This window comes from Gallinula chloropus (genome assembly GCF_964237585.1).
Source record: "Gallinula chloropus genome assembly, chromosome: 5".
Classification (NCBI taxonomy): domain Eukaryota; kingdom Metazoa; phylum Chordata; class Aves; order Gruiformes; family Rallidae; genus Gallinula; species Gallinula chloropus.
The window spans coordinates 28679288-28823466 of record NC_140090.1 but is presented as its reverse complement, the minus strand read 5'-3'; the positions used below and the strand labels follow the sequence as shown (position 1 = coordinate 28823466).

The following is a 144179-nucleotide window of genomic DNA, read 5'->3' as shown; positions in this document are numbered from 1 at the left end:
ACCTGCCTAGTTGTTGATTATAGTTGTGCATGTTTACAGAGGAAATGCATCATTCTGTCTTTGAAAGACAGGGAGAATATCGTCTATAAACAAAAATAAAACAAGAATCTATGCAGGCTTCACATCTAGGTAACAACTTTTACAAGATGTAGTACTTAATACTGCCAAATCCGGTGGGCAGCTTGCTGTAAACCTCAGACAGACACCAGCTCTGTGTAGCCTTGAGCAGTGCACCTGAGGGGTCAAAATCTCCTGTGATTTCAGTGTCACCGGCTCAAACCCTGTACGTACAAACCAACAGAATTATTTTTAGGCTCCTCTTACAAGCATGCATATGCATGCAAAAGGGTAATGAATCCCAGATAAATTGTTAGTGTGTGCACTTGGGCTGCTATTAACTGCAAACCTCATCCTGTCTCCTGGTATTTTGTCTGTTGTCTTGATTGCTCAGAGTAATGCGGTGTGACTAGAACTTAAAAAGGACTGTTTCTCTCCCTCCCTTTCCCAAATGTTTCTCTGTGTTTGACAGTTCTCCGCTGACCATCAGGATCATTTTTATTATGGTCACAGAGAAACAGCATTAAACAGATGTTTAAATAATTTTAAACAGATGCTAGCCATCATAAAAAATCATCTGGGCAAAAGCTGGACTTGTGTCTGAATACACTTAAACTCAACATGAATACAACAGTAACAAATAATCTCCTAACAAAGCCAATTAAATCTCCAAATGTGTCTTTAACTTTTTTTCCAGAATCATTCCATTGACAAGGCTGTCTTTTTGTGTGTCCTTTCTCTCTGGCAAGGAAAAACACCTGAGAAGAGGGCCCCGAGTCTGCTGTATAAAATAGGAGCGATGAACCTGTGCCCTGTGGACACAGCACGAGGCCCCACGATTCCTCCCCTCTTCCTGTTAGTGCTAGGTAACACGAAGGTGTATGTTAATTTGCAAGCTGCCAAGTGATTCTGAAAGGGTTCACAGCAAGGCAGAAATAATCCAAGTTTGTCCAAAATACTTGGGTAGCCACAAACCAAAGGTAACGGTGGGGAAGGAAGAAGGGGGAATTTAACCACAAGAGCGTTTCTCTCTTATTTCTTGTGAAATGAAAATATAACTCCATGGTGGCAGCCAATGGCTTTCTAGAGCCATGATGTTCCTAGGTCATACATACATACATGCATGCTGTACATACCGGGACACACGGCTCTGTGCATTTGAAAATAAAAACTCCAGAAAAAATGGGAGGTACCAGCATTCCTGCCCTTGTTCAGACCTGTAGGAAAGATGGTCACTGCCATTTGGTAATGGGTGACACCAGAGCTCTGACACATAGTATCATTCAGCTTGGAAAAGATCTTTAAGATGATCGCGTCCAACCATAGACCAAACCACTGCCAAGTCCACCACTAAACCATGTCCCTACATGTCTTTTCAAATGTTTCCAGGAATGGTCCTGTTTGGGGAGGGAGGGGCAAGTGCTGAGTAGCCAGAGAGAGCAAGATACAGGCTTGAAAAGGAAGTTGCTTGCTTTTTGTTTTTTTTGGTTGTGGCTTTTGCAGTACCACTTTCTGATGGTTTTGTAGCTTGTTTCAAGGTAAACAAGAAGTACTTTAACCATGAGAATTTCTGGAGAGGTGTGGCATGCTCAAGTCTGTCATAGGTATTTCGTTAGCAGAGAAATCCACCAGAAGTTTGCTGTTTGGTTTCGCAGTGGCTGCACCTAAATGCCTGGGCTGTTTTGAGGGTGTGTGTGCCTGTCATGCGAGGACAGTAGTATTCTGGAATTGCAGATGGCATCCAGCAAAACATCTCCTGTGTGTGCTTGAGGTGTGGTATTTTATCCCTGCATGACAAGTGCCTCATGACCTCTTCCTTAAATGAAGATGTGGTTGTCATGACTACATTCGGTGGAGAAATACACGTTCCTCCCAGCTTGGGCGCTTGTGTAACGGCTTGGTTTGGGCAAGGTGTTTTTTTATCCAGATCCTTGCTTGAGGGTGGGCAGATGATTTCTGTGATCTGGGAATAAAAGTGCCGGAGCTGGTCCCTGAATGCGGTGGCTGCTGGTGCTGCAGCTCTTCTCGGCAGTGTTTCGAGCCGGTGCTGCTCCATCAACAGCACCACGGTAGCGCTGTCAATCACGTGCTGGTCTCCGGGGCAAATCCCTGAAAGCCAGCAAAGAAAACTTTTTAAGGTTTATTACTAGAGGTCTGGGTGTAGCTTGTTCCTTGCTGGATAGGCAGAGACCCTGAGATGTGGTGCTGACAGGAAGGGTTTCCTGGTGCTGGCCTGGTGCTCTGCCGTGTGTGCTCACCTGGAGAGGCCAGGCTGTGCTTGCACCTTCCCCCCCTCCTAAAGCTGTTCCCTGGATCAGCACATGTCGTGACTGCTTGAGAAACAAGCAGCTTACTCTTTAGGAGATATCATTGCAGGCTGTCTGCAGGCTTGGGCAATTTTGTACAGAATAATTAACGTGTCAGCATATTACGTTTTTAGGCTTCTTGTTAATCTCTGTCGTCCGTAATTTTTTTTCTTTCAGTGGCACTAATACAGGTTCTAGTGTCATCAGATGACTATGAGAGCAAGATATTGTAGGTATAAACCTGTTAGGCAAATGTTTCAAAGTATGTTGTGATAATGTTGACCATTTTTTCTGGTTTTTATTCTTGTTTTTCTGCTTGAATGCCCTACTTCATATATTGCTGCCTCTGTGTGTTGCAGAAGATACAGGTGAGCTAAACTCACTGGCAGACTATTTCTGTATTTTAACCATTTAGTTTGAATGCTTCTGATCTGAAAAACACTGCATTTTCAGCTGTTTCCATTTTTAAAGTGGCAGGTTTTTTCCAGCAGTACATATCTGACATTTGTCACTTTTTCTGTTAGCTGGAAAGCTTGGGCTGGAAAGTTTCCACAGCTGCTGTCTGTGGCTTCAGCTTTCTTTTAATTGCTGCATGAGGAACATGTAGCAGCATGCTCTTGGAGCCCTTCAGCCTGGTGATGGGTGGGAATCAAAGCATTACAAAATTACGTTTAGAGGGGAGGAAATTATTTTGCAGTTTTAGCCAAGGGTTTGAGGTCATTATTGAAGTTTGCAAGGAGTTGGTCAACAAATTACAGCATTTAGCTGTGGCGAGGTAATTGTGACATTCTGACAAAGTACATGCTTTTTGATGGCAGACATTTGCACGTGCTTTGCTTTTGGGGGAAGAAAGAGCCTTTCCTGGCTGCAGATGTACAACTGAAAGCTGAGGCTGTTTAATACGTTTCTGCCGTGCAGTGCAGCCTCCTCGCCTAACGCAGGGTTGCCTGCTCGGTGTCTGTACTTGGTGTTACGAGCAGGTTTTATGTGTGGACATGCATTTTGTGCTGGAATTATTTGTAGTGGCTTGCTTTCTCATTTTAAAAGAGTACTCGGGGGGGAATGCCATCACAAAGCTGCTGCTTCCTCCTCGCAGCTGCATGCTACTGCATCTTGATGAGGAAGTAAGCAAAACCATAATGGTTGACTTCTGTGCACGGTTTTAACAGATGTACATGATGGCATCTCTTTACTGAGCCAAGGCTTCAGCTTTCTTGAGTAAAGGAGTTCGTTTCTCATGAAAAACCTTTGTACTGTTGAATTATGCCTGTGTAGGGATTGCTCCAAGGGCCACATGTTGATATCCTTAATGGCATAGAAAGTCTGCAGATAATTGCTAGCGATGAATAAGTTGCTGTTTAAGCATTGCCATTTCTAATCTGGCTTATTTTGCCATCTTGTTAGATGGCCTGTTTTTCCCCTACCTTGTGGCTTTCTAATTTTACAGACTTGTTGCTTGGTCAGATGTTTTTTGTCCACGCAAAAGCTTTAAACAAAATAGGTGTTTGGTACCTACTGAGTTGCATACCTCTAATTGATGTCCTGTAAACTGAATGTTACCAGCAGTAGAGAGCATGTAACTTGAAGAAATTCAATAGCAAAAAAGTAAAAATCAAGTATTGCTTGATAAACTGAAGACAGCACGCCACTGCACCTTTCGATGCACAAGCTTTCAGGTTCTAAATATGATCAAGTGATTTCTGGGAAAGGAAGCTGGTGTGGCGGTTAACAAGCTTTTGTAGGCATTTTGTCATTAATAACGTAGGTGGCACCATTCCAACGGACAACACAACCTGTTTTATCAGAGCATCACCTGAACATGAAGGCCCCTTGCCTTTCCAAGGCGAAAGAACTGCAGGCTGCCTTCTGAAATCTCATCCTCGGACAAAGTTTTGCTTTCGGCTGCACTGGGTCTAGACCAGTTTTGCTGGAATATGGGGAAGCTGCTTTGTATTTATAGTAGTAACGTGCTGGTAGCAGCACCTGCCTTTCTTGCTTCTGTGTGTAAAGTTCTTTTTTTCCATCCTTCTCGTAGACAAAGTTGAACGACCTGTCCTTTTCACTAGTGCTTTCATCGCTGCCTTCCTAGGTGTGTGATGTTGGGTTTTTGTTTTTTTTTTAAATAAAGGTTATTTCTTTTGTCTTTGCTGGGTTATAAGGCAGCACCGTGAAGCAGTGCCTGTGATGTTGGGCTTTGCGGGCAGCAGGAGGCTGGGTCCCCAGCGCACCGAGTCGGGCTGGTGTCTCTGCCGGAGCCAGCCCTGCCCCTGGGAGCCGGTGCCAGCAGGGAGCCTGGGATTTCCAAGCTAGAAGCCTGCGGTATTATCTGGTAAAACACTGATTTGCTCAGTGTGTTCTTTAGTTGTTTAACATGCCAAGGGTAAAAAATGAGAGAACAAAGGCCTGAAATACCCCATTTGTCTTTGTGCGTCCAGCTGCTTTAATGTGCTTGCCAATGCGACACGCAGCATTTATCTCCAATTTAAAATCGGGAGAGGGACTTATTTAGTCATTGACTCCAGGAACATTTCCAAAGTGCTCTACCAACCAAGTAAACACGGGGTGGCAGATCCTGCAGCTATTGCCTCCGTTCTGGACAAGTGTGCTTAGGTGAGTGGTCCTGCTGCATCCCTCTTGGCATGAATCAAACCTTACATGAGGACATTTTTTTCAATGCAGACAAGCTCTGATCCTTTTGATACATGTGTAATTCTGCTTCTCTGTTAGAAGATGTGGCCTTGCTTCTGGTGGCTCAGATATCCTTGACTGGAGGCAAAGCTTTTTTTTTTTTTTTTAAGAAGCTGTCAAGATGGCTTCAGAGGTGGAAGAGAAGGAGAAGGAGGAGGGGAAAGAGCTGCCCTTTGGAGCTTAGGAATGTTAGGTTAGGAGGATGCAGAGGAGGAGGAGGCAGGCCACATGTAGCTGGAGGCGAAGGGCTGCTGCTTGATAGCTCTGTCAAGAGGAGGTGGTCCTTAGCCCGGTTTGCAGTGGGAGAACTGGGGTGTAGAGAAACTCCATGACTGAGGTCAAGCTGAGAAAGGAGTGGGTGATGGAACAAGAGCTGAATCCTGATTTCCCTCTTTTAGTGGCTGATTCACAGCGATGCCCTTCCTCCCTGCAAGTTGTTTTAACACTGTTTACCGTGTGGGCTGATGCCAAGCTTAGGATGTTACAAGATGAGGAATGAACAGTAGCTTGCAGTTTCACAGCAGTGTGTGAAATTCAATGAACATATATATAGTTTGTTTAGATATTTGTTGTATAAAGTATAAAATTGCATTTGTACTGCTGAAGAGAAAGTGCTCTGTAAGGAAATGGTTTCTAGGTCACCTGGTAGGTAAAGGTTTATTCTGGTGGACTGCAGTGGGTGGCTGTCTTTGGTCACTAATCCTGTGTCATTGGCTTAGCACTGCATTCTGGCAGTGCGAGCAGTAAAAGTGAGATCAGCCTGTTGTGTATCAACACCGCTTGTTTAGACTAAATGTCCTAATAATCCAGGACTCTGCCGCTCCTGGCCGCAGAGCTCACACGCGCAGCTGGGGGGGTTCAGAGGAATGGAGGTAACCTCTCAAATATGATCAGGTGGTGCCCTTTGGGTATGGTCACACAAGGTCCATTTCATGCCAGCCTGAAACTGAGTAGTCTTCGTGCTAAGTTTTATTTGTTGCATGCAAATACTTACAGACATGTCATCTAGTTTCTAATCAGAAGAGGGTGCTCCCTTCAGAAGCATTTTCATGAAGGCTGGTGAATTTGTGCATTATCCTTCTCTGCAAATGAGAATGAACAGAGCTGAACAGATCTGTCCTCTTCCACAGAGAAGGTAAGACTAGCTCACACAGGCATGTAGCCTGTATCTCCAGTTTGGAGAGTGAACTGCTGTGGCTGGACCTGAGTCTCTGAGCATCTACCTACTGTTGGTGGGGAGATTGTACAGCCCTGGAGTGCCCACACAGGGTACAGGAATCACACCGAGGATCTCCTTGTCTCTGGATAGAGTTTGCATTTGTTCAATAGGATATGTGATCCACCAGAGAGCTGTGGGGAAAAGGAGACAGAAAGATGGCAATCCATAGAGCAGGCACATGATCTTGTGCACTTCTTGTTCCCGCAGGGCTGGCTGAAGAGAACTCCAGACAACTGTCTGAAACCCTTTGTATGACTCCTTATAGGCGACTGTGCAGACACGTGGTTTCCAGAGCTTTAAAAGAGGTCTTTAAAGACCTGCACAGTTTCAGACAGTTGTCTGGAGAATTCTTCAGTTGACTGTGTTGTAGGGACAGAAATGCAAAGGAGGTGGACAAGCAGGCGTAATTTGGTGCCATAAGCTTTGGTGCTGTTTACAGCTGCCTGTCTGGTACCCAGCAAAGGGAGGGCTTTGGCCCACAGAAGTAACAAAATCCCTTCATGTAATATCTGGCCCTGTGAGATTATCCAACTGTTCACAGAGTCTGCTGCATTGAACTGCACTGCTGCTTGCTGGGATAGGAGCACTGTGTAAGCAAGCGTGTTACAGATACGTGGATGCAATCCCAGGAGTAACATTGAATTTGGGAGTGAGTGTTTAATTCCTCACACTGCTGCTGTTGGTGTATCTTCTTTGCTTTCAGGCAGTAGGCTTGGAGAGAAAACAGTTCAGATTTTTTGCCTATTTTTAACAAAGTGTTCAGCTAATATGCTAATTGAACCTTGAACACATGCAGTAATAATTTAAGCCCCGGTAGATGTTTCACCAAGAAGGTAATCCTCTCTCCAGTGGGATAAACAGATTTCTCAGCCAGAGGAGAGAGCTCAGTTACTTGTGCCTTACCACATAAGTTCATGCACATTTCATTTCCAATAGAGTTGTGCTGATCCCTGGTGTTTGTAGCATCATGAGTGGAACCAATGTAAAAGCCACCTCTCTGCCGGGGTCGGCTTGAAATGAGTTTAAAAAGCAGTCAGACCTAGTTTATGCTGCCCATGCCCCTTCTTTTGGAAACAGGTGCAGCTGAAGAAGAGTTTTTGTGTTACATTACCAGCAAGCTCTTAGAGGGTGATTAAAACTGCCTGCAGAAATACAAATAGAAGGGGCTTTACTTGGTTGGGGACACAGGTGAGGCTGCAGGAGCAAGGGTCTGTTCCCCGCAGAGTCCTGGGGCTTGATGGTCTCCCTGCCTGTGCAGCAGAGCCAGGCTTGGGTTGCTGTCTCTGGTTTGTCACTGTGTGACCAGACAGGCCTGTGTGCTGATTTGCCTCGAGCTGAGGGGACCACCACTTGGCCAAAGACATCATAGCTTTATTGGCAGTGAATGCCCACGGACTGCCAAGGACCTTGCTGCCCCTTTTGTGCAAAGCATTTGCTTCCCCATCTTTAGGGTTGGGGATCCCGCTTATGAGCTTCTTTCTTTCACAGGGATGGGAGGGGACAGGGAGTCGGCATGGGATCTGCTTTGTTATGCTGCAAGCCCTTTCTCTCAGCAGAGGCTAACCCTGGATTTAAAGATCTCCAAAGGGACAACGGAGTTTAAAGTGGTTTTTTGATCTTTGTTGCTACCCTGAGGCAAAATTGGATCATTTGTTGTGAGCTGATCTCAGATGCGCTTGGAAATTTACTGAAACAGCTACTCCAGCATAATTATTCTGAATAGATGTTTTGGTGTGGGCTCTCATGTTCTTGCATAAGAACATCTTTTTCTAGTCTCTATTAATGCATCATGGAAGTAGAATAACTGCTGACTAATTTCTCAAGAATAGCTTTTTTTGATAAATGCTTGAGCCAGAGAAGCCTCACTACAAAGGACAAAGCCCCCCTCCATCTCACCCCAATTCAAAAGAGGAGGTTCTTCCCAAGGTATTAAAACAGTTCTGTTTGTTCAGGGGTGCTAAGGAAAGAGCACACCAGTGGTAAGTTTTATGGTGCATGACTTAAAATATTTCATATTAATTAATAAACAAGTACCAATTAATTTTACTTTATGGTGCCTAAGGAGTAGACCGCAAGAAATGGTATTTAGCTGTGGCTGTTTGGCAATTATGACCTTGTATATAATAACAGACTGAATAAATCCTTGATGTGAGAGAGCACCATTAATAAACACAGAGTTAATTAACTGTGCTGCTTACACAGGAAGCACTGCACAGAACTGTCTGGATCCCTGTAGTGCTAAAGGCTGAAAATGTTTGGTTTGTCTGATACCTGGCTCATTCCTGCAGAATTCTCCCTCAAAACTGGTGCTGAAGAGAGAGCAACATCTCCTCTGGGTGAGTGGGCTCCGGATGCTGGTCCCACAGGTCACAGAATCACAAGGTTGGAAGAGACCTTTGAAGATCATCAAGTCCAACCATTCCCATCCTAAGCTAAACCATATCCCTAAGTACCTCATCAACCCTTTTTCTGAACACATCCAGGGAAGGTGACTCAACCACCTCCCTGTGCCAGGCCCTGACAACTCTTTCAGTAAAAAAATTTTTTCTAATATCCAGCTTCATGCCATTCCCCTTGTTCTGTCTCCTGTCACCTGGCTGAAGAGACCATCGCCCACCTCTCTACAACCTCCCTTCAGGTAGTTGTAGGTGGTGATAAGGTCTCCCCTCAGCCTCCTCTTCTCCAGGCTGAACACCCCCAGCTCCCTCAGCCGCTCCTCATATGATTTGCCCTCCAGCCCCTTCACCAGCCTGGTTGCCCTTCTCTGGACTTGCTCCAGAACCTCAATGTCCTTTTTATGGCGGGGAGCCCAGAACTGGACACAGCACTCGAGGTGTGGCCTCACCAATGCTGAGTATAGGGGCACAATTACCTCCCTAGACCTACTGGCCACACTGTTTTTGATACAGGCCAAGATGCCAAGTAGGTCGTCTCCTACTGCAGCACTGATGCTCTGGCAGACCATAGCTGTGTCTTAAGCTTTTTGGCATCTTATGGAGAAGGTGGAAGTAAGCCCTTGGAGAGTGCTGGAGTACTGGAGATGCTAAGGGCTCTCACAACAATGGTTTTGGTTAGGTTAATCCCAGAGAACTGCCCAGAAATCAGTGTGATATTAGAAGTTCTACTCATCAGCTCTTATTTAGACTTCATATAGAATTTTTTTCCTGTAGTTTTTTAATAGTTTGAAAGGTAGCCCACAAAGGTGAAACTGGACAAGATTCAGCACAAGTTCAGAAAGAAGAGCATGCCATGTCTGTATCAATTACTTCTCCACATGCTAAACAGGTCTTGTCATTTTCCTGAATACATGATGCTTACAGTATGAAATTGGCTCAGCCTTTTGGAATGACCCAGCGATCCTTTTGCTGGTTTGTTTTATTGTTGACTCAGTGTGAGTATTAATGTAAAGGATGAATTTCTAACCTGGGATTGGACATTTTTAATCATGTGGTTTACCTGTTTTTTGAAGTCCCTTTGAACCACTTTCATATCTGTGGTCACTGTAGACTGTGTCACAGAAGAATACAAAGGTCTGAGGCGCTTCAAGCTTCACAACAGCAAAGCCCAGTAGCAGCCAGTTTGGAGAGTCTAGGCAGCTCTGATGTGAGAGACACGAGAGAAAGCGACTGCGCCTCATTCTCTTAGTGCTGGTATGTACAGCCTCCCAGGTTAAAAGACTTCATATGCCTTGTTTTTATTCTTGAGGTTAATTTAACTTAGAGGTGTAGTACAAACACGCTTTCCTTCTTAAAAAAAATATTTATTTTAAAAGTAAGTGAGTTAAGTGTAATCCTTCCCCTTCTTCCCTCTTTCTGCTGCCTGGGCTATTAGTCTTAATTACAGAGTCCCGTTCAGTAAATCACTAATGCAAGACTATCTTCATACACTGCCACAAGATATGGTGACCACATAGGGCCAGAAATAGATGAGCAAAAACTACATACTCCTCCTTCTGCCTTGCTGTGGCTGAAAATGTACTGCCTGTTAATGCCTACTTTATTGGTGTAACATTTTTAGGGCTAGGAGACTTCAAAGATTTTAACTGCTCTTTACATTTTTATGTAATGATCCCTTGCTTGGAGTAGTGAAGGAGGTGTTTCACTTGCCTCCTCCATCTACCCAGACAAATGGTTTCCCCATATTCACCCTCATTTATAAAGTGTGATGGAATGGTCTTAACAGTTTATAATGACGAATGAACTGTGGGGGCCTGGGACTGGGGAAGGGAGGGAGGGAGGGAGGGAGGAAGAAGCTTTCATTTTAGATCTCAAGGCAGAGGGAAGTGATGATTCAGCTAATCTCTCTTCTGCAAATGAGATTTTTCTGCCACAGCCGTTCAGCTTCTGTATTTGATACAAAGGGAGGCAATAATTCGTAAATGATGGAAAAATAAAGGTTCTTCTCTCTCTCTCTCTCTTTTTTTTTTTTTTCCTCTCCAATCTGGGAAGCAGCAGTCAACTCACACCTCTTCTTATTAACCCCAAACTGTAGCTAGTGGTTATGGCCTGGTGTTTCTATGTTTCTGCTCTCCTACCCAACTACCTCTTTAGCTGTGTGTCGTGACTCTTGCCAGTGCTGGTGGATCACCCTGTACTCCAGCTGCCACCCAGCCAGCATGTTCAGAAACACTGCTTCCATTAGCTACACAACAGTTTCTCAAATTCAGGCTCGTGCCTAGCTTGTCTTGAGCCATGGGTGATTAAATCCATTGAATGGGCAATACTCTGATAAAATAATATTAATGACAACTTTTATGTTTTAGTGTTCTGTGGCCAGTGGTCCAATGTATGTATGTTTAAACATACGAACTACATAGTACATGTATAGACCCTTAACATGCATGGGTTTTTGTTTCTGAGTTGCTTCAATCATGGTTTTCCTTAGAGCCATGTTTACTATTCCTTGTTTTGAGGAACCCTTTCTCTTGCCCATGTGACAGCGCAATTTGTCCTTCCTCATGTCTTGTGTTTTCACAGCCTGACAGAAGATGATCTGTGCTTTGTCTTGTCCCAGATTTGTGTCACAGAGGACTTTTAAATGTTGGCCTTCACTCCTTCATTTCCCCCCTTTCACATTTTCAGCAGTCTCTTTCTTGACTCTGGCACAGTAACTGCAGCTCTGTGGAGGCAGATGAAAGGTAGTGGTTAAAGCTTCCTTTGCAGCAGTCATTCCCCTTGTGTGTGCTGGTAGAAACCCCTTGGATCTCCATTGAAGTTTCTTCATCCCCTTAATTTGTAGCTTCAGAAGAAAAGGGATCGTTTTCTCCCAACACCACCAAAACACTGGAGTTGGTGGCAGTGCAAGAAAGCATCATTAGCTCTCAAACAGTTTTAGGTATCGTATGTCATTTGTGGCTCATCATTTTGCATGTTTCTGAAGAGATTTTCTTCCATTCTTTTTGGCCTTGTAGATAGCCCATGTCTTTTCTCATTAAATAAAATGGGAATGATTTTATAAATATGTTAGGTGTAAGTTGAAGACAAGATCTGTTACATGATGTGGAAGGTAGAGCAAATAATGGCTGCTGTTAGAAAAGTCTGAAAAATTAAAATGTTAAATAGCCACAGCAATGTGAATTTTATACAGATTACTTTTGAGTACAGGAAGGATGGGAAAAATGCAAGACTGGAGATAGGCAAACAAAGGGAGAATTGGGAAGCCAGGGAATTAGTCAGTGTAATGCCAACATTGTGAAGTATACAAAGCAAATTGTTGCAGAGAAGATTTATAAGCATCCAGAGGATGTTAAGGTAATTAAAAAAAGAAAACCAAAAAGTGCATGGAAACAAATGTTCATGCTAATGAAGGGCCCATATCTTTACTTCTTTCTTGCAAAGATTCAGAGAGACAGCAAGACTGGTATTATTTCAGATTCTGACACTACAATACTATTTGTTGTAGCTGGTTCAGGTTTTAAGAGCTGTAAGTCTGATGGGCTGCATCCTAGTCCTCCAAATTCCAGCAGCATTTGAACTTTCCTGCATTTCCAGCCTTTTTGATAGTGTCAGAGAAGGAGGGGGATTGTGATGTTGAACCGTCATGTTCCCAGAAGCCTCTGGGATGGCAGAGGGCAAAGTTTCTGAGAAGTGAAGTCTCTGCTGTTGATTTTTCTCTGCTGTTCAGGGAAACGGGACTTTGTGCCCTCCTTCTGAAATATGAGTTCACAACACCAGCAGAAACAACCCCGAAAAGGCCCTGGACATTGGCTAACTGCTCTAGCCACAAGAGGAACCATAAGTAACAGTAAGTGCTAGACTTGTTCCTCATACAACTGTGATGAGATAGGCTGGCACCTGGGAAATTTTTGCCTGTTTCTAAACTGGGAAGCTGATAAAAGAACCCCCTGTCTCTTCACCACTCACTTCCTATGGCTTTTCTTTGCAGGTGCTCAGAAGGGTGCTCTTCGCTTTCCGCCAGCGATGGGACGTTCTGATCAAGCCTTTTTCATAGCTGAGGCAAACTTGGTCAGGGATACAGGAAGAAAGGCACTTTTGGCATGAATAGAAATGGCAGGATTTTCTTGCCAAGGCAAGCGATTCCAGTTTCAGCATGCAAAAGGGGGAAACTATGCCATTGTCTGATTTAATGAAAGCTGTAAAACTCAGGGAAAATAAAAGTACTCTAAAGTGTCCTTTTAAATATGTAAGGAATTTAACAGTGTCTGAATCTACCCAGCATTATAAGATACCAATGGCTTGTACATACTGACTCTTCTATTCTGAAGCATTTTTAATCCTTAAATGGTGCATTATAGTTGCTTTCTTGCATGCCAGTGCAAATATTTCTAGCATGTTACAAGACAGAAGAACAAATGTAAGGGAGAAAGATAAAGTGATGTTTTCTAATCAGAAGTTTTCTTTTTAATAGATCTGGAAGAACTGTCAGTTGAGGGCATTTTGGTTGTGTCAGTATAGCTGAAGGATGACTGAACAGAAATGTTAATGTTAAGGGGGTGACATGGGTCTTGCTTGAAAAAGGCTTTTTTGCCTAATGGCTTGCCAGATGCACAAGTCAAAATCTTACTGTTTGTTAAATATTCAGAATTTTGAGTATTCTGTTCTTCTGGCTGCAACTGGACAAACCAGAATTTCTGCTGCTTGTATGGATTTCAAAGGCTTTATATATTTGGCTGCTTTTTACATTTATAATAAATTCCAGCTGAAAGGAATAGTGATTGAAGGGAGTTAAGAGCAGATATCTATACACAGCAGATCTGAGAGTATGTTTAACCGTTTCTCACAATTGCAGAACATACACTGTAATTGCTTGAGAGGCCTTCAAGGTGAAACGAATTAAATCAAGTCTTAAACAGACAGGTTAGATGAGAAGGGTAACTGTAGGGAACATGATTTCCGCATGCCTTAAATACCTGGGACAGGTTGTTTTGTGATTTGTGAAGCCTTTGTGATAAGACAGAAGCTCTCTGTGGCAGATGCCAGTTCCTTCTTAGAAGTCTGTGCTCTCAAACCACATTGTAAATATTACTTTTATCGTAGCAGGTTGGCTGGGTCTCACAGCTATATTTAATGCATTCTTGAAAGCATTTGAGCTTGTTGATCTCTTTCCCATTCTGGCCAGTTCATAATGAAACCAGTGCAGGTGCTTGTTCCAAACAGAGAGCGCCCTGGGGCACCAGAGTGCAGAACAGGAATGGTGCACTGCTGTGTTTTTACTGGGAAGGAGCAATACAGACATCATGCTTATTGTGTTTCCTTTTGCAGATGTTAAGAGTTGTCTTTTAAGTGTCTGTTCTGCCCCAGCATGGGGACTTCAGCATTCCCCTTCCTTCTCCCTGTGAATGTAGAAGGAACGTCCCGTCTGGTTTTGTGAAGGTGTAGGTCTGATTCCCTAATATTCAGAGAGGCGCTGGCCCCACTTCAAGCTTACACTGCAGCTGACAACCCCTGCAGTTGTGGTTCTGGGACCGGATAGCTTGAGCAAACCCGCTGTTCAGAAAGGAATGATGCTGTTTCTTCCTTTTTTACTGTGCTCCTCCAGAGCTCATGAAAGTCAGTATACACAACTTGGAGCTGTTGTCTTTCTATTGCCAAAGCTTGCATCTTTCATAAAAACTTAACATCTTCTTTCCCACCTCATCCTGGCTCCAAACCGTTATTAAATCCAGTGTGTTGATCCCCTGTGACATTTCTCTCCTTGTTATCAGAATAGCTGAGACCCTTTGGCTGTCTCCGCTTTTCCCTTCCTGAACATTGTCTTGCTTCCTCTGAAGCCACCCAAAGTCTGTCTCTGAAATGGCCTTATAATTATTTTCATCTGTTCACTCTCTTTGAATTTTTCTCCTGCTTTATTCTTGTCTTCTGAAATTATTTAGTGCTGTGTTCTGCCAGCTGTGATTTTGCTTGACTTACACTTTGGGTGACATTGCTGCCTTGCAGGGTTTCTGTACAGAGAGGAGGCCTCTGCTGATGGGCTGTGGGCGAGCAGCTGTGACCATGGGGATTAGCTTTACATGTGTCCTTAAAACTAGCACCCAGGTGGGAGGCCTGGTGAGGCAAACCCAGGTATTTCTTGTTGACTGGAGAGTGTTTTGCGCGACTGCGCACGCGTGCGCCAGTGATGGTTTCACACCAAAGTATCTTGTGAACATTGAGCCTCCCAGATAGTTCAAACCTAGACAGAATACAAAATATGAGGCACAGTGTTTTATGGCCCCGTGATAGAGAATGACTTTCGAAGAGGAATTTTTGACTGAAATGGTTTCAACTAGGGAAGGCAGAAAACTGTCTGGTGCTAAAATCTGCGTGTGAGGCACTTTGTCATGGCATTAGAAGGCTCCTACTCTTGCAGCTGTGGTTGGGTTTCTAAAAATGTTGGCTTCTTTATTAAAAATAACTTCTTCTAGTATGTGACTCCATGGAGCTTCATGCTTAAAACAGCAATAAACCCATATCCTGTCTCTGAAAGGTAAGAAGTGTTGTTGAATGTTCAGAAATGTGTTCAATATACAGATATAAATTAAAAATTCAATCCCTGAATACTGTAATAAAGAATTAGGACTAAAATAGCAATAGGTTTTATTATGTTGTGGCAGGATTTCCTGTGAGCAATGCATAACAGACCTGGATCCTCTTAAGCCAGGCAGGGCTGCTGGTCCCTAGGAGGCAGGACAGTGGCCATCAGTTCCTTCTCCAGGCTTGAACGCTGGCTGTTGAAGGAGCTCCTGAAACTGCGTGGTCCTCCAACATAGCCAAGGGAGTGAAGTTTATTGTACCAAAGTAAGAACAGTGTGCTGTAACCTAGCCTTACAGAGTCTTCCTTTAAAAACAAAAAAAAAAGAAAGAAAAAAACATCTCTAGCCACTTCTTTTTGAAGGCTAAGTAGAGCACAGATATGGCAGCACTTTATAGCATTACACCCAGTAAGCTACTGTTTTCTCTCTGTCTGCTTTAGCAAGATACCTTAGAGCAGTGTAATTTCACCTTTATTGGTCCGATCTGATTTATATCTAATGCATGTCCTCCCTCTCCTTCAAATCACAATTATTTCTCCTCCATGAAGACTTCTGTGAAAAGGGTGATGGTATTTTACTTTGCACAGTATCTCCTGCAACCTTTGGGCACTTGTACATAGAACATAAGCTTGTTTGTGAACCTAACGCCCAGCAAAGTGAACATGCCAAGATGCAACTCGCAGAGCAGCGTGGGTGGCTTGCTGCTGGTCCCTCTCCCCACTCCTTGCCCACCGGAGCAGAAGCACTGCATCTTGTGCTGCTTATAAGCACCTTGGTCTAAATTACTCTACTGAATACATTTGTGCCTTAACATGTGGCGTTCTGGCACTGGACTGGGATTTTTTGAGCCCAGCCGGCCTGGCACAATATCAGAGGACGCAGAGGCTCCTTTATTTGGAGGAGCTAAGTATGGGGAATATTGGCCCTCTGCAAGGCATTCATTCCTGCTTCGCCTTTCAAGGTGAAGATGGTATAGCAGGACAAAGGAGTCGTTTGGAGGGCTGTCTGTGGCTTGTGGGGCCATCTGTTTTGCAGGCCTGGTATAAACTCCCTGCATTTGCATTGTTACTCTACAATATGTTTATACAGTATGTGCAGGTTCAGGCTAGCAGATGAAATGCATTTATCTTCAGCTGGCAGGGACAGCAGCCCCAGAGCTCCAACCTAAAATATAGTTGTTTGCTTGTGGGATAAATAGAAATCTCTCTTCTCCGATTAACTACTTTCTGCGAACATCTCTTACTTTTTATAGTTAACCTCTCATAAAATATCCTGATGAACCCTTTCTGGCCTTTCCCCCCTTCCCATCCTCCACACCTTTCTGGGTTTTCATTAGCAGTCTGTAATGATAAAGGTAATTAGTATTGCTATTCAGGAACTACCTTTTAGATGTACAGACATGAAAGCTTGGCTCCAATGAAATTTGTGTATGTGCTGCCCTTACCTTGAGCAGGACCAGCAATTCCCCTGTGAAAGCTGGCTCCCAGTGCTGGGAGTGCTTGAGAAAAAGCGGACTTGTTTGCATTTCTCCCCTGTCCATTGGCGTGAGCTCCTCGGGCTGCCGTGCTTGTGGAGCGCCTGCTCGACTTTTTGTACTGAAGTATTAATCCAGGGGAGAAATTTGGTATATAGGAAGATAACAGGAATTCCCAGATTATGTTTAGAATTTTGGAAGATCATCCCTAATTTTTCTAGCTTTTGTCCTTAATTTAGGCATTTATGTTGGAATTATTGAAACTGGTTATTGAAACTGACTCTGCAGCCCTTGAGCCTGCGTGGTGGCAGTGCAGACAGATCTTACTTTTAACTTACCCTTCATGACTAGCTTGTGTTAATACAGCGTGCTGGAAGAAGCATCCTGACGCTGGCAGCTAGCCCTGTGAGCTGTCAATGGAGGTTTGACAATGGGTGGGCTCTTGGATTTCACCCCCTGAAAAGACCAGGGTGCCTTTTGGGGTAGGCATCGGTGAAACTTTTGCTTAGTTGTTAGTTTTATGCTGAAAACATACAGAAATGAGCTGGGTAGAAGATAGTACTGTAGTGGCACATAAAAATGTTGGTCTGCTTTTCAACTGTCTCCTCGTGGTGTGTTCTGATCAGGTACTTCAGTTGCAGTGGTTGTGTTTGCCCCCCACCTGTAAGTGGGCACATGGTGCTAGATGTGGGGTGGCCCCGAGCCTCTGTCCTGGCTGCAGCACTGGCTCAGTCCAGGCACCAGACACAGTCGCAGCCCCACTGTGATGGTCATCGCAGTGTGGGACCTCTGGAGATCCCCCTCTTCTTGGGGGTGTCTGGCACCTGCTGCACAGCTCTTGTCCAGAGGCTGGTTTTGGCATGACACTCAGGTACTGTCTTTACGTGTTTCACCATACTGATCGGCTATCTCTCCGTCTCAAGCCACAGGCATGTTTGTGCCTGTACACCAGGTATTTCCACTGCGGTGCCACGGCTACAGTCAAGGTGTCCTCCATCCCAGTGCCAAACGTCTCCTGCTGGGCCATTACACCAGCTTTTTCTCTTGCCAGAAGGAGAAAAAGTCTGAACATGATCTTTCACTTGTGGTTGAGTCTGTCTTTCTTGTGGCTGCTGAAACAGCCTGCAACCGGAGTGGTTTTCAGGCTGTTGCTGGGAGGAGCAGAATGGAAAATCAAGAGGGTGTATCGGATGGCATGGGCTCAGGAATTCTGTCTGACACTGTGCTTTAAAGCAATGAGCTTTGCTGCTCTCACTGTTCTCCTGGAGACGCAATGCGTTGGGCGCTTGTGAGGACAGGAGGAAAGGGTGTTATTTTGGTAAATGGTGTGTGTGTGAAATATGGTTCTTTCCAGTCCCATCTTTCGTGCGCATGGTGGTGCTGAACAATTTGGATTTTCTTGATTAGAGCCTTGTTTTTTGACCTAACCTTTTTAACGGTGTTTTTCAATTGTTACACAGTTGTCTTTCTGTACCCAACTGTGCATATAATTATCTATATTCCTTTAAAAATCTCTGTGAATAACTCTATTCTGGTACTGATGTGTTTGACAGTCATGAAATGCCAGTCATTCCTGAGATTAAAGAAGACAGGACTAGAACTGACATACACTGTCCTTTCCCTCTGTACACTTGGTTGAGAGCTGAGAATTGTCCCTTTTCATATATAATAATAAGCTTGAATTTGATTTGTTGTTAATATGACTAAGTCGAGAGATCTTTTTTCTTCCCAACCAGGCCTGTAACTTCAAGAATCTGCTCCAGTTATTTGTGGATGAAATTATTTATGCCTTAACATTATAAGAAAGGGGAGAACATGGTGTAGCTGCCAAGCAGTTATTTGTCAAACATATTATTTTAGATGCTAGAGAGTCTTTTACTAATTAAAAGTCTAGTAAAAATAAAATTTCTGGATGTCTTGTTGTTCACGATACTAACTGCAAGTTTAAATGGATCTCTGCTGTCTTCAATTACATGTAAAATATATATCAATTTGCTGCACTTAATGGCAGCAGCATTCTATAATCACAGCATTCTGCAGTGTGACAGACAATTTTACATGCATAGGTTTTCCCACCATCATTTTGGATGCCCAAGGATCAGCGGTGTGTGAAATCAGATCTGTGTGACTATTCCTGGTATATTAGTATTGCCTAATTTTCTGTGACAAACTTTGGTAAAGCAGTATGCCCGGGGATTTTGGTTGCCTTTGTTCAGCTGGAAATGACCTTAGTTACATGTTAACTTGACGTGCTGTGTGACATTCTGTCCTAGTTGCCTAGATAGACAAATAAACTCCCTTGATGAAGCGACAGCTGCCTGTTTTTCTAGATGGACAGCTACCAACTAATTCAGCCTGGGTAGATCAAGAGAAGGGGAGGTAAGATTACAGTGGGAGGAAGCAGACTAAATGACAAAATCTATCTCTTGGCCTGAGGACTTCGTTTCTGTTTGGGCTTTACAGTATTATAATAGGGATGTGTGTGTTTGGGCTGGTGTGTTTTTGGTCTGGGTGAGTAGCTGCTTGGGGCTCCTAGGTTCTTGGACACACAAACTGAGATGAAGACAATGCCAGATGAAGACAGGAGAGTGGAAATGCAAGAAAAGAAGGGTCTAATTCTTGAAACCTTCTCAGATGTCATCCCACTTGGCAAGTCACAGTTTCATTTTTTGTGACTGCAGCAGAAGTAAAGCTGCTGAATAGGAGTATGGCTGAGAACGGAGGTTCAGCCTGGGAATTGCCACACGTTGAACAATAAAAAGGAGCCCTGGAGTTGGTAGATACAAGGGAAAACTCAATGGATCAACCTTCACAGCCCAGCATGGCAGAGATGGGATTAAAGGAGGCTTTGAAACATCCCAAAGCCCTAAGTGTTTGTGTTGGTGGTGGTTTAGGCCCATCCTCTACAGCTCATCACTTGCTTTGAACTGCAATTCTGTTGAAAATTCTGCCAAATTCTTGACACCTTTATAAAAATGCAACTATTTTGGTTTGCTTCTTTAAGCTGGAGGACCCACCTTTTGTGCATACTTAATAAATAGAGAATTGTCTTTTTAAAATAAAAGCAGGTTGCTTTTAAAAAGAAAACCGATAATTAGGCCTTTAAAATACAGATAATTGCATGTTTATCTCTCATGATATTCAGGAGATATAAATGTGTGTGCCTTTGGGGAGCATTTGCTGTGATGCTGATAGCATGTATTGAAGAAAGAGAAGCCCAGGGTTTAGCAGGAACAGTGAAGATTCGTGTTTGCTTACTTCCACATGACATAAATGAAAAGGTATGTGTTTAGACTGTGTCAGCAAAGTAGTTTTAAAGGAACAAGTGGGTTTGTGTATATACTGACCAATAGTAGTTTTAGTAATACTCTGTGCAAAATGAAAATACAGCACACAAGCATAAGGACCTGATGTAATAGCTCGTGTAACCTTTAAAAACAAGGAGTATTGCAAGCAGCATGTGCACCTCCATGAATTATTACTAAGCTGGGAGTAAACTCTTTCCGAACAGGTGCAGTGTGTGAGGTGCAGATGTGTGATGTTGTGTTGTGCTGCTGATGGGAATGGGAAGCTTTTGAAGCTGTTTTCAAAATGCGATGTTTAATGTGACACTAAACTGTATGTCAGAATACAGCTGGAACAATGCCAGGACTAGTACAACAAAAGACAGAACAGAGAGAGAGGCTGGAAATTTTCTACAGAGAACAATAGTACGAGCAAGTTGTCACATATCAAATTATGTGTAGAAGCGTAAGCTCGCTTTCTTTTGAAGGTTGTATTGTATTTACGAGTTGAAAGGCAATATTACGTCTTCCATCAACTCTTTGCTGATCTGTCTCACTAGTTCTTCTTGTTTCTGTGCCTGTTGGTGTAACCTCTCTATTTCTTCCCTAAATCATTGCAGTGGAAAGGCTCCTTTCCTTACATCCCAGCAAAACTCAACAGGAAGTCTCACACTATCTTGGTGGAGTGAGTTCATCACTGAACTGCTGGTTGGGAGCAGGTCATGGCCCTGCTTCCTATGCGTGGCTGCCAGTTCTCCCTGCCCTCTCTCTCATGAAGAAACATCATGATACTTCTAGGCAGTAGGGTGTTCCTGCCAGCAGCCTGAAAAACTCCAGGGTGGAACAGACCTCACTGAATAGCTACACATGTTGAAAAGAGCTCCCAGAAGCTTATTCCCGAAGACATCGTTAGTTCAAAGTAAACTTGCAGAATTTGGAAGGCAGAAAGGATCAGTGTTCATGGTGCAGGGCTGACTTCTGGGCTTTCTCACAAGGTGGTTTGCATGGGTACATGGGTGGGTTTTGGAAATTTTCCATACAAAGGCAAACAAACCACGTTGGCAGCAGTCAGGGCCCCAAAGATAAGGCAGTGTAGCAGAGTTTGTGTTAAAATGCTGGTCACTGCTCCAGCAAGCTCACACTGAGAGGTGCTTTCTGTATCTTGTATTTTAAAATACGTGTTAGATGTAGACTGAGTGCTGCCATGATTTCTTTTGCTGTGTCTCATTAATAATGAAAGAACTGAATAATATATTGTGAGCTAATGTCTGGCAGTAGGTACAGTGGCCTGGATTTGACACAGTTGGTAAAAGTGAATGAGGCTGGGTTTTTCTTTTTTTTTTTTTCCCCAGCTCATTCCAGTTGAATTGAAAATCACTTTCACTGTCTCCTGCTGCCTCCTCTTCGGTCAGGCAGGTGGGAGTCTCAAACTGAGCCGTGCGAGTTGAGACTTTTATCTGGCAAATACTTCCAGAGTCAGAGAAATGGATGAATGCCCCAGGTTCAGGAATTGAGCTTTTTTGTTGTGTCTTTCTCCCTTCCCTCTTCTTAAGTGTTGTGAGATCCCACCATTGATCTGAGTGATTTCTGACAGTGATATCTGTCTTGCCAGGTAGAAGCTGACCTGCATCTTCTGGGTGGAGGCTGGAAATCAGTCTGAGTTTCAGTTAGTTACTGAATTGCGATCCATAGCACAGCTTTCAAATACTCCAGTTGTTCTCTGCTGAGGTAAATCCCTAAAGCTACTTTAGCCCATAAAAATTTCAGATGTGTTCAGACTGTGTGTTTTCTGTCCTGAAACTTCTCAGCTCGGTGATGACTTTGTGTGAATACAGTTCAGCCATAGTGCCCTGCTCATGGAGTCTGTATTTTCTGTATATGCCTTCAATTCAGTTGGATTATTCCAGGTGTGCAAAGTGAAGAGTCCTAAAGCTCAGGTAGAACAAATCGGATGCTATAAACATCCTACTTCCCTCCTTCCGTGCCATAGTGATGATCTCATTCCCTTATGCAGTGAAATTTAGGATTGTTATAAACAGGAAACACTATCAAAACAAATTGGCTGCACCCACCCTTAGAGCTTCAATTATATTTCAAGAACTTGCTTGAACAAAATAGACTATTTGTGCAAAAGCATAGAGCTCTGATTGTATCACTGTATTAAAAAAGGAATTGTAATAACATGGGAGAAAATCACAAGTTTCACAAGAAAATCTGGAAGAGATCCAGTTCTAAACTTGGCAGGGTTAGTTATATAATTGAAGGTCTGGGAGGTCAATCTGTTCCATGCTTCGGTCTAACTTAATTTATGTAATTAAAGCTGCTTCCGTCTCCTTTCCCCCAAATAAATTTGGCAAAACACTGTTCTCTCCTTAGTATGGGGAATAATGGAAGTTACTGACTGTGACTATGAATTACCTGGTCAATGCTGCAGAAATAAGGGAGATACCATCTTGTAAGTCTCTTATCCAGACTTATTAGGGCTCATTAAATAATGCTGATACTGCCCAATTATTGTTTATACTGATGTGTGCTTGCAGGGTTCACTTCCAGGAGGAACAGAGATAAAAAAAACCCAAACAAAATCCAAAACAAAACACAAAACCCAACAAAACATTCCCAACTAACTTCTGGAAGCTTTTTTAAAGGTAAATTTAGGCTATGTTGTAGATGCAAATTTATTTTAATTTTGTATGGCAGTTTGCATGTCTGTTATCTGGGGACAGGGGCTCCCACTGGCCCTTCTGTACCTGGGCAGCCTGCATGCTGCCTGTCTCCACTGCAGTCTTGGTGTTGGTGACTGTGGACCTTGCTCCTAACTGGTCCCTTTTTATTTTGTGCCCACCTAGTGGGTTGTGAGGAAAACCTGTTGTTGTTCTTGCCACCTACTTTATATGATGCTTCACCCATACTTCAGAACTAGTACATGCAGGTAGTTTTCAGCTTGGGAGCTGGGTGCTGCCCTGAGCAGAATCCAGCATGAGTAGTTAGTTTGGATGATGCAGAAGGGACACATTGAGTCATGACAGGGAAAGGTGGAGGCTACTGACCAAAAGCATAGCCAGGGTCTGCTGCAGGCATCAAAGCTGTTTATTTGGTTTTGCATTGCTTGTTTGGTGTTTGCTGTTGTTAAGCTGTTGTGGCTAGAAGCTCTCCTAGTTTCTGTTTTGAAGGATGAGCAAGAAGCCTGTAGGTAAACCAGAACTCTCAGAGAGTCAGTCTTGTTCTGCTCCACTTCCTAATATTTTTTTTTTCTTTTGCTTGACCTTGAACAAAAGAATCTTTCTGAGTTACTCAGGGGGAAAGGTAGTGGAGCAGGATGGATCAGGTGCAGCTAGTGGATGTGCAGAGGGTTTCTGGTGCTGAACAAAGTGCTGGCATGCCCTGTGCTGCAGTACGAGCAGGCTCCCCCTGCCCCTGCTGCTCTCCTCAATCATCATTACAGCCGGAGATGTCTCAGTGGAGGAAGTTGTTTGTAACCCCACTGCCACATGTCAGTGCTGTCTGGTTGTTACTCATCCAGGCTGTTGCTGGAGATCCAGTATAACAGGGAGCTCAGGAAGTCCCGGGGTCAAGTGCCCTGCAAAGCAGGCATCCAGCCAAACCAGGTGGTTTATGTTTCTGTTGCTTCTTTGCAGAGTGAGCTGTCCTGAGATGGTGATTAAAGTCATCACAGACAAAATAGCACCATTCCTCTTTCTTTCCTGTATTGTGATGTTAGTCATCCCGACCTCTTAAATCTTGATTCACGCATAAGCGAGACTTGACTTGTTGAAGTTCAGCAGGTGCATGGATGTTAAAAGCGCTGCGTTTTCTGTAATTTATCTGATCTAGTGATTTGGCCTTTACCAATAGCCCTTGGTTTAAATGGCACAGGATATAAAAAAATGGGTTGGTTGTGCTGCTATGCTTGTTTTAAAAATAATTGTAAGAAGTTCTTTTGGGCTTCTGGGGACATACACTGGCAGAACTTGCATTTCAGTGGCCTTGCGTGGTGCGTGACTTCTGCAGTGGCTCAGCTGCTGTTCTCAGAAACAAAAACCTTTGTGGGCGATTTATGGAAATGCAGTGGATTTTGCTAGTGTGTGGACTTCCCCACATCAGCCTGAGGAAAGTCTGCTGTCTGCAGAAGGAACAGTGGCCAGGGAGCTTTCACATCTTTAAAAGGGCATATAAAACCTGAGTCTGCTTTAAGGGGAGAGCCACCCGGTCTGTGGCTCTTGCCCTGCAGCCAGCGAGGGCAAGGAGTGTCTGGTGCAGAACTGGCCACTGGTGCCCGAGGAGGGAGCCTGAGTGAGTGCCTATGGTGTCCTCAGAGCTGCTCCTCCCTGCCTGTTAAACAGCAGTGCTGGTTCGCTCCGAAGCAGCCCGAGCTAGTTTTTCTGGCATGGGCATGGTGTGTTGTGCCATTGAGGGAGTAAAACTTCAATAAATACTTTCCCCTTGAATGCTATCTGCTATATGTACTGTACTGTCCTTTGTTGTGAAGCATTAACCATGCGGAATGATAAGATCCCTAAATCTTTTAAGAGATGTTATGGCAGAGCAGAATCTAACTTATTTTGGGTACTTGTAAAAGAGAAAACTACAATGTTTACATATAAAAAGGGTGCATATGATTTTATTTTACAATAAGATATTTATTAGGAAGAGTTGACTGTCTTTTCCAGTGCTGTTTAAATCTCAGAAGGGTATGATAACTGAAATGTATCTCACCTGTTGACCAATCAAATTTGGATACTGGACAGCTTGTTTTAACAGAGCTTCTAATAATGGCATATGTATGGTAAATGTAGCCATTCCCTTGTTTTCTGGTTCAGTTGCTTTCATCTACAACTTAGGGCATGATAGCACTTACACCTTGTGTTACACCCCAAACAGCCTGTACCCAGCAAACTGCCCTTGCCTCTCCCCACAAAAAACCTCATGAGTGAGAGAGTACCAGAATTATCTGATGGAGCTGGATCCTCTTCTAATCCATTGCCCCATTCCTAGTTGTGGTCAGCAAGGATGCTGAAAGAACACAGATGAAGGATGATGTCCCCATCCACAAAGGTTTTTTCATAGGCCCCAATTGTTTGAGTGGGAAGTGGAAATGCAACTTTGTAGGTCTTTTTCAAAGGGTGTTTGTGGTATATGTAGTATATAAGTGTGTATATATGTGTGTATGTAGTATATACGTGTGTATATAAAACATTGCATATGTTTCTTCTAAAGTTTTGACTTCTAGATACAACAAATTCCTTGACCTATGGAAGCACAGTGAAAGGATCCCAGTAATTACTGGCAATTTTCAAAACTGTCTGTCCATGTTGAAAGAGAAAATGGATCATCTATCCCAGCAGAATGTTGCAGGGTAAATTCTGCTTGGCACAATTTCTTAGTGACTAAGAAACTCATAATTGGCTCCGTGTGGGCAGAGGATCTGTTTGTGGTGAGCGAGAGCTGCACAGCAGACACAGAAAGTGTGTCGGAGGGACTAGGTGGGATATGGCATTTATAGGGATGCTTCATGCTCTGGTGTGTTAATCATTGCTCTTCAGGAGCCCTGAACAGTTTGGGAAGAGTTTCTCTCCCTCCATTGTCTTAAGAGGAGGAGGGTCATGCTGTGGCTGTTAAACATACTTGCTGAGACACAGATACTTCATTGTTTCTTTCCTGTATGAATTCAGTTGACAAGGAACCCAGAGCAACATTAAGTGGCTTTAGGTAGTTTCAAGGGCTTTTGTAGTAGTCAGCCAAAGCTGAGGTAACAGCAACCACCACCATAATAAATAAACCAACTCCAAATTTTGCAGGTATAGCTTCATAGTGATGATTACTGATACTGCCATTCTTGAGGCTACTTTGTTGTTAATTACTGCTTTGATACTGTTTTACTTATGTATCTTAAGTTTAGATGCTGCTCTCCTGCACCAGCCTTGCAGCTATTTGGCTTAAAAGCAAGAAAATGACAAGCAAGTTCTGCCCATTCTTGTTTAAATGCCAACCAGCTCCATTAATGTCATCATTGTTGTTGTGAGCCTAGTATTTCAGGCCTTATCTGAGCTTTTAGTCATATTTTAAAAATATTGATCTTTTTTAAGCTTCTTAAAAGGGAAAAGGCATTCCAGAATAAAAGTTGACTTCTTTATGAACATTTGCTTTCCTTTAACTCTGGAAAACTCAGGCCTTTCATTTGAGACTTTGAGGGTGTTTTCCGGCCTAGTGAATTGTTGAGAGTCCTCTGCTGTATGGAGATGGATGCACACAGAAGTTCAAATAACCCCTCTGATCTTTTCTTTCACGACAACCAAGTTTTTTTCTGCAAACTGAAGCTGAGGTCTCGCTTCTCCATTCCTTTCTTTCTTCTCTCCATGTCAGGCTTGATTCTTACTTTTCTTTAAAAGTACTAGTGTGTAAAAGCACAGGGAAGTAAACGGTCATTACAGTTGCAATGGCATTATCCAATTGTCAGGTAAAACCCTCCTCATCCTCACTGACGAGGTGAGCGTGCTCCCCAGACTGTATTGCTGATGCTCCATCTCTCCTGTGCCGCAAAGGTCGCTGGTGGCCGGAGCTGGTGGCCGGAGCTGGTGGCTGGAGCTGGTCTCCACCGGTGTCCAGGGCTGTTGGCATCCTTCCCCTGCCCTCCGCACGGAGCTGGCTGCAGCCAGCGAAACGCTGGGCTGTTATCAAGCCTCTCTTCCAGATGTTAATGAGAACCAGCTCAACCGGCAAGGTGTTAGATACACAATTCATTCTGTACGTAATTCCATCTTCGGCTTAGCAGGCAAGTGCTTATTAGTTAGAAACTTTGCCAGTGCCTGGGGGAGCAATCTGAGTGAGCAAATTTTAAGGTGCTGAATGAAGCCCAGTTCCCAGTGATCAGCTAAATGAAGCTGCCTAAGGACCAGCAGTGAAGGAAGGGGGGGTGAAGGGAGGTGTTTGTTCCAAGAGGCACGGAAAAAACCCCGAAGCCCCAGAACCTGTGCCAACCGTCTGTCACTGCATCCTGCCTGCTTCCTGGTCTTGGCTTTGCGTTCCTGCATTTTGGACATCATTTGAGAGAGCTGAAATCCAGAACCTTTGGATCACCATATTCCCTCGGTTATTGGATCGGGACTTGGTGGGACCTCAGTAGACCTGCTGGCTGATCACCCCTCGTGACCTAGGAGTGCTTCTCATGCTGGAGTTGTTCTGGGATGGAGGCAATGCTGAATATAAATCTTCACATGTTGTCTCTTCAGCTGGTGGGGAAGGCAGCAGAAAAAAACAACCCAGCAGTATACTTGCAAACCCTGATTCAAAATATCTGTGCCTTTAGATAACACTGCTTGCAGGAGAATTGGGTGCTGTCTCTTCTCACGGTGACATCTGTGTGAAAGGCAGAATTATTTTTGGCCCTGCCATATAATGGATAACAATCTTGCAGTTCAGCTCTTCACACTCCTCTTGGTGACAGGCAGTTGTCCCCCAGGTCCTTGGTTTCTCTGTGGTAGGGATAGGAGTGCGTGTGTGTTAGATGTCATCCAGTCAGTCTGGGGACGGTGTTTGGAACAGGAACTGAGGGAAACTTGGCGTAGCATGGGGCTTTGCGATGGAAAAGCTTAAATTTTATGGAGAATTTTAATGAACATAGTTATATCTTTTGTTACTAGATTGAAAGTTTTCCATTTTTGCAGGAACGTGTTGCAACACAACAAAAAGCTGTTTGAAAGGTTTATTTTGAAACTGCTGCTGAGATGTAAAGCTCATTTTGTGTGTTGGGAGAGGGGGAAGACCAAAGTGCAAACCCAAGCACATTTATCTGCAAAAACTACAAAGCTGCATTTGCTTAAAACATATTTTTCTAGGTTTAACTTAAAACAGTGATTAATGCTTATTATTTAACACAGGAATTCAAGCACTTCCCAACTTCAGAGTAGTGATTTTATTTTTTGCCTAGATTTTATTTTGAAAAATGTGAAACAGAGGATTGTTGTATGAAGAGTTCATAGACAAATTTGAGATTTGCTTTGAAGAAATCAGTCAGTCTTCCTCCTGAGAGCTTCATACTGTTAAACAGCATCTCCATGTAGGCTGCAACAGTATCAAAGAGTGCTTTATATCTGTGTCCTTCGTGACCTCCAAAGGGAAGAAACAGAAGAACATTAACCTTTTCATATGTACACATTTGAAATTATAAACTTTAAAAACCCATGAATGTGTTTCTGTTAAAATCTCTTCCCAGCTGGGTTCCCCCAGTCCGGCTCATGTCTCTGTTGCCTTTTGGTAGTGGAAACCACTTGCTATTTACCATGCATTTTTTGGCTAGTTGCCATTGCTTGCTGTTTATCAACATGTCTAATGTTTTTGGTGGAGGAAGTGCTTTTTGCTACTATGTTGCTTAATTTACTACTTTTTTACTTTATTTGGGGTTGGTTTCAGTGATGGAGACCTGGTGACATTGGTTTGGTAGGCCAGTTCTGCTGTGGGAATTAGTGAACATGTCTTTTGTATTCCCTGATTGCCATCTACTGAGCTGGAATCTACCCTGGCATTTACTCAATAACATTTTAAAGTTTAACAGCAGCTTTTTTTTTTTTTAATGGGTAGAAACTGAAAGAGAGATTGAAATTCTGCTATGATTTCAGTTTCTGAAGGAAAACAGAGCAGAGATATGTGAGAAAGTGGTGTAGAAGTAGGGTTCAATTTATTAAAAAAATGAGTTTAGCAAGCTTTCAGGAATAGGTTACTTTTCCCGTAACATAACCTATATCCTCAGAATAATATTTCCAAAATAGTGATAGTTAACTTCTTTTAAAAAAACTACTTCATCTGGCAAAATGAAGGATAGTTTTTCACCTGTCTGAAGTGGTTTAGAGACTCAGACAGTGAATGGTGGCCTCTATGAAGTAAATTGCCTGGCTTTCTTTTCTTAGTTCAGTCTCTTGATGAATGGGACAGTGTCTCCCATCTGTAAGTTTTTTTATGGTGAGCTAAAGCCTGAGTCAAATCATCTATTTTTTCTAGGCCTGCTTAGAGCTGTGAGGTTTTTAACAGGGCACCTACCAGTGTAAAAAATTATTTGGGAAACTACTTGGAACCTGTTCCTGGTCTGTTTCTGTAGTTGGTACTGAAAGTAAGTGCTTATGAAGGGTGAAAATATTTGCTAGAGACTCTTCCAGTGTCTGAAGAAAACTCTCATCCAAACTTCTCTTCAAGCTGGGCTGAAATACAGGAGTCTCTTGTAAGGATTTTAGGAGCTGGCCTTCTTCAGAGTTGATAGGTTTTGGATGTGAGCTGCCCTAAAAGAATGTGAATTTGTAATCTGACACACACAAACCACAATCTTTCTTTTCTCACATCCTTGTATAGCATCATTACTTTTTAGGGGTGGAAGTCCCTAACGTAGTTTGTAATGGAAATTCTCATTCTCCTCTTGCCATCTCTTAGATGATTTGTCACCTCCTTCCCCCGCCCAAGATGTTTTGAAGAAGCTAATATTTTGTGGCAAGCAGATAATTGCAAGTAAATGCCACTATATTGCAGCATATCCTTCCTTTTATGCCAGCCAAGCTGCGCTGGCAGGAAGCGACGTTAAGACCTTCCGAAGAAACTATAAATCCTTGCTGCAGCACGTCGGATTCTGTTTCAGGTCTGAAATGGCTGTCTGTGAAAAGCCATTCTGTGCTGTCAAGAAAGAAGTGGTGGCAAAACATTTAGAAATGACTGTGTCTTTCCTATTGCTCTTTTCCAGCATGATGAAGTGATTGGGGCCGCTCGTGAACCTGACTTTGAGCATTGGCATGTTTTGTTTATCTTGAATGCTTTCTTCATGCTGCCGAAGCTTTCTGAATGACTGAACTTCTGGAGACCCATGTTCCTCTAGAGACCTGTTGCTTGAATTCTTACCTGACACTAACATATGGCTCTTCCCTGTGTTTTTCTGCCTTTTCACAAAAGATTTCTGCTGTCCGCAAAGTCCTCTCTCTTATCACCTCAAAATCAACAAGAAGTTATCTTGTATTTCAGCAAGAACATTTGTTGGATTTTTGTTTATTTAGAAGGAAGTGAAACAGCTGTCTGAAAAGGGTCTGTATCAATGATTTTGGCTTTCTTTTGGAATAATATCCTAGATAGTTGTTCCCGCACAAAAGTCTGTGTGAACATAGAGTTGTCGCTCACATTTTCATGCTATTTTGTGGAGAAAGTAGTTTTTTTTTTCCTTTTCAAATAAAACAGAAATAAGTATGGACAGTTTGTTTTATCACCCAGGGAGCCCTTATCATGACTTAGACTGTTCCTGTGCCAGCTGATGTTCAAACACAAAGCAGCACAAGACCTTCTCCCAGCAGGACGTACTCTTTTGTCCCAGGGAGGAGCCCGCTGTGTTGAAGAGCAGTCCAGGGTAGGTGCAGTGGTGGTGACCCTCGCTCTGTTTTCTGCCATTACAAGTGCCTCTCTCCTCATGCAGGTCCTTTGGTTGCCTCAGGGGAGAGTGGTGTAAACATTTGTGACAGCACAGCTCCTCCAGGGCCCTAGCTGAGGAAGCAATTAACTTGGATCTGGGCTGGGCTGTATCCAACTGCACAGCACCTCTTTTTGTCTCTCATAGCCGCCATCACATGAGAGTGCTGTGGCTGAAATTGCTTGCCTATGGAATGGGAAACATTTTTCCCGTTCCCCTTTTTATGTGAAGAAAACCATGACTCATTCATGTGCTGATCTCCACCTCTTGGAAGTGTCACTTGGAATAACTCTGGGTTGCACAGGCAGTGCTGCCTGTGGATCCCACTTCTAACAGTGGGCTCGGCCTTTGCCCCCTCTGGGATGGTGCCCTGTCCTTGCCTGTCTGCTTCCCTGCCTGAAAAATGGGGGCAAAGCACTTGGACCGTTGGTGTTTGTAAAGGCTGTACCGAATGACAGTGCTGTGGTCTCCACTTCCCTTCTCCTCATCCATTGTTTATGCTGAACCTTAGATAAGATGAGTATCTTTTGTTTTTCCTGTAGATAATAATAACAGCCTGTCTCTACCGATACAAGATTAGGTTCTTCTTTCAGGAAGACGTGGGAAGAGAAAAATGAATGTGGGTTTTGTAAAGTATGTGTGACGGAAAAGGTTTGAGGGCAGGGAAACAGCAGGCTGCTCTACTGAGCAGAGGTGTCCTTGGAGACCCTCTCTGCCTCAGCTGTGTCAGCCATGGCTTCTCATGGGTCATCTAGCAAGATCTCCGCAGTGTCAGCATTTTCCCTTTGTGAAAATACTGTCTTGCTGCTCAGTGGCAGAAAGCAGTTGTCACGTTGCTGGTAACTGTGATGAATAATGGAAATAGAAGAGCTGGCATGTGGGGTGCTGGATTTCCATTGCTGATCTGGTCAATCTTCTGGTGTTGGGCAAAGGAGGCAGAAGCTTTCTTTTTGTCAATGTTCATGGGAACATTCACACCTCAGTCTCTGGCTCCGAATCTTCTTGGGTATTTGTATGGATGCAAGTGGGTGGATTCACAGATCGATACCAGTAAGGAGTTTGAAGTCTTAACATTTCTTGTGTGTTAGTGGGACTATAGGCTGGGCAGAGCCCTGTTGTCTTTTCCTTGCTCTGTGCTGAAATGAGGGTGCTGGAAAGCAATAGGGAAACATGGGTGGAGTTGAAACACCCCAGAGGGTGTTCACATTTTTCTGTGTTAATCCTGCTGTTGCAGGGGGACTCATGGTTTGTCCTTTCTTTGTGTTCTTTCCTGTCCCCCTCACTCATTCTTTCACTAGCTTGGGATAAATCCGTCTTGTAGATCTGATTTTGCCAGCAGAGACTATATAATTGTACTCTTTGCTGTTCACATGATTCCTGTCTGCCATGCGTCTTCATTATCTTAGGGCTCTGCTTTCATGTGGACTTCCAAGGCTGTGAGGATGTATCATTTCTGTCCCAACCTAACCATGGAAGCCAGATCAAAATTTCCTGGGGCCTCCTTTATCTCTGGCTGTTCTGTCTCATGGAGAATTTACCTTATTTTTTTTCTTTTAAAAATATATTTGTATATATTTTGGCTGTCTTATCCCATGAAATGTGCTGGCATTTAACTGTAACCCGCAGTTACTCATATGATTTATTCCCTCTTTGCCTTCAGAGTTTAGTCTTGCTTTAAATGGGACTTATTTGGATGGCAGCCTCTCGCACTGCAACTCCCTTCCAAAACACAGATTGCTGGATCTCGTACTTACCCGTCAAAATACGACTGCAGCAAAGTGGATGGGCTGTCACCCAGTACCACTTTCTGTCTTTTGGTTTGGTTTTGTTCATGTATCTCGTGTTTTTCACTGCTTTCTGGATTCTTGCTGTATCAAAACTTTCCAAGATGTCATCCTCTGCAGCTCGCCTTGCTGCGCTGGAGGGAGCGTTCGTCTGAGCGGATGCATTGTTGTGAACTTGTCAACAACATGCTAGGGAGAAACTTTGGGCTGGCACAGTGTGACACAGCACACATGGTGGCAGCAAGTTTAATTCATAGCAGGAATTTTCTACTAATTAACTGTCAAAACCAAGGTGTTTATGTTGCCGTCTTCTGAGAGGGGCACCTGTGTGAGTGGGAGAATCCAGGTGCTGTTTGCACCAAAAATGATATTGCTGATGATTTTGAGGTGTAGTTTAAGATTTGGAATATCTTTCCTTATAACAGACTAATGAACCACAGGCTGTGAGGTAAACTTGTAGGCTGAGGTTTACCTTGCTATTCCTTCAGATGCTGGATTTTTGTAATTTCTTGCTATTTGGAAAAGATTGTCTCTTATTCTCTAACAACTCCGTGACAACTAAGTGTCTTGTGTGCCTTTCTAGTACATTTATTAATTTTTTTGCTGCCTGAGAGTCTTTTCAGGTGTGTTTCAATGCCAAAATATCGAGGCTCCAAGGATGTAAAGATGGTAGAGAGTCTGTGCAACTTGGAGATGTGTTTATCCTTCTCATCTGTACAGTCAAGGCCCATCGTGTCACTGGGTGCACTTGGGAGCCCACTCTCTTCACACGGGGCGTGAAGTTTTTCCAAACTCTCTGGGTTTGTGTTTGTGTCCTGACCCTGCACTTGCTGTAGTTGTGCTGTTTGTCTTGACTCAAAGGTTATCAGGTACAAAGGATGCTCCAGCCAGCTGGGCTGTAACAGACACCTGCCTTCAGTAACCCACCATCGCTATTCTCCTTTCATTCGTGTCATCCGAGACATCGCGATCCTGTGTTTGAAACAGAGGAGGGGGGAAAAAAACCCCAAACCCTCTTGGGACCTTTCTTTTAGATAGACATAAGGAAAAGCTGTGGAAGACCTCGTTGTTGTAAGATCCGGCTGCTGTTGCCTAGAAGTTGACTGTGTCTTTAAGAAAAAAACTAAGTATTTATATCTGGTGTCTATCTGAAATCATGTTTACCCTACAGTGTTTATTAAACCTGAGTTAATTTTCTTCCTCTCTTTCTATGGCTGCAGGAGCTTTGCCAGTAATGCATTATAATAACTGGTAGTCTCAGGCAGCGCAGGCCACGTGCCAGCTTCCCATTCCTGCTTTGTGGGCTGGAGACTTGCTGCCTGGCAGAGCCCCACTGCTCCTGCCCGCTCCTCTCCTGCCTGCACTGCTACTGCCAGCTCTGCCCTGGAGCTGTGGCTGTCTGAGCCTGGAGATCCCTGCTGCAGGAGCCTGAGCTGCCGTGGAGAGGCTCAGCCTTGCAACTGAGTGCTCTTTTGTTTAACAATAATAATTATACAGCCTTAATTACTCTCTGTCTCTCTCCACTCTCCCTCCTGTCCATTACTCTGAAGGGTTCTTGAAATAGAGTAATTAGCATCACGCTGTCACATGGCAGTCTTGCGCTGTTTTAAATAAATATCTCTGTGTCTGCTACCTTTTATTTTGCATGATGATCAAGGTTTACTTGCTCTTTTTAGTCCCATGGTATTTTTGTCAGGACTGTTTTGGCCGAGGTGATTGCTATGAGTCACGCAGCTCTGTTGGTGATGATTTTTCATCTGGTCTTCCTCAACAAACACTTCCAGCCTGAAGCCCCGGGAGCTGATGGGCGTATTGTCAGGATGCTTTCAGAGGCAGAATTTGCTGTTGGTTCAGGCCTGAAATCTTGCTTGCCTTGGGTATTCACAAATGTAACTCTCAGAAACTTCTGTACCATGTATGTCCTTGGCAAGTTTGGGAAAAACTGTTGCAGTGTGAGCTGGCCACAGAGGTGTGTTACCTGAGGGAGACTCAGGGGGATGCACGTCTGACATAACCAGCATGTGCAGGTAGTAGAAGAGTACTTAGAAAGTGTGTGTTTGTCTGAACAACACAGGGAGATCTCTATTGATGTACTTTGTTTCCCTTGCGTGTCTTCTGCTCTCTTGCATTTTGTTGGCATTGTTGGGCACAGTTGGTTTTCCCCCTTGGTTATCCCTGGGGTTCTCTTCTGAAAAGCACCAAAAGCACCGGAGACCTGAGGATCTGAGGAGTATGAGAGTTCTTAGTCCAACAGTAAAACATGGAACTGGGTTGTGAGACCATAAGTTTTTGGGGAGGAATGAGATTTTTGTGGAAGAGTAAGAGTGAAGATTTTTCTAGTAGGTTAATCCTACTGTATCAGTGTAGTCAGGGCAGGTGTCTGGGTAAGGGCTACTTCTGTGCAGTGGGGTGAATGTACGCAGTACATGCGTAAATCCACACCTGGATTATAATATTTACATGATATCCTGCCTACACTGGAAATTTCTGCCAACCCAGGTCATGTGGGGTTTTTCTGATTGTTGTTGTGTGTGTATCCTACTGTAGAAGTTGTAGTCATTATACCAAATCCCACCAGGTGTAGTGCTGCTGCATTTTAGTTTGTTCAATGAATTACGTAGACTAAAATTAAAAGTAAACCCCAAATGTTGAAAATTCTTCTAATCCTTCCAGTCTTGACTAGGGGGTTTTTGTTATGCAGTTGCATCAGTAAAACTAAATGTGGAATATTGCTTTCCTTTTCCCTGTCCTGGATTGTTCATAAATAAGAGATTATTGTCTTGAGTGTCTTACATCATTTTATTGCTCAGCAGAAAATATTCTCAAGTGTTTGTAAGGGATGAGTAAATAAGAACCATCTTTCCTGTAGATAAAAAAATTACTGTTCTACTGCTGTCTTCTCTGTCGATTTATTTATTTAGTTGATTCACGTTGGAAAAATCTGGTTAAATTCAGAATTTAACCTAAGAGAATTACATTAGTGTGTAGCAGTAACTGTGATTTCTTGAAAATGAGATTAGTGTGTGGGACCAATTCCAGCCATGCGGTCTTTGGGCTAGAAAGTCACCTAAGCATACAGTGCTCGCTTCTAAACATGATTTGCATTGGTTGTAGGCATGCAGAAACAGCACCACAGTTGGTTTTTATTTTCCACGTTTTGATTTTCTACTGAAAATCTCTGTTTTGGGTTGAATTTACTCCTTTTAGGAACAGGGATGCTGATCCACACAACTGGGTATCCCTCGTGTAACAGATTTGTCCATCATTGATAATGGGCTGGATGCAAGCTGGTGTTCTGAAAGGGGTGAGCTTAGTGTCCTGCTGCATCTCTCTTTTGCCTTCCCAGCAGCTTGGTGAAAGTGAATTTCCACCACCTATAAAAATGCATTTCATGGGGGGTTTTTTGAAGAGCACAGACTGCCACTCTGTGATTTGTTTGCCTTTCACACAGTATATGCTGGGCATGTTCCCTTTGGGGTTAAACTGTGAAGCTTGATGGAAGCTGTAGTTTAGTGGACAGGGGTGAGAAGTACAGTATCATGTCATTCGAAGGTACTGCTGCTGTTTGGTCTTTCAGGGTGCTTTCTCTCTCTCTTGTTTGCATATCTCATCCCTGGCTACTTTCCCTTGGACCTTTTCAGAAATCTAAAGAAAAGCTGAGGTAGCTGCTGACAGTGAAGAAAACAGGATAATCACAAGAAAAGGGTTATTGTCCTAAAGTGCAGACAGCCCTGAGTTAGGCTAGCAGTCAGTCATCCTTAGGGCTTTGAGTCCTCTAGGTACTTGAGGAAATCTTGACAAGAAATCTGTGTAGCATTTGCATCCATATATGGCAGTTTGTTGTTGGGTTCTTTCCCCTATGCAATCAAAGGAACCAAATGGTGTTGTCAAAGTGTTTGTTATGAAAGCAGAAGTCTTAAACCTGCTCTGTTGGACCCCAGTGCTTTAAAATATTTTAGCTTCCTGGCCAAAGTCTGTTTCTCCTTTTGCAGAGCTGAGCTCCTAACACAAAGTTGAATCACTAGTGTTGATTTTTCAAAGCATTAATGGCAATCAAGCATGGGGCACTGGAAGCACTCTGTGTTCCTCAGTTTTTCTCAACACTAATTTGAACTCTGTTGAACCTTGCAAGAGAGGAATATTGAGTCCTGTACAAGGGCTCTGATGGACATGTTCTGGCAGATTTGATTGCAGCATAGGGAATTCCTCCCTCTGCCACAGGTTCATGGATGTTTTTTTGTCCCAAGATCTGTGTATGCAGAATGAATGGCTCACTGGTGCTGTTGTCACACTAGCAAAAGAGCTCATCCCTGCTGGCACAGGTACCATTGAGATTTTATGTTAGCAGTGAACTGATGCACTGTCTAGTTGGAAGCGATGGTCCTGGACCCTGGTTTGCTCCTACCTCATCCTGGACGCTAGTGTGAGTTCACCAGGCTGCTCATGGAGCTTCTGAGACTCTCAAACCAGCAGAGAAGAATATTTGCTGCCTCTTGGAGAGTGGGAATCAGCTCCTCAGAATTGTTTGCTGCTTTTTCAGTTGTGTGCTGTCTTCTCAAGCCCATGAAAATTTAAGGTGCCTGAACTTTCAGTACAGCCTCAGTAGTCAGTGTGACTTGTCAACTGACATCTCCCAGTAGAAGGCTGGTATGTTCCCAGCTTTAACGTCTGGGGGCACAGAAGGTTGGTGGAAAGAACTGAAGCCCTACATTCTTCAGGCTACCAAATGGAGGATGTTGATGGATAAGAAAAACCTTGTGGAGCTTCCTAAAGAAGGCATGTCTAAAAATCCAGTTAATGTTTACATTTTCAGAAGATATATGTGGCTGCATCAAGTTTAAATGTCAAAAAAATATTTGACAGTAAATGAATAAAACCTACTGAAAAATCTGAATAATAGTTCACGGTTTATGAACCAAAGCAGCTACCTCCTGCCTAGTTTAGAAAGAAACTTCTTCCACAGATAGGGTTTGGTGAACAACATGTCTTTACATGATTTAGAAAAAAAGAAGACTTAGAAGTTGGTCTGCTCACCGTAAGCGAAGACCGTAATAAATACTGGTGGTGGCCATTAAAAATGAGTAATATCTGCAGAAAGAAATGGCCTCACATGACTGTAACAAAGAAGAGGTATAGAAAACAAGACTGCAAGCTAGACAGAACTCAGGGGAAGAATATCTATATAATGCAGTCATAGCCAGGAAGAACTACCTGGAAGCATGTAAGAAACACATACATTTTTTTGTGCAGTGGGTGTTGGAGTTAAATTTGCCTGTTTTCTGGTCACTGAAATGTTTGGTCCATAGCAAGTTTTATTGTGAATAATTAGGGAGAACAAAGGGATTCATTGTGGGCAAAGGCAAAGATGGGCAACAGTGCTGACAGTAGTATCAATGCTTATTACTCACAAAGCACATAGACATTGTCAAAAATACATGTTAGCCCTTCTTCACGTTCTCGTGAGACAGGGGGGCTTTGGGGTCACCAGAAATTTGTGTCAGGACATGTAGACTTTTTACTGGAATAACAAAGACTAGATTTCTATTCTCTGACCTGGTACAAAAGTGATATAGACCAGCCAATAGTTCTGATAACGTGTATTTAGATTGCTGATTCTGCCTCCAGACTTGGCATGCTTTTTAGATAGATAAGTCCCTGCTGCGTTGTTGGCAATGGAGTTGTTGCCACTGGTACAGTATGGGTGAGATTGGGATGCATTGATCTTAAATTTATATATTGCTTTTATTGCATATTATTGCGGCATGAATGACTCCCTGATAATCTCTAAGAGGTAGAATGGTTTCATTTTCTGGTTGTTAATTTTTACCACCACTTAGTTCGTTTTCTCCTTGAAGGCTTATTAGTGGGTTCTTCATTCAGTGACATCGTTGCCCTTTTTTAATCAGCCTTCTAGAATGTAACATATGACGTTATGTGTAAGGATGAGAACATTATTACTTCATTCTTTTCACTCAAGTAATTTTTACATTACAGTGAACGCCCTGATTAAACATTTATCTGGAAAAGGCCACGATGAAAAAAACCCCCATAATTAAATATAGGAACTAAATATTGAACTCCTGACTTAAGGCTGAACTGATAAATGAAATTAAATTTACACAGGGGGAAAAATGTATTGTAAAACTCATCCAGTATTGCATTTTAATGTTTTATTGAACTAGATCTCCAAAGCAAGCTGTATATATCAACTACAGGAACTGATAATTTCTTATGGTCTTATTTAGAACCCACTTAATGTAACAGCCTTATGCTAGAGTTGCTTGGTCTTTGGAAAAAAAGAAAAAAAAATCATCTTCATCTGAAATTCAGGCAGTAATGCTGGAGGAGAGTTGGGTATGGTAACACAGGTTGGATTTCCTTGTCAGATTTAAATAACAAAGCAAACAAAGACCAGGGAAGTATTGCCCTTTATAAACAGGCTGCTACAGAGAAATGGGCCAGTGTCCCTCTTATAAATTCAGGTGTCAGAGCAGGTAGGCAAACCTGGCACCTGGTTGCACTGGAGGTAGCAGGGCTGGGCCAGGCATTCATTTTGACAGCTGGGTGCATCAGCCATCCCCCCATGTGTGTTCAGACTTCTCGGCACTCATGAATCAGGAAGGCAGGATTGCCTTTCCTGCTGCACTGATTATACCTCTGTAAAGGGATTCATTAACCCTTCTTTTCCTACAAAGGGACTTTATCAGTGAATCCCACGTCAGAGGGAGGCTGCAGAGGGTTACGTGCCGCTTGGGATCACACTCAGGGGTCAGCAGCGGCAGCGCAATGATGCTGCAGCCAGCATCTTGTGTTGGGCAGATGTCATGGTGACCAAACTGTGTGACCACACTAGGAGCCTGGAAATGCTGGTAGTGGATTTAGACAGCTCTGTGAGATACAGGTGCAAAAAACAACCTGTCCTTAAGCATTTTGGGAAATTGAAATCAGTGTATATTTCTTTCTTTTGCATTCTGCTTTGTACTTTCCACAGGGTGCTTTTCATCTTCTGTATCCATAGCACAGCAAAGTTACCTTCCCCTCTGCCCTCTCTCCTTTCCTTTCTTCCTGTGGGCCGAAGAAATGGTTGGTTATTTCTCTGACGTGATGCTATCTGGTTAGATATGGGATGTTTTTCCTCTCAGCAGCTGACAGCCATGGTAATTTGTACCTGATAGACCTGGTGAAATCAGGGTGTTGGGGATGCAGACCTTCACAGTGCTCCACTCTGATTTCTGAACCAGTCCCATGGGATGGGGAGGATAATTTTCCCACTAGCAGTACATAATTGTTGTTGCTGTCTCTGTAACTGAGGGTTTTGGCAGGATTTTTGGTGTAATACAAGATGTCAGTGTGCTAGGCAGTGAACAGTCGCCTCTCCAGTTCCTTTCCATGGGACTAATTCGTGACCAGTGGCTGGTGAGTCCCCAGGCTGCTCATCTCTCCCATCTCTCCCTCTGGCTGGCTTTCCAAAGCACAGGCCACTGTGGGAACAAGCAGTGGTGTCTAAGGAGTCACTTGGGAGTAACAGAAATAAATTGTTACCTTGGCTGTGGGAACCAAGAGAGTCCTTAAGAGAAATCATTCAAGGATTCTTTTCTCAGTGACCAAGTCTCTCTCCTGGCTTTTGGTGAGCTGTGGTTAACTAAGCTGGACACTCAGCTCCCAAATTCTTCTCACGTAACCGGGACACTGTGTGTCTGTGGAGGATGAGTGCCCCGAGCAGCTTGATGCTCTCTGTGTCCATCATCCACCTACTCTACTGTGGCTGCAGTGCCTGAGCTGTGAAACTCCCCCCCTATGTTGGGTTCCACCACAGTGATATGAGTGTGGTTTTCCTCTGGAAATCTGTGTGTCCAGTTGATGTTCTGATGGATGGCCTTTAAGGAGATGCACTTACCTGTGCATCTTTGTTTCTGCAACCAGATTGAGAGCTGGGTGGTATTTTTCATACAACTCTGATTTGATTTTGTGGTACCTACCTTGGGCTGGGACTGACCCTTTGCTTCCACAGGAGAAAGCAGACAGCTGGGGATGGAAATGAACAGTTGTGGCAGATAGCAAGCACCAAACAAGGATTCTGAAATCTGGCTTTTCGAATAAATGGTGGGTATGTAGATATGACCCCAGGGCTGTGATGTCACACAGACTTACCAATATCTGCTTCTCTGCTCACAGAAATGCCTTTCTTGGGTGGAACAGGATGAAGAGGAGAACATAAACCTTTTTTCTTGCCTTCTTGTAATTCCTTTTTGTTCTGGTGCTTGGGAGTTCATTTACAGATCCTATCACCAATTCTTCTATAAATGCCAGTTTACTTAGGAAATTTAATAATGCTGTCACTCAATAGAAAGTATTGGAGAAATATTTTCAGTGCTTTGCTAATGTTGAAAGCATAAAACCTGAAAAATACTTGAAAAGAGAATCAGCCCTCTTAACAATTTCACATGTGCCACTCTGTGCTTGTTTTTCAATCTGTGAAATTGGGATCCACCCTTATCAAATGCTTTGAGGGATGAAAAAGTGTTGCTGTCTCCAACTGCGAAGTGTGGTGGCTCTGAGCCATGGCATGGAAAAGGGAAGTGGCAGTTCAGTTGGTTTCTGCTGAGATGCTCAACTAGTGAAAGGCAGATCTTCGGTACACAGCAGCTACTCAAACCTACACACTAGTGCTGGCCACTACGTCTGTGGCTGGAAGCCCAAGGACAAGCCAGTCATGGGTCACTTTTGATGCTAGAAGGTGTGTTTAGAGCACCTGCAAATGTGTCATACTCAGGAGATGCAGATCTGACAGGCTCCTGCTGCCTGTCTAGCTCTGCTCACAGTGCTTTGTTTAGCTTGGAGGTGAGGGCGTACACGTTTCCTGGCGCTGAGGTGACTTGGGCACCTGTCGCAGGGGAAAGGAGAGCAGTGCCTGTCTGTGCCTCGGTGAGCCAAGCCCTGGGGATGGGCAGCTCGGAGGGAAATACCTCCCAACTGCGCTGCTCAGCTGCTGTAGGACACCCTGCCTATAAAACATGCTCTGTGAGCCACTGCCAGCAGCTCTGGCACGGCAGAATGGCAGCAGTGTTAGTTTCAGGATTTCATTGTGGTTGTCAGTCTTGCCTTCCTGGAGGATTGTAAATGCTGCGTTTCATTTACCTGTCAATCAGTTTTAAGTAACGTGATTCTGTTTTGCCATAAACCAGCAAAGTTAGCCCCTTATGGGCTTTGGGAGCTTCCAGCTTGTTCAGTGTGGATTGTTTCCCCTCCCATCACGCAAACAGACTTGTCATTTGCTCATTTATCTAGAACATCTTAATTACACTTTGCGCACATGATGGTGTCTCAGCAGCAGCGTTTGTGAGAAACAGTTAGGAGAAATAAATGTGAGAAGTGGTTTTCTGACCACGAGAATACATTTTTTTTTATCACCTTCTTTTAAAAATAGCACAAATTAGAGACTAAAAAAGACTCTGGGCAGAGGTGTGCAGAGACGTCACCGTCATAGGGCAAGCTTCAGGCAGTACTTGAAGACTGCAATTCAGGGTGTAATTCATGACTTTTTAGAAACACAGACTTTTAAAATAGTGCAATAGGTTGGTTTGAACTGATCATTCTGAGCCCTGGAAAACATCGATGGTTTTCATAAATCCATCCTGGATAGCTGTAAAAGCTTGTTCTTGTTTTAAAGCTGTGTGATCTTTAATATGTACGTTTTTTAATCTCCTTTTCATGACATTGTTTCCAAATTTCCAGTTGGGGCTTGTGGGGACAGTGCTGTGAACGGTACTCATGCTAGAAAAACTGCTTTGCCTTCATGACAAATCATATATTTTTTTTTAAGCCGAGGAATGTGACAGTTCTTCACGAAGGTGTGAAAACGGAGTCAGGTTTTGTGATAGTAGCAAGAGAGCATCTCACTGTCTGCCCTGGGTCACAGCACTCTGGTGCTGGTGGCACATGTAATGCTGTAAATTAACAGGGACGCGTTCAGTAAGCAAGACAGGTCTGACTTCTGTCTGTACACATGGTGAACTTCCCTTTGCAGCCTGTATTTCAGGACTTGGTATTCAGTGGTAGTCCTAAATCTGGGAATTCTACTTCCTTTTGTGCTTTTAAAAACCAAACATAATCCTTGCTATGTAATTTAAAACCCCGAACTTGTAGCAGTGGGCAGGTAGTCCTACTTTTATTTCTTCAGTTACTTCAGCTGTATTGTACACAAAGGCCAAATTTTTTTCCAGTGACGTGGCTCTGGAAAGGTGGAGTGTGTATCTCTGTGAATGCAGTCAGAAGGGAAGCTGCAGAGGGCATGGGCAGTAGTCATCAGAGAGCTTACATGTTTCAGGAACTACAAGCTCTCCCACATGTAGCAAATGAGGGAGAACAGAGTATTTATTCCTCTCTGCTTTCCAATATTTGTCACTGATTCATCTGCAGTAATCATGATTCTTTCCTGCAAAACCGTAGTTCCCTGGGCCTCTTCCTCTCCCGTGCTGTCCTAGCCTTCAGGGAGCTCAGCAGGAAGGATCAGTTTGACATTGATTGCCAGGAGGGAAAGAGAAAGGAGCTGAAAGACTTAGGTGGTTGCAAAGATGGAAGGATGGAGGATTTGCACAGCAAAGGATACATGTCTTGGGACTGAAGGTAACTGTGCATATCCAGCCTGAGCCCAGCATGGCTGGAGGCTGACTAGTGACGTCCAACTGTGATTTACTTCCCCCCTTATCTCTGTTAAACACTGCTTAGCAAACTTGGAGTGCATTGCAACCAACTTTTGCTTTCCTAGTACAGCAAGCTGAATGAAAGCTGCCGTCAGAGAGCCCTCCAGTGAAAAACTGGGAAAAGATTGGCATGTTATCAGTTGTTACTTCCTACAAGGGCAAGCAGTGTTGATTATCTGAAGCAGAGCGGGCTGGTGTGGCTGGGTGCAGCCATTTAGAAATGTGACTCTTGTTTTTCTTTCTTCACCCAAACCTGCCTCAAGGATTTCCTGAGGCTCCTCTCAGAATCCGTGTCAGCGCGGCGAGTCAGCTGCTGACAGCTCTGTCTCGGAGAGTGGAAATGGAGCACAGCCACACGGTAGTAACTTTTTAAAATGACCTAGATTACAAATGTCTTGTTCTTGGTTTGCAGAAACCTGTTCAAATACTTAATCTCACTTGGAGCTGAGTTGTGTTTTTTTTCCTGTAGAGCCTGAAATAAAATTAAAGGTGAGAAATACTTGAAATGCCTAGAGGACCCAGACAGTTTCAGGGAACAGGGATACTGGAGTTAGGATACATCAGAAACATGGAGCATGCCCCCAAGGTCTACATACTGCTATGCCACGGAAAAGGATGAGATATTGCCTGTATTTCACTCAGCTGCTTACAGTTTTATGGATTTCACTTTCTACATCTTACTTCTGGTGCTTTACTTCAGTTTCTTGTAAAAAACCTATGTAAATGAATGAAGGTGATTACTAATTTAGTTCCAGAGACCCTGGTTTAGTATTTACATGGAATTTAGAAGGGAAACTGTAAGGTTAACACCTGTTTCTTACTGAGTTCATGTAGGGGTGTTCATACCTCATGGTGTGATCCCAAGAAGCCATCTCCTTTCCCAAGCAGGTGCCTGGGGTAACATGTTCCCTACGCATTTCCTCAAACATCCTCTTCTCTGATGGGCAGAATGATGTGAATAGCTCCCTGTTAAAGGGAAACGTTCAAATACCACAGACATCTGCAGTGGTGTGGCCAGAGTGGGTGGCCAAAGAATCATAAAAGAACAGAAAATCAGACTGGATTGGGAAACCCTCTGGTTTGTTTTGGTTCTGTTGTTTAGCTAGGTTACTGTAATTCAGCTTTCCTGATCTCATTAGCCAGTTGATCAAGCTGTTACCCGCTCTTTCTGCTCCTGTCATTAGAGAAGGATTGAGGATAATGCCCTGCTTACCAACACAGACAAATGAATTCAAAGCCTATTGCCACTGCCTTGACAACAAACAGTTACACGCGTTGGCTGAGTAAGTGTGGTGGGTTGCTTTCGGTTTTGTGCTAAGGTCACATATTTCCTGGGCTAAATTTGATGAGAGTGATACAGGAATATTTACAAAAGAACTGGAGAGGAGATCATGAGCTGTAGTCTTTAGAGATTCAAGATACAGATTTGTTGTTTCTTCATACAAACCCTTGTTTACAAAAACCCCATGATTTTTTTAAAGCTTTACAGTATTCCTTTCTGCCAGGGCTCCTGTCAGCATCAGCCTCGTGATGCATGGCAAAGCAATGGAGAATATTAAGTTTTTCACTTTTGAAGTAGAACGTGTCACAAAAAATAAAGGCCTAAGTGTTAAGCTACACAAGTCTAAATTTCTTTCAGCTTGAATAGGCTATGGCCTCTTTCTAGCAAAATAAGAAATGGGGTTTGGAGTACAAATGGCACCTGAGTTCAGGGTTAACAAGGGTTTTGTAAAAACTAGATTGCCCTCCCTTTTATTTTTTTGTCTTCTTTTCCTTCCCCTCTTTCTGGCTTGCCAGAGCACTTTGTGTTACAGGGAGGCATCGGAAACAGACTGCAGCCTTTCCCTCTCTTGTGTTCCCTTTTGCTCACTTGACAATGCTGCAGGGAGGCTTTTATGGGCCTCTGCTTGGAAAGGAATGGGGCTTGTTGCTTGTGACCTCACTGGGAGGGTCATTCCATGCTTGAGCACCCCTGTTTGGTGATGATCATCCCAGGTCGGAGGGGATCAATGGGTCTAGATGTGATACAGAGAGAGATAGGGTCTCTGTCACAACTGGGCTCTGTCTGACTGCAAGCCTTACCCCTGGCTTCTGTGGCAGGAACATGGAGTGAAAGTGTGATGAGCGCAGCATGTGCAAAACGAGTTGGCTATGGTGGGAGCCGGGGCACTGAGCCCCTTTCTTGACTTGCTTCTCAGTGCTGAAGGATTTCAGCAAAAGCTTGTGCCTGTGGCTGGAAGCTCCTTGGGAAGATGTAGAAGGAGGAAGATTTTTATCCTGCTTCCTCAGCTGGTAGAGTGTGTATGCTTACGCTTCTGGCTGATGCTTTTCATTCAAGATTCAAGGGATTTTTCTGAGATAGGGAGGTGTGTGTAATGCATGGGATTGTGTGTGATGAACAGAACGTTCACACTGACTCTCTAAACTGTGACAGAAGACTCAGAGGCATCTTGCAGCCTTTCTGCAGCACATCCAGACAAAGGTGTTCATAACTTGTGATGGTAACTTTTTGGAATGAAGAATGTAATAGCTCATTACAGCGCTCATCTTTCAGTCTAATTTGGGTCTGTACAAAGTAATTTTGAAGCTGCTGGATTTGTCACAGCCGGAGGCATCATGCTTGGAAGATCCTGAACTGTTTTCTGTAATGAAGCCAATTTTCAAACCTTTTTAAATTTCCGTTTCATTTCTTGGCCTGGCTACTTGACTTTGCATTTATCAGCGAAGCTTGATTTTTATTTTCTTTCCTGCCAGCTTCAATAGTTTGGTTGATGATGAGTACGAGGATATTATCAGGATATGTTGAATCAAGCTAACTTGGCTAATCTGTTCCAGATTGAAAATAGAGGTAAAACATCTGCTTTGGTTGTTGAGCGGAGCTCCATGCCAACTGTAGCATGCCTAATGCAAAGGAAGAGATGAAATGCTGTTGTGGACTGATCTGCATGTTCACACATAGTTACTCTGCTATTAATGGAAATAACACTGTCATCAGCCTCAGTAGTTAAACATTTTTAATCTGAATTTTATATACCAGCTATGCAGAAGGCAAATGCCAGTGACTGAAATCTGCAAACAATTTTACTGTTTTATGAAAGCAGTAATAACTGACCACAGTGCTGTTCAAGAGCACTGTGAGCTCAGTGACCCTCTAGAAGGAATCGGGAAGTACAGACATTAGTGTTTAATGTCTTTTAAAGTATATTTGACACTGGCTACATATGAGGAAGTAAGTTGGGAAATTTTTCAGTTATTTTCTGGAGCTGGGAGGAGGACAGCCGTTGGGATCACACTTCTTCACCAGAGGAATGAGCTGGACTTCAGTGCTTAGGAGGCAGGGAGTGGGAAGGCTTTGTGCAAGATGCGCAATGCAAGGGGAAGTTACTGGAACCATGGTGGTAAGACTGAACCAGTCAGACATTTCAGATTTTTCTCAAGTCCCTAAAGGACTCGAGTCCCTGCCTTATGTCACATCACTTCCGTGATCCCAAAGGTTTGCTGTTGTCTAGGGCTTGGTTTAGATACCTTTGGAAGAGCTCCAGGTCACTGCTGAGAGGAAGATGAGATTCAGGAACATGCAGGATCATGACTGTGAAATATATCTAACCTTAACAGAAACTCAGCTTGTGTGAGCTCATGGGAAGAAAACCACTGCTGTAATTACTTTCTGATGAGTGAACAAAACCAGGTCTCAAAGTTCTGCTGGGTCATGCCACACCGTATTGTGTTTCTATCCAAAGCACTAGACTCCCCTTGAACATCTGGAAGTGTATGTATTTTACTGGTTTCTGTAGAAACTTCTCTAGCACCATGTGCCATGCTGCTTAAGTACGTACCCCTTTTATGGTGCAATGCCTAGCTGAAATGCTAGAAAATGCATGTTCTCCACTTGTTACTGGAAGTGCAATGTGCTGTAGCTTGTCCTTTTTGCATTGAGCTTTGTGTTTAGGTAAGTGTGGCCTGAATGTTGTTTGGACTCTTTTGTATGTTCAACTGCTTGAAATGGAAGCCTGCAGAAAAGAATCCCTTTGGCTTTCAGCGATCATTGGAGTAGGTCTGATTTTGAAATGATGGTCTTCTGCAGTTTACTAACTGAGCCAAATTGGTAACCACCAATTGCGTTGCCCTTAGTGAAGCAGAAATGCACCCTCCTTTTGTGCAGCCATTTAAGGTCTGTATGTCTTGGATGTGGAAAACAGATGATTTCTTTTAGTGACACCCTTTTATGTATTGCAGATTATTCTCATGTTCCCTATAAATTTTCTTCTGTGTAGGCTGAATAGCTCTGGCCAGTTTAGATTTTCCCTGTAAATCATGTTTTAGAGTGCTGTTTTGGTCTTCGAGTCAAGTGGTGCCCCAAACTAAACTCCAGTCACAGCCAAAGCAGTACTGAGCAGCGTGGAAAGGGTACTGTGCGTTTTGCAAGCCATATTCCTGTTTTAAGGTCTCTTCCTCTTTCACAACACTGTTCTCTGATGTTCTGTCAGTAAAATGTGGTCTCAAATTCTTTCTTGTAGAAAATGGCTACGTAACAGCTCTGGATTTCTTGCATGCTGCATTCTCCTCCACACTGGGCAGTGTTCTCATCTCCCTCCACCCAGCTGTTTGTATAACTTGTCGAGGTGGTTGTAAATTCTGATCCTCCCCTCCGACATCCTTGTAGTGACTTGTAGTTCAGAAGTATCTGCAGATTTATTAAGGCACTCTCTGTGTCATAGCTGCCTTCTTTGTGTGTACATTAATATAAACCAGACACCGTTAACCAGCGGAAGTCCTAATCTTACTGAATAAGATCTTACAGGATCAGATGTCACATTACAGTTCTCTAAATCATGATTTATTTTCTAAAATCACAAGGATTTTTATTACAGCATGTGATGAGTATCAGTGCCTGCTGCGTGTGTGTCAGATGCAGCACTTCATTGCAGTACAGATAGAGATTTGCGTGCGTGTAGAGGTCCATGCTCGTGCTTACCTCTGCAAGGAGCAGCGGGGCAGGCATGGCTTCACAAACTGAAAGAAGATAAACTTGCAACGTTTCCGTTGATCTCCTTTTTTTTTTTTCTTTTTTTTTTTTCTTTTTTCTCATCTTGGTTGCTGTTGCTGCTGGTGCAGTCGGGTGAGGGCAGGATATCAGCAGCCTCCAGAGGATGTGGGGCCACTGAACACAGGAGATGTTCCAGTTTAGGTGGACAGCTGCAGACTGCGTGAACCTATTTGCTCCTCAACACATATTTCCTGGGCACAGAACTACTTTTATTGCCTTCCCCCCTTCTGGAATACAAGACCTATGAATTTGGCCAAAATGCTGATGTGCTTGAAATGTATTTGAACTGCTACAGGACAAGGGAGCAGGAAACAAAGCCTTGGCTAGGGTCAATGTTTTTTGAGTGAGCTTCTCCCCTAATTGCGTTATTCTTAAATCTCTAGTGAGGAGCAGGCCTGTCACTGGGGTTGCTCTTGCTCTGCACTGTTGCTGGCCATGTGACTTCTCTTGAGGTTCATAACCTCGTGCTGCCTGACCACCTCTCAGCCCTGCTTCTGGCAGGGAGAAGGCACAGGACTCTTTGGAAAGCAGGTTGTGCAGTGTGGCACCCAAGCCTCTTGCTTGGAGCCCATGTGAACTGATGTACATCGGAGGGAATGTGTGTCCCCAGAGATGTTACCACCTTCTGCCCGCTTGTTCAGAAACCCCGCCTTAGTGCCGGGCCTTCCTTCCCCGCTGCTTCCTCAGTGATGGATGGATTTTGGGGTAGGATGTAAAAAAAGGAAGGGGGAGGGAAAAAGAGGAGAAAGCTCTGGGAGGTGAAATATCAATGTGACAGTAAGTACTGAAATGGATCAGTAGTGCAGCACTCACTCCTGGGAATGCCTAAAAGAATTGGGTTCTCTTTTTGGTAGTGCCGTTACTATCTGTTATTTAATGGTGTCGTTGATGTGTCTGTTGTGAGATATTACACAACCCACACTTTTGTATCAAGACAAACCATCGAGAAACTTCAGAGAAACAAATTCAAAAGGACAGGAAAAATGCAGGATATCATTAGATCGATTAACCTCAATCGTTGTGGATACTTCAATAAATTTTGTTATGCTGTCTGCAACAGACTTCTCTTTGTGAAAATGGGTAACAAATGCTGGTGAATGTAACAAATGCTATGCCTCTATGTTTATTTTTGTCTCCTTTAAAGAACGCTTTCTTATTTTAACTAGTCTGCAGCATGCTGAGTCTTTGTCTCCACTTGATTAATGCGACTTCAAGATGGTATTTATTAACTAATTTTCTGATAGGATCTGTGGGCACTTAAAAAAACCCACCCCACCCCCAACCCCAAATGCTAAAACCGAAACCCACCACTTACATCGAGACCAGTGCACAGCCTCCAGCAATGAGAATGGAGGAAGGGACACTGGGCAAGCTGATTTCAACATGCTTAGCTCTTTTCCTTTTCAGAAGTGATCTAAATTTAACATGCTGTGAGTTATTTTGGTGCCTTTCACTGATAGGTTTAACAAAACATAAGCCTCTCAGAGCTAATTTGGTGTGTAGCGGAATTTCAGGATTCCAGGAACGGCAGGATGTAACCTTCGCTTCACCTGGAAACATAAGCAATTCTTGGGGCAGTTGATAGGCTTCGTAATGAAAAATGGGAGGCAGCCAAAATCTGGAGCCAAGCAAGCAACTAGAAATAGATGTGCCGAGAGGCTTGTTTTGCGCCTCCGGAATGGCATATCAGAAATTGTGCGAACAGAAATACCAGGCTTGATCCGGCATTGCACAAGCAGAGTCAATCCGACTATTTTCCTTTTAAAGTATCAGGAAAGCTTGACTGAAGAAATGTGTTCGTTTCAGCTGTCTCAAAATATTGTAATACTTTTTCCCCAGTTAGTTTCCCTTTTCCTTCTGACTTACTTGAAATGCAAGTGTGTTATTTCATAGTGTGTGTTTGCAGTTCAAAGTGTTCAAGTGTGCGTCACCTAAGAATTCCAGCTCCCCTGCTCCAGCAGTGTGGAAATGGGGCAGCAGAGAGAGGGGCAAAGATTTAAATCTCATGGACATGGGGAAAGGGCTGGGCACAGAGGAGACCCAAAACATGAGGGGTACAGGGGTTGATGGGGATGCAGGGGTGTGAAGCAGGTTTATTCTCATTATTTTGCAAGCAGTGTGCTTATGGAAAAGGGATTTGAAGTATATTCTGATTTGCACATCACAAATTGATTAATTGTGATTGTATTTAATTATAGAATCATATCTGTTGACTTCTCTGTCTTCCTGGAGATGTCAAATTTTTCAGGTGTGGTGCAAGTGAAAGCCCTCGGGGTCCTGCTGACTGGGAGCAGGGAGTCATAAGCCTGTGAGAGTCCAACCTTCACCACCAGTCCAAAGGCCAGTTCACCATTGCAAAGGTCTAACTGGTATGGAGGGAAAATAATTTAAAAGCAGGTGATGCAGGACTTTCCAGGAAAGTGGTTGAGTTCCCATCCCTGGAGGTATTTAAAAGATGTGCAGATGTGGTGCTTAGGAACATGGTTTAGTGGTGGACTTGGCAGTGCTGGGTTAACAGGTGGACTCGATGATCCTAAAGATCTTTTGCAGCCTAAGTGATTCTATGGTTCTCTGTGTTGTGACAGCCCCTCTTCAGGGTCAAGCCATGATCCAGGTGGTTCAGATTGTTCTTTTCCAAACACGGTGTCAGCAGCGTTCAAAGCAAGAGCCTTAATGGAAGGTGTTTTTCAGTTTGTCATCAGCCAGCCTTGGCTTTGGGCATCTTCACTGCTACTGCTTCAACCCTTTGCCAGCGATTATGCTGTATTTTCCCTTCCCTCATGACGTGCAGTAGCCATAATGAAGGAGAACTTGTAGTTTTGGAAAATACACTTGTTCATTCACCTAAAGCAAATGATTTAATTTTTCCATCCTCAAGATACAAAAGATGTTTTGTTTAGTTTCCAGCTTCTAAACCTGATCAGTACTGGATACCAAGCACCCAGCTGACTTCAGCTGGAGGGGTGGGAGTCCACCCAGGATGCAGGCCCTCCCCTGGGCCATGATGCCCAGAGGTTTCACAGTGGGCACAAGCCACCCGGCTCTCCAGTAGAGTAAGGTCAGAGCTGCTCTTATTTCTGTAGCTGTTTGGTAGCTTGTGCTTAATTGCCATCCAGCTAGCAGTGTCTGTACCACTCATTGCACTCAGGTTTTATTAACATCAACGGCAATGTCTGACAAGCGTGTTAGATTTGCCATATTCTGAGTGTTTGTGCACCAACGGTTTCTGGAAACATTCAAGTCTTCGTTTTTGAAACCACTCCGGGAAAGGCTGAGTGCACTCCTAAGTGGCAACCACCTACAGACCATGTTAGCATAACATGAATTATTCAGACATTTGTGAGCAATTACCGACAATCCAGAGCCACTTCTGTGTTACTGAGCATCTCAGTAATCTTTGGGAGGGGGAAGAAAGCAGTGAATACAGACCTGGCATTGTTTGTAACACACTGACCGTCCCTGCAGGCATCCTTGCCTCATGCTGTTGATGCCATCACGTACCTGTCCCGCAGCGTTACACCATGCTGGAGGCATAGGTGTGCCTTAGTTCACTGAGCATTTCTTTGTGTTTTGATGAAGTTGCCATTTGAATTGACAGATGGTAAGGACCAGCTCTGGGGCACTAAGGCTGTGGGCAGGTTCAGGAGATGCTGAGTTGTTTGGGAAAAATGCAGGCACCACCCTCCAGCAGCTCTTTCTTTAAAAACCTTTAAGTACAAAGTACAGAAAAACCTGACACTTGTTGCAGTGGAACTTAGATGCCCAGCACATCCCCCTAAGCAACTTAGAGCATGGTGTGGCAGCGAGTTACAGCCATTGGTCTGGGGAAAGCATCAGAGCACAGCTCTTTTGTGGCCTTCGAACAGTAGCTTAGAACAACACAAAAATCTCTGGAAGTTTATAAGAGCCATCTACCCAGGGATTTTCTTACTTTCGGGAGTGTTGATTTGTATTTTGGTTAATGCCTTTCTGTGTCATGTAAGTCTGTTGGTCCTTGAGCATGGAAACACAGGGTACAAATTGAAGCAAGTATCAATGTGTCAGCACATGTGCTGTCCTTTCTGCAGTGGGTTGTGTGCAATCCTTATAAATAATTGGGCCGTTCTGAAAAAAAATAGGAGCACATAAGAAGATAGAGTTAAATTAATTTCAAAGCTTCTTTTCCTGCCATATTTGAAATATTGCTCTCTACAGGGTGTTTATTGGTCTGGTCAGTATAGATGTCCTAGGCTTGTACAATGCTGTCAGAGACCTGCTTCCAGAGGACCAGTACTCCCTGTTTATGGATTTTGATTCTCCCTGCTGGCCTTTCAGTAGCTTCGTCAAGATTTCCTTAGGAGTTGCTCAGCAAAAATCTGCAATTGCTTGGAAATGCCCTTCAGCAGCCATCCAAGGACATTCTTCTCCAAATACCAGCTCTGTGAAAGTACTTTGCTGTCAGAAACCACTGTGTAGAAATTCCAGTATTGGAAACACAATCTCTGAAATAAAAGCAATGGATAAACTTTCTATTTACCAGCAATTGATTCCTAAAATGCAAGTGAAATAGCCTGGTACAAATGATCAGTGTTTAATCGTTTATCCACATGGGAATGTGTAAGTTACCATTGGGAAGAGGAGTAGGCTTCGTCTTGTGACCGGTGGAAGGAAATAGATGTACGTGATGTGACACTGCAGACAGCCTTGTAATTTGATTAACAGGAGTACCTGTGGGAAAACAGAGGTGTTTGGCAAAACACTGACAAAATCAATACCACTTTGAAATTATTATGTGTCTTGCTACATTGTCTTCCTGGTTAGAGAGAAATGAGTGCATGGACATATCCGAACTTGGTGTAATGCAATTAGAACAAATAAAGGATCAATATCTAACGTCTCTTCACTTGCAAGGCTGAATGATAGTATAGTATATTATATCAAATCAGCATGGGAATTGATCATCCTTTCCCTATCTGGCTCCAGGTCCTGTGAAATGAAAATCTGACTTAAATAAATCCTTGTTCATGAGTCAGGATGTCTAAAGTCAAGACAATATGTTTAGTATGTCACAGTTACTTGATGAAAACTGAGTGGTTTGATGGGAGCTTTAGCACCCATTTTGGACATAGAAGCTAAAATAATACTTGAGACCATCCACTTAACCACTTCACCTCATCTGGGGTTCAGAGTGCTGGAAATGCTGCTCGGTGATAGTCTTGGCTTTCCTCTCTGCTGTCAGATCCCTGGAGGAGAATTTCCCACACATGGATTTTTTTTTTGATGGTATGGCTTCTTGGCTTCATGGACACCAGCTGAGCCATGGGATGTTCTGACACGTGGGTTTAAGCTCTCCATGCTCAGATAATCATTGTGCCCTCAGTTCAGCAAGCTCATTTTACCTACTGAACTCCAGCTTGTGATTGCCCCATATACGGCAAAGATAGGGATGTGATCCAACAGTGGAAGACGTCTTAAGATGAAATTTTATTTTTACTATAACGCTTGTTACAGCACAAAGTACAGGACACTCCAATAAAACTTGGTGAGTTTTTTAGTAACTCTATAGAAAAAGTAACACAGAAGGGGTTTTGTTAAATGCTGGTGTGTATTTTCAGAAAAAAATGTGAACACTCCCAACTGAAGCTCTCTTTTAAGAATTTGGAAGCTCTGGAGAGCTGAGTTGATGGAACAGTTGTTCATCATTCCACAACCTGCACCCTTGCCTAATTCTAATAATAGTTACACATGATCTGCTCTGTGCTTTCTTTTTTGTTTGGGTTTTTTTTTTTCTTCATTCTGTGTTTAACAACTTCTGAATTTGAAGAATTTTAAAGCAAAACATTTCTGTTAATGAAATAACCCGTTAATGATGCTGTCACAGGTTTTAGAAATTATTTCCAAAAATGTTGTGTATCCTTCTTTGATAATTAGAAATTGTCATTATCTGCCCTTCAGGAATTAAAATAAAGGTTAAAGAAAAGTTATTTAAAGTTGAGGTCACTCATGCATGGACATGGTTATCACTGAAGATCAGGAACGTAATCCGTTCAGGTCACTGGACATCCATCATGGACATCCAGCTACACAAGCTCTGGTTCATCACTGTCGGAGCAGCGCTTTTACCATCGTGCTGATGGATGTGGATCTACATTCTCAGCACTGACCTCAAATTACAGCAGCCACACTGCAACATACTGCTGACATACTTTTCCTAAACAGGTCATCACGCATGACTCTGCATCTTACACTGAAACACGTCTTCATATGTAACAGAAATTGCTGAACAATAACCTATTTATCACTTAAAAGCTAGTACCTTTGAAAAGGAAGTAAAGTCATGAAACGGTAAGTCAGCTGCACAGCAGTGACTTGGGGTGGCTACCGGCCTGTTTTACCCATTCTTTCCAATTTCCAGGGGCTGATTATTCTCTGTTATCTATCTCTCTATCAGTGTTACTATTAGCAGGGAGAGAATCCACTGTAATTACTTTATAAAAAGTAAATCTCAGGGAACAAAAAGACTTAATGACAAAGGCCTACACATGTGGGTGTATGCCAGAGGCTCAATAAATACTGGGGTTCAATATAAGGAACTGCACGTAGATTTGGCTGTGGTATGATAGATAGAAATGGAGATGAGGATCTTATATATGTTGCAGATATGAGAATATGATGTTATTCTCAATCTGCTTTCCATGTTAAGTAGCTGATGTTAATTAAAAAGGTCAAGCATTTCCTGTAAACCCAGGTGCTTGATTCAGATTTCTGGGAGATGGAAGAAGGGTCAAGCTGCTTGATTATCCACAGTTCTTTACGCTCTCCTGGTTAAAAGAAAAATGCCACCTGTAACAGCATTTGCATGTTTTAAAAATCCAATAGATTTGAAGTTTGTTGAATTTTTCTCTTGGTGTTGGTACGTCTGCTTGAAGTCTCAGCTTACTTATCATCAGAGCTGGGTGCTGGGTTTGCCTTCAGGTGGGTTCAGAGATAATTTGTTGCATGGCTGCTGGGTCGTGTTGCCATTCAGCTTGAAATGAAAGAGCTATCTGCTTTTCTTACATTTTGTTATGTAAATCTTACAGTGAATATCTTCTTGTGAGCACTCTTATTTCCTGAGCTTTCACTGGTCCTTCATAGCTGTTACTGCTAGGTTTGTGCAAAGTCCAAGAAGTACTAATTTTTGTTAGCGGATCAGAGAATTGCTTTACATGGTTTCTTTTGGTAGAGAAAAATGCAGAAATGAAACCATCTTACTCTTAGTTAAATTCTGATTTGTTTGACTTTGGCAGATGAGGGAGAATGGATCAGACTCCGAGGTCTGATGTTTGCACCATCCAGTGCCACAATAGTCTGCGTCCATTCTGGCGCTGGCTGGGGAGGGAGCATACTAAAGGGTTCAAGTGAAATGCAGGGTTTTTTCTTTCTTTTTCATCCATCCACTGCAATGTGTGAGGCTGCAGACAGTTCTGATAAAAGATGCCTCTTCAGTCCTTTCTCCATCGGGGAGTGGCAAGAATGAGATTCCAGTGTGAATCTTCCTCAGGGACTTAAGGGATTAATCTGTCTTAAAATAGACACCCTCAGCTTAGAAATGTATTTTCCATTTTCGAATATGATGAATTGTGCAGTGAAAAGATTGGGAAAAACTGGCATTGTTTCTTCTGCTCTTCCAGCCCGTGTGTGGATTTTGAGATAACTTGTTTACAAGATAGTTAAATTCTGCAGAATCTTAAGAACTGTTGTGGATTTTTTTTGTGCTGAAGTAGTCATGCCCGCTTCCATTTTGCAGGGTTATCTTAAATTCTGGTGATTGCATTGGCACCACAAACCATGAGGCAACCCAGAAGTGGGCAGTGAGGTCTGGGGGGGATGCACCTCAGGGGATAGATACCTTTGTAATTTGTTCCTCTCTTTTCCCCAGTCTCCAGCAACAATGTTTCTGTTCTTTTAATTCAGCAGGTTGTGTTTTGCCAGCTTGGTTAATAACTCAGGTATTTGCTGCTGGGGTTCCAGAGCACACCTAGGCAGAAGGAGTGAAATTGCCAGCTCTGGAGGTGTGAGCATATGCAGCACTCCTTCCCACCAACGGGCAGTGACGCCAGCATTGCCAGAGGAATGAGCATGGCATATTGTTTCTCCTGTATGCCTGATTATTTATTTATGCATTCCAATTCATAATAGCCTAATAACTGACTTGAAACAATAAGATAATTATTTCACTTCTTGGGTGGTTAAAATTAACTATGCTCATTGCATATTTATTCAGTAAAAAGATACAAGAGGTTTAGTAATTGCCCAGAAATTCATTATCTGCATAATTTTCTGTTTCTAAATGTGTACTGCATGACCGTTTGCCTGTGCCAACAGCAAGCATGCAGCAACATCTGATGTAATTAGTTTTCCTCCTACATGCCAGGGTGAACATCTGGGCTAACTACGCGTTGTTGACAAAAGTTGCCACTCTAATGGGGGTCCCTGTTTGTGCACACACATGCTCATTATACCTACAAACATACTCATGATCTCAATGTATTCTGAAGCAAACTGGCAGTTCTTACTGATGGTTTGTTACCAGGGTCGTAGGTTGTCTCCGGACAGCATTAGTAAAAATGCTAGCAGGAATAACATGCTCTCCCTTTAAACAGAAAAGAAACAAACCTGTAATGCTGCTCCTTCTGTTTTATTTTTCCAGCCACCCCTGGTCCAAGCGATTTTCAGTGGTGATCCAGAAGAGATACGGATGTTGATCTACAAAACCGAGGATGTCAACGCCTTGGTATGTGACTTGGCATGTCCGTGCTTAAGAACTGTTGCAATGACAGTATTAATCACGTCCTTAGTAATTAACGCGTAGCAGAATGGAAATCATTTGGAAGTTAGAGATTTGAGGCTTCAGTGGAAAACTAATTAGAAGTCTGAAATAAAATTATCTCCAGCAGGTGACTTTAAATTTTCTAAGTGTATGGTAATTATTGCAAATGTACAGGTCAGTCAGGGACACTGTTTTCTCTCTTACTGAGAAAATGAATGAAAGCAGCTGAAAGCTGCATATTTTTGTTCTCTGTAGAATTCCTTTTATGCAGAGTCTTTGCAGATCAGGAGCTGTTATTCAGCTTTTGTACTTGAAATAAACCTTTGCTATAGGGCTCAGCAGTGACAGTAAGGAAGTGGTATCTTGGCCACACTTGCCCACAAAAGAATTATTGTCCTGCAGATTGCTTTATTCTAGCCAGAACAATGGTGAGCAACTGTAAACAAGTAGTAGTTGAAGTGTGTTGGCAGTGAAAAAGCCCCCTCCTCCATTTGAACTTGGGCTTTTGCATAAGTTGATTTGGTTTCCCCTCTCCCCCTCCCCCCTTTGATTTTAACTTAAATCCATATTGTTAGAAATTAACCCAGCTGGTCTTGCTGCAACCTGTGTCCTCAGAAAGCGGTGAAAATACAAAGTAGAAGGTGAATGGTGATTTCCAGGTGTTTCCTGGACTTTTGAATCAGCCTTCCTGTTCTTGTCTTTCTCTGACATAAAGCTGTGAGTTTATTCACTGCTAACTGGAGTGGTTTGTCTGGTGTAGTCTTGGCACCACAGCTTTTGCAGGCAGTGAGGTCCAGCCATCTGGTTCAGAGCTCCAGAAAGGAACTGGAGAAACGTTCCTACAAACTGGGGCTCCACTCTGTTCACTGCCAAGTGGAAGTAAGGCTTGCCGATTTTTTAAATAGAGCATCTGACCAAAGAAGACCTTGATGTTAGGCTTTCCCTGTGATTATCAGTAGCTAGTTGATTTCTTGATACAACTTCCTAAAAGAGCTTCCTTAAGGCATCACCTCCCCTTGAATGGCCTCCTGTTTTCCCTGATGGTCTTAAAACAAACAAACAAACAAAATTAACCCCAACCAACCAAAAGAAACAAACCCCAAACCTAGATGAACAGGGTTACCTCTGTACTTCATGTTGTTTTTTCAAAAGTGCGTTTCCTGTACAAGGTTGCTGTAGGATTCTCAATGTTTTTATATGTTTTGGCTGCAAGTGTGGTAGTGATGGTTGCTAGGGAGATGTTCTCAGCTGTCAGGTGCGATATTAAATGAAGAATATGTATTTTATGGATGAGAACCACAGTACTTAATAGAAAAGTCATTCAACTTGAATGGTCTTGCCCCAAATCCTGTTTAAATTGTGGAAAGTCCACTCAAGAAAGGTTTGCCTGAACAGCTGTTTTGTCAGGGGCAACCCCCAAAGCTGCTCTTCGGAGTAATTAGAAAAGTCCTGGTTAACTCGAATTCTGAAGATCAGGTTCTGGGTAGTGATTGCAGCCAAGTGCCAAGGGCTCAAATGTCACTAAAGAAAGATTAAAAGCTAGCATTTCCCCCTCCCCAGTGCTGGCCATGTGCACTGCCTGCTTACGCTTTTATTTTAAGGGTGTTTTTAATTACCCCTGTGTTAGTGTTTCTCTAGTGCTTGGTCGCTTGCGTGAGAGGAAACTCTGACACTGCTTGGCAGCAATTTGACCTTTGTTGATCATTTGGGTTAGCTGTGTTAGTACTGGAATAGTTCAAATACAGGTAGGACAGGGAAACAAAACAAAACTGTGTTTGCAGCAGCTTTGGGGATTTCTGAAGTTTTAAAAATTGCTTTTTGGAATTTGCAACAAGAGAGGTGTTTGGAAGGTGGAAGAAAGAAAAGCAGCAGAGAAACTATGCAAACTTAGGGATGTATATGGGATGTATATGCAGAGTTCCTAAGAGAAAATTAATCTCTGAGGAAAAAGTTCAGAGTTAGATATTTACAATGCCTTTTTTTTTTTTCATTTCCCTCATTAAAATAATCAGTATCTTTCCAAGCCAGGAAGTGTATGTAGATGGGAATGGCTACTTTGCTACATTCTGGATGCTGCTGTAATTGTCCTTCTATTTTGCAGCACAGAGTGAAAGCTCTAACTGTTTGACAAAGAAGTGTGGTTAATTCTACCACCCTAATCCTCACTTCGACCTCTCTGGTGCCTAGTTATGCTTTGGGGCAACAGGATGCTACTTTTGCATGCAGAGGGTGTGGACAGCGTTACACTTGGCTGGTGGTGAGCAATTCCCTACCACTGAGTACTGACTAGGAACGGTTTCTGTGGGAAGTGTGGTGTGGCTGTGGGCAGTGTTCAGCAGCCTGTTTCCTCAGGGCATTTGGGATATTGAGTTGGGCTGTCCAGAGCACCAGATTAGTTTCAGGTAGACAGACTCTACAGTTGCTGTTTAGGACATTTAAATATATCAGGGTGATTGTGCTATGTGTCTACAGTTTGGGCTTTTTTGGGGTGCTGTTTTTTACTTTGGGAAGACTGTGAGAAAATGACCTCCAGAATCTAGGGATTATTCTGGATCCCCTGGTAACCCCTAGTTAGCTGGGATTTAGAATGCTTGCAGCTGTGCAGCACCCTACATCTGCAGAGTGCATCATATGTGATGTCATGATTTTCTACTAAACAAAATCCTTCCTGTAAAATTTCCATTCTCATCTCACTTTTCCAGATTAGTTTCCCATCAAAATATTCAAATCAAACTAAAAAGGCAAAGAATCCTTCCACTATTCTTCCCCATAACTGATGAGATATTTGCAAGCCAAGCCAGACATTGTTTTCCCCCCATTTTTACTTTTTCCCCTAATCCTGCATTTTCTTTTGCATAGGACCCTAAAGAAAAAGGTGCAGAACTTTGGTGTCCCCAGAATATCTTTTATTGCATTCATATTTTTTGGAAAGTAAATAACATACCCCTTCTCCCTACAGTGCTGAAGGCAACATCTGCTTTCCCAAATTTTAGTTGCTTTTGTTTCTACTATTGGGGCATGGTTGCTGATAGAGCCTTCTTGGCTTGATCATAGAATCATAGAATGGCATGGGTTGGAAGGGACCCCAAGGATCATAGACTTCCAAGCCCCTGCTACAGGCAGGGCCACCAACCTCCAGGCCTGGAGCTACACAAGGTTGCCCAGGGCCCCATCCAACCTGGCCTTGAACACCTCCAGGGATGGGGCATCCACCACCTCTCTGGGCAGCCCGTTCGAGCTACTGATTCTTGTAGCCTCTTTGCTTGACGTTTTGCCAGCAGAGATTATAAGATCTTATGTGCAGGTCCGTGTATTTAGAAGTTGTTCTATTACAGGATAAGGAGGGCAAGAAAGAAGTCCTTATGAAAAGACATGGATGTTAGCCATTTAGTATTTCTTTTTCTCATCATCCTACTTGGTAAGGCATAGATTTGCAGGACTGCCTTTGTTAGCAGTATTCAGGCTTTATCCAGGTCTTTAGACACACACACATTATATATATATATATATTTCTGTCCTATTGCTAAGCATGCTTTTTGAGGTGGTACAAATGCTTGAGGGTACAAGTGTGCATGCTTTTAGGGTTGTGAGTCTGAAAGGCTTTGCATACTTGGGATAGCTAATGTGAAAACCAGCTTCTTGTTCAGTTTGGAGTGATGTGTTTGATTTGGGACTAAGAGAGACAGTGATGTGTTATTTCAGTGATCTTGAGATTCAGACCCTCGCCTCCACTGTCATCCAAGGAACGCTGATTTTTTTTGGCACTGTGGAGTCTGCAGAAGAATAAAGGTATCCGAGAAGTACATGTTCCTCTTCTAGATGCAGTTCTGCAGTGCTGGAAAGTCTTCTGGATTTTAGTCAAGAGTTTTGGAAGGCTTCAGTTTTGACATAGTATGACAGTTTGGTGCTAAGAACTAGCTGTGTTTTTAGTGGGTATTTAGCCTCCAATAGTGCTGTTTGATATGCTGTTAATTTAAGTGGGAAGTGATGGAGTTGTTTTTTTCTACCAGAAGCAGATTGCAAACAGTTCTCAGTTATGTAAGGAAATTGAATATGAAATCACATTGATATTTGTGATGCAAGGTGACCAGCCTGACTTTTATTTAGAATAAATATTTTTGGTTTAGAAAATAAATATTTTTAATGTTTTATAAATATGATGTTTGAACTGCAAAGAAGGGGAAGAAACAAGAAGAGCCCTCAGACCAACATCTGGCTCTGAGCCTGGTGTCACCAGCAAAATTTTGGGGTTTTTTTGCTCATGAGTTGGTCTACATGACACCAGGCCTGTTGGCACAGACAGGGGTATGCCTGTCTCATAGAGAGAAAAGAATCTTTGCACAAGAGTTACCAGGGCTCTTTGAAAGAGCTTTAAACTAGATTTGAGGGGGAAAGGGATAAAACCAGGCTCTTTAGACAGAAACCTGGGGGCATCACACCAGTGTTTGAGGGACAATGTGCTAGCTCAGTGGAGGTAAGGGATGAAGATCCAAATTCAATACATTAGAGAGGAAACAGTCCAGGATTTTCCTGGGGTGTGTGGAACAAGGCTAAGCGTCGGGTCCTGCACTCAGGGCACAGCAAGCCCAGGCAATGCTACAGGCTTGGGGAAAGCTGCCCAGTGGAAAAGGACCATGGGGGTGCTGGTTGACAGACAGCTGAATGTGAGCCAGCGGTGTGCACAGGTGGTCAAGAAGGCCAACCACATCTGGGCTTGTATCAGAAATAGTGTGGCCAGCAGAACCAGGGGAATGGTCATCACCCTGTTTGGCAGTGGTGACGCTGCACCTTGAGTGCTGTGTTCAGTTTTGGGACCCTCACTGCAAGAAGGACACTGAGGTGCTGGAGCATGGTCAAAGAAGGGCAACAAAGCTTTTAAAGGTTCTAGAGAACAAGTCTTAGGAGGAGCAGCTGAGGGAACTGGGATTGTTTAGCCTGGAGAAGAGGAGGCTGAAGGCAGACCTTACTGCAGCTATCCAAAAGGAGGTTGTAGCCAAGTGGGTGTTGGTCTCTTCTCCCAAGTAACAAGCAACTGGACAAGACGAAATGGCCTCAAGTTGTACCAGAGGAGGTTTAGATTGGGTATTTTTAACACCAAAAGTTTTGTCAGTGGATGGAACAGACTGCCCGGTGAACTGATTGAGTTCCCATCCCTGAAGGTATTTAAAAGACCTGTAGACATGGTGCTTAGGGACATGGTTTACTGGTGCACTTGGCAGTGCTAGGTTAACTGCTGGACTTAGTCTTAAAGGTCTTTTCCAACCTAGATGATTCTCTGACTCCAAGATTCTGCTGCAGCTTACAGAGAGTTTGAAATACTCTGAAAAGATTTGTACAGCACACTGCCATACTAGTGGGTACTAAGTTTTATGTCAGTATCTGCTGGTGACTCATGTTGTCAGTGACCTCAAAATGGTTGGGACAGTTAAGGATGTCTGGGCCATTAAAAGCTCATGGTGGGGATTGGCTGTAGCTGCTTCATTTTCTCTGAAGGCAGTAACATCTGCCTGAAATACCTGAGTTTTCTAAATCAGCTTTTCCCATCAACTCATGAGGGATCTATGCCCCCCCAAGTCAATATTGCATTAATAAAAACAGAGGAGTTATTTATATCTATCTTTTGAGCCTTACATTAGAAACTCACTCCTATAAATATTAACAGTTCCATTAATTAGGATAACAGTTTCTACAGTCCTAATCTAGGATTAGTAATTAATTTTAAAAGTCATCTTTTTCTAGCTTGAGAGTACTGTCAGCGTCATTGAAGGAAAGAAGGAAGATAATTTTTCTTGTCTCTAGAAGATCAAAGTATTTGCTTCTTCTACCTCATGGGTACATGGCAATTACAGACTCATTCCAGGAAAAATCTTTGTTTCTGAGGCTAAACTGAAGACTCTGGGGATAAGAGGTGCTGGATCTGTGTTTTCAGACAGGGTTTTTCTGTGCTTGTAGGAGACGAAAGAACACCAGGCATAAGTTACACAGCTTGACTTTCACCTCCCAGCTGGTGCTCAGGGCTAAGCATTTCAATTTGCTTTGTGAATTACAGGCTTTAATAAAAGAATCTGCGAGAGGGAGGAAATCCTGAAGCGGCAGAGATTTTCTTTGTAAAGTATCAGCTTTTGGCTCTGAGCAGTTGTAAACAGCCCAAGAAGTAGCTGCTCATTTGCTTTTTAGCTTTCTCAGTAGTTCCTAACCAGTTCCCAAATCGAGTTACATCTGAAAGTTTGTGGTTTTTTAATGGTGCCAGTTACATTGTGCTGTTTACATAAGGTATGCTCAAACCTAACAACAGATAACAAAGCTGAGAGAGCATGGGATAGATGTGTGGACAGTGAGGTGGGTTGAGAATTGGCTGTGGGACTGAGCTCAGAGGGTCATGATCAATGGAGCAGAATGTGAATGCAGGCCTGTGACTAGCGGTGTTCCCCAGGGCTCGGTGCTGGGTCCAGTCCTGCTTGACATCTTCATTGACGACCTTGATGAGGGAATAGCATCCACCCTCAGCAAGTACGCCAATGGGAGGAGTGGCTGACACGCAGGACACTGTGCTGCGATCCAGCGAGAGGAGGTGATCCTCCCCCTCTACTCTGCCCTGGTCAGGCCCCACCTGGAGTGTTGTGTCCAGTTCTGGGCTCCCTGGTATAAAAAAGCCAGGGATCTCCTCAAGAGAGTCCAGAGGAGGATACAGAGATGATTAAGGGCCTGGAACGTCTCCCCTATGAGGAAAGGCTGAGTGAGCTGGGACTGTTCAATCTTGAGAAGAGAAGACTGAGGGGGGACCTTATTAATGTTTATAAACATCTTAAGCATGGGATGCAGGGGGAATTGGCCAGCCCCTTTTCAGTGCTCTGTAGGGACAGGACAAGGGCAATGGCTGCAAGTTAGAGCATAGGAAGTTCCACACCAACATGTGGAAGAACTTTTACCCAGTGAGGGTGACAGAGCCCTGGGACAGGCTGCCCAGGGTGGGTGGAGTCTCCTTCTCTGAGATATTCAAGACCTGTCTGGACGCTGACCTGTGCAATATGAGCCAGGGAGCTGCTTTGGCAGGGGGTTGGACCCGATGATCTCTCGAGGTCCCTTCCAACCCCTATGATTCTATGAGAGGATGGGCAGGAGGTTTGTGTCTGTTACTGTTAAGATAGTCCTGTATCAATGGAAGTTGTAGCCATTCATCTGCCTCTCAGACAGTTTAGGTCATTCTGCCACCCAGGCAGATGGCTGGGCTTGAAGGTGGTGGGAATTCAAACAGTTCTTAGTAATGAAACTTCATTAACCTGGTTTCTCTGGTGCATTAACTCCTCCCCTGCGGAATTACTCTGGCGACAGAAAGTATATACACATATTTATTTTCTGTAAAAGTTGCTTTTATACTTTCATAGTAAATAACTCTGTCCTCAGCATCTTTTGATCTGAACAGCTGCAGTGATAGAAAAGTTCAAATCTATTCCCTCCTTCGAATGGTAGGCTGTGTTGAGGAGAAATTGTTGGCCTTTTTCTTAATGCACCTGAACATTGTGTGTGTGTTGATATGATTCATCCGAGCCACTGTTCTGCTAATCTTTGGGTGCTCTGAGGCTCTGATCCAGTAAAGCACTTAAGGACTAGCCTCACTTTAAACCTGTGAAGGGCCTTATCAGTGTGGCTGTGAATGGTTTGAGCATGTGTTGAGTGTTCTTCTAGCTGAGGCCTTCTGTCCTTGGTTGCCTGTTTGTTAAATTCTTTATTTCCTTTATCTGCACTTAAAAAAAAAAAAAAAGCATACACTCCTCCCTCATCCCCCAAATTGCAGATAATGCTAAAATGCCCCATCACCTTGTGTGTGAACTGATAGTTTTGGGGAGCACGATTTTCTTGTGGTTTAGCTTATCTCTTGTCTCTTACTGACCTTTTGTTCCTCTGAGAACTGCACTTGAAGCAGGTCTGATTATTTGTCTTAATGCTATTTGTAATCCTGCTATCATTTACCCCCCACCTCCTTTCCTTCCCTTGATAATGTGTGTTCAGGTTTGGGCTACTGCCAGACCTTTCCCTGAAATGACAGATTTTCTTTTTATTCCTCTCTCAGTTTGTAGCATTCAGGTTTTAGCTCATTATTAATTTACCTACTTGTACTACTCTGTCTACCATTGTGCCACTGGGACAGCTGTAGCTGCATAAATGTTAGTGCATGAGCTGGAGGCAGATGTGAGCTACTTAAGCTGTGTTGAAACACTGCATGGCTTTTAGGAGGACACAAGGAGTGTGGTTGGATGCCCTGTTCCTCTGTTTCTGTGTCAGACTTGTTAAGAGCGTAAACAGGAACTTGAGGATGTTCCTCTGTTAAGTTGCTCAGCTGCAGGCATTGTGTGTGGACTTCTCCCTGACAAGGTCCTGAAAACGCTGTCTGTAGGGCTCTTTGGTGTGTTCTCAATTTTCTGTACCATGCATCGGGTTTTGCCATTTCCTAGCTTGTGAGGGTGAACTCTGATTTGTGCCTGGTTGTGATAAATTTTAGGAGTTCTGTTCCTCTTGCAGAAACAAAGCTTAAATTCGATTGTGTGACTAAACCCATCTTTCTCTGATGACAGAATTCTCACTGAATTTCATAGGATTTTGCATTGATTTTAAGAAGTGAAAGCTGAGAGTTGTTCCTGTTACACAAGGATAAAAATTCTACTTTTCTCTTTCATGAGCTTTCCTCCTTTAGTTTCCCAATTTCCATCAGACTTACAGTTTAGTATAAAATAATGCCTATAGTTAATAAAGTGCTGAATAGCCTCAGTTCCTTCATATAGAAAAGCGCTTAGTCTTCTATTGTCAGTGTACAACTTCACACTACTCCATCCTGTTGCTGAAGTTGGCTGTGTTGCAAGAAGCTGCTGCAAGAATTATCACTGACAGGTACGATAGCTATTGCAGATGATATATTGTGCTAAAGAGAGATTCAGGCCTTAAAATGAACAAGCTGAAAAAGAAGTAAAACTGAATCTGTTTTTATGGTCAGCCTAGTGTCTCTTTTGCCGTCAGTTAGTAGGGTAGATGCTAGGAAGCAGTGCTTAGGAAAGGTCTGTGCTCTCACGTAGCCTGTACAAGGTAGTCCCTGGTGCAGTATGTCTTAGGAACTGAAGAAGAATCTGGTTTGTGATTTCTGTCCCTGCTGGATGGACAGTGCTTAATACTGTTCTCATTTGCCTGCCACATGCCAAGGTCAGGTGCTGGGAGGTACCTTTCCCTCAGATCTGTGACAAGCAGGCTGCCACATACTCTGTCTTCTGAGTGGTTTATGTGAATGCCCAGTATGTAAGATCAGAACCCACTGTAGCAGAATTTGAGCATACATCTATAATCCATCCATACATCTTGTATGCTTGGAAAAGCATATAAATTACGCGTAACTGACTTTGGTGACCAGGAGCTCTGTGCCTTACAGTGCTGGAAAACAGTTTCCAGCGTTCATGTGACAGAAGGTTCCACTGCACTGATTTCTCCACATTTACAGCATACTTTGAAGACAGTCCAAAATAGTTTGCGGTTCATGACCTCTCGGGCGTGTTAAAAGTGATATTTTACTTGACAGGCTCATAGGTATGTTTTGGAGAGGGAGTGTAAATACCGGCAGGGTTTCTGTGGTGGTAGCATTTGCAGGTGGTGTTGAATCTGTTACCAGTTTACAGTATTTAATGCTGGTACATTGTAATTTGATAAGCTTGTTTCATATCTCATATAAATTTTGCGTATTAGTGGTTAAGAAACCATAATGAAATACATTTAGAGCTGGCAAGAGATCAAATAGAATGATTAGGGGTATTAGCAGTCCTTGTGATTTTTTTTTTTGTTGCCTATATTATAATGTTTAGCAGTTGCTTTTAAAGGCCTCTGCTCTGGAATCATCTGAATAAAGCAATGAAAGAAAGGTTTTTGTAAATGCTGTATTTGCACTCCTTGAAGTTAGAAAAGAAAATCTGGAATATGTGACTCCCTAAGGCCAAACATTTCAGAAATCAAATAAAAGTAGGGATTCTGATTTATTTGATTCAGAAATCAAATAAAAGTTGTATATGTCATTGTTAGCATTTCTTACAAGGTTAAAGATGCACACCTGGCCAGTTATCTTTTTGTAGTGTTTAGAGGTCAGTTGAGGTGTACAAGCTGGTCTTGGGTGGCTGTAGACAGCCAGGCTAAATAATGTCTTGACCTTGTGTGTGTGGTTCCAAACTACTCTGCAGAGATGCCCTTCTGAAGAGTCTGGTGTTATACTGCAGTCTAAACTCTGATGTCCAGAAGCATCTGGATTATGTTGCCTTGATACTTGGCATGGAAAACATTTCTGAAAGAGGCACAAGGATGACATCTTTCTTTATTTTAGATTTTATTTCATCTACCTGTAACCAGGATATTGGAGTAAAGACAGTGTCTCTGCAAGGTCTGGTGGAACCAAGCGGTAAACTGAGGATTACTGGGTGTTGTTCCGACCTTGAATTTTATTCTTTCACTAGTTGAGATTGTGTTTCTAATTATAAACAGAAATATACATGGAAAAATTAGGGCTGTATACAAATTCATTGCTCTGTAAAACTAATGCTTGTGGTTATTGACGATGTTTTATTTGTGGTTTTGCAGGATGCTGAGAAACGAACTCCTCTTCATGTTGCATCATTCCTGGGGGATGCAGACATCATTGAGCTTCTCATTTTGTCAGGTAAGATAGTGTTACTAACCGGTAAATTACCTAATTTTAAAGCTGCAAGGAGCACTCAGCAAAGCGTGTAGGAGTGAGCTTTGGGCAGTGCCTATTTCTGAGTTTCATAAAGCTGGTTGCAGTTGTTGCAAGCTTAGAAAATATATTTAAATTAGGAGATACAGTTATAAAAATGCACTGTGACTGAGCAGAATTAATAAACAAAGCAACTGGTTCTAAAAAAATTCTGAAGTGTTCAAACTGACAACAGTTGTGGATTCAGTAGCTCACTGAAGTACATATTTGAAATGGGGGCTCACGTCCTGAAGTATGAATGAAGAATTCCTTTTAGGCAAAAATTATTATGGAGTAATAGCAAAAGAAGTTTGAATGAGTTTGAATGAATTCTAAGTGGTATTTACATTAGAAACATGATTCCAAGAGCTAGGAAGTTAATTTGGAGGCTAGAAACAGTGCATTACAATGTATCTTAACAAATGTGAACCCAAGAACTTGCAGATCAGCAATAAAACAATCGGTGGGGTTTGGAACCAATCTATTCTAACAAATACATTTTTGAAATGTATGATCTTTTTGTGGGTAGTTACTAAAAAAAAAGAGAAGTTTGATTTAAAAATAATTTTAAAATTGTCTAAGAGTAATGTTCTTAGGCTAGAAAGGTATGTGTGTGTATATATGTATGTGTGCACACACAATATACATTTCATACTTGTAAACTATCTTAAGATGCTTCAGACAAAACCAAAGTACATTAAACATTTTTTTTGGTAAATGCTTACATTCTCCCCTAAAAAGCATAAATCTCTTCGTATATTAGTTTAAATGCTTTGTTGGGGCTTTGCCAAAAAGCTCATCCTGTATGTTGTCATCTGATGTCTTAGCGTGAGAAATCATGAACAAAAGGAAAAGTTCATATACATGTACATAGAGCCTGATAGAGGTTTGGCTGTAGGTGCTCAAAATGCCTCTGTTTATTGTGTGTGGGTGTGACATAAAGAGTAACTACTGTTTTAATATTGGACTAAGAGCCATCTTAATCCCTCATGCTGATTCTGCTAATTTAACTTCCCCTGGACTCTTTTTCCCAGCTCACAGTAGGAATGTAATGCTAACCTACCTTTCCAGAAGCACTGTGGAAAAAAAAAATCAAAAACTATTTCCAAACTGTTGTAGTGACAAAAGCCATGATCAAAATATGTCAGAACAAAGCATAAAGCAGATGTCTCTTGAGAAGTACACATAATTCATGGGAAACTCCTGGATGTGCTTGCAGATTTCAAAGGCAATGTTTTCCTAAACTGGAGAACCATAAGGGTAAAGCTTATTGTGGTTTGAGAATGTGGGATTGAAATGAACCTTATGGTACAGATGGCTGACTCTTTGCAAGCAACCTTGCTATGTGATTGGTTTCACAGATGAATTAGCCTCTTCAAATGACTTGCTTATTATGTTTTTTAGAAAGTTGTTTCAGAGCTATCATCCCTTTGATTGTGTGGCACCGACCAATTTCCAACTTCACATCCTAGAATAATTCAGGCTGGGAAAGATTTCTAGAGGTTACTGGACCCAGCCCCTGCTTAGAGCACCAGCCAGTTTCAGAGTTAGGTCAGGGTATGTGCAGACGACACAAACATATTTCTTCAGGTTTCCAGCCTAACTCCACCTGGAGAAGGCAGAAAATGAGAATTCAATTTGCTGTAGCTGTGCATTTCCTCTGTACATTTTTGGGGGCATTTTGAGTTGCCTAATTGCTTCATAAGGGTTTTTCTGCTCTGACCTTGATGCCCACAGAACGAGTGAAGTGCATGTCCTTTGCTGGGCAGGTTACGCTTTGATGGGTTTTTCATATGCTAAATGCAGATGTGCTTTTCTTCACTGGGAGATAAGAAACTTAACCTACACACATGTTTTTGCAGTGTGTGTGTCCGTCCCATGCTGGTGTTCTATTGTGGTGTGAGAAGATGGCAGGAACAATGTCTTTCTTCAAGTTTTGCAAGTGATAGCCACAGGCAATATCCCCATGAGGAGAAAGGTGAAACAATTCTACCCATTTCTCCCCTGAATCCAAATAGCTTCAGAAAATGTCCTGGCAACCATTCTTGTTTGCTATCAGGTTCCTAATGAGGGAAGGAAACCTCCTGGCATTCTTTTGGGACACTTGTTCCAGCACCTCACTGTCACCCACAGGCTATAGGTTTGGTCTAGTCAGCAGCATAAATTGCAGGTGAATAGACCTTGGTTTTTTTTAATATATCCAAGTGAATGAAAATCTTGCAATGTGGGCTTTTAAAACTTGGACTTTGTGTCAGTGGGACTCTGCTGGGGTTCAGTCTGCAGGAACTGTGTGGATCTTTCCCAAGTAGCTCAGCATGAATCAAAATGAATCTTGCGTTGCGTATTCTATCTATTCATTATCCTTTAATCTCTAAAGTGTGATTACTTATGAGGATCATCAGTAGTTGTATCCAAGAGCGGGTTTGGAAGTTTATGAGGCTTTGAGGAGCAGATTTAGGAATTATTATAGAAACCTTGTTAATGTGATCAGTCTGTGAACTGGGCTCCAAAAGCAACAGCAGCATCTTCCCTTTGCTTTATGTCTTCATTCTGTAAACTGTATTAGTCAAAGTGTTTCATAAAAGTTTAATCTGATCATAAAATTTAGTTACATAAGCAGAAAATGTTTGTTGTCTGACTTGATAGGGTGTTTTCACAGAGAGAAAGCAGAAAAATGCTTGCTGTTGGCGTCAAACAATGTTCCCTGCATGAGTAGAAGCTAGGAGGAGTAGCAACCTGTTGCATTTTGTACAGGGCTCAGGAGAGAAATTGAGTTATGCACATTCTGAGATGTGTGGCCCTTGATCTGGTAGCAACTTAGATAAATGTAGTGTCTAACAAATAAACTTGTGCCCAGGTGGTTGGAGACAAACCAGAAATGGCTTTTTAGGTTGCACTGAAACAGAGTCTGTTTGGAATTGATACAGGAGTCAAAGTGCCAGATTCCTCAACTGGTATGAATCACCCTGGCCCATTAAATGTCAGAGCTAGGTAGATGTATACCAGCTCAAAGGTCTGATCCATAATCACAGGGTTCAAACTGTGGAAATATCCTGCGTGGTTTTGGTTTTCCAGTCTAAATGAAAGCACGGAGCTTTGAGCGGTTCTTTGTCTTCTTTCTGTCAAGAAAGAGAAGGACCAGGGTAACCATTTCACTTAAATGAAGCTCAGTATGATGATGACACCTTCATGGATGTGCAAGAAGAACTGTCTGGGCAAATACAGGCTTCGTTTTCATGTGTGCTGGTATTTGTCCCTGTACAGGGCTTTGAGCTCAGTTCCTTACCCCTTGTCCCTTACCCCTTGTTCCCTGAGAAGCTTGCAATCGTGGCAGTATTACCATGACTTAACTATTTCAGAAGGCTCTGAGCTTCTTGCCAAGAAGTTTATGCACTGGGGATGTGCGTGCAATATTGACATCCATACATTGCACAATAGGTGAGGAAAAGGACAAACCCCAGCATGCTTTGGCAGGGTTCCTACTAAGCCCAGGCATGTAGATTTGGAAGCAAAACTGTCATGTGCACATCAGGTTCTGGTCCATCCCTGGCATGCAGGAAGCAGGGGAAGGCACTGTATAAGTTGAACCTGTGTTCAGGGCTTTCTCTTTTATGGCAGGCTAAAGAATAGGCAGGTTGGAGACACAGCCTTGTTTCTGCCATTCCTGACTGGCTTTGAGACTCCTGTCCTTTGGGATTAGGAGTATCCTCTTTGGGTGAAAGTTTGGAGGATGTTTTAGGACTATCTCATCTCTCTTTCATGAGTGACCCAGGACCTGTGCCCTCTCCCCTGATGGGATCTCTAGACCATATCCCTCCCTAGCGAGTGACTCACATTTTCCTCTGAGGAGATCCTGCCCAACCTCCTGCTTCTGCCATGGAGGTGTTCCCAGGCTCTTCAGTTCCCGTGTTCACATCTAGCACAGTGTTATTGTTCCTTTTGTGTTGTGGGCCCTGGTTCCATCTATCAGCTGGTGCTGCTGTGTTGTTACATTTTATTTGTTGTCATCTGTGCCTTGTGTGTGTCTGTGTGTGTTTTGTGTGTCCATTGCTGTGTTCCAGAGCAGGAGTTGGAAAGGTGTGAGTTAGTGTCATCAATATGTTTTCTTCCTCTGTTGACCACCCCTAATTTCAGAGAATTAGACTGAAGAATCTAGATTTACTGGAGACTTGTGGATTTGGCAGATGTTGTGGGTGGAAATTGTACTCTGGTACAATAAAAAGATGTTAACTTTATTCCTGAAGGCCGGCATTGGGTTGTTTATTTCGGATCTCAAAAGAACAGAGGCGATTCAGATTTATTTCCTCTTTTGGCAGAAAAATTGGAGAGTGAAAGATGGCAAAGATTACAAACCAGCCATATTAAAGTAGAATGGATTACAGAAAGTTTCCTCTCTGTTGATTTTATCTGTAACATTATACATTACGATGTCTACTTCAGCCTTACAGAACAAATCCAAAAGCCAAGCCTTTCCTTCAGGCCCAAGGGTACAAGCAGCCCAGAGGGCAGAGTTCAGAGGATGGGGCTGAGAAAAAGGTTCTTCTCTTTAACTTTTTTAAAGTGGATATTTTATGTGGTGTGTGGTGAAGGGCACTCTTTAAAGCACCTTATCTTTTCAAGAAAGATTGTACTATGAAGGACATCACACACACCCATTTGAGTGTGTTATCGCCCCCCTCGTCCTTATAAACACACAGATTAATTCATGGAGTACTTTAAAAAGTGCACTGGAACTTGATTAAGGTACTTAGTCTGGAGTGAAGAGAAGGACACTGAATTGCTGGGTGACTTTCAGGAAATGTTATGGGGTGGAGTTGAAAATTTGAAGTTCTGTTTTTTGGATACAGCCTTAGCACCTTGTAGAACACTGTGTCTTGTGAGTTGGATTTCGTTGTTGCTCTGTACTTTCAAAGAGCTGTCCCCCTAGTCTGTCATGGTATGGGCACTCAGGTTCATGAAGGGTAGAGGACGCCTTTGAAAATGTGAGTGTTGCTCCCAGGGTGCCTCTGCTTGCTCTCCTTTAAAATGGCAGAAATTTTGTCTCTGAAGGAGCGCTAGTGAAGTTTTTCATTGTCATTAACCATTTGCCTGGAACGGAAACTACCAGATGAATTGTGGTGGAGGAAATAGGTGGTACAGAGGGAAGTATTTCAAAACAGTTCTTCAGAAAATGTACATCTCAGTAGATGGACAACAGCAGCTTCTGTACAACAGCTGAATTGTAAAGCTCTTTAAAATAGAAATCATGAACACGGTGCATTGAATTGGTTATGTAAGAGCAATTTCACTTTGTCTCATAAAGAGCCCCAAAGCACAGAGGTAATGTGTGAAACAGCTAGGAAGAAAAGGCTGGCAACATGCTGTGTATTATTTTACTTGTCCTGGTATTGTTTTGCTTTTATTATTTTCTTTAGCTGTTTTCTTGGCAAGTCTTTCTCAGAGGGCTAGTGGATTGATGAAAGGCATGAATAGCTACTGAAGGAGACACTTCCCTAGGTTTTACCATCGTCTTTGTATTCACCAGTACCACTGGAGCTGTTGAATGCTGAGGAATGATATGTTTGTTGCACTTCACTACTCCACACATAAGCCTTCTGATTTGCAGCCATCTGCTTGTAGGAGTTAGTGAATGGGTAGAAGGAAACCAAAGGAAACCGTAGTTAAGAACATAGAGGGAAAAACCCAAGGCAAATTGGAAAATAAATTTCTAAACCCAAAAAGAGGTATTTGATGGCAATCATTAGGAATTCATCTAGGTATCATCGTTCCCAAGACCCCTACCAGGCCAAATCAGTACAACCTAAGGTGCCTTGGAGTCCTGTCTGTCACTTTCAGGAGGCTATTGCCTGACCTGCCCCTACAGCCTTGGGTGGTAAAGGCAAAGGGCAGGATCCTAAGGTGTATCACCTGTAATGGCTTTCTCATGAAGACAAAGGAAGGTAACAGCTTCCTGGCTTTTATATATTCATTAAAAAACCCTTTGAAACTGTTGTCTTTCCTAAAGGGTGTTTTTTTCCAGAGGGCAGGTGTGCCACCAGGTTCTGAGGTGAGTTAGGATTACCTCTAATTGTTGTAATAATTATGAAAGTGGCTTGCTTTTTCTTGCAGCCAAACATTTATATCCCAACTTGTGGAAATAAGAAATAACTTGTTTCTTCACAGATTATCTAGCACAATTCCCAGTAACCACTGTGATTCAGAGGCAAGCGCCTTAATATTCCTGAGAAACATCTCTCGGAATGTACTTCTGATTCAGAAAGTGTGATTTATTAATTACAGGGTTTTGTATGCACTTAAGTTATGGTGCAAAATGAAGCTTAGAATCCCTTTGTTCATGACATTCAGAGGCTCACCCAGGCTATGTGCATGATAGTTGTGTGTCTAAAATTTTCCTGTCTATGCTCGTCTTCCCAGACTAGTACTGCTACCTCCAGACCTGAGAGGTACAACATCTTCAGCTTAAACCCTTTGTAAAATTAGTTTCTCTAGTTCTTTTCACTAGATTTCTTTTTGGGGGTATCACATCAGGGCATAGCTTGCATGTTTCTTTCAAACACATCTGGTTCATCACGCGAATGTAGAAGATCTTTTGGGGGTGTGTGTGTGGGCTCTGCAGTCAGCCAGCACCACTACAGTTGTTATTTATTCTTCCTTTACCCTTTATTCTGGCACTCTACCCCTTTATTCTGGCACTCCACCCCAAACCCATCTTCTTGTGCAGCTGTCTGTCAGAGTGCACAATAGCACTGAACGGCACAGAAGACCAATGTAAAATGGATAGTCTCCTTCACCCCTCTTCTTCTGATTGCTGAATGACACCCACAGAAGCTGAGGTAGTAAGCGCCCAGTTTCATCCTCAACTGTTGCATTTCCCGGTCCTGCTTTTGTGGTCCCAGCAAGATTTGTGAAGCAGAAAAGTGGTTATTTCTTTCAGTGGTCTGCCTTGGGGAGCTGGAAACAGGAGTCGGTTGTTCAGACTCGTTCCCTTCGTTAGGTGTGCAGACAGCAGCAGTGCTCTGAGCTAAGGGTTGCTTTTTTTATCCCCCACCTGTATCCGTTGATCTAGAAAAAAGCCTGTATGGACATTCACATACATACATATATACATATGCAAACCTCTGCAACAAATTTTGCTTCTTTTGTGTCCTGTAAACAAGGCTTTTCCTGATAATAGTCTTGCCTATCCAGTTCCTTTCTTTCAGCTCCTACCTCTCTGGGATCCGGCAGTGCATTTCCAAAGTGAGCAGGGTGCCAGGAGAGTGGTGGGGAGCGCTGAGAGTACCTCGTGCGGCTCTGGTTGCCAGTAACCCAGCCTGGTAAGGCTTTCAGTGTCACAGCCAAGGCAGAGATGTAACCTCTGCTGTTTACTTGCAGGCGCCCGTGTCAATGCCAAGGACAATATGTGGCTGACTCCTCTCCATCGAGCAGTTGCTTCAAGAAGTGAAGTGAGTAAGATTTGATTACTCTGCTTTTGCATGTAAACTACGTGCTGGGGAACCATTGATAGCTGTAGTAGGTAGCATGGTGACGCAAACAGGGAAAGCATTTTCTGTGTGCAGGGCCTTCAGCATTGCAGCTGGAAGCCAGTTTTTACACGTTAGTTATAGCTGCGTTTGAACTTTAATGTGGTTGATTTTAATCTTGTGGAATGCTTTATGTTACCATAGTAAGTCATATTGAGCAACCATCAGCTGGAGTGAGTGACCAGGACTGAAGTGGGATAGAGTCCATGGTGGTCTGCAATGGCCACATCATCCTCAAGTGGTGAAATAAAGATGAATAAATCCATATGGATGTGTGCACGCTGTGCGTGTGCCAGAAGGGAGTGGATGTGTGTGTAATCCAACACGTATTACCACATAGTTTGTTTTGGTTAATTGCATTTCAAGGCATCCATTAGGTTTTCTGTTAATGCATTTGATTCATGCATAAAAGAGGGCTAGCCCATATTTCTTCTGCTTGACAACTAGGAGTCTCCTGGCATCATGCTTTACTTTTTCCGTTGCTATCAAAAAAGGAGCAGCGGTAACTACCAGGAATGCAGCCCAGGCATGGCTTTGTTTCCAACCCCACCATTATTCTTGGCTTTCCATTTTGGACCTCCCCATGTACTTTTATCCTCCTAATGCTTAGTTAACAGTAAGCCCAACTGCAGACCAAATTGGCTGCTGGGGGCAAGGGGAGGGGTTGTAAAAGAGACAGAGGGTGGCTGTCTTCCAGAGATTGATGGACTTGAATCACCTCCGTAACAGTCTCAGTGCCTGCCAAGCCTGGAGGCAGGAATCCTGGGCTCGCTTCTGAACTCGGGCATTGTTTGGCTGCTGGCGGAGCTTCCCAGCTGCTGGCGTCCACTGAAACCCTCTGAAAGGAATATCTGATCAAGTATGAATGCTGTAATCAGGCAAAATACAAAAAGCCATGTTGGAAAACAAAGGTCAAACTTCAACCTTAAAAAACAACCCCAGTCTTGCTCATGCGGTAATCGCGATGTGTTTGGTTTCTTTCTTTTTTCTGATGTGTCAGAGTACATGATTTTTTGTTGTCAGTGACAGTCCTAACAGAAGATTTGTGTTTTTCTGTGGGTTTATGTCTCATCTTTAACTCTTTGTCAGCTGAAGGCCAATCGTGCAAAGAGAAGCTGTCTCCCAGTGTCCCAGTACCGGTACCTCCATCAAGTACCCAGATGGGGTAGGGAGGCAGCAGGAGAAGGCACCAGCCCTTGAGGCCGTTTCATGGGCTGCTCTGTGCTTTGTAAACACACACAGCTTTCTTCTCCTGCTCCTTTTCCTTTGTTATTTATGTGATAATTGCTACTTTGCTAATCATTTTGAAACAGACTCAGCATTTGGAGGCTTTTCCAGTGCTGTGTTTACTTTGTTGCACAGGCAGCTTCAGTATACCGGGGGAAGCCAATGGTTATAGCAGTAGGTGAATTCATAGTTCACAATGATAGCAGGAGATGAATTCATTAAGTAGTAGGACTCAGTGTGGTTTTTGAAGTTCCTATGAACTCAACTGCTTTTAGAATGATCAGCTACAAGTTTTAAATTTTATTATCAACCTTTTATTATGAAGCTATCTCCCTGCACCCTTTTCATAGATTGATTAAAAGCATGAACAGATTTTTACTTAAATCATACTAATTTTTCAAGCAGACTTTAGGGATTTGAATGTTTATGTGTAAATCAGCGACCTGGAGGTGTGTCTGTGCAGGATTGTTAATGGAAGTATCAGCTTTAAGCATTACATGGTTTGAAAAAATAAAGAGATTTCACTCTGATAACTTGGGAGAGCCAGAGACACTCAATACAGAGGCTTACACCTTAGCTGTGGCCTACATGCATGTGTAGAAATTATGTTGATAAAAAGGTATAGATAGCTCATGCTCTCAAAAGTAATAAAACCAAAACTTCCCCACATTTTAACATTTTATTCCCAAATCTACTGCAGATTTGCAGATGTAAACAAAAATGTGTAATTGACTTTTTAAAAAGGCTAAATATTTTTAGCTTAGTGTTTTCAGTCCTTACTTCTGAAAATTCTCCTTTAACTTTTTCCTTCCTTCATTAAGAGTCAAAGTGCAGGAATTTTCCTGCTGACTTCATGTCCCAGCTGGATATGTCTCCAGTGCATTACGCTAAACTGACTTTTAAAACAGTAGGCCTGTATTTTAAAAAGAAAATCCTGTTGAGACATCAGCAGCGATATGTCATTATCGGTGCTGTAAGAGGTGCAATGTCACTAACGGAAGAAATCTGTTAGAGGACAGGTTTTGGCATGGCTGTAGAAAATGAAATTGCTGAGAGCTGTGGAGGACAAAGAACTAAAACTCCTCTTAGTAGATGTATTGTTGGTACAGACTGCAGGCTCCTGCACCATTCTAGATACAAAACTGCTATTTAAACGCACTGTATCTGTTTGTTATTTGTTAGTAAAATTTGGGGTTGGGCTTACCAGAGGAATTTTCAGTTTCTGGAAAGAATAAGGTACTGTGTAGGACTAGGGCTGTCCCACGTACCAGCTGTGGATTGTAATTAGCAGACAAGGCTACTTGAATGCTACCTTGTCCCAGTGGTTCCTTTGTATTTTGTTTATTTGCAGGGGAAAAAGGAAGAAGAGACAAAATGTAATTTTGAGAGAGACTTGGCTTTTTATCTGACTTGCTTAATTGCAGATGCATGAGGGGAAGCAGAAATGAACTGATTGTAAATTCTCCAGTGAGTCTCTCAAGAGAGAACAGTGTATTTTCTCAGTGGGAAATACTTTTAACCAACAAAATTAACTTTAAAAGATGTTGTTTGGTCTCAGGCTGACAGAATGGATGTTGCAGTGAAGACCCTTGGCCTGTACTCAGCCCTCAGGGAGGGAAGGAATGCTTATGCTAGCGTGGGGACACCAACATCAACCCTTGCCTGTGATTCACATGCTTTTGCAAAGCTGAAATTTCATTTTCATGTATTCTGTTGTATTTCCTCCTTTTTCCTGTTTATAAATAAATTTTACCGCCCCAAATTATGTGCTTTTAATTTGTAAATAATGCCTGTAGCTGAGATCAAATAAGTACAATCACTTCCCCAGTGAGAACTGAGCTATGGTGACTGAGATATTGAAGGTTAATCAACCAAACAGGCTGGGCTCTCTGCATAGACAGCTTTGTACATCCTAAAATCAAATTGGGAAATTTTGGTTGTCAGGAGAGTTCTCTAAATGACAGCAAAGGTGAAGTGTACTCTGGCAGTTGAATCCACAGTAAATGCCATGTCGCTGGCCCGGGTGGTTACTGAGATAAACGTTCTCTTTCCCTCCTGCTGGTCGCGGCTGGGGTGCAGGAGTCATGTGTGTGGGCGATGTGATCGAGCTGTCAGGAGCGGGGGCCCTGTATTTGAACTGCTTGTTTATGGCTATACCTGTGCTGCGATTGCAGGAGGCCGTGCAGGTATTGATTAAGCACTCGGCCGATGTCAACGCTCGGGACAAGAACTGGCAGACCCCCTTGCATGTGGCGGCCGCGAACAAGGCCGTGAAGTGTGCAGAAGTCATCATCCCCATGCTCAGCAGCGTCAACGTCTCTGACCGAGGGGGGCGGACGGCGCTGCACCATGCAGCTCTGAACGGCCACATTGAGGTGAGTTGCTTAACGGCGTGATTGAGCCTGGACTGATGTATTCGTTTTCCCACTTCGCACAGCTGAGCTGCTGTGGCTGGGGCTAGGCTGAGCCCCAAATCCCCAACTTCCACAATTCCTGCTTTCCAAACCGTGTGCCTGATTTCCTACCTGCAGGAGTCGGAGAGCGGCTGGAAAAGCCTTGTACAGAGCCAGTGTGCAAATCGAGTGCGTGTGTCACTTACAGAGCTGGCTGCACCACCGCCCTCAGCAGCTCAGGGGTGTCCTTGGCTGTTTGGCACTTGACTGCCTGCAAAAATAAGAGTTGCAGAATGGAAAGAAGGGAAAACTGTTGGATTCATATAATACACAAGAAATGTTCAGCCGGTCTGCTGTTCTATTTAGTCTTCTAGAAAATGCGCTGCTATTTTTTCTACTTATCTTATACAAGCAAATTCTTCTGGTCTAATTACTGTTTTTCTATGAAAAAAACCCCATACTTTTGTACGCAAGGCCCCTGTGTAAGGGTTTTTGCTAGAGTCTTTAGATCTGCATGGAAGGATACTCATTTGCCCATTCCACACCTGAAGATCTGAATATGGAATAAAGCCTTTTTTACTGGAACATTAGGCTTCAGTCAACAAAAGTTGATCAATTGTGCTGCAATTAAAAGAAGGAAGCAAAATGGTAGTTCCTGTAAAACAACAGTGTATGGCCTTTAAAGTACTGCACCATAGGTGAAAGATAGTTATTCTTGAGTCTAACCAACGTTATCTAAAGCTCCTGAGCTTTTGGATAGTGTCTGTCACAATCTTAACTGGATTTATGCTGTTACTAGCTGGTCTCTTTGCTGTGGCAAAGCTGTGTATGAGAGGAATACAATCATCCAGCTCTGTAATTTATCACTTTAGAATGTTTTGCTGGAAAAGATGGTTCTTCAATGTGTCTTCCATTCAACTTGCTTGCTTTCCCCCCTGAGTTTTCTTATGCTTACTGTTGGATGATTGTCAATGGGGAAGGCAGCTTTTCACCTCTTAGCTGCGCTGTCTAAAATTCCCACGTTGTATACAGAGCAGCCTGGTGTCTGTCCTCATCACCATGGGAACTTCAAGAAAATCACCACACTGTGGCACAAAATAAACACTTCTTTTTAAAAGATTAAGCAGATTTTAGGGTTTATTACGTCATGGTCTGGAGGAATCTTGTCCCAATCCACAAGAAATCCCCTTAAACTGGTCTCAGCAGTAAAAACTAGGAGCTATATTTCTCTTCCAGGCCTATTTCTCTTCCAGGTTGTTTGCCAAGCTAAATTTGAAGCACAGTGGCCTAGCAACACCCTGCATGCTCTCAGCCCTCTGTGTGGACTTGTGTCCGTCTCCAATCCCTATCATTAATGCACATATCTTTGAGCATTATTTATTTAATTCACAAATTTGTCAATTGAAAGCAGGATTTTGTGACCCCAACTTCATTCCTAGAATGATTTGTTGTATACTGTTGAGTGTGTGATCTCTGCGGGGTTGGCTTGCTTACTGTTTTTACTTCTAGATGGTGAACTTGCTCTTAGCCAAGGGGGCAAACATCAATGCTTTTGACAAAAAGGACAGAAGAGCTCTTCACTGGGCAGCGTACATGGGTAAGGCTTGGGCTGTTGCTCCTTCTTTTAAATTCCTATTCACAAATCAACAGCATCTTTCAAATGGACAAGAACAGACCTGGCCATGGAAAATGAGTGTTGTATTTACCCTGAAGAGGGAAGGGTTCGGCTGACCTAAATACATGCTGTCCATTTATGGTTTTGCAGCTGGTGAGAACTTGGCTGTGATTTCCTTTTTAACACAGCTAATTGTGGGCTTTTGTGTTGCTTTGTTCATTTTGGCCTGTTTATTCTGACTCTAATCCCAGCCTGAAGGATATTTGGGCTTGAAAAAGGTTATATTTGTTTCAGTGTTGCTAAAAACTACTTATAAGATGCACGTAAGTACTGTCATAAATTTTGTTGTTTATCTATGTTTAGCTAAGTTAATATATTGTTAGGAAGTGCTTCATAGGCTTTCCTTCTGTTAGGAGCATATTGTCATCTTTTATTCCAGAGTGGATAAGAGCGACTGATTCATCTATTCAGAACATCAGTGGTGTTATTGAATAGATTAATCTACTCAAAACATTAGTGGTGTTAAATCAATTGACCTTATCATTTCTTTCAAGCTAAAGGAAAGTTTCCTATAGTGGGGCATTATAATTTAAAAATGCTAGAACAAGATTGCCTGTGATAGTGGTCACTCTATTTCAAAAGCTTTTGTTAGCTAAACAATATATTCCAGATTATAATTTGTGAGGTGGTGTGTACCCTCGGCCAGGAACTCTTTCATCTGACCTGTCAAAATCTTGATTGTCATCCTGGCACTTTTGAAAATGAGATAATAGGAGATTTCAAACTGTGAGAAAAGCATATTGTGTGTTCTTTGGATATACACAGACAGATGGAAGGACTCTTGCCAATGAATTCTATTTGGCTTTTGAGCTAGTGAGATTTGAACTCCACTCTGTAGACATGAAAGGTTTTTACACTGTGCTGTGCAATCCCACGTCTCTTTTCCTCTTAATCCTTTTCAGAAATTCATGATACACTTTTCAAAATATTAGGATAACATTGAAGGCCTGAATTAGAAATGGGATTTAGGAGTCTGTGGTGTAATTTGGACAGAATTTAGATAATGAAACCTGAGCATCTTATCCTGTAAACCCTTATGTATTTTCTTGACTGCTTAAATATCTTGGGGCACTTTGGACTTTGTCCATAAAATGTCCTAGGTCTTACTCATGACCAGAGCTGCTTCTGTCATGACAGTGCTGTACAGCTCAGATGGTGCACAATGTCACATGGTGTTTGACATAATACATTTTTAATTGTCAAAAAGACAGCTCTGCTTTAATATGAAGCAATAAGGACTATTCCTCAGTTGGCCTTGATTTAATTCTGGTATTTAGAGCACCACCTGGGAAGACAGACCATGTGGTTTGAAACCTTCAGGGAGAAGAGGAAACTGAAGATACAGGTAGCTTATAAGTTGCATTTTGAGATGCTCAGCTCTTCCCCTGTATTCTGTTGGGAGATCCTAAGTCAGGGGTAAGCATTTCATTCCTGAAGACAGAGATGTCCAATTGGTTTGGCAGCCAGTGCTCATTCTATGTGACTGTTGGGGCTATTACAGTTATTTTAGTTTGCGTGCTATGTGTGTGTGTGTGTACGGACTTTGAGTTCAGATTCAAACATTTTTAGACCTGTATTCAGGATTTTTTGTATGGCCTTGTGTTGACGATAGAGGTTTGGAGAGTCAAACCTGATCCAAATAGCAATGGATTCCTCTGTGTGTATTGGTAGGCTTCAGATCAAATTCTGCACTCACTTGAAACTTAGTTTTCTGTATCCTCACAGGAAAAGAGGATGCCTTCATTTTATGGTTTATTAAAGATATTTTCTATTGCTAAGGAAACCCAAGAAGTGTTGGCAGCTGTGTCTGCAGATGACATGAACAGGGTACTGTTTTGGGAGACTTGTATATGTCGTCATGCTCCTGTGCTCAGTGTTCTTTCTGTAACAGAGAGAATCAACCACAAACTGTTATTTTTAGAGAAATGAATGGGAGAGAGGGTGATTTTGTTCTTTTAATGACTGAAAAACTACTTTAGTAAAGAGAAATTAGGACACGTGTGGTGAAGGTGAACGTATATTGCACGGACATCTTGACAAAGCCCACAGCTAGGATTAAGAATATTTACAAAAATGCTTTTTTCCCCCTTGTAAAACTGGGAGCATAGTGAAACAGCAGTGAAAGGGGTGGTGTGTTAGCAAAGCAAGCAGTAATTTGGGAGAAGCGATACTGTAGGGTAGTGTACTCATTGATTGCTATCTTTCACCTTTTGAAGGTCACCTGGAAGTTGTTGCCTTACTGATTAATCATGGTGCAGAGGTGACTTGTAAAGACAAGAAGGGCTACACCCCGCTTCATGCAGCTGCATCCAATGGGCAGATTAACATTGTGAAACACCTCCTTAACCTGGGGGTAGAGGTATGTGGTAATGTGCTCTTTGTGGTTTCTTCTTACTTGAACATATTCTTTTCGTCTTTCTTAGGGATGCTGCTACAGGTATTTAAAGAGCTTTTTAAGAAAATGAAAAGCACCTCATGCTTTATTAGTTGAAGAGCCAGGAAAACATTCTGGAATAGAAAGTGTCTGATATGGACAGTAAATTCCAGGCCACCTTGCTGAAGAAATCAAGAAATACACACTGTTCCTGCAGAGGAATCTGGAATAATGAAATCTCCCTTGGTTCCACATTCCCTTTAATACAGTGAATGGTTGTTCACAACATATATATATACTATGTACTTTACTAAACTGCAGTTCAGGCTGTTTAAGTTCAGGGACCTGTGTTTCCTCTGCTGTTGGCAGATGGAAGGAGAGGGATTATTTTCACTCTGAAAAAGATGGTGGGTTTTTTTAAATTTTTAATTTTTAGGGCAAAGATCTCTCTTAGTCTAATTTTGTCAGTTCAGTGGTTCAAAGCAGCAGTGAGATGACCAGAAGAGTCTGTGCTGGTTAATCAGAGATGTCAAATAAAGCCATTGCATTTGCCAGCTTTATAACCTGCTGGCTTGACATGCCAAAAAAATGTCAGAAGTCTGTGTTCACAGGCTGTCGACTGTGCAGTTGAAGGGGAATAGGTGTTTCCTGTTTTTAGCAGTACTATGCTAATAACTACCTTTAACTTGCACACTCTCCACTACTGGGGATACGATCTTTGAGCCTCCTGTATTTTGTGGAAGGGTGTTCATGTCATCCCTGAGTCTTTTGTACAATCTGTCTTGTCCTATTTTACAGAACAGCAGTTGATTCTAAGCCAGTCATCAAGAAGTAACATAATCTTAATCACATCTTTATAATACTGAGCTACTGAAAGTGCTTCTTATTGAAGTTTAAATGGCTGTGCCGTTTCACCTTCCCTTCACTCAGACACCTTCGCTCCTTTCCCAAAAGAAACCTGTAGAAAGACCTCTTAGGCCTGATTGTGTTCACAAAATTTCTATAGTCAGTGGTGTATTGTGGTGTGGTGGGTGGGTTGGTTGGTTTTTTTTTTTAATAAAGATTGTGACCTTTTTATTTTTCCTCCTTTCCCACTTACATGTAAAAGCTTTCCAACTTGTTAGGACTTCTGTCATCATCATTGTTACATAGTCCTGCTCTCAGCTTTAAGCTTCAGACTGGCTTTTTTTTTTTCAGACTGCCAGTAAGACAGAGAGTTAATAATAGAAAAGGTAAAAGATTCCAAATTAAGCTCTCTGGGAGTATACTTTTGTCAATGAAATTTGCCGGTGTGAATTATGCCCTGTGACAGTTGAAGCCTCCAGCTATTTCCATTTGCAGTGTGTGATGCATTATGTAAAATGCTAAGCCCATGCCTGTAATTTTAACCCTGTCTCCTTGGCTCATTTTAGATTGACGAAATGAACATCTATGGAAACACTGCACTTCACATTGCCTGTTACAACGGTCAGGATTCTGTTGTTAATGAGCTGATTGACTACGGTGCTAATGTAAATCAGCCTAATAATAATGGATTCACTCCCTTGCATTTTGCTGCTGCCTCCACTCATGGAGCACTGTGTCTTGAACTACTAGTGAATAATGGGGCGGATGTAAACATTCAGGTAAAATTTGCATTACTTCCTGGGGAAGTAAGAACTGAAGGTTGTTTGTTTGTCTGTTTTAGAGCCCAAGTTTTCAAAGTTTGATTGTGTTTAGGATATGTGAATGCTCTTGAGATACAATTGGTACATCCTGATGAAGCTGAAAGGGACTTGCTGTTATCCACCAGGGAGGGTAGCGGTGCAGGTATGAAAAGACTTGAGTTGTTCAAATCCATGCAAGATTTTAGCCGCTTTAAACTCTGTGTTTCAGTTTCCCACATATAGAACTGGTTTGTAGCATTTATCACATCTGGCAAGTCCCTTGAGCTCAGTGAATTCAGTGCATTATTTAAACTCAGAATTATAAAAATTAAATTAGGGATTTCACAGTGAGGGTTACAGAGCACTGGAATAGGCTGCCCAGAGAGGTGGTGGAGTCTCCATCTCTGGAGATATTCAAGACCTGTTTGGACGCCTGTCTGTGCAATATGAGCCAGGGAGCTGCTTTGGCAGGGTGTTGGACCCGATGATCTCTCGAGGTCCTTTCCAACCCCTGTGATTCTGTGATTCTGTGATTGTGTTTGCCATTGAATGTGAAACCCCATGCCAGTAAACATGAAGTGATATGAATAGTGGGGCAGGTACCCTTCCCTTGCTATTTTGTCAGCTCCTCAGCTTCCCCAAGCTCAGTTTCTTTCTCTAGAACCCAAAACATTGATCTCCACTCCTTCTGTCTTTCCTTTCATATGTCTTCCCTGTTTTCTAATTGTCTTTTGTAGACATTCTATTTTTGATTGCATGGAAATCACTATAGTGTCCTTTATTCTGGGATGTATATATACAATGCAGATTGATCAATAGGATATATTTCATTAATCTCTCAGAGACTGCTCCTACTTACCTTTGACCTTTGTGGTACCTTTGCTTTTCCTTATTCTTTTTGCAAGGGTTAGGGACTGAATGGGAAATGTTACTTCAAAATAATATTCAAGAAGAATATCTCATATTTCTTTATGTTTCTAGTAGATACTGTATACAGTCAGGCCTCTGAGGACAGGCCTCACTCCAGTCCATTTCCTACTTGTTGCTGAGGAACTGTTTTATTTCACAGAATCACAGAATTATCAAGGTTGGAAAAGACCTAAAAAATCATCCAGTCCAACCATTCACCTATTACTACTAGCTCCCACTAAACCATGTCCCTCAATACAACATCCAGTCTTTCCTTGAACACCCCCAGGGTCGGTGACTCCTCCACCTCCCTGGGCAGTGCATTCCAGTGCCTGACTACCCTTTCCGAGAAGTAGTGCTTCCTAATGTCCAGCCTGAATCTCCCCTGCCGCAGCTTGATACCATTCCCTCTAGTTCTGTCACTGTCTACACGGGAGAAGAGGCCGACCCCCTGCTCACTACAACCTCCCTTCAGGAAGTTATAGAGAGCTATAAGGTCTCCCCTGAGCCTCCTCTTCTCCAGGCTGAACAATCCCAGCTCCCTCAGCCGCTCCTCGTAAGGCCTGTGTTCCAGACCCCTCACCAGCTTAGTAGCCCTCCTCTGAACGCGTTCCAGGGCCTCAATGTCTTTCCTGTAGTGAGGGGCCCAAAACTGAACACAGTACTCGAGATGCGGCCTCACAAGTGCTGAGTACAGGGGGACAATTACCTCCCTGTTCCTACTAGTAACACTATTTTTGATGCAAGCCAGGATGCCGTTGGCCCTCTTGGCCACCCGCGCACACTGTCGGCTCATGTTCAGCCGTGCATCAATCAGTACCCCCAGGTCCATTTCCTCCACACAGTCCTCCAGCCACTCCGCCCCAAGCCTATAGCGCTGCCTGGGGTTGTTGTGGCCAAAGTGCAGGACTCGGCATTTGCTCTTGTTGAACCTCATGCCATTGGCTTCAGCCCAGCTCTCCAGCCTGTCCAGATCCCTCTGTAGGGCCTCGCTACCCCCAGGCAGATCCACACTCCCAGCCAATTTAGTGTCATCTGCAAACTTACTGAGGGTGCACTCAATGCCCTCATCTAGGTCATCAATAAAGATATTGAAGAGGACAGGCCCCAGCACCGACCCCTGGGGAACACCACTCGTGACCGGTCGCCAGCTGGATTTAACTCCATTTACTACCACTCTCTGAACCCGGCCCTCCAGCCAGCTCCTTACACAGCCGAGGGTGTACCCATCCAAGCCATTTGTATGCTTATATCTTCTGCATTTATCATCATGTATAGATTTAGACCTACAGACCTTTGAAGCCGCTGGAGGTTTTATCTGAAGAATAAAGAACTGTAGGATTTTGATCTGAGAGACTTCAAATTGTTACCACTGCTTTACATGCTAAACAGTTCTTTTTCCATTTTGTTTGTTAGAGTAAGGATGGGAAGAGCCCACTGCACATGACAGCTGTCCATGGGAGGTTCACGCGATCACAGACCCTCATTCAGAACGGTGAGTTTCTGTGCCTGTTCCACAGCTCTCCAAAAGATAAGACATTTCCAAGGTTGCAGTTTTCAGTTGTTCTGACTCAGAGTGCCAAAGGACTGCTCTGAGAGCTCCTTAGCTGTCCTGATAGCTCTCACTCCAGTGCGTCATCATAAATTGAGATTTTGGTTGTTCACAAAATCCCATGTTCCTCCAGCTGCTGGTGGTCCAGCTGATCTGTTGCGATTCTTAACCTGAGAAAAAGAGTTCAAAGCTGTATTTAGGTCTTTTATCTGCTGAGAAATGGGCACAACTTTCTTTCTTAAATGATTTAAAATCTGAAAAAGGAAAACATTTAAAATTGGACTCCCTTGGGAGCCCTTGTATTCTTAGACCATTTTCTTTACCCTCCATTCATTAGCCCCATACCTGCCTCGGCTTTTCTTAGGCATTGAATAGATACATGGGAGGGTGGACCAGTGTCACCTTGTTTGTTTAGCCAGGATTCCTGATTATCAGTCGTTTGTCAGGTATCTCTCTTCTCCAGGAATACTGCAGAGTATAACAAATGTTGTTGTTTGAGGTCTGGCAGAGGCCTGTTTTCAGCTGACAGAGGTTGCTATTCCTAACTTCGGACACTATGTTGGACAGGATGGTTTGGGTTTCTTGGTTGCTTAGTTGGGATTTATGTTTGTTTTCCAAAATCTCTTAGATTTTGGAAACTTAGAACTTAAGCAGGGAGTGTTGAAGATGGCTGAACAGCCACACTGTCAATGTAATGACAGTTACATTTACACAAGATTGTATTTTAAAATGGAGGTCTTCAGAACATCATGCTTTGTTCAGGTTGTCATGCAAATTTTTCTTCCTATCTCTCCTCAGATAAATAAAATAGTAATGAAAGGAGTTTGGGCAGACTGGAAGCAACTGTGCTCTAATGCTGTTCTGAGCTGTTTGGTGAAATATGCTCTCTGACTTACAGCTGTTGTTTGCTCTCTGTTGGATTTGTGTGTGAAGGGACTGGCAGTTCTTCATCTGTCCTTCACGCTTCTCTTCTCTTCTTCAGGTTACTTGGGTTTTGCTTCTTTAGTTATTTCTTTGCTGGCCCTCTAAGTTTAGTATTGCATACAAATCTGTTTGCAAGTGGCTTTATGCCTCATTGACATGGGATATTGTGAAAGAGAGAAATGTAGATGTTTTAAAGAAATGGAGTTGCATTTTGTGGTACTTAATGAGTTGGCTAAAAGCACCTCAAGTGCTGGCTGCCATCTCTAGTGATTTGTAGAGGAGGAACAGGTTACCTCAAAATTGGAAAGTTGCAGATGGGATACCTACCTTTAAAAATGGGGGAAAAGAAACGCTGGGGAATTTTCCATAGGTCAGCCAAAAAATCTGAAACGAGTGAATGAACACACTATTTGTCAACACTTAGGGAGGAGTGGGCGCTCTCTGGCATAGACTTTTCAAAATATGCTGAAACATCATAATTCTCTCTGCAGCAGGGTAATAGGCTTTGTGAAGACAGCACAGTCCTCCGAGTTTTCTGTGGGCAGGTAATGGTCATGGAGACTCCACCCCAGGGAACCCATTTCAGCATGTTACTGACCTTTATTTACTATTAGAAAATGCTGTGTAGTGCTTGAGTAGAACTTCTATTGTTGTAGTTATGGCCTGTTATCTCCTGTGAATAGTGGACATGAATATTGCTGTATCCTCATGTTAGCAAGACTTTTTATGTGCTTTCATAAAATATTCTCACAGCAAGCTAGAGGAGTTTGGTCTAGATGAAAATATTACAGTATGGGTTGAAAAACTACATTTGGAGCTAGTAATAAATGGGTTGTTGTTGAAATGGAAGGTGCAGTGAGGGAGTTTTCATTTTCTCTCCTGGCTCTGGTACTATCCAATATTTTCATTAACATCTTGGATGCTGGAATAGAAAAATGTGCTTTTAACATTTTTAACAGTTGGGAGAGACAGTTTGGCAGAAGGTGGAGTCAGAGTGGAAAATGATCCTGTAAAACCAGGGACCGAAGTTATAATGCAGGTGAGACAAAGGGAAGCTCCCCCACACAGGCCTGAGTACCAGTTGGATACATACAGAATGGCAACAGCTGGGTGGCTGCAGTTCCTCAAGAAAGGATCTGGGGCTTGTTAGAGGACCAGGAGCTTTTTGACCACAAGTCAACGCTGTCATGGTGCTTAAAAAAAGATCAACAATGTACATGGTGCTGTGCAGTGTACAGGAGTGTATAGATAGGAGCATTGCCAGGAGGCATGAAGTAATCCTTTGCTCAGCTGAAAGCTCAGTGCTGGAGGAAGTCAGCTGTAGTACTGTTTTTGGCTTTTGACATTTTGCTTCCAGAAGGATGTGGGCCAGCTGGAGAGGACTGGGGTAAGGACAGGAATAGTTGGAGCGCAGCAAACCTGGTTTATGAGGAGAGACTAAAAATTATAGTTCCTTGGTCCAAAAAGAAAACAAAAGCTTGATAGCAATCTTTGCATGGGTCAAAAGCCACAGCAGAAAAGAAAGAAATAATCTATTTTTTGAGCTTGTGAGGATAGAACATGAGATGACAGGCTTAAATTGCAGCAGGAAAAGTTCTACTTAAGCACTGTGTAGCTCTTTGGTAAGACACAGAGAAAGCACACTACACCATTGTTGTTTGCAGTGTGTTCCTGTCAGCATCTCGTACAAATTCTGTTTATTATCATTGTCTTACAGGTAAGGTTGAGTGGCAATGTCTTTACAAACAAGGACATAGTTTCAGCAGTTTAGTTTTTTAGACTCATTCAGGGCATACATTTGTACCTTTAGACAAGGAGCAAGTCTAAATTGTGTACTTGGCTGTTGCATCTCATGTGTATTCATGTCATGTTCACTTATTTCTCTCTGTTTTTCCCCACCACAGTAGATGAAGAGGGAGGTGAAAATGCTGCTGTCAGACCACGTTCGGTACCAGGGGCTGACAGCTGACAGCTTGCTGGGTGTTGGTTCTTGGTCTCTTAAATTTAGTGTCTCTGTGGCTAGAGAGAAACTAATGTTTGTGGTTGTTGGTTCACACTTAATCTTCCAGTGTTAAACTGTATGAAAATGTCTTTTGCAGGAGGGGAAATCGACTGTGTTGATAAGGATGGTAACACCCCTCTGCACGTGGCTGCAAGATATGGACACGAGCTTTTGATTAACACCCTCATAACCAGCGGAGCTGATACTGCCAAGTAGGTGGCTGAAGTGGAGCTGTTTCTAGTGATCAAGTGTTATGTTCAAAGCCTGGAAACACTGTTAGTCCGTGTTCTAAAGTGTGAAGGGTCAAATGCATAAGTGCAATTGGACTATAATTCAGTGATGACATGGGACTTGGGAAGTGTGGAAGGGAAGGAAGCCCTGCTGAATTCCTTTTGTGCCCAGTTATGTGCCTACAAGTATTACAAGGGCTGCTGCTTTTTGCTGAAGCTGTGATGTGGAACAGGGGTATATAATGTACACCAAGCACATATGTATATGATGTGTGTCTTGATCGCAGTTACCCCAGAAAGTCTGTAGCAGTGAATTTGTATAGGAAATGTAATGGGAAAGAATTCAGCTGCCTTCCAAGGGAATTGTGAGCATATTCCTTAGTATGTAAATTAGTCTTATGCATAGTGACCTGTCATACATGTTGGTTATTCTTTTGTCTTGTGTCTTTCAGTGTGGTGTAGGATAACCAATAGAAATGCAGTATTGCAAATAAGATGTCACTAAGTGTTTCTGGTCTCAGTGTAACTAGTGCTTGTCTTGATGTTGCATGGTTTCTGATAATCAGGTGGCTGAAATAATAGGACTGGTTTTATCTGATTTGTGGGTTAGGGAGTCTCTTTTGAATAGAAGGACAAGAAAGTTTTTGTGTTGTTTTTGCTCCTTCTTGCACATGTGTCAAGACTGCACCCACAATATGATAAGTATTGTTGACTCAAACATTGGCAGATACTTGATTTTTAAGAGCACTTGAATATTGGCTAGTTATGATTAGGTTCTTATGGTCTGGCAAGAGAAAATAACAAACTTGAAGGAAAACAAATGAGTATAAGAGCAGAGTAATGCAATGCCGAGAAGGGTATCTGTACCAGGCATTTAACAGCATCATCTGATTTCATGAACTTGAATTAATGAGTTCAAATTTTCAGCAATAAGCTTCACATGTCTCCAAAATAAGAGCATTCTAACTGGAACCTACCATAGAAAGCAGTGACTTCTCTTGATTTACGTGTTAGGAAAACGTGCCTTCAGATGCAGATGAGCCAGTTTTAATTTTGAAGAGGCTTGCAGCTCTCAGTATTTTGCTTGAGGATGTTTAAGAAAGTGGCACATTTGCCCATATTCCTTTATCAATTATGACTGTCACAATGCAAACTTGGAAGGTGGAACAGATCTTCAGTTGGCATTGATAATGTAATTCCACAGGCTTCAGCAAACTTATCTGGATTTTATTAACATAGTCAGCATGAAAATCTTGGTGTCTAAATAGATACATGATATTCCTAGCTTTTTCTCCAGTACAGTAAATCTCAGTCTGTCTCTTATCTTGAGGTTTGAAGGGAAAATGAGATTCAGTGGGATGGCCTGCTCTTGGCATCAGGGTTATCCAGTTAGAAATTTCTATTTCACACTTGAGTGACTGGAATGTTGATGAAATAAAATACTTTTTGCACCAGCAGAAATGAGGAGTTTGCTCAGAGATATCGAGCAGATCCCAATGATGCTACAGTGCTAAACAAGGGGCATTGAAACATTGTGGATGGGCTTTCATATGTGCTGCATGTAAATAATTCTGGGTGAGCTCCCTGAACCAGCCTTAGCAACAACTGCAGGCAGCTCTGTCACTCTTAGAGACAAGTGTATTCAAAGGGGAAAGGGTGTAAGGGGTGGGAGGAACCAGTGTGAACAGACTGTTGAAGGGTGACGCTGCTTAGTAGCTGCTTAGGTAATGTATTTTGATGGAAACCAGCCAAAACATGTGCTGAGTGGAAATCTTGACCTAAAAGAGGAAAAACAATTGCTTTGGATAACTAGTGGAGGAGAGGATAGAGCGAAATGGGTGTAGGAAGAAGCACGGCAATACAGAATATCCAGTGTTAGCTTCAGTAAATCAATCCAAAACTACAAATGCAACCTACATATACAGATGCAGCAGCTTGTGGAGCTTGTGCTGTTTCCTTCAAAGAACAGGCTGTCAGTTTGTCTCTTAATGTGAATGCTGACACCAGCAAAATATAATTTGTACAGCACCACAAGGCGCTCCTTAGTGGAGTAGCAAGGAGGACAAATCTAATGTGAAGACAGGAAGGGTGGGGCTGTTAAAAAACAAAGCAAAATTAGTTAAATAATTTAAATGCATAAAACGTTGCATAGAGCAAGATATCTCTATAAACATCACATTAATTTTTCCTAAAGCTTCGTAATTATGATTTAGGGTGAATGTTCCAGAAAGAAAAGTTCCTTCATCGTTGGGTCCATACCTGAAATCCCCTTCCACGAGGGGACCGTACTCTCCCATCCACCAATTCTCTTGCAGAAATGAAAGGCAGATATGAATCCATCTGCTGTTGTTCAAGAGTTGGTCATTTTTCAAAAATACATCTTCTGAAGCTGGCAGTAGATTATAATCTTGGCAAGATCGTTGGTTTCAGAGCTTCTCTGTTTATGTGCACTTGGAGGACTGTCTGTAGGATCTTTCTAGAATAACAAGATGCTTTCCACTAAACAATGTCGAATGACAAAAGCCAAGCACAAAGGTCTTCTCAGACAGTAAACAGTGGCATGCTCAGGAACTGAACATGGATGGTTTGCTGGTATTAATAAGAGCTGCTGAGTGCTCAGCTAGCTAAAAAGCTACATGGCTGGCTGTGAAAGGTTCAGCCTAATGTAGGTGCTTACTGTTTTTTCTTACCCAGCATGTCTGCTCTGAGAAGGTTTTAGTGTAACTGAAAAGAGGGTCGTGGGCTAAAGGGGGGGAAAGTGAAAGGTTGTGTGAGGAGAGTAGCTGGAGCAAATAGGAGACTTAGATGTTTTGTTCTTAGGATGTGGGAAGACAACTGTGTCATGGCAACCTAAAGTAAAGCATGCAGAACAGTTGTCAGCTACTCCAACCCTAGGGGAAAGAGAGAGGGAAGAAGGGGGAGCCTTTGAAAAAACACAGGAGTGGGTCTAAAGGGTGTTAACTGCAGGAAGAATGGAATTCAGAAATAATATTGAGAAGCTTTTGGCATTGACTTTCACCTCAGAATGGCAGTTGCAGTGTATGTAGCTGATGCAAAGATTCCTGCATCCCACTGTGGGAAACTGACTCTGAGCAATATCTGCTCTCTCACTCCCTCCCTTACGTTGGCTTTCATCTTGAAGTTTTAGAAACCTTCCTGATACATTCTGTTCAAAGCATAATGCCAAGATTTTGCTGAATCAGAATATTTTTAACTCCCAAGAAGGCTGGTAAGGACATACAGGTAAAATTTAACACGGCAGGAAAAGTCTTCCTTGAGAAGGATCAAAACCGTGGCCTTTCTGGGAGGAGCTTTGGTTACGCTGTGTCTGTTTGTGCCCTGCGTTTCCACGTGACTCCCTGTAATGAGGCTGTTGTGCCTTTCAGGTGTGGGATCCACAACATGTTCCCTTTACACTTAGCAGCGCTGAACGCTCACTCAGACTGCTGCAGGAAGTTGTTGTCATCGGGTAAGTAAATCCCACGGTGCCCGCGGAGCTCGAGTAGTGTGTGTCTCTGCTGCTTATGGCCCCTTCGTACTCGTTGTTGTGAATTGTTCACATGAAAGACTTCCTGTGCTGCTGTGTTCGGCTCTGTGGTGTGAGGAGGCAGGAGCGTGCGAGGCCTTCCTAACGGCATCCTGGTACTTCCGCACGTCCTGGATCGTTCGTGCCCAAAGCCCTTTTCTCCTGACAGGGTCAGAGCATTTATATTAATTCACCGAGAAGATGGAGGAAGTTTAGGACTCTTTTCCAAACTAGGAAAGTGATACGCTGTTTGGGTTTTTGAGTTTTCCCTCCCCCAGAGGGTGATTCAGAAAATTATCTCCCTGGGGCCTGTGCTGGCGTGGGTATTTAATTCCCACCAGCAGTGATATATTTTAGAGACAGCTAAAGTGGGTTTCTGAATCCAGCCGAAGTAAAGGAGTTAGGCTGGCCAAAGCTGAGCAAGCACAAGAGAAGTGAGTGACAGCGTAGTGTCGAGACATCAGTCTCAGGAGAGCTCCAGCAGAAGATGCAAGAGTTTGCTGACGCAACTATTTCAAAAGGGGCTGTAATCAGGTGCCAAATCCCAAATTCTTTTTTCCAAGGCAAGAGTTGCCATGAGTTAAAATAAAACAAGGCAGATCACATGCTTTTTCTAGAAAATGGCTTCATTATTTAACATTTAAAATCTTGTACTTCTTTTCCCTCAACTTGAGTCCTGTAGGATATACAATGCGTGAAAAATGGCAATTGCATGCCCCATTACATTAAACCTTAGTATGCTCTGGCTTTGGCCACTAGATCAGGAAGGAAGAGAAAAAGCTCTGGGTGACCAGAGTTAATACTGCCAGGCTTATTATCTTTGGCCTTGTGCATCCTGATGAACACACCTGTGTCCTCCTGGAAGCCTTTTTCCAACCTGAAAACTACATGCAGTATAAACAACCCCATCTCATCTGTGGTTCTTCCTCCTTTCTTCATGTTTTCTGTCTTAAATGTCCTACTGTCACAGTCCTCTTGATAAGTACCTGCTTCATAAATGCCTGTCACGTGGTTCTAAGTAGAGATGTGGCACCGAGCTGGATGCAGAGATAGATGCTCGTCAACTTTGCAGCTCTTTTTATAGAGCTGCCAAACTGGAGCAGCCGCTCGCCGTTCCTGTGACAACCTCTTTCTGACTGTAGTTGCTTGCATTCTGTTTTTTTCCAACTAACTGATTTTTCTGTCTCTGCAATGTTTCTTGTGGTTTAACTAGGACAAAAGTATAGCATAGTGTCCTTGTTTAGTAATGAGCACGTGCTGTCTGCAGGCTTTGAAATAGACACCCCCGATAGTTTTGGAAGAACGTGCCTCCACGCTGCCGCTGCAGGAGGGTGAGTAGCTCTGACTGTAGCTGCTGTTGTTTTGTGGCTTCGTTGCAGATTTGGTGCCAGCCAGTTTGACTGTGTCATCCACAGAGGAATTTATTGTGGTGCAAGGGAAGAAAAGTGGTCCGATGTCAGATTTTGGTCACTGAAAGCTGTTTTTAGCCACTGCCCTCATGTAGGGGTTGCTTGCAAAGGAAAGGAAGTGGTCGGATTTCCTCTACCCTGGCCAGCCAGGGTGTGGTTTGAAGTGTGGATGTCTGATGTTGGGTGAACCCCTTCCTTTCCATGCCCCTGTGAAAGCTGTTCCAGCTTTAGCTGAAGGTGCTGCATACATACCTAGGTCTGTCCATCGGCCACAGTGGTTGTGGAGAGCCAGCAGTCAGCAGGAAATTGCCAGTTCCTAGCACAAAGCAAGTGAGGAGATGGAGCTGTGGCTCCTGGGTGCTGCTAGCAGGGCAGTTAATCCTGGCTTTCATCTTTGGGTAGTGTCTTTATCCCAAAATGGAACTATGCAACAGTGCCCATCAGATTGCAACCCTGGAGTCCAAATGCAGCTCATCTCCCTATTGCCCATTTTTCAGGTGCAAGTTTAAAAGTTTCTAAAGGAAAAAAAATTCCCAAAACAACAACAACAAAAGCCCCAAACAAAGCAAATGCACGCACACAGCCCTCCCCAACCTGCAAATTAGAAAGTGAGAGGTTCTTTCAGGGTGATGCATTCCTGAAGTGCTGGGAGGCCAGAAACGCAAACAAATGAAAACTGAATTGTGTCAATTTAAGTTCTAAATGCACCATCCAGTTAGTTTCAGTATTTCCAAATAATTGTCAGTGGAGTGCTGTGAAGCTAACCTAGCAAAAGGACAAACCATTTGGCAAGCACTGAATTTTGACTCTTCTGTTGAGGGCTTTATGGCTCAGAAAACAGCTGAAATGGAGCCTTGGCTAGAACCCAGCTTGGATTCTCTGTGGTTATATAGCAAGCAGAGATGGTCATCCACAGCAAATGTTTGGCAGTCTTTCTGAAAGTTGTTTTTCCTTCTCGGTGGACCAAAACATATATAACAAAGTTTTCATTATTATAAAGAACTAGGAAAATTGATCTGCATAGTGGTTTTATTATTCTTATCATATTATTCTTCTTGATATTTGTCTCCTATTAATAGAGGAGGTGTGATTGGTGCTGGGATAGATAGTGTAGTACAAATGCTCCCTCTTCGATAAGGCTGTACCCTAAAAGGATAATAAACACAACCTGGAAGCCCTAAATAGAAGAAGCGGCTTCATAAGAAGCAAAAGAGGCTCATGCAAATAAACTATGTTTTTCCACTGTTTTACTCCAGTGGTGATCAATGGCAAGCATTTTTATTTTTAGTAGCTCATGGTGAGTGTTCTGTAGCTGTTCCATGCAGCAGCAGTTTAGAGTAGGGATGAACATACGCCGACATACTGCATCCAGCCTTTTTTTTTTTCCCTGGTGCTGGAGCCTTACAAAAGGCATTAATTTCTGCCCTGACATATGCCTGTTATTCCTGTGGCATTAATGGGCATTGCATGGGAACTAGGAAAAGCACAAACTTCAAAGATCTGCTCCTCCGATTGTGAGCACAAATGATTTATTGACCCTGTGAATGACAAGGAGTCTTGGAAATCTCTGCACTTCTTCATGTCATTTTGTGCCTTGGAGCCATACCTTTATTTTCTTAAATTACAAAAAATGGGAGAATTCATCTGGTTTATTTCCTATTAAAAACCACCTGGCTTTAAACAAGAGGAAGCAGCAGCTGTGATGTGAATTCTTCCAACAGATACAAAGCAATGGAGCCCAATTCATCCACTTACATAAATACAGCATTGATATGACAATCACTTTAAATAGCTATGCCACTTAGTCAACAAAGCACTTAGAGATGTGCCTAATTCTATCAATAGTCAACAAATCATATGAGAATAAACCTAAAAGTAACTCCTGTGATTAAATCTCACTAAGTAAACAGGATTAGAGCAAAGAGCTTACTGTTAAATGCTTTGCTGAACGGGGGTGGATTTCATTAAATATCACCTCTTCATTATTAGACTGGCATTTTATAAGCTAGCAGCAACTTTCTTTTAAAGTTCTCTTATAAAATACCAGTTCAGCGTGGGAAGCACTGGAGTGCAGCTCCCATTGGAAATCTCCAAACACGCTGAATTCCAGTCACATTTCGTGAGTTCTCCTTGGAATACTTTGTTGTTGTTGTTGTCGTTTTTGTTTTCTTCTGCAGAAGTTTCCGTTTTTCTAGGGAAAAAAAAAGGAAATGGCTTTTTAAAGCTTCATGTTCTGTTTGATTGGGTTTCACGTTGTAGTTGGCTGTACCTTGGCTTTTTGCACTGCAGATAATATAGAAATAGAGTAACTTTCGGGGGGCAGGGGACAACACAGATGTAAACTTCAGTTTTGTTCATGTCTTGTTTTCTTTACCTCTCTTTCCAGTAATGTTGAATGTATAAAACTCTTGCAAAGCAGTGGAGCAGATTTTAATAAGAAGGACAAATGTGGGAGGTAGGTAAATTATGAAGTGCATTTAATAAAGGGAAAAAACCCCACAAATCTAGCAGGCAAGGGAGAAAGACCACCTGAGTCTGGAAATTGTATGTTCTATGAGAAATGACCATAAAATAAAGTAGGAGTTTGGCCCTCCCTGCACAGTCCTTGCTGCCAGCCAGACAGGTGCAGACTTCATAGACTTCAGTACACAAAAGCCATCCCACCCTCTTGAGTTCTGTTTTTAAAATATCACAGTTTTGGGTTTTTTTCCCTTTCTTCTCCTGTTGCCTGAATTCTTGTGCTTGTGTGCCTGAGACAACACCTGGGTTATGATGGGAGGATTGTTGCTATTTGATGTGCTTCCTAGGGTTTTTTTTCCCATATGAAGTGTTGCTATGAGTGTTGCTATGCCAGCGAAATCTGATGCTGCGAGAGACACTGAGCTTTGCCTCCCAACTGGAAGAAAGTAGCATGTATGCAGAGCACCAGCAGAGGCTGTCACTGGGAATGGGTTGTTTGCGAGACACAGGTTGAGGATCTGTATCCTATTAGGCTTTGTAGGAGCACCAAAACTTCCTACTAACACGATATTTTGTTAAATTGCCATAACTTTGCATCTCAAAGGACATAGGGTGCTGGTACTGACTGGTACTGGAAATCTGTAGAAATGCAGCGATTACGAATTTACCGTTATCCTCGGTGGTGCATATTGGAATAGGAGGTAACAAACTGTCCCTTATGTTGCAGGACACCTTTGCATTATGCAGCTGCAAATTGCCATTTCCACTGTATTGAGACACTGGTGACAACAGGAGCCAATATTAATGAAACAGATGACTGGGGACGCACCCCTTTGCACTATGCTGCTGCTTCTGACATGGACCGAAAGTAAGAAAGCCACTTGTATTCCTTGTTTAGAGTGTTTTGCTAAGTCTGTATCCTTCTGTTCTCTTCACAACGTTATGTCATGTGAGCCAAAAAAAAAAATGATCCTGCTACCAAAGCAATTTCTCTCAGATGTATGCATAGCTCCTCTCTGAGTTGCTCTGACTAGAAGCCAGATCCCCAGATGATGTGGCATTTCAGCTCTACAGTTTACCTTTGATGTTACGCACAGTTGTGCAGCCACGCTGTCCTACTGAACTATTTTCACTGAGTTTTGTCTTCTGTTCTCCTCTCTGTGGTTTCCTCACAAGAGTAAGCTCAGAGAATTTTCTACATATGGTTTGCAAGTCCCTCAGAAAGGATGGAGTGAGAGATAGCAGGAGAGGAGGTGTTCCCAGATGGACTGCTGTGACAGACAAACATCTGGCCATTCTGACAGACTTTCTAGAAAAGATGGGATAGATCTATCTGTCAGTCTCTCTCCACTGTCAGAGCTGATAAAAATGCTCCCCCTGTCCAAACAGGGTGCTTTTTAGAGACTTTAAGAAGAGAGAGGCCTGGGGATTATCCTTTGGCAGAATGCAGTGCTGTTCTTGTGAGAAAGGGGCAAAACAGCTGCAACTTAGAAATCCTGTGGTTAGTGTCTGCAGTTTCTAATTCCCAGATAGTTGCATGTTTTGGCAATCTCTTCCTTCTAACATATCATATGAAACAGGCTCAATTATCCTGTTAGCTCTCTCTTGAAACTGTTCGCAACAGCATTTATTTTAGGTCATTCCATATTTCTCTCTCTCCTTCCTTTAGACACTAAGGAACTATTTTTTATATTGTTTCTTGAATAGTGAAATCTGGTAAAAACACACCTGGCTCCTCCCCAACAGAGCAGCACCTCGAAGCCACTGCGGGAAAACTTTGACTTAGTTTATGGTAGAGGTTCAGATGCTATACTGGAGCCTCTTCATCATTTGCTGTGATAATAGTGGTACAAAAAGTGTCTTTCTTAGCACCCTCAAACCTGGACAGTGCAGGCAAGAAGGCAGCAGGGTCTTCAAAGGTCTGTGTTTGGCGTTACAAGTGGAGTAGGCTTGTAGGAAGGCTTTCACCAGTGACTGTTTCTAATTCTGTTTTGCCTGGGAGAGATGTTGCTTGGAGTGTTGAGAATTTCAATTTAGTGTGTTTTTCAGCTTGTGGCTTATCATAGGTGAGGCTCCTGCATGTAAATGTGCTCTTGGTAAACTTTGGGATGTAGCTACTTCCGTCATTAAAAAAACAACAAACACCACACCAAAAAAGCTCACTTTAGTCACATCCTGAACATTGGAAGGAATACGTGGCCTTTATTTGCCCTCATAGTCCAAACCTAACTTGATTCTTCTGATGTGGTGGTGATGTCTTATTACGTTTTCCAGTTTGAGATGTTCTGGAAGAAGCCTTGTTACATAGAAAAAATGCTGTTTTGCAATTCGTGATTTTGTAGGTTGGCCTATTATTTCTTCTGCTGAATGGCAAAAAAACCCCAAGGTCAGGCAAATCAGAGTCTGAAAAATATTCATAATTAGTTACCTTTGGATGCGGGCAGTTAATGAGCAGGGGGAAGCCTTGGTGCAGTGACGTTTCCCTGTGTTTTCAGCTATTGTCGTTAACTGTTGTTGCTTATTGTCTGCAGAAAGTACCCTTCCCTGCAGTGGGAATCACAACGGCATTTTCATTAAGTAGATGGCTGCAGTTTCTTAGGATGCACCGCTTCTCCCCATCATCACCTAATCTTATTTTTGGATCCCACTGATTTGTAGTTAACTGAAAGTTGATGCAGGTCAGACTTTCCACCTGTTACACGAGATCTTTGAATTCCTGGTCTGTACACAGGTGTCTCCTGCTGCCTTTTGGAGCTTTGAACAGCTGTCTTGATTCAGCATAGCACAAGTACTGTCTGTGAGCATACAGTGCTAATATCCAGGGAAGTTATTTTGTTAATAAGTAATTTTTTTTCTCAGTGGGTAGACATCAGACCAACCCTGAGTTGGTAGAAGAACCCATTATTGCTAGCACCCACATGGAAGAAAGTCAAGTCTTGATATTATAAATGGGAAACGGCTTATTAAAGCATCTACTGTTCTGCATTGTTCCGAATCCGGTCTGAAATTTGCCTGTTCTATTGGGATTGAAGTTAGCAAACCACCCTTCTACAAACCTTCCAGGCTACTAATCTGTGATGGTTCATAGCACTTTGGAAAGGTATTCTGTGTTAGCATTCGTGGTTAAGAAAGACCATAGTCCTAAGCTCATGAATGTAAGATCATAGGTCATGGTCTTTTCTGTCTGCCATCCGTGCAGCTGGGAAGCAGAGATTCCAGAAGTGATTCAGGTGTACAGGAGTGTGAAGACATGAGGAACTCTCTGAAGAATTTGACCAGGAGATCCACATGGTGTTGCCAAGATATTTTGCAGAAAGTAAGAAGACTCAGCAACACAGCTAATGCATATTCAGGATAGACTGGTTTAGTATTGGTGATTAAAGTTTCCCAGTGCTCTGAATCTTAAAGGCTAGAGAAGGACTGGAAGCTTATGGAGGAAGAAGCAAGCTGTGGTAATACTGAGTTCTCTCTGTAAAGGAAACAAAAGGCACAACTTTGCTGTGGGAGAAAGGGAAGGATTCTGGAGAGTGACAGTCAAATTGTTTCTGATAGAAACCGGAATTTTCCTCTTCCCCATGCCTGCCCCCAGCGTTGCCTTGCAGGACAATAAACTGCCATGCAGTTGTCTCCCTTGCTTGCAAAACTCACTAGCTGCAGACCCACGCAGTACACTCACTTAACTCGTATACTTCTTATTGTCAGTCCGAGGAGGTAAAGTCCTTGATGAGGAGATGGGGGATGGGTGTCAGACTGTCAAAATCACTGGTATGATATTTTTGAAAATAAGTTGCGTTTTTCTGTCCTCTGTGCTAAGAAGAAAGAATATTTTAGGCAACTCCCATGAAAATGCTGAAGAACTTGAAAGAACCAGTGAGATGAAGGAAAAAGAAGCTGCATTGTAAGTTTGGTGTCAGTAAAGACTTCATTTCTGGAGAATGGCGCTGCTTTGGGCTGCAGTTTTACGCTCTGCTTTTGCTCATTCACACAATGCTTGGCTAAATGCTGAACACAGTGCTCGGGGTTAATGAGGGCTAATCTAAAGAAACAGCTCTATGCTCTTCTCTCTGCACATGTGCCCTGATATTTCTGTTTCTATCCTTCTTGCTGTTTGTTATTTTAAAATGTACTGCTTCAGTAATTTAGTAATTCTGTGGTATCGTGCACTGTCTTATTTTAATGCTTTGCACTGAGCATGTAAAAGAAGTAGCCAAAGGCTTCCTGAGTGCATTTATTTGGATTGACATTTTCATCTAGTTGCTTAATGACTGTTTTGTTTTAAAAATCGTGTTTCATATGACAGCCTTACATTCACTGCAAATTACAAGCTATGGAAGAAAATGCTAATAACAAAATGATGATTTCTTGATGGTATAAGAAAAAGTGGCAGGAGCATAAGGAATCATTTGAAAAACACATAATTTAAAAAAATCTAACAAAAAAGAAAATATTTATGGATGTATGTGCCAGGAAATTAACTCAGTTAAGTATTTATTTTTCAGCTTGCCACAGTGCTTGTTCAGAGCCTAGTGGTTTGATGTGTAAGTTTTACATGAGTAGCAGCAGTTCTAGGCTGTTATATCATAGTACAGACTTGTGTAGTTTTCTTTCAGGATTTGTAAGAGAAAATAATTTGGTAATTAGAGTAGCTGCAAAAGTTAGGTTGTGGTTGTTCTTTTTGAAGATGATCCTCAAAGATGAGCAGGGATTTTCTGTTTATAAAAATGGTGAATGTGGGGAGTTGTTGGTGAAAAGAAAAGGCATTTCAGGTGCTGGTAGGAACCCAGAATGAACTGCCAGCTTTCAGTGCCAATGCTAGCGGCAGTGCAAGGTGAGTCTGTTACATGTGCTGAGCTCACACTTACAGCAGTGAATTGTCCACAGGTGTCTAGAGTTCCTTCTGCAGAACGATGCCAATCCATCCATCCAAGACAAAGAGGGGTACAACACTGTGCATTACGCTGCTGCATATGGGCACCGGCAGTGTTTGGAACTGGTGAGTGCTCAGACACTTTGCAGGTCTCTTAACTGCTGATACATCTGTAGTGTGTGTGTGTGCACACTAATATTATGGATTCCCCTGACTGTCACTATTTGAGTTCTTTGGACATTCACAAGTCTGTGAAAACCTGCAGTACGGTGCAGTAAACTCAAATAAATGCAACCAAATGTATCTTAAAAACATGTTAATCTTGATTATCCCATCATTGTTCAACATGCTGGTGCTTAAATGTTGTCTTTGAGTGGAGTTTATATGTGCTCGAATTATTTTTAACTGTGATCAAAACATTTCCAGTGTGTATGTATGTGCCAGTAGTAAGGGGCAGTTCCCAGTGCACGGCGATGTACGTGCCTTCTGCAGCTGACACATTATCTGATGTGCAAATGGAGAGAGTAAATACCTTTTACTCTCTTCATGCAGTATGTCAACTGCATACCTGCAGTGCTTTTTGGCCTCTGATGAACTAATAGCAGCAGATTAACTTTGTATGCGGTGTAACTGGCTTGGGTTTTTTGTTGTAGCTGTTTTTGCAATATCCTGGACCTGAATGTTTAGAAACTGCATCTTGTAAAAGGCTAAAAATTTATAGCCAAAAATTTGATGTGGGAGAGGTATGGTATGGATTTGTAAAAGTTTGTGACTTGTAAAAATTGTCACGAAGATGGATGTTAACTGACCTGCTTGATATACAGGGTGATCCAAAATTATTGTGTCACATATCAGTAAACTTTAATGGCTTAAAAAAACCCCACCTCTTAATTAGAGAATCGTATACATATCCACACTTTAGTAAGAACACAGTGTGCTTTGTTAGTGTGAGGTTCCTTTTTTCTTTGTTGAAGAGTCAAAGTCTTTAATTATTAAAAAGGTGATCTGCACAGCACATGCTGCTTTCACATCACATTTACCAGCGCTGTCAGTCACTGTCACTGCAGAAATACTGCAGCAGGCCCATGTCAGGGTCATAACAGCTTGGAAACCTTGACCTGTAATTATACCAGGGCAACCCTGGGTCAGAATTTCAGGTGGCATGTCAAGCCTTTTCAGCTCCCACCTGCAAGCATGTATATTTAGGACACTTAAAATATCCTTTGCTTTTGGCAGCGAGTTTGGCCTTTCCTTGTTTAGAGCCTTCTAGAGCTGATCTATTGTGACTCTGCCTGTGGGGGTGAAGGGGTCCTCTGCTGAGCCTGCTGCCCAGTTGGCAGCAAAAGCAAACATTCTTCATATTTGCAGGGCATATATATATATAGAATAGCCTCTGTGCTGTGTACAAGCCTACGCTTGTATGGCCACAGCAATGTGTATTGCAACTTTATCTGAGTTTTAACACCAGGTTTTTGCATGACCTGCATGAGCAGGCACATACATAAAAGTGTCTCTGCTGGGGAATTCTCTTTCAGCCTTCGTATCATAGCTCCTGTGTGCCATGAGGCGTGCAGCAGGCACAGAGCAGGGTCTCCTCCTTTGCTTTGACTGTGCAGGTTTTCTGGCAACATCTCAGTTGCAGACAATAACCTGCTATTAACTCCTAGTGTCGCTTAGGCTCTCCAGACAGAAGGAAGTGCTGGGAATGTGGTGCATATTTAGAGGTGTTAGGTTTTCTTTTCATTTTGGAGCGTAAAATGCAAATTATGGGCTAGGCCCAGCTGTGCAGCTGTGCTCTGTATTTGGACAGAGAAATTCAATGTCTTTTCCATGTTGGTCTTCACATATTTGTGACTGTAGCTGCAGTATAGAGCCCCAAGATCAAGCATCACTTCCAGAGTTCGTCACATAACTGTTCTGTGTACCCTGGTGAAAAAAACCCACCATGAGTCTTAGCCTTTTGCATGCAGGGGACCACTGTTGTGTACTAGGGTGTCTGCCTGAAAGTTTTGCGGAGGCAAGGATTTTGCTGTTGGTGTTTTGAGGCTGACAGGCATCTCATTTTCCTGCTGGAACACAAAAGCTAAAGGCACCAGAAAGTTTTTGTGCTTGATCAGGAGCAGGACTGGGACTCACCGTCATTGCACCTGCTGTCAGAAGGTGATTCTCTTTTGGTCATGTGAGCAGTTGTCCCTTAGCACTAGTGAACTTCTGAGTCCTGAGTTTAGTAACTTACTATTTAATAAGAGTGACTAATTAGTACAGACACTGCCTTTACACTGATTTCTTTGCATTGCTTGGGTTCAGGCTGGCAAAAGGGCCTAGACTGAAGTATTGAGTAGCTGAATGGTAATTGTGGGTGTGAAATGGAAATAATCCTCATGCCTAAATTTATTCCCTTATTCCAATATGACACTACCTGGCGTGAAGCCAATTGTTGGTTCCTGTGCTCTGTCTGATGAAGTGGTGTCATCTGATAAAGCCATCACACCGCAGTCCTGTAATGCAAGTGAACTGGTTTTGGCAGAGCTGAGGTTATCCGTGGCTCTTCGAAAGCAGTGTCTAAAAGCTGCAGTAAGTATTCACCTGGCACAGAAGGGAAGGAGCTTTGCTGACTTGTGAGGCTGACTGGTGGCATGGTCACAGTTTGTTGTGCTCTCAGTGGTGGACCTATGGCAAGGACTTTGTCATGAACCATAATCTTTCTTTCTGGTAGCTATTAACCACAGCGCATCGACTGCTCCAGTTACTCATGGTTGAATGAAGCATCCAGCAAGGTTCAATTGCTTTGAGGCATGACTTCTACCTAGAGGCTCCTTCTTTTCCACATAGCAGAAGAACAGTAAGGTATCAAATGCCATTTTAGTCCTCAAGCCTTCTGTTTGTCTGTTTTGAAAACTAAACAGACAGATATCAAGAAAATGGGCATCACTCTTTGCCTCCTTTCTCCTGAGCCGCGCCAGGCTCTCCTCTACAGTGGCGTGGGCAGCTGCCGGTTCCACTTAACACAGCAGGTAGACTTGGTGGGTTAAGTATAGAGTAGGTGCCCAGGGACAGCTGGCTACATCTGAGGAGTACTTGGCTGGTTTTATCGCCATGTCTTGGGAGTGCCTTTTTGTGTTGCTTTTCATGTCTTCAGTGCTAATGAAAAGGAAAATAAAATGCACGATATTTTTAGTTGCTCTTTCTTAAGGAACAGTGGGCTTCCAGCAGCCCCAAGTCCAATGTAAATATGTCTGTACATAGGCAGGGATATTTTTTATTTTGGTTTCACGTGTGCAATAACAGAGATAAATTGATGTCTGTCTTAAGAGAGTGCTTGGAACCCCTAATCTTTATCATGTGAACTCCGACATACAGAACACTCTTCTAAAGTATTTCGAATCCCCTTTGTCCTGAAGATGAGATACTCAGGCAGGATTATTGAAACAGAAACAGTATTTTTCAATGCCAAATTAACTGTTATTCTACTGGTGTATCCCTTGGGTAAGGGTTTATTATATTTGGTTTAGTATTGATAGGTTTTATTATATTTGGTTCATTATTGATAGTTTATAGACAAAAATACTAGGAATTATCTTCCTGACAAGAATAAGTTCTTTATAGGCATGAAACTGCTAGGGGAAAGAGTTCATATGAAACATGAAGCTTTAATTCTGATCAAAACTAAGGCAAACTTGGTGCAGCATTAGGCTTCATTTTATGAGTGATGGTTACTCTTATTTCTCAACATGTACAATAATGAACTTGAGCAAAATGTTAGGGAATTATTTCAGTGTTCCAGAACATGTCAAGCTTATGAAAGACCCTGTGAGATTAATTTTTTATTCCCTTCTTTCCTCCTGTTTTGTGTAACAGCTATCTAAAATAACTTATTTCTAAATAAATGGTCATTTGAAAGCCTGAAGAAGATGCAGTATCCAGTGGAGTTTCCTTCACAGAGGGATCTGATCTGTGCTTTAAGCACCATAGCTTCTCAGCATTACAAAATACATACACATTTGAGCACAGATTAGGAAAGGCTGGTTTATCTATGAAATTATAAATATGTATTTTATTCTTTTTTTTTTACTTTTATGTTTACTGGAGCCCAATACCTTGGTCAGATTTCAGCTAAATTTCTTTGTGAGGAGGTGAGAGGCATTAGGAGAAATAAGGATTAAGAGTGAAAGGGCCACATCTTTTGACCCAAAGAAATAAAATCTCTGTGTGTGTGTGTTCAACCACAGAGATCAATGACAAAAGCTTTCTTACTGGAGGACCTTCAGGTTGTCTGGGATAGTAGCGGGGTAGTTGCCCTGCAATGAATGATGTGATGTTGCTAAAAAGAGAAGAGTGGGAGCAGATTCTTGAATCCCTTCTCCATCTGTAAGGAGCCATTCATAAAGGCTGAATGTTGAGCATGTGTGCTCGAAGCAACTGAAACTCCCATCTGCTCTCCTACTTCTAAAAATAACCTCACGTTTGTTTAGATCAGGACTGACTTTGGAGGGGTTTGGTAGTCAGGGATGTTGGTAACAATGGCTAGCTGGTATTTTAGAGCTGATCACATCACCAAACTTCTTTGGGGAAAAAAGAAAAAAATATGGTGGTGGGCTTTTTTCCTGGAAATGATCTCTTATCACAAAGTCTTTATTGGTGTGAAAGGAGTGAAATTTAAATTGCAATTCCACATTAAAATTCTGTCTGGAGAGACAGTCAAGCACTTTGTGCTGGTAAAAATAGGTTTCTGTGCAGTGTTAGGGCAAACAGAATTAAATGCCTGTCTCTGGTGGTGAAATCTCTTCTCTGACTGTAGCAACTGATGGTTATTTTTTCTTTTAATCTGCTCTTCTATTTATTCCATCAGCAAATGAAATTCAGTCTTTGACTAATAGAAATTGAATTGGCACAGGGACTAATTAAAGGATGGGAGGAGACCACAGTGTTTCTGAAAACTGTCCAAAAGAAAATCAAATCTGAGTCTGCCTGTCTGCCTGCCTGAGCGAGGTGGCCCACACAGCAATGTGTGTCAGGGAGAAGGGGCTGAGGGAGATTTCTTGCGAGTGGAAGGTCGTTTTGGTCATGCCATGAAAGCAGAAGCTGAGTTTGAAGAGAAGGAACGTGCCTTTTATTAGACAGGCAATAATATTCCAGTTACCACTGGAAAATATTTAAGCTGTGCCTTCGAACACTTGGGTCCTTCACCTGTGGGGAAAGTGAAATCACAGACCCCATAAATCTTCAGTGTGGCTGCCACTAATTATACATGCCTTTTATCAACAAGAATGTGTTCATTCATCCCTCTGAGAGCAGGACACTGGTACTGGGTGATGGGAGAATCATGAGGGCAGTTGGGATAGGTGTTAGGAAACCTTTGCCGCATGGGGACCTGGCTTGGATGCTTGTCCAGCAGCAGCCCCCAGGCCACCTCTTGGCCTGAATTTCTTCATTTAAGGGATACATTCTGGGTTTTCTCCTTCATAAAGGCCTGTCCACCTCCATGACCAATACCCTCTTTCTTAAAGGAAGTGTTTTGTTGGAAACCACAGTGGTGATAGTGTTGTCAGGTGAATGACTTTTGTGCCTATGTCTACAAGAGCCTTCCCATGTGCAAACTCCTTTATTAGCAGAGGAAGCTCAAAGTCTTTAACTTGAGTGGCTCTTAAAAGGAAAAGAACTTAGGAACTTAATGCTTGAAAGTAACTCCTATCAACCGAATTTATCTGTCAGTACAAGAATCACCAAAATAGTGGTAGATTGGTTTGATTACATAAGCAGTGGTGTCACATTGGTGCAATATGTACCCACTGATTAAATGCTCAAAAAGAGCCTATATGCCAGAATATACTGGCTTAGATTTTATGTTTTGGAAACTAGATAATTCTGATCCTAAAAATGTTTCCTGGAAAGCTAATGTTGCTTGTGAACTCCACCAGTGCAGGAATGTACCATTATCTTTGACACCCTGCTGGCAATTAAGCTTGTAGGATAGGAGTATTGCCTTGTGTCTCTGAGGTTTATTTTCTGCCTCTCTGACAGGTTTTGTCTCTTTGTAGTTGACATTTTTATTTTCCTTGGGTGGCAAAGCAAGGCACTTATACCTGCTGCCTTCTGACCGAGAGCAGCGAGGCCATTGCCCAACTGCAGGTGACATTTTCCCTTCAGTTTAGAGAAAGGTCATGGACTTCTGACGTTGCCTTAAATACCTGTCTGTGAGTGTCTGTCTCTGTGTGTGGTGTTTAAATGTAAATATATGGGGAGTACCTCCCTCAAATCTACTGAATCCAGAGAAAAGGGCATTATGATCAGGGCACATGGCATTGCATTAGACCATAAAGCTCACAAAGAGCTGTGGGCGCTGGGATGTCAGGGGTGTAATCAGATTGACCTATACATGGCAAGATGCTCACCTGCATGAGCAGACTTTAAAAGAGAAAGTATCCCTATTTTGTTGGTATTTGTAGGCTTACAGAGTAATCTAACATCATTAGGCAAAATCTTCCACAGCGTGTGTGTTTTGTATTTGTATATCTGCGTCTTGTCAGTTGAGTAGATTCATCTTAAATGTTCTCATTGAACATTATTTTCCTCTTTCCCTAAGTGATGAAACTTGTCTCTACTCACTGCTGCTGTCTGGCAGTAGGCAGCAGCCTCGTTGCTTCGGGGGTATTGCATCCATAGGTGGACAGCATAGAGATGGGTGCACGCATGATCTGTCTGTCTTTATGACTGTGTTCACGCAGCGCTTGCAATGCAGTTTGTTCTGCAGGAAGAAACAAACCTAAAAGCACTTGCAGATTACCATGATACTTGAATATTTATGACTTTAATTATTCTAATTGACATTTTTAATTAGATTGGAAGCAAAACTCCTTTGGATATAGTGAGTAAATGAAAAATGATTGCATGTCATGTATCCTCATGTTTATTTAAACTTTATATAGTATTTTGCAAATCCTTGCATTCACTCTGATAAGGCCTGAAGAAGAAGAATCACGACTCTTCACTAGCATGCCATGTACTTCAAGCCACTGCATGTGTGCTGGTTTCATTTCTGCTGTTGCTTACAGGGTCAAACTTTGCTAGAAAGTCTGTTGCTTTTCTGCAGTCAGTCTAAGGAGCTGTGAGTCAAATGCACGTCCCTGACTGGCATGACAACTTTGCATTTGGTAATGTGACTTGTGTCACAAGTGTGACCAACACTTGTCTGTTTTCTGGAAGTTTGTGGCCAATTTCGGACTGGTTCAGAGCAGAAATGTAAATGTCATGTCTTCAAGTGAGTCTGAATTGAGAAAGCACTTGTGTGTATTCCTCAGAGGAGGCACAAATGAGAGGAGAGTAGCAAAAATACCACTGAAATGCACATTTTTTAAATTGACTGTCACTGTATTTCACCAGTGCTCAAATTTTCTAGCTAAAGAGGAAATTTAAGAATAATAATTTCTCTAAATAAAAGCCTTCTAAAGCCTTTTACACAAGTGTATGAAACTTTGCAAAACTTTCACTGGATAAGAGCGTCCTTAAACCAAAGTATGAGGCTTTACAGAACCTCTTGGGTAGAATTCTGGCCAGACACAAATGTGCTAGATGCAATTCGAGTGTGAACATTCCAGGTATAAATCTCTTCCCTGACTGACAAAGAAATTGGACTTCAACATCCCAGGAAGTGACCTGTATATTATACTGGCTGGTACTGGGTAGGATCTCTCACTCTCGTTTGGAGCTGTCCTGCTTGTATAAATATTCCCTGGGTGAGGATCTCCTGTGTAACCCACTGAGTATGGCACTCATGTGACAACGCAAAACGATTCTGTGTGAAGTGGAAGAGCTCCAACAGAAGATTAGTGTCCCACGTGAGAGCAGCCAGTGAGTGGCCTCGAGGTCTGCTTGGGTTTTGAGATTGAGGTATATTTAACAGACTTGAACATTGTTTTCTTTTATACCAGGTAAGTGTTCTGTTTGCATGATGGTGACTGTTCTGGTAGGGTATTGGGTGTTCAAACTTTGTACTGGAACTGTTGCATGGAACTGCTGATAAATTTCTTCAGATGTGGTCTACCTAAGCTCTTGTGGAACTTCTTGCTTTCATTATTTTAACTTCACCCATGTGTGTGAGTGAAATTGATGCAATCACCTACTCCTCTGATTTTTTTTAAAGCCCAATTTTAGGAACACATAGCAGACCCTGGGTTAAGGATGTGTGTATTTGCTTTATCGGCTTCTTTAAATTTGCTTTATTGGCTTTAACCTGATCAAATTCTTTGAATTTGATCATTTGTGTTTGCAAATGTGGAGAAAGAGCTTATAGGATTGCTTGTATCCCCATGGATATTTTTGTACCGCTTCACCTTTCAATTACTCAATCAAGAATAATTCTGAGATTTAAAAATGTGCTTCCCTGGTATAAAGTAGTAGAGGGGTTATTTCTATTACTCCTATCTCGCCTGTAACAACTGATGCCAGTCTTCACTCTTGTGCTTGCTACTTGCTGGAAAAGCCTTTATTTAAGAGAAGCTGTGGCTGGTATGCTTCCCCTCACCCCGGTAGAGACAATTGTCTATTACAGTCTATCAGGAAAGATGAGCTTTGGAGTGACATCCCAGCTGATTTTTATTCAGTCCTGAAAGTGACATCCAAAATTGTTACTAATTGCTATTTCAGAATGACCTTGTAAGTGATCAGCTGCATTGATATGTAATTATTGCTGAAGAGGGATGTTCAACTGTTACTTTAGTCTTAATGGCCTTTTGATCAGCTCTTCGCATGGGTGAAACTTTTTGAACGCTGTTTGCTGAACAACCCTTCAGAGTAAAGGCCATTTATAGATTATGCACATGTAATCTTGCTGGTTTGCCATTTTTGTGATTAGTATTAATAGCACCGAACTGAAGACGTTCATTCATGGCGCTGGCAGTACGTGTGTGGGAATGCAGAACTTGCCTTACTCACTGAAACAACAAAACTCTCACTGGACAGTCACTTTCGCTTCAGGGGTGATTAGATCAAACCTTTGCCATGACCACCAGCAGCACTGGTAGTGCCTGGAGGTGTGGGTGCATCGTGGCTTGCACTGAATTACCCCTTCTGTTCTCTCTCAGGGTTTGAGATAGCACCTGTCATTACAGTGTCTATAGTTTCAAGTTTTGTCTGATTCCTTCCTTGTCTAGCTTAAGCCTTTTATGCAAAATATGAAAGTAGTGTTTTCTTTTCTGCCTAATGCTAATTTTAAATTACTGAAGTGTTCTATGAAGCCTTTTTTTCCCCTTTTTTTTCCTCTTTTTTTCTCTATAAGGACAATGAAGGGAAGACATTCCCTCATATCATATCGTACTATATCACATTAATATTAATATAGCCTTCTTCATTATAATCACAGAATAAAATAAAGCAGTAAAGTATTTTATGTGTGTAAATACCCTTACCATGCAAATAAAATAAAATTGTGGGAACTGCAAATGCTATTAATCTTCATACAGTGCTGGGGAGAGAAGACAGTGTGTAACAGCAGCCTTGTAGCACTGTTAGTTGGGACAACAGAGCTGGGTAATTGACAAGATTCATCTTGCTTTGCATCTCTCTCTGAAAGCATTCAAGTTCTCCAGTCTGAGTGTGAAGACTTTACAAAATGATTACATTCAGTATTAAATAGTGCTGTTATGAGAAGTAAAGGGGTCATGCTGGGAATTTCTATGAGGCAGAGAGCAGAGGGTATCTTTACCTTTTAAAAGGTTATAACCTAACCAGAGAGGACCTTGCCCACAAATTTCACTTGCAGTGTTGCTGCACAATTCTCGTGTCAGCTTAAAATCTGGGGGTAATCAGTGGATAGATATGTAATCAGCTAAAAGATGTCATTTAAATGGCACAAGAAATTAGAAGTTAGATACGCTGGGATGTTCTCCAGTCAGCCACCAGTAACCATAAACTGTTAGTAATTCACACTTACGTCTGTCGACAGTGAATGCATTGGCCAGCTTGTAGTGGGCAGGTATGTATGGCAGCACAGCACACATGCTCTGCGTGGTGTGTGGTTTAAGCTTCCCTGCCTGTCAGGGCAAATGGCTTTGAGTGATAAATTCACCTTTTTAAGAACACATGCAACTGTGAAGGTAGCTTCTCACAAGTATGTTCTGTGATGGAAGCGTTGTGGAGCTAGAGCCCCCCAGGGACACACTGTTGCCTGCGTTCTTATAACAAGTATATGCTAATTGCTACACATGCTTTCTTAGAACCACTGAAACTGGTAAAACTGGAGAATTGCTTGGTAACTTAGACGTGTTACCTTTTGTCTCCTTGCATACCTTTTCTGAATGTTTACCTTTCAGTGACTTAGTTTTAATTGATCTAAGGCCATGCTTGACAAAGCCTGCTAAAAAAATCGTTAGTGCTGTTCTGTAATCTTCCTATGCCTGGTCTCCTTTGTAATTTTGCTTCACACACTGGATGGCTGAGTGTCTGAGAGCTACCAGGTTTACCGTCAAATTCTTGTTTATGCCTGACTTTATGATGGAGACGTTCAGCCTGATGAGTAATAAGCTCATTAAGCCTAGTCTGCATCAGGCTAAGCTGCTTTAACTCTAAGCCGTAGAGATGCCTTTTATGAGGGGCTCTCCGATCCCACATTTTTGTCCTTTAGAGCCTTAATTTTGTCCATCTTCTGTGTGTGATCTTTTTTTATTAATCTACTCAAAAGGCAATTACCTGCCTTGTTCCAGGAGACATTTGGAGCCTTCCTACAGGTTAAGGGAAATATTTCTTTGTTAAGATTTTGATTCTGGAATTTCAACAGGTGTTGATAAATGTAATTAAAAGTGATTAAATTAGTCTGCTGTGCTGGCCTTATCGACTCAGGAGCAAAGGCCAGTATTAGGCAGGCAGAGGGACAGGCTTAGTGATTGGGTTTGTTTGGTGGGATCTTTTTAGTTTGTTTACTCACTAGAGAAGATCAGAATGTATTCATGTATTCAGAGCTACCTACTGCTTCATCCTGTTTATAGCTGTCTTATGTAAGAGAACAATATTTTGAACTGGAGGTGGCTCCACATGGTAAAACCAAATGTGTTTCCTAACTCTGCCCCAAACCTACTGAAAAACTGGTGTAGGACTTGATTATATTTTTCTTTTTAGCAGCAGAGAAGTGTTAAATCTGCCTTACCTCTTAGTACACCCACATGCTTATGAGCGGTATTTACATCAACACACGTTTCTTTCCCAGTCCTGACATTTTACTAGGTACAAAATATACAAATAATCAAAATTACTCCTTCGTTCTCTACCTTTTCCATTTCTAATTAATATCCTTGTTCAATAGGATATTTGTGTAATCTCATGCATTATTAATGCTAGCTTGTATTCCAGTGTGATTTTTGCATAAATTGATCCTTGATATAGGTCTATTAAAGACTAATTTGCTATATCAAAAGTTCAGGCATACATCAGAATTTAGGATATGTCATCATCTTGCAGCATAGGCAATCCTCCTGCAGGCTTTCGCTAGCCATCTTTGGAGAGAGCCTTCAATGTTGCCATACCCTAGAATTGTCCAGATTGTCACAAAAACGTCCTTTTCTCTTTTTCGGTGCTTTCATTAATTCCTTATTCTGTCAAAAAAAAAACCCATACAAAAAAAATAATACTAATAAAAAACCCTCAAAAGATCTGTGTGAAAAATTGGCTTGCGACCTTAGAAACACTGCACATCAGTTGTCATGCTTGGCTTTCCCTTTTGCAGTCTCCCATTACCAATTTTCTGTAAGATGCTTATTTCCAGTCACAAAAGCACTAGCTCTTTGAGGAGTTGCTGAGTAAAAGGCCATGCACGTAAGCAACACTACACGACAAATGTTGAATTGTCAACATTGCTGTCAATACTGTGTATGATTTTCTCTGTAGCCTCAATTGGTTAAGTTGTCAGGGTTCAAGTGCCATTGTGGAGTGGTGTTAATCAATAGTTCCTCCTTCCAGATGGACAGAAATGCCTTAAAATATTTTGGGATCCCTCGAATTGAATAGGATGATTATTTATTAGATGTTTGTGAGAGTTCAAGGATGTGTTGCATTTCAGAAGACTGTCGTTATATGAACAGGTTCTGCTTTGATACATTATAAAAACGAATGACTCACAGCTTAGTTATAATTATTCCCAGTGCTAATTATTGTCAGAATTATCCAAAACTTTGTATCTGACATGGCATGCATAGGCATTACCTGTGTAATCATCACACTGCACTTTTTCCTATGTAAACTTACTGAGGCCTCTACTCCCCAAATTCTTTTCCTTTTGAGGGTTCCTTCCTCACCCAAGCAGGCCAAATGATTTCAGGGAAACTAATTAATCAGCTTAAAGATGTTCACGAGAAGCTTTTAAGCTAGTTTTATAACTTTACACTGTGGGGAAAAACTTGAAAATAAAGAGTACTCACTTCAGTACTCACTGCACACACCTGAGAACAAGAAACATTTTTGTCTGCTGATTTGTAGTCCATGAGAACTTACTGTGTCTCATGCAAAAATGTTTTAAAACAGTCCTTTTTTTTTCCCCCTCCTCAGCTTCTTGAAAAAACCAACAATATATTTGAGGATTCTGATTCTGCAGCTACAAAAAGCCCTCTGCATTTAGCTGTAAGTATGAGATGTGTAATGTGTTTGATCGCTGTCTCTTGTAATAGTTCCTTAATCTCTGTCTTTGAAGCAGGTTTAATCATAGAGTTGTTTTGAAAAAGCTGAGGGGTGTAGGCTTAGGTGTAACAAAAGCACATTCGGGGCTGGAATCGTTAATTAAGATTTTGGCATTAAGCTCTTGGTTCTTATTGATTTTAACACCCAGGTAAGAAGATGACACAGACACTGAAGTGAAATTAAATGGAAAATTGCAGGTTTTGTTTCTATCTAAGCTATAAATTTGGGGCTGGAGCTTGAGCCTGTGGCTTTGATCACAGAACAGGATACTCTGATGTTCTCCTGGACATATGCAGAGTGCAAAGAACTCACTGGTACACAACAATGTGTGGGAAAGCACACTTGAACCCAGCAGTGCTCTGGGAACATGCCATAGAAACCGTGCTGACAAAAGGGGATCCAGCACATGGATAGTCACAATACTTCTCCTTTCCCAAGCACTGAATATTCATGATCCCACTTCCCAGTTTTCTTGTATAGAATCACAGAATAGGTGAGCCTAGCACGGACCTCTGGAGATTAGTTAGTCCCACCTCTGTGCTCAAAAGCAAGTCAACTAGAGCAGGTATTTTCAAGGCCAAGCCCCATCATGTGTTTTGTATCTCCAGCCTCTCCAGGCAATTTATTCCAATGCTTGAACACCCTCACAGTAAAAATGCTGGGTTTGTGCTAATTGACAAATTATTGTCTGTAAATCCTCACTTGGGGTTGTATTAGAACGTTACAACAAATCAATAATCACAATTTCTTTCCCTAAGGACTAGGAATTCATTATTTTCTTGGCTTCAGTCTAATTTGGGAAAATCCTTTCAAAACAGAGAGAGAGTCATAAGGAATCAAGAAAACTGTGTCATTTCTGATTTGTTTAGGAGACTGACGATGGATTTTATTGTCATCTGTGTGGAAGTCTTTGAAAGACAAGAGTTATTTTCTTTACATGACACATTTCATACTTCTAGGCCTATAATGGTCATCATCAAGCCTTGGAGGTACTTCTCCAATCTCTGGTGGATCTGGATATAAAGGATGAGAAGGGACGCACTGCTTTGGACCTGGCTGCATTTAAAGGACACGCAGAGTGCGTGGAAGCTCTCCTCAATCAGGGTGCTTCTGTCTCTGTAAAAGACAATGTCACCAAAAGGACCCCTCTCCACGCCTCAGGTGAGTGTGCTCTTGGATTACGGTTGGGCTATAAACCCTGCAACACAGAAGCAGTCACCTTTACCTATCTGATATCCCTGTCCACACTTCATCTCAATGTAAGAAGGAGATTTTGATGTCTACAGAGGTCTCCTGCTTGTTTGATGAGGTCCTACAGTTAACCCTTTGTCTTGCATTCCCTTGGTCTTTTTTCCTCTGTCCCTGTGGTTCAGGCCTCCCTCACACAGAGTCCCAGACTTCTCCACACCACTGCTGCTCTGCCTTTCCTTGCTTGCCCCTCTACCTTCCCTCTCTATTGCCACCTACTCTTTAAGATACGTGGTGTTTCCCCTTCTCTCAACGGGTCCTCAGACAAAAGGCCAGGGGAAGCCACCTTTGAGCTCACTGCTGCTCATACGGAAGAAAGGTTGAACCTACAGGTAGGCCGCCAGCGGTGATGGAATTACCCTGGTGTCCAAAACTTTCAACCTTTTGTAGTGCATGAGCTTGTGCACTTGCTCTTGCTGGGACTCTGCTCCATTCCTCATGCGTTGAGTGTTGATTATGCAACGTGCGTAATTAAGTAGAAAATGTAGAACTTGCCATTTATTGGAAGGTCGTTATTTAATATGCACTTGGGTGATAAATACACAAGGGCGCCAAAGGGAAAATTGCTCCTCTGGCAGTTGATCGAGGGGCTCGGAGCAGCACGGCAGTGACCTCTAGTGGGAACCGAAATTAATACTCCCTTGGATGACAGTCCTTTCAGGGCCAGACCTAATTGTCTTCCTGTTTACCTTGTAATCTTGCTTAAATTCAAATGCATATGCATCCTCTAACACCGTGTTCTTTTCTGTGTGTGAGCACGTAAGTGCAACCTAGAAACTTCAGGCCAAATAGAGTATGATCACTTCTGTCTGCAGCACTGAAAAATCGTGTGTAACAGATCTTCAGAGCATACAAAAAATGCTTTCTGCCTTCTTAAATTTTGCATCAGAACTGAGCATGTTTCTCCCCACAATACATTCGTGATAGAGAATTGTGCTGCTGGAGTTTACAGATCAGAAGTTTGAGACCAGGATCCAGTGAGAAGGGCTTTTAGTTGGTTTTGATAAAAACATGGATTATTAAATCCAGCTGATCCTCACTGTGTTAAACCTCTTGTTTTAATTAATTCAAATAAATATCAGTGCTCATGCTAAACTGGAGTTGGTCAAGAGGTTTCCTGTAGTCACTTCAAACATAGTTTAGAGTCTGATGCAAGCAAGGTCTGATTTGTCTGGTACATCATAGAATGGTCTGGGTTGGAAGGGACCCCAAGGATCATACAGTTCCAACCCCCCTGCCACAGGCAGGGCCACCAACCTCCAGCCCTGGAGCTACACAAGGTTGCCCAGGGCCCCATCCAACCTGGCCTTGAACACCTCCAGGGATGGGGCATCCACCACCTCTCTGGGCAGCCTGTTCCAGCCCCTCACCACTGTCTCTGTAAAAAACTTCCCCGTAATATCTAATTTAAAACTTCCCTCCTTCAGCTTTGGTCCATTCACCCTTGTCCTGCCATTATCTACCCTTTTAAAAAGTTGATTCCCTTTCTGTTTATAAGCTCCCTTCAGGTATTGGAAGGCTGCAATGAGGTCCCCCCCGCAGCCTTCTCTTCTCTAGGCTGAACAAGCCCAGCTCCTTCAGCCTGTCTTCCTAGGGGAGGTGCTCCAGCCCTCTAATCATCTTTGTAGCCTCTGAACCCTCTCCAACAGTTCTACATCTTCCTTGTATTGCGGGCCCCTGATCTGGACACAGTACTCCAGATACACATACTACAATATATCATCACTATAGCAATGATTTTGCCTTTATTTAAAAATTTGGTTATAGTGACATAGGTTTCTTCTTGTCACAACTGAACTGGATGGCTCTGCTGTGCTGAGAAAAGTAAATGGTAACAAAGCTGTGTTCTTGTTAGCAGTTCTGACTTAAAGTATGAATTTGCTGAATAGATCCGTTGAATATATTTGAGTAGATGTGTCAAAAGAATAAAAATTCTGATTGTGGGGTTTGATTTGGTTTTTTCCTATTTCTGTTTTAATTGCCCCCATCACTGCATGTAAACATGTGCCTTCATGTAAGACCCAGAGGAAGATTTGTTGAAGAATTTTCTAGTCTGTGATACATTCTGCTTCTTAGATTAAAAAAAATTACTCCAGGGGTGTAAGCAATGTTCTTTAAATTTGCAGTGAAGCAAAGTAAGTTATGTGTAGTTATGTGTGTATTGAAAAAAAAGAATAGGGGGAAAGATAATCCTGTACACAGAAGTGAGACACTACCTTAAGCAGAAGGGAAAATGCTGCATGGAGAGATTGAACATTTGAACTCTCAGTGAAGGAAATTTATCACTGCCATGAATTTGGAGGCTTTCAAACGTGAGATAAGTGCACTTTGGGTAAACACCCATTCAGACAGTGTTTAGAGCCTTCCACTCCAGAGCTGTGCAGAGTCCTGTGGACATTAACTCTGGAATAAAGCTTCTGTCTCCAGCTATTATAAAAAGCCACTTGCGCTCTCATGCTTTTTATTGTGCTGTTTCATAACAATACGTTTTGTGTAGGAGTGTGTCAGCAAAGAACGATGCCACCTCTCGGAAACTCTGCGTGGTGCCGCTGCAGCGCTCAGCGGGTTTTATTTGCAATGCAAATCAAACATAAATTCCTGCTGAATTCATCCCGTGAGCAACAGGGCACGTTTGCACACACAAGAGTGAGTGCTTGTGCTGTGGAAAGAAACAAGGAGGAATGTGAGCCCATCCCCATAAACGTGTTTGCCTTCATTCCTTGTAATGACACAAGCACAGCTGTTGAACAGGAGGGTTACAGAGACCTGAAGCAGTAGGTTGGATTACAGGAATCCAGAGAGTGCTGTTCAGTGAGGGGATTTGTGACTTCAGTGGAGGAATCACCTAATGAAGTATTTCTTTTTTCTCTTTGTCCCCCTCAAGGAATAGACTTCCTCTGACCTCATAATACAGAGAATTTCCTTAGCCTAAATTATAGGTTCCCCATGTAATTTTATTACTGCCAGTCTTCCCTCTGGCTATCTTAGGGAGCCCGTTGCAGTACTGCTTCAGTGAGAGTGCTGTAGCTCTGCTGGCTCCCTGCAGGGTCTGTAATGCTTAGCAGTTGCTGGGTCAGCTCCTGAGAGTTTCTGGGAGTATCTGTTCTAAAACTCATTTACCAAAATCCTTCTCAGACGTCGATGTGAACAAGTTGTGATTTCTCCTCCTCCTCCTGGGAGAAAGAACAGATTTTATTTTTTTTTTTCCTAAAGCAGTGACTCATCAGCTCTGCAGAGCTGTTTGCACATTATGTATATGGCATTACTTAGTGGTCAATAACTAAAAATGTCTTTTATTTTTCTGGGTAGAGTGAATAAGATTATTTTTGGATGAGTGATTTAAATGTGATGATGTGCACCCATTTCTCTGCCAGAATGATGTGACATAGGTGGTGTCCAAGGTTTTGCCTCAGCCCACAGGGTGTGGGCAGTGTGAATGCATGACTCGCTGCAAAAAAGGACACAATCTAGATCTACTGGCTGTAGGAATGGTTGTTTGTCCAGGAAGAAAATACTGTTCTCGTCCTCCCATGAAAGCCTGAAGCCTCTGAACCAGCTGACACGCAAATGGGTTTCCAGTGTCAGGCCCTGCAAAGCGCAGCAATCCCCAGCTGTTTCCAAGAGCAGTGGGCTCCATTTTAAAAAGCAAACCCCGTCCTTGCGAAGTAGCTGTGCTTTCCAATAACATTAAAAGAGGAAGAGGTGGAAAAACCCAGAGGGAACATTGGTCCCTGGCGGTTTGTGCTGTTAGAAATGACATTTCTAGCGTGGGTCAATCCTCACAGCTGCTGCTTTTTTCATCGCAGCGCCAACAAACTTGCTTGCAGAGTGCAGACAGAATTAACGAGCCTCGCCGACGTACTTCCTACTGCGCTCCGGATCTGATCGCAGAAAGCCTTGTCTGCCTGCTCGGTCTGGGGGATTTTGAAATGCTGTCTGGTTTAGCAGAAATCTTCACAGCAGTGAAAAAAAATCATTATTTCTGTTTTAGTTATTTGGGATTTTTGTATGTAAGAGAGCTAATCCCCGTTCTTACTGAGGTCAGGGAAAAAACAGCTCACTGTTTCTATCTGCACGAGTTAAATGAAAATTGTGAGAAATATTGATTTCTTATACTGTGAATATTTTCATTGTGTCTAGGGAAATTTCAGGTCTGTAAGCGTTCCAGTGGACATGTATTTGAAATGAAACATGTTTTAATTAAGCATACTTTTATTCTTTATAGTCATTAATGGCCATACACCTTGTTTACGGCTGTTGCTAGAAGTTGCAGACAACCCTGACGTGACAGATGCCAAAGGACAGTAAGTTTTCTTTGTGCTGGGTTTCTTTCAGCTCTGTAATTCAAATAGCATCTCAGATTTCTCACCAAAGCAGCATTTATTTGAAATGCTGTGTTTCCTGCACTTCTCCTTATAGAATTTGGCACAGATTACAAAGTACACATTCAGTTGATCTAAGCCATGTGGAAAGGATTATTCATTAATCTTAGCCTCTGCTTCATACTTTAAACAGTTCTTCATAGAAGCTGAGGGCCAGATTCAATAAAAACTAACAAGCGCCTGAGATGTTTCTATAGGGAGTCTTTTTTTCTTTCTAGCACGTTGCCATTTCAGGGGTTACTTGGTATATTTAGGCTGGTGCAGTGGGACAGAATGTTTATTTGAGGTGACAGATGCATCTGAGATGTTCCTACAAAAAAATTCTGTCTTGTTAAATAACAGTTAGAGAAGGAGAATATATTTTTAAAGTGAAAATATGAATGGTTTAAAAAACTCATTTGAGATTCCTGGAACATATCTGACTATAAATATAATTTAAAATAGTATTAGTCTTATCTAAAGATAGAAGGAGAAAATATCTCTTTCAGAAAAGAACAGAAGATATGTAGTCCAAATTTTGGCTTGAACAGTTAGTTTCCTTATGTCCCTTTATCCCCTTTAAGCAATCGCACAGCATTTGTAAAAGAAATGCTCTGGGTGGTTGTCATCTTGGTAACCAGCAGGGACGTTCATTCACCACACTTGGGTATTGTAAAGCTCCTGTGTCACTGGAGGTGGCAATAATTGTAGGTTATTAAGAGAACAGGTTGTCTTGAGCGATGTTGTTCTGTAAACTGCTTAGAAATGAGTTTGTTTCTATTTAAGTCATGGTAGTTCATAGTTAAACATCTTCATAATTTCATACAGAAGGTCTTCACTTGGGTGTTCTATAGATGAGAAACAGGTCTGTGGGTAGGAAGGGAGAGAAGTGCAGGGCTTCCGCATTTTTCTCTTCCTGTAAGTTGAGTGGTGTGTAGTATGTTGTTTTATAGCCATGACTGGTTTGTTTTTGTTTTTTCTAGAACCCCCCTAATGCTTGCAGTGGCATATGGGCACATTGATGCTGTTTCTTTATTACTTGAAAAAGAAGCATCTGTAGATGCAGCTGATGTCCTGGGATGCACAGCTTTACATCGAGGGGTGACTTAATTTTATGATTCTTAATTATTTGTTTTGCTGTGACTATAACTCACTTATAAATGCAGGGGCCTGGAATATAGTGAATACTGTAAATGATTGGAAACATGGCCAAGCACAGTCAGTGAGGTAAAAAGGAAACTTGCGCTCAGCAGTGTTCGGCTTTCAACTTTGTTTCACAGTGGCTTTAGCTAAAATCCTGATCAGACTATTTTTTCTTGTCTCTAAACACTTTGCATAAGCAGTCATTATTCTTAGATGAGCACCTTATGAATTCTGAAAATAATAATAATAATAATTTCCTGGGGAGGATGGCATAAATAAGTAAACCATAATTTTTTTCTAGAGGCAGTGAAACCCAAGGCAGATCTAATCTTTTTTGGGAGTCAGTTTCTTACCCAATGTGCAGTTGGTGCAAGAGGTATGTTTATGCAGAACTCTCTGATAACCACAGTGAGCTGTTCAGCTTGGGACTCCAGCACAAGTCCCTAATAAATGTTATGGCATAAAAATTGTAGTCTGCATTGATGGCAATACATGCACATGCCTGAGATACCAAAGCTAACCTATATATGATACAGAGGCCACTGACAGTAGCTGGCCAGCTGTAAAAGCAGCTTTTCAAATATCTGATGATATTCTTGACTGTTTTTTTCTCCTCAGTTCTCTCACATTCATGCATGGTTTTAAGCAGCCAGACTAAGGTTTTCTGCCCCTCGCCCCTTGTTCATCTGTTTCCTTAAACACCTCCTCGCTTTTGTGTTTCACTTAGGGGAATCTCTTCCACAGATTAGAAATCCTTGCCTTTGACAGACAGTGCCACATGTATTTCAGTGTGTCAGTTCTCATAGGTTCTCACGGGGACAAAGGGTCTTTCATCTTTCCCTTCCTAATCCCATCCCGGCCATTTCATGTTCACAGGCATCAATCACGTTCCATATTATCTGAGCAGCAATCTGTATTGTGTCTCCCTCTTTACTTATTTCTTTGTTACCAGATTATGACTGGGCACGAAGAGTGTGTTCAGATGCTGTTAGAGAAAGAAGTATCTATTTTATGTAAGGACGCCAGGGGCAGAACACCTCTGCACTTCGCAGCGGCTCGGGGTCACGCCACTTGGCTGAGCGAATTACTGCAGATTGCACTTTCAGAGGAAGACTGCAGTTTGAAAGATAACCAAGGTTACACACCACTGCACTGGGCTTGTTACAATGGTAAGGTACTCCCTCTGGACTTTAGCCAGTTCAACTGGGGCTTGGGTTTTAGGGAAATGCGATATAAAACAGCCTCACACTTTGAGAAGCCTGAAACGAAGAGGCATATGACCCTCCTTCTACTTGCTCTATCTAGTTAGTAATTGCTGTGTTCCCCAGAAGCCAGGGGAATTCCAGCAATACCTCCCACTGCCTTTGCAGGTCATTTATTCCCAGTCACAGGAGGCCAGGGTGCAATTCTGGTTTTACTGAATGTAAGTAGTAATTACTGAAATTCAGTAGTTTTACTGATGAAATTGATTCCTGTGGGCCCTGACAGGCTCCTTTGAGATGTTACATTCTTCTTTATTGATGTAAGAGACCATGTGAATAGATGGGTATTCTGAACTGACCTGACTGTTCCAAAGGGGATAATCTGAACTTGTTGCTTAGTAGAAAGATAAAGCTTCTTAGTATCATCATTTAATTTAGAGATGTGCGAGGCAACAGACCTAACATCACATAACAGAGAGATCTTTTTGCTTTCCTCTTTTTTTCAATAAGTGCTAATAATAACCTGGTTCTATCTTGCTGCTGCCATAAAACAAACAACAAAAAGTCTGGTTGGAATTTTATCATCTCAGAGCTTAAGTACACATTGTGTTCGACTTTGAACTTAAGGGGAAATGTCTGATCTCTTACAGGTCATGAAAACTGCATAGAGGTACTATTGGAACAAAAATTTTTCCGCAAATTCTATGGTAATAGCTTCTCTCCGTTGCACTGTGCTGTGTAAGTAGAAATATCTAGGACCAAATGTTGCTTTAGGATATGTCTGGAAAAAGTAGCAGTATGAGAAGAAAGTTTGTTTTTTGTTGTTTTTTTTTTCTTTTAGATCACTTGCATGAGGAAATAATTTTAAAGCTGGTCATAATGGTAGAATAAAGAGTATTTTTGTATAAATTTCATACCTTCAGGCTTTTGGATTAAATACAGTAATTAATTAGTAATGAAATAGGTACATTTCTGCTCCCTTTCTAGTTTCTTTTCCCTTGCTTACAATTACAAACCTACACCTTTCATTCACAGAGTGGAACATCATAGCTCTTCAATTTTTTGTCTATGACTCGGGCTGTAGTGCCTTGGTCTGTGTAAAGTGTGAGCTTTTGAGGTTCCTTCGAAACCCAGTGGCTGAAAACTAATAAATTTCTCAGAATTTAGATGATTCCAATTTTCTTCGTGGTCATTTTACCTTCTGATATAATATTGTGTCTTGAAGGTTTGGTACTTCTTTGGTCCTTGCCCAAAGGACTGATCAACTTAAAGGCAGACTCTGTATCCAAAGTTCTCATATTACGAATGAATAACAAAGAGGTGGTGGCTATTACAAATTGTGCATGGATTTTAGACATGCTACTTACTCAAAGTACTACATTTTCATACTGGAAGGATTCTAATAGGGCAAAATGGTATAGTTTCAAATCAACTTATTGTAAAAATGTATTTTACTGAAAATGCAAGATGGCTTTAATATGTAGGACCTAACACACTCATTGGAATGTGTAAACTATGAGAAGAGTAAGGAATTAAGCACTGTAAAGACAAATACAAACCTTCCTACCGTGTGCAAACCATCAGAACAACTGTGTTCTGTGCCATGTTCCATGAGAAGAATTAATGTCTTCCAGAAATCACCTTAGGCGTTACTGTTGTGGAGGCTTTCCTTCTATGGTCACCATTCATGGAAAGTAGAAAAGTAATTTGGCTTGTGTCAAACTTTGAAAGTATAGAAAGCCAGTATATTAGAGAAATAAAGGCACTGGTTTTACTCTTCTTACAATAAAATCCTTCGTGGCTGAAGCATGGTATTTGAAATCTGAATTTCTAGTGATGACTTTAATTTTTCTTTTTCAATATTTATATTCTTTTAAACTGGTATGGAGTTCTCAAAGCCATAGAAAATGTATGCAGCTTTAAAAGGCTTGGAAATTTAAAATGTGAACAGCTGCTAATCCAGCATGGGTGTGTGTTAGCTATCCTATGTGTCCAGTACTGTTACTAAACACTGTTCATTTTCGTAATGAAATGAGATGAATTAACAATAACAGAAAAAGTATATTAATTGACTACATCCATCAAAGAGAAGTATTAAGTGTGTGAGATGGAAGAGATGAAAGCTTTCTATCTGTAGGTATCTATAACTGAGTGCTTTCCAGATTCAGATGTGTTTGACTATAGACTAAATAACTAGTAAGAAATATTAATGGGAAGTCGGAAAAGATACAGACTTTTTACCTTTTTGAAAATGTCTTTTCTTTGTCAGAATCAATGATCATGAAAACTGTGCATCACTGCTCATTGGAGCCATCGATGCCAGCATTGTCAATTGTGAAGATGACAAAGGAAGGTAATAGTTTCTCAAAAAAAATGCATTTCATTAATCCATCCAGTATTTTTCATAGTTCTTGCTGATCCTCTGGAACTAATCTTTACCTGATATGGTTGGGCTAAGACTTGTCATGCTGACTCTTTCAGACAGCACCTTATGCTGTAATGAAGTTAAAAAATGGCCCACTTGAAGCAAGAATACTATGCAGTGTTCAGTCTTGTAATACTCATGAAAAGAAATACAAAAGAAATAGTTTCAGGGTTTTTTTTTGTTTTAACAGCTATGACCATTGGCTGTTTCCTTGAAGGTGTTTTCTTTCTTAAATACATTTATCTTTGTTAAATGGGATGTGATACTATGTAGACATAGAAAAGTATTTCATTGAAAGCATCAGCATTCTCAGGGCACACCACTGAAAACATCTGTGCAGCAAAATAACACTGATGCAGCAAGTGAGATGCATTCAACCAAATCCTCAGTTTGTTGTGCTGACCGTCTCCTCAACGTATATATTTAATGGCAATCGCTGAAATTCTAAAAACTGAACGTTTGTTGCTTTTCTGTTATTTAAAACAAATACAAGACCTTTAGTAATAATGATTGCTTACTCCTGTAAGGGTAAGACCACCTCCCCTTTACTGATAGTAAAACCTGAAGTCACAGTATGAGATGGGTTGTGTACCTACTATCTGTCATCTCTCGTAGTCGTGCTTCAGACCCAGACTGCTTTTCAAACTACACAGCAGGCTCCCTTAAAATAAATGTGCTGCTAATACAATACAAGATTCTCCACAGTATCCTATTCACCTTCTGCTTCCCTTTTGTTAAAGTTTATATTGCAGCAGGACAGAGACTGTAAATATGATTTAACATATGCCAGACGCTGCTACTCTAACTGTCCCCTGGTGAAAACTTTGAATTCTTGCAGGGAAAAAAATAATTTAAAATGTCATGTGCTCTCAGGTTCTCAGGAAGGGGAGTAAAGAGGAATAGTGTCATTCTGTAGCAACAGCTATGGTCGTGTTGCTTTCCCCACAGAACGCCCCTTCACGCGGCAGCCTTCGCGGACCACGTGGAGTGCCTCCAGCTCCTCCTGAGTCACAGCGCACAAGTGAATGCCGTGGATCACGCAGGGAAAACACCCCTCATGATGGCAGCTCAAAACGGTCACGTAGGTGCTGTAGGTAAGTAAGTACATCCTTGTCTCTGTTCATCTTGAAAGGTTAGCAGTGCTACACTTGCTATCCCAAGTAATTAATCTTTGGGGTTTTTTCCTATGAAGAGAACAAGTTTATGGGGATGTCTGTAAGAAGCTACCTTTTACTTCCATAAAACATTTCTTCTCAGCCCTTGTTTCTCAGCAGTCTTGAACGTTTGCAATAACAATCTTGAGTCTTATTTCCTCCTAAGAGCACACTGTAAAGAGCATGAGGGGAGTAGTAATTCTGTTCTCCCATCTACTTCCTTGATTTTATGGAGCAGTAAAACTGCACGTGTGAGAAAGATTGTGTAACCTTTTTTCCCCGCTCTATTATAGGAAGTCCTGTTCTTGAAATGGCAGCTGTCAGCAGCTGCTTTTTCCAGGCTAGACTGTGTGTCATAGGCATACAGATTAGGGTCCTGTTGGCTTAACAGAGTTCCCTTTTCTCCAGCTCCAACAGCACAGTCTGCATCCTAAGTTCTTTACATCCATGTAGCCCTCTCTAAGCAAGACCCACAGGTGTTCTCAGGAGAAGGTGATTCAGGCAGAATGTGCTGATCTGCAAATGGGGAAGTTCATAAATAAATTAAGATGGATATAAGTTTGACAGCTGGGGGCACAAAGCACGAGCTATTACCTCTGCTTTTGCTTGCTGTGTACAAGATGAGTCTGTTCTCATTTATCATTTTCACTTCATGTTCATACACTTACATCACATAAAGGCTGAATTGATTAGAATATACGCAGACATATATTGAAATAGTAAATTTTTTCCCCCTCTGTTTTTACATGTTCATCTGCCCACTGGGTTTGTTCGCTGATTTCTGTTGTACACCTCAGACTTTTTGGTGAACATTGCCAAGGCTGACCTGACATTAAAAGATAAGGAGTTGAATACGTCTTTGCACTTGGCTAGCAGTAAAGTAAGTTGAAGACTTCTGTATGCTTCTGTTCTTGTCACAGTCTATATGTAAGTGTGTGTTTATGCTCCTACATTTTTTTCTGCGATGGAAATGTGGTGGTCAAAATTGTGGTGAGGAAGGGGGTGTTGTTCCAACCTTTTCCCAAGCCTGCTTTGTAAATGGAGAAAAATGTATGCCTCTTATGACAACTAAAACACAAGGAGATGACGCTAAGAGAAGTAATGAAAAAACTTTAAAGATCTTACCAAATAATCTCGCTGTAAAATAGCTTAACAGAGTTTCAGTGACAAAGGAAAAAACCCAACTATTTACTCTTTTTTTCTTTATTCTCCGATTTCTGTGTAAGCAACCCAGAATTTTCCTTCAGGACACCAGCAGTAAAACCAGTAGCACTGATTAGATTGGTGGTGGTGTCTTCTTCCCTCCCTTTCTTCCTCTTAACTCCAATAACTGCTGATTCTGCAAGAAAAAAATGTCATGGGATCACCTCTCGTTGGCCTTTTCTTTTGCTCCTACTGACAGATCAGATTCCAGCATGATAGTTTTACTCCAGTTCTTGCAGACATGTGAGCCTTGCTGGAATTCTCGAGGTCCTTCAGCAGCTGTTCACCTGCCAGGGCTGTAGGCTCAGCACCCACAACTTGCTGTGCTCAAACAGTATCAGAAAGAAGGCCGAGATCTGTCTTATTTCCAGAGTTTCACTGTTGGAGTGCTCATACTGAAGGGATTTTGTAGTAGCTTATTAATAATACAGAAAGGCACTTAAAGACGGAGAAAGTATAGTACTGGTTTCTGAGATTAAACCCTCCCTTGATTAAACCATCCCTTCTATGTTACTATGTAGTTCTAATATATAAACCATTGAATTTTCCTTCAAAAGAAAAAGTCTTCTCAGAAAGCTAAGAAGATGAACTCATATATAATGAATGGAGGGTCAAAAAACAGATGAACATCTAAATTTCCACATGTGCTAAAGCATCCCAGCAGTTCTGGTCTGTAAATGGTATTTTCAGGCTCCTACAGTTCCCTGCTACACATCCTTATAAACAAAGTAGCACGTTTTCTGTTTCAAATTGAGTTATTTCTTAATTAAATTTCACTTTTATATGTAACGCTTCTTTTAACTCCGTTTCAAATTCCTCAGCAAATTAACACTATTTTTTCCCCCCCAATTTCAGGGTCATGAAAAATGTGCCTTGTTAATACTTGACAACATACAAGAACAGAGCCTTATTAACGCAAAAAATAATGCGTTGCAGACGTAAGTATACCCTGAGCCTCTCAATTTCTGTTGACTTACCAGAAGATTCCAATTTAGCACTTCAAATTCATGTCTCAGATGTTTTTCAAAGAACAAGAACATTTCTGGGGTTTTTTTTGAGTGCTCGCCCTTGAAAATACAAGATTTGTATTGCAGTTTCGCTTTTAATTTTGGTACCTTTTAGTGCCAAATTCTATACATGTCCTGGTGGAAAAATTATATGAGATCATTTCTCCAAAGACTATATCAAAAAGTCTATTAATCATGTGAATGTGCAAGTCTACATCTGGCATTTCCTAGCTTTTAGCTTCATCTTAGATCTAAAGAATTTATTTAGGCTTCAGGTGGTTCATTTAATTTTCAGAGGATTTTTTGAGGTGATATTTTATGTGCAACTGCTGTCCATACCGTACATTATCAGCAGTTAGCACCTTCAATATTCTTACTCCAACTTTTTGACCATTTGAATCCCACAGTAGAAGATTCATGCACAAGCTTTTGTGGCAGATCATCTAGTGCTTGCAGAAGTTTTCATTCCATCTCAGCCCTTTCCCTCCCTTCCAAGATGAAATTGTTTTTCCCGCCTACTAATTGCTCCCAAACAGGAGCAAACCAGGTTATTTTAAATGTCTGGCTACTCTGCTGCATCTTTAAGGATGAAAAGGCAATACAATGATTTTGAAGAGTCTGTAGTAGCCAGAATGAAGGATGGAACAAAGGCATTTCTTCAGCCATTTTCCTTTTAAATGTCAATTGTGTGCTGCAAACAGTGGAAAAATGAGAGCTGTTTAAAGAAAACCTTTAGACTGCAACGTTTGAAAACATACTTTGTGTATGTAAAGGCAATGATATTTGTCTTGCAGGTATATTTTATAGATGTGGCTGTTGTGATTATTTTAAAGGCTGTAATATAATTTAATATCTGCAAGATAATGCAAAGAAGGAAAACGCTTTTTCAGATGCTGGGTGGGCTTTGAGTGTCACCTAACTTTTATTTTTTTTAGAAAGCCTATTTTAAACTGAACTTGAATTTCTTTGTTATGTGTTTGCAGACCTCTCCATATTGCTGCACGAAATGGCTTAAAGATGGTGGTTGAAGAGTTGCTAGCCAAAGGGGCGTGTGTCCTGGCAGTAGATGAGAACGGTAAGTAAATAGTACATTTTGACAAATCTACAGTAGGACCCAACAGGTAATTTTACAACAGATGGAAGCTGTAGACTTAAAAGCTGATGGTAGACATCATTGATGATTTTATCCTTCCAAGAACAGACAATGAGCTGTGTGAGTACCTATTAAAAAAGAAAAAGAAGAGATAGTATTTACTTTTCTTTAATAGAGAAATGTATTCTAAACATCACAGCAGTCCCTTTTACTGTTCATTTTGCATGTACTGTCAACAGCTAGTCTTTTTTAATGCTTGAGTGCAGTGGTAACTTGAATTTCCTAAACATGCAAGTGGCACCGGATAATTCTGACGCCTTGCAGAAGAATTAAGGATTATGCATTCAATCAGCGCATGTTTTAATGGGTAGGAAGAAAACCATCAACATATGTTTGATAGTGTTCTAGTTCATTCTGAGACCAAAGCTTGTGCTTACCAATTGTCTGGCCTAATCCAAGATGCAAGTAAATTACTGTTACCTCATAAAATACATGATTAGTTAAGGATTCTGGTAACTTTGTTGCAGATCTCAGTGAAGTCCTTCCCTAAACATTGTAATTCCCATAGAGGGCTATGCTTCTCTAATTATTTTTTTCAAAAATATCTTCCTGAAATAAGCTGGTCTTTCTTATGATACTGACTTTGTGGCATTAATGTTTCGGTTACCTCCATCTTCCCATATCTATAAAGTAGTAATAATAATACTCACCCATCATTGCAAGGCATTTGAGATCTATGGATGAAAAGAACTCAGTGGTGAGTATTTGCTGTTAACCAAACATTCCCTCAACACACTTGCGTGTCAGTGCTTAAATGTGGGTAGCTCACTACAAAACCGTACTCCCGTTTGTCCACCAAGCTCACCTATGCCACGGGTGTCCCAGGCTTACTTGAGGCAGTTGGGCATCAGTAGTGGTCACTGCCTCGGAGCTCTATCGCTGCAGCACGGAAGATGTAGCCATGTGCAAAAGAAATTTGTTTGCTCTTAGCATAAAGAAGGGTTTGCTGAAAAGTGCTGGAGCACTACACAGCAGCCTGAGAAATGTATAGGCAGCGAGTCTAATCAGCATGCCGCTTCCCAAGGTTTCTGTAGGTGAAAGGCTGCTTTAGGGGCAGCTCTCAGGTGGTAGCTGAGTTAACCTGCAGTGAGGGCAGGCTTCTAATAACAGCCCAGCTCTTTGTTTTACTGACCTCTGCGTAATAAATTAACTTTGTATTTAAAATGTATGCCACACTTTCTGAATGCAGTCGTCGTTCTTCTAACATGAGTAGATTTGGTAACTGAACAGCCACGTAGTCATGCCTGCTATACATGTACCACGTGCACCAGTCTAATTCTTTTCTCTTACGATTTAATGCCTATGCCTAAATAAACTGCTGTCTGAGTTGATCAGTCAAGTATCTACTCAGTCTTCTAAAATAGCTCACGTACTACTTCAAAATGTTTCTAAACTGATTATCTTTTACGCTGTAATAAAAGTTGTTGTTCTCAGAATGAGACTTGTTCCTGCGTGCAGAAACTGAAGCCAGTTTCTGTCCCTGTTGCTGTACTCCCCCCGTTCCGTACCCATCACACCGTCTGTGCTGTAGAGCTGTGTTTAGCAAGTGCTTTTATTCATATTGTGAAGTCTGTTTGCTGCCTGATTTTAAAAGAACGGTGCTTGTTGTGGTCGTGGTGATGTAAATGCTCCATGAAGTATGTATTTTCCCAGCATGTCTCATTTAAAATCAGTAACATACCCCTGTTGCCTGGCATGTTTGTAACTGAACATACATCTCCTGCTTATGATGTCATCTAGAGATGTATATGAGGAATGCTCAGTGCCATTCTCAGTACCCTTAGTACTAACCATTGCCTTGTCTGCATTTGTGCCCAGGTCATACGCCAGCCCTGGCTTGCGCTCCTAACAAAGACGTGGCTGACTGCCTGGCACTCATTTTGGCTACCATGATGCCTTTTTCTCCTTCCAGTTCAATGACGGCTTTCAACTTCGTTTGTTTTAAAAAAGACAATTTGGGCAGGACACACCTCTGCGATGGCTCCAGTATGGGTAGCATTAACTCTTACAATAAGCCCTTGAGTAATAACATAGGAACAGAGGATGGGTACAATGAAAACGATTCGGATTCTGAAACATTTTGACTTTTTGGTATTCCAAAACTTTTTTCCATCATTACTGCATTTCAGCTTTATTTTAGTCTGTTTAAACAGCTTAAATCCTACGGCTACATTCTTATTCTCGACACGTAGATCTTGAAAGATTGCTAGTGGTGATGAGAATCGAGCCTTTAAATAACCAAGGTAGAGCAACTTACTGGAATGTAGTTCCATTGATGTTCTGCAGCTTTTCAGCTTCCTGATGTTTTCGTTAGGCCCTAAGTGCCCCTGTGGAAAGTCTCTACCTCTTATTTTAAGTAGAAAAGGAGAAAATGCCGGGGTTTGTTTTCTTTTTTTTTTTTTCTTTCAGACAGCAGAAATAAACAGAAAACTGTTTGTAAAAAGTTCTTACATGTTTTAGCTGTACTTTTAGTACAAAAACATATTTCCAGTGTAGCTGTCACAGATTCGAGCATCACCCATTTCCTCTGTCTGTTTCCTGCTTCCAGGGGCTCTGTTAATTAGACGGTTTTTTTCACACAAACCAAAGGTAAAGCTGTAAATCCTAAAGCTGCCTGTAATAATTTTCTACAGGAAATGAAACCTTTTACATTCTGTGTGTACAACGCACTTAAGCTTACAGAAGGCACTTTTTATGGTTCTTAGTTGCAGCACACAACGAGAGGAATTTAACGATAGATTATTAAGGCCAAATTCTTCTCATCTCCCCATATTTTCCCACAGACATTAGTGGAACAACCACTTATGTAAAACAAAAATCACTCCCCCCCTCCCCTTATTTTTTTTTTCATTTTGGTCCAATTCCGCACAAACACGTACGGTTTATTTGCACTATAGAATTGAGGTCATTAGATGTTTCTGTCACCTGAGCCATTAACTATAAATCTAGTGTTGGGGGGCAGGGGGAAACAAAGAATCAGGTGTAGACAAAGGTATATGTAAAAGTTTATGATAACTTGCCAATTTAAATGGATTTTTTTCCTTTTTTTCTATGCTTAAATAACTTATTTTTACTGTAAACAGTATCAAGTTTTAAACTACTTTTGCCAGTGTTTGGATTAACAGAGCAAAGGTAAAGCAATGAAAGCGTAACACCAAAAGTTGAAATACCAAACACCAGAACATACAGCAGTGTACCCTGCGGGGGACTGGAGACGCATGCTAAAAAAAGCCTGTTGTCACCAGCTTTTAAAGCAATGTCAACTTTGTGAATATGTTTACTCCTTCTGCCAAAGTTTCTAGGTCAAATGGACCACGACCCTCGTCTGCAACAGATGTACAAAAAGAAGAATGAGACTTTGTAAACAAAAACAAACAAACAAACAAAACTTAACAAAAAGCTATCACGAACTAACCAGCTGTACCAAGAGGACCAAAATGCTTCAGTAATTAAATGGAAGACTTTGCTACTTTTATTTTTTCTTCAAATGTGAGTGACATAATGAAGTAGTTTTTCTAAACCATAAAAATATAAACTTTTGAGGTAATGAGTAGTCTTGAGTGAATTTTGCATTTTTTGACGCAGGTTTCAAGTTGACATTTGTAACTGATAATGTGTTGACCACAGGTGTTTTTTTTTCCAGACTAAAGAATATACTTTTATGTAAATGACTTTATATTTATTTGAAATGAAACAAATGCCCAGGAAAAATAACTATGGCTTCTTCTCCTAGTTAGTATCTGTGCATAACGTTTGGCGTGATGCGAAATGAAATGTGAATCTAGGCGAGACTGATGGCCCGAGTAGAAAAAGTGCGGGCTGCTGCACAGTGGGGGAGCGCCCATCGTCTTCTGTGGAATGCAGGGGTAGAGCCCACAGGCTGTATTGCCCAAATTGGAGAGCAAAACACGTCCCACCATTTGAGAGTGTAAAAAAAGGGATCCAGCCCCTTGCTAGACAAGCAAGAGAAGACTGTACAGCTACAGTAGAGAGGGGGAAAGGTAACGCAGCACAGTGTCAAGGTGTTAAAGCTCCTGTGATTGATGCTCGGGCTGTCTGCAGGCCCACTTCTGTGCTGGGAGGATGAGATGAGCTTCCTCAGTGCACGCCTTCTTTCGGCAGGGGCAAAGAAAAGTAAGGATTTTTATTTTAGTTGCAGTTTCTAGCTGTGTTCCACTCAATTGTTAAATATCTCTTAGTGGATTCCATGAAAAAATATTTATGTATGAAGTTTATTTTGCCTTGATAAAATTAAATATTGTTTCCTCGAACATGAACAAACCTCAGAAGTTTACCACAAAAGATCACAAGGGACAGTGTCTCTAAAAGTGAACATTTCTTTTCCCTCAACTCTGTAACTTCTGCAGAATGACAGAGCACAGGAAACCCTGGTTTTCTCCTCAGAAATAGCACAGAGTAACATTTTAATGATTAATTTTTCTCAATATTTTTGCATTTAAGAGTTGCAGAATAGCAATAACCACCGTACTTAAAGCACTGAAAATAAGAGGAGAGATCAGTTATTACTGTTTTCAGTGGTGTCTGTTCAGAAATGAACGGAAATCCCAGAATTTGCCTTTTTTTTTTTAGATGTGGAATGATGGCATTGAAAACAAATGAACAAATGGGCAATGGCTGCCTCCTGTCTAACAGCAGGATCAGCCTTTCAATCTTTAGTTTAACCAGAGATGTCTGTAGGCTCCTTGGCAGGATTAGTTATAATTTTCACCCTGAAAATCATGAAGCTACGCTATCCTACATGAAGTGGCTTCATCAGGAGAAAACCAGTCCTCTCTACAAAAAGAGGATGTTGTGTTATTTTAAGCAGCCATTTGAAAAACTTAAGTATTTTTACTTGCTACCGTACAGAGTTACTGAAAATACTTCTGCATATTTGCAGTACCTCGTAACTCTGGTAACTGCGCAGTGCAACAGCTGCAGCTTCTTAATGACGTTTACAGCATCACAGCAGCATAGGTGATGACTGCATTACCTTGATCCTAAACTTTACTGCTTAAATTTTCCTGTAAACTAACAATTATGTAAGTATGCAATATTCCAGAAGTCATAGGAACCTATGGTGCGCTAGCATCTCCAGGGCATTGGAAAAGTCGTGTTTTGAGTATGGCGTGTTTGGGAGGACAACTGCCAGGAGCAAGGCACTTGGAAGTATGCAGATTTGGTTTATCCCCCATCTCACATGAGCTACCAGAATCCCTTTTTTTTGTATGCTAGTACATTAATCTGTAATATAATTTATCACTTGTAGAAATAGATTTGTAATTTAGGGCAGGTATTTAAGCACGGAAATAATTTTACTCTTGTAAATAATCACCTTGCCTTTCTGTGGACTCTTTACAAGAGTAGAGTTAACCATACCTAATTGTTGCACTTAACCCTGGATCCTGCAATCTACAGTACGTGGACAAGCCGTGTGTCTGCACCAAGCAAGGCGTGTTTGGGGAGGGGTGGCCATCGGCGCAGGCTCATTAGCAGGATCCTGTCCAGGTCCTAAAAGTCTCTCTCGTAAATACTGAGTTACAACCTCCGGACTGCCTGAAATTGCTGTGAAATAGCTCAGGGGATTTCTGTTCATCGCTACTAAAAGGGCACCATAATGTGTTTGGTACTTTTGTGCAGTAAACAACTGCCAGATTATCAGATTAGAACAAACACATGAAACGAATTGTTTATCCATTGTACTGTTGAGAAACTCGGTCATGTACCTTGAGGATGATTTTAAAAAAAAAATATTGTGATTTTTATTCCTAGTCATGTAAGAAATATTAGAGTGCCTTTTCATATTTGTGTATTATGGAAATGTTTTGTGAAACTTGTCTTTTTTTTTTTTCATTTGAGTGTTACAAAGCAATATATTACTGGTAAATTTTCATTTCAGATCTTCTTTGAATGTATAAAGTGTTTCTTCTTTTCATATGTTCTACCTGCATTGAAATGAAAATTAATATGCTAAATTTCTATAGGAATAACGTATATAATTTTTGCAGTGCTGAAAATGCTTTCTTATTACACAAAAAGTAAACCTTAGGTCAGTGTTATAGGAAAGGGCGTTTTGAACTAGTGACAATCTGAGTGTGTGTATAAAATGTAATTTTATGCGTTTCTTATGCAGTGGTCTACATATAAAAGCCAATATCTTACGTTTTGTAGGTTTTGTCTTATATTTTATGCTTTAGCATGTGCAATATATCTTTACAGACCATGGTGATATGAATCTGGTGCCAGTGTTATATTTTGCATAACATTTGTAATAAACAATATAAAATATTGTTTGATGGTTTCAGTGGGGTTTTGTCTGTATTGTTTGCTTTTGTAAATTCAAGTTTAAGGTAAATGTCACACACAAAATGAGGAAAAAGACTTACTTCAGTGAATGACTTGGAATTCGACCTGAATCTTCTCAAGCACAGTTTAGAACTTTTTCAACTACTGAATGCTGTATTAATGTAATGAAGAACCCTAACTGTAAACTACTATTGAAATGCATTCAGATGGTTATTTTTACAAATAAAAATGGTACAAATACTGTTGGAAAACTGAGTAAATTTTGTTACTTTTAAAGGTGGGGAGAATTTATTTAGCAGTGAAGAAGAAAATACGACTGTATTTCCACTCTAATTCCCTTGGCTTAGTTGATGTATTGCATCTCTCTAGATGGACAAAAAACCCACACTTTTTTTTTTGTGAGTTAGTAAATATTTTACTTAGTTTTCACTGATGCATAGCATGGGGGGTGGGGGGTGTCAAGGCTGTCTTAGACAAAAATCCAGTGGTGTGTGCCTGAAGAGAGTGAAAGTTGTTAGAAGTATGTAACTCCAACAAGCACACACATCGCTCCCCAGTCAAAACACAGCGCCTTTTTACAGCTTTATCGATGCGGAGACTAAACTAACAGGCCAGGAACCTCCGAAGTGTACCTGAGGGGGAGGGGGGGGAAGGTATCGCAGGTTTGTTTTCGGGAAGGTGAGCCGCCGGGCGGGGCGCGGCCGGACGATACCCGGGTAGCATCTGAGAGCATTTTTGACTCTGCAAATGCCGAGGAGCCGCCGTCTCTACCGGCCCCGCTGAAGAGGGCGGCGAGCGGAAGGAGTCTCCTCACGGGGCGGTGTCCCTCCGGCACCAGCAGTCCCGCGGACCGGACCGGGGCGGGGGGAGCGGCTGAGCAGGCGCAGCGGCGGTGCGCTGACTTGACCTCCCTATCATGGCGGACACGTTTCCCCCCCCACAAGCTGCCGGCTGAGGGAAGCCCGCGGGTAGGTTCCTGACCTCCCCGTAATGGCTGTACTGCCCGCGACATGGCGGACGGGACCGCCTCAGCGCGGCGGACCTACGGCCAGTCGAGCTCCTGCCCTTCCCAACATGGCGGCCGCCCTCTAGCTCAGGCGGCGGCCAGGTTGTGGCGCCCGCCCGCCCCGCCTCCCGGGCGGTGGCGCTCCCCGCCCCGCTGTGCCTGGGTTCGCGGAGAGCCCGCGAACGAGCGAGGGCTTCGCTCCGCACCTCGGCGGGGCGCGATGGGGCGGGCGGGCCGCCGGTTGCCCGCGTTGGCGGCGCTCTTCTACGGAGTGCTGGCGGCGCTGGTGCTGCTAGGGGTGCGGGACGTGCTGTTCCTCTACGAGGAGAACCGGTGCAGCATGACCTACATGTACGAGTACCCCGAGTATCTGGTGAGTGCGGCTGCGGGAGGCGCCGAGGGAGCGGGCGGCGGTGTAACAGGTGGGACCGACCGGTCCCCGGGCCCCGCCGTTGGGCGGGGAGCGGCGGCCTCACGCCGCCCGGCGGCCGCTGGGGCGTCGCTGCCCGCATCCGAGGCGCTGCTCTCCTGTCGCTTCCTTCCCGCCTCTCCCTGCCACAGAGGCAGGAGAACGGCCCCGGGAGAGCCACCGCGCTGGCGACTCCTGGGTGCGCCTGTGACTTTCGGGTTAGCGAACTTGCTGGGGCCGCCTCTGTGGGACAGCAAGCGGCAAGCCCAGTTTCGGTAATTGGAGGGGTCGGTGTGTTTTGCACAGTGTGCCGATGTGGCCGCAGCACGTAATGAAGCGCCTTCGGCGACTACAGCGGGGAAAAGCTGCCTACCTGTAAAATAACGAGGTGCTTCGTACTGCCACCTGTACAAAAGAAAAGGTTCCGGTTTCCTCATCTGTAAATGCTGTAGCAACATGTAGTCCTGGTTAAACCGGTCACATGCTCGTTCAGGTTTATGCAAAGGGAGGGGCTGGGCCAGGTCCTCTGACAGCACCCAGAGTACCATTAGCGCCCGCGAGGTCGAGTTTTGTATTTCTTGGTCCTTTTGTAACTTTACGGTGTGAAGCAACTAATTTGTCAATAAGGGGAATAACCGAGATTCAATTACGAGTGTATTTCTCAAGCTGCTGAGTGGTAGCGCAGAGCTCTCTCAGTGAGCACTGTGCAGGTGGTATGGTCCCACAGCATACGGGGGTGGGGTGGACTTGTACGTCTGGCTGAAGTCCCTCTGGCTTTGCTAATGAAGCATTTTAGAAACCTCTTTGAAGATCTCTTTGACAGCCTTGGATTGGAATGAGAGAGAGCATCTTATGGAACTGTTGTTTTCCCAACACGATACTATGGCTTAATAGCAGGAGGATGTAATTATCTGCGTATATGTGGGTTTGCTGTTAGTACTGCATGCAGTTTCTCTTTTTAATGGTAGTTATTACTACAGGATTTTCTGTTCTATTAAAAGCATCCTATGGCGTAATTTCTTGGCTCCTAAACATTCATTTAGCATTCTATGGGATATAATCTATGTTGGGAAACTATTATTTAGAATACTTCATATGTTTACATTCTGAAGTAGGTTGCAAGCTGGCTTGCATAGTAGAGGAGACTTTAAAGCAAAACCTTAGTACCAAAATCGGTGACGAAGCAGCAAGTTCATTTTTGGATCTATTAACCTTCATTTCCTAACCTTGACATAAATTGTGTTAGCATACAAAAGAGAACCTTAGTACAGCTACAAAGGTCGTTTCGTCGTGCTGTAGGACAGAATGCTTTAAGCAGCTGCAAATACTGAAGTACTACATGCTAAGTTTTCAGATCTAGCAGCCAAAACATACTTCAGCTTCAATCTGAACCCAACCAACTGAAAGGCACTAGCAAAATCTGTGCTGTGTTACTGGTAGTTGCCTGACATTCTCATCTGCCACCATAAATCTTTTCTATTTACTCAGTATGTTAGGGCTTAAATTCTATGCAAGTTCTGAGCATCTTTAGGCAAGTGTTGTGCTGGCAGGAGATGTGAGGCTTAAGAGTAAGTGGTATTTCCATGCAGGGGATGCAAATCGCAGCTGGCTGTATCACATCTCAGAATTTCTAATCCCTGAATAATTACTTTTACTGTGTGGAAAACAGTAGAGAGGGAGAAATTATGAACTTGCCTGCAAGTACCTCTTTTCAAGTACCTCTTTGTTGTTGGAAGGGTTTTTTGTTTACTTTTTAATGTCTTTGTAGTGCTGGCAGTGGTAGGAATTTCAGGTGAAAGGTACCTGTCCTCCCTTCCGGACTGGGTCTAGCATTGCAAAACAAATAACTTATTTGATCAGTTACACTTAAGAAGTTTCATTTCTTGTGTGTCTAACAGCGAGGGTTAGCTCACAGTCAGGCCAATATGAACTACTGGAATTGGTTTGGATTTTATCTTTTTGTTTTGTACTTAAGCATCTTCCTCTGAACAAATTGTAGAATTGCAGTGTTTGAGTTTAACCTACCCCTGTCCTCTGTAGCTAAGCTTGGCAAGAGATTTGGAAGTTAGTAATGAGGGATTTTTTCCCATAAACCTAATTACTTCAGGAAGCAGCATAAAAAATGAAGCCTACACTGACACTGTAAAAAGTTATTGTAGCTCTTCACAACCAATTACATAACCTCTGCCTCCGGAGTTCAGAATATAAAACCACTGTCATGAAACATGAATGTCTGCTTTCCTTTGGAGTTGGATGTTCTCATTTCAGTGTGGTGTTTGAGCACTGTAATTCACAGAAAAATACCCAACAGTATTTTGGTAGTACAGTACTCGTGGATTCTGTAGGGTTTTGCTTTCCACATTCACCTAAAGAAGGTCAGCTTGTCAATTCTGTGTTCCTTCTAAGTTCTTGAAAAGACAGTGAACCAGGAGGATACTGTGAAAGAATGGCTGAATAGGATCATTTCTTCCGTCACACCAAGTCACATGAACATGTCTTGATGGCACCTGTGTTTTAATAATTGAAACGGATCAAGTTGGGGGTGGTTTTGCACAGAGTTTTGAAAAAGGAGCAGTAGAAAGGAATGAGAAAGGGACTGTGAGGTCAGTGAAGTTGGAAGTGTGATGAATGATGGAGGAAAAGGGAAAGAGCATCAAAAGGATGATCTGGACATCTAAGGCCTGAACAAACCTTAACCTTTTTTGTTCACAGTGAAGGAATTAAACGCTTTCTTTCTCCCCAATGTGTATATTTTGTTATAAACATCATAAGAAGAGGTTGCAAATATGGCAGCCAGTATGACAAACAATTTGAAGACTCGGGGAGAAAGGACCTAGTCTTCAGCTGAGAGACAGAGAAGAAAAGGGGAAGGGAAAGAGTGCATATGGGTTAGGAGTGAAAGCTCAGTCGCCTTTACTGTAGGTGTGGTTGAGAGCTGCAACTGAAATACCTCCGAGATGCTTCGGTTTCAAGAAAGCCATTCTTCAGAGAAGATTTCTGATGCAAAACTGAGTTCAGTTTTGACCTTATTCTCTAAAATAAAATGTTTCCTTAAGATATGAATTTCTCCTTACTAACTTTATTTTTCATGTTTGCTTAATTGTCATAACATAAGCAATCAAACCGTAGAATGAGTGTATTCATGTTCATAGAAACTTTGAACATCTACATCTTAGAAACTGGAAATTATAAACCAACCAACCCCATACAGGATGTAATTGAATGTTTTCTTCCTTACTACTTACTTGATTTAAAGCAGTGTCAAAAAGGCACTAAGAGTGATACCTTGCTGGTCTAAGGCGTAATGGTCACTGATCCCTCAGGTTCAGAGAGATTTTGTTCCTGTTACAGGATACATCTCTGTACAAGTTACCTAAGAGAATTCACACTGCATGTGTAATTTACCCCAACATCATATCTGACAGTCACGTAGATAACCCTGTTCTCAGGATGGAGCTTTGGTATCAGTGGAGTAGCACGTCCTTGTTCCAAGCTGCGGTAGTGGAAGGGATTTCAGAACTGTTGCAGCGTACTAGGAAGAGTAATTTGGGTCATCCACATGCCTCAGTTTCTGTGCTTAAATTCTCAGGTCGTGGGAAGAGTGGCTGGGTTTTGTCAGGACTTCCCTTGCCTTTCCCCCCCTGCAGTATAAAGCTTTAAAAAGATACATAATAGCATTCATTTGGGGCTTGTTTCAAAGCCAGCTAATGTGAAGGGCTGGTTCACCTAAGTAACTGCAGCATTATGCACAGTAATACCTACTTAAACAAAAGGCTTGATATTTTAATTTTGATTTTTGTTTTCTGAAAGCAAAACCCAGTTTTTCATCCTGTATTCTGCAAAGCAGAAGCCGGTTCATTTAAATTACTAGATAGCCACTGTATTATCTTGCAACAACGTACATAAGGTAATTGGTTCCTTTTGAACTTCTGGAACAGAAAATAAAGCTACCGAAGAAAACAGCCAGACGATACCCAGCCTACGAGCTCTATCTCTATGGGGAGGGGAACTATGCTGAAGAGAACAAAAATCTCCTATTGACAGGAATTCCAGTTCTCTTTCTTCCTGGGAATGCTGGCAGTTACAAGCAAGGTAAGCGTTTAGCCAAGTTACAGGCTTGTTACAGAGAGCTCTCATATTTATGCACTAGTTCAGGACTAGAAGTTTTCTGTTTGAAGTAGTAAAGAGTACTACCTGTGCCACTACATATCAGTAAATATTTAAATGACTGGGGTTGGAGTTTTTTTTGGGGGAAACTGATTTAGGGAGATTGGCAATGAGTTGTATGTTCATTTTTCAAAATCTTTTTAAAAATCAATTGGTCTGCCTTAATTGGTGGCTAGGAGTAGTTTTTTATTACAGAATTTATGAAAATTCATATTTCATTCAGAATTTATTGTGGGAGGACACATTTTAATTCCGATACTAGATGAGTAGAAATGATCTTATTGTTACTTTCGTACTTGTTTAAAATACTCATATTCGCTGAGCAATGAAGATGGATGTGCTGTTGCTGCCGTTGCTGGGCTTGTTAATTTGATGTGTTACAGACACTTGAAATGTGTTAATTCATCCTCTTTCATGGGTGCTAAGATGAACCTTTTAAAATGTACAAAAGTTAGACTTGGAGTAAAAGGTGATGGTCTGGTTTAGTTGTTGGGCATCAACCTGAGATTGGGAGAACTGAGATCCTGAGTTTTATTTAGGAATCCATCACACATTTGCCTCGTGGTCTTTGGCAATGTTCTTGTTCTTTTTACCATGACATCCAAGGGATAAAGTTGTGATAAGATACTCAATCTTTAAATGCTTTTTAGGCCTTTTCAAATAATTGCAAATGTGTTTTTATTGCTCATTAGTTTTAGATAGAATTGGTGAAATGATTGAATACAGATTAGATTTATGAATGTCACCATTATGGGATTTTTAAACATCAAAAATATTTCATAAATTGTATTTTCCAGTGTCATGAAGTTTGCCTGAATTTTTTTGATATGTTAATTTCTATAGCAAGCTTAGCTGAGGAGGAGGACTCTGTAGGCTGCAGATCAATGAAACTGTTGCACTCTAGATGAATCTTGCTTCTGTGGGCAGGGTTTGGGCAGACCTTTCTGGCGATCATTAGTTTATTTGTGAAAGTATATACCTGCTTTTGGGACTTTCTCTTTTATTTTCTTCTTTCCCTATGATGTTTTTTTGTCTGCAGCCACTACTGTTCCCATCCTGCAATGTCTCCATAGAAACTCTGGGACAATTCTGCACTGGGAAGGCTGTATTAAATAGCATCTGGGGTTAGATGGAGAAGACAGGTCAGAAAGAAGACCTTGTAAACAGAACATTTTCTCCCACAAGATTTTAGGTGGAAAAGTGTCTTTTGGGAGTTGTTTTTCCATTCTCCTGTACATAACGCAGTGCTATTTGGAAACGGTGTCCTGGAGTTAATGGCCTTCAAAGGAATTTCAGGAAAGCCTAGCAGCAGCTAGAGTTTAAGTCAAGACTGCTCTTTTTGCTTTGCTGTCCTGTGGTGGTGAGATGAGAAAAGCAGCCCTCAGGCAGGGGACCATAATCCTCCATCTTGTACAGTTTTTTGACATAACACCGCTCTGTAGTCAGCGGGAAGCTGGGTCACGTGGTTAACTGTCATAAGCATAGTATGCAGCTCTTGGTAACTCACTGCAAACTCTTTTCATCTCAGCAGGTTTGTTCTTTTCCATATTCTTCTGATTACAATACGTTTACTAATATTTTTTTTTATCAGAGGGATTCTTAAAAAAATAATTATTTCTTTTTTCCTTTTACAGTTTGGTTCTGACAGTGATACTTTTGCTCTGACTGTTTACATCTTCAGTTCTCTTTTTGTAAAACGAGTGTGATTGCAGATTAGAAAGTAGATTATTTCCTTTTGGATGTCTTTTTCAGCTTCCTCTTACTTTTCTAAATCATTTGAACAATGGATTTAAGATAACATTTGTTTCTTAATAGATTATATATTTATGTGTTTGTCTACTAATGACAGTGCTGAGCAGTGACTATTAGACTGCTCTAATTGATGTGCTTTCTTTTCCTAGTACGTTCTCTTGGCTCCATCGCACTTAGAAAAGCAGAAGATGTTGACTTCAAGTATCATTTTAATTTCTTCAGTGTCAACTTTAATGAGGAGCTGGTTGCATTGTATGGTGGTAGTCTGCAACGACAGACCAAGTTTGTGCATGAATGCATAAAAGTAATTCTTAAGTTGTACAGGGTAAGTAGTGCTGAATAATGTACTTGCATTTTGGAATGGAATTCTGGACTGCCTTTGCTGGAAAACTGAAGAAGGATGAATTAGGGAGGGAGGCTTTATAGTGTGTGGAGATAATTGAATGTGATAATAGCACAATAGAGAAGCGCTGCTCTTTATTAGATTTTTAATGCTTGTGACAATCCAAGAGCCTTGGTGTTGGGTTCTGTATTGTGTTTGTAAATAAACACTTCCATGCAAAATGTGGGCTTTTTCATAGTAGAGCTGTAAACTTTCCCTAGTGTTTTAAAATGTTAATACAGTATCACCTTGCATGCTTTTTTTCTCTAGGAAAGTTTTGTGTTAGCCGATGTTCCCAAGAGTCTCAGAAAGTAAAATAACCTGAAATTTCGTAGGGTTATACAGCCTACAGAGGATTTCCTTTTAAGCTGCAAACTACACATTAAGCAC

General features: G+C 42.1%; 1 protein-coding gene across 1 annotated transcript; it reads left to right on the top strand.

Moving 5' to 3' along the window:
• Positions 1 to 56684: 56684 nt before the first annotated feature.
• ANKRD44 (ankyrin repeat domain 44) lies at positions 56685 to 131851 on the top strand (the record flags this gene model as incomplete). Its single annotated transcript, XM_084264938.1, has 27 exons — positions 56685 to 56720; positions 67362 to 67440; positions 74869 to 74939; positions 78419 to 78619; positions 80147 to 80234; positions 82529 to 82671; positions 84099 to 84311; positions 86658 to 86736; positions 89817 to 89931; positions 93336 to 93418; positions 94743 to 94806; positions 97271 to 97339; positions 98072 to 98212; positions 101159 to 101242; positions 102226 to 102337; positions 114743 to 114814; positions 115831 to 116032; positions 120345 to 120423; positions 121464 to 121581; positions 122576 to 122792; positions 123476 to 123563; positions 125095 to 125178; positions 126199 to 126344; positions 127202 to 127284; positions 128463 to 128545; positions 129598 to 129689; positions 131586 to 131851. 27 exons carry the CDS (start codon positions 56685 to 56687, stop codon positions 131849 to 131851), a joined length of 3108 nt encoding a protein of 1035 aa, XP_084121064.1.
• Between the last annotated feature and the right edge of the window lie 12328 nt (positions 131852 to 144179).